The 132,349-nt window shown below is 35.6% G+C and overlaps 10 protein-coding genes across 16 annotated transcripts; 5 read left to right on the plus strand and 5 right to left on the minus strand.

The window, feature by feature from the left end:
- Window positions 1-1,855: 1,855 nt before the first annotated feature.
- Window positions 1,856-10,327, plus strand: AGL6 (AGAMOUS-like 6). 2 transcript variants are annotated; one of them, XM_086666981.1, is made up of 8 exons: window positions 1,856-2,761; window positions 6,481-6,559; window positions 8,221-8,282; window positions 8,453-8,552; window positions 9,176-9,217; window positions 9,323-9,364; window positions 9,482-9,651; window positions 10,022-10,327. In XM_086666981.1, exons 1-8 carry the CDS (start codon window positions 2,580-2,582, stop codon window positions 10,128-10,130), a joined length of 786 nt encoding a protein of 261 aa, XP_086523107.1. In that variant the 5' UTR covers window positions 1,856-2,579; the 3' UTR covers window positions 10,131-10,327. The 2 variants fall into 2 exon arrangements, with proteins under 2 accessions (XP_086523107.1, XP_086523108.1); XM_086666982.1 differs by having other exon boundaries at window positions 1,964-2,761; window positions 9,491-9,651.
- Window positions 10,328-12,756: 2,429 nt separating this feature from the next.
- LOC147552609 (putative fructokinase-7) lies at window positions 12,757-16,594 on the plus strand. Its single transcript, XM_086666858.1, has 7 exons — window positions 12,757-13,167; window positions 14,043-14,251; window positions 14,624-14,836; window positions 14,941-15,138; window positions 15,288-15,428; window positions 15,968-16,084; window positions 16,228-16,594. Exons 1-7 carry the CDS (start codon window positions 13,146-13,148, stop codon window positions 16,360-16,362), a joined length of 1,035 nt encoding a protein of 344 aa, XP_086522984.1. The 5' UTR covers window positions 12,757-13,145; the 3' UTR covers window positions 16,363-16,594.
- Window positions 16,595-17,103: 509 nt separating this feature from the next.
- Window positions 17,104-17,598, plus strand: LOC147552610 (pectinesterase inhibitor-like). Its single transcript, XM_086668647.1, has one exon. The coding sequence runs from the start codon at window positions 17,104-17,106 to the stop codon at window positions 17,596-17,598; it is 495 nt and encodes a 164-aa protein (XP_086524773.1).
- Window positions 17,599-21,679: 4,081 nt separating this feature from the next.
- On the minus strand, window positions 21,680-25,525 carry LOC147552611 (uncharacterized). The gene is made up of 4 exons (XM_086670253.1): window positions 24,577-25,525; window positions 24,317-24,435; window positions 23,087-24,244; window positions 21,680-22,822 (listed from the first exon to the last, which is right to left on the minus strand). The coding sequence occupies exons 1-4, from the start codon at window positions 24,869-24,871 to the stop codon at window positions 22,208-22,210; spliced, it is 2,187 nt and encodes a 728-aa protein (XP_086526379.1). The 5' UTR covers window positions 24,872-25,525; the 3' UTR covers window positions 21,680-22,207.
- A 9,297-nt stretch (window positions 25,526-34,822) lies between these two features.
- Window positions 34,823-56,003, minus strand: AGL20 (AGAMOUS-like 20). The gene is made up of 8 exons (XM_086670087.1): window positions 55,795-56,003; window positions 55,502-55,685; window positions 50,733-50,814; window positions 36,388-36,449; window positions 36,188-36,287; window positions 35,800-35,841; window positions 35,679-35,720; window positions 34,823-35,242 (listed from the first exon to the last, which is right to left on the minus strand). Exons 2-8 carry the CDS (start codon window positions 55,681-55,683, stop codon window positions 35,123-35,125), a joined length of 630 nt encoding a protein of 209 aa, XP_086526213.1. The 5' UTR covers window positions 55,684-55,685; window positions 55,795-56,003; the 3' UTR covers window positions 34,823-35,122.
- Window positions 56,004-59,535: 3,532 nt separating this feature from the next.
- LOC147552613 (calcineurin B subunit-like protein) lies at window positions 59,536-69,171 on the minus strand. 2 transcript variants are annotated; one of them, XM_086667449.1, is made up of 14 exons: window positions 68,599-69,171; window positions 68,320-68,500; window positions 68,168-68,227; window positions 67,128-67,291; window positions 66,976-67,039; window positions 65,907-65,975; window positions 64,470-64,565; window positions 63,458-63,499; window positions 62,689-62,759; window positions 61,257-61,323; window positions 61,033-61,083; window positions 60,583-60,693; window positions 60,423-60,470; window positions 59,536-59,889 (listed from the first exon to the last, which is right to left on the minus strand). In XM_086667449.1, exons 1-14 carry the CDS (start codon window positions 69,051-69,053, stop codon window positions 59,719-59,721), a joined length of 1,650 nt encoding a protein of 549 aa, XP_086523575.1. In that variant the 5' UTR covers window positions 69,054-69,171; the 3' UTR covers window positions 59,536-59,718. The 2 variants fall into 2 exon arrangements, with proteins under 2 accessions (XP_086523575.1, XP_086523574.1); XM_086667448.1 differs by having other exon boundaries at window positions 63,458-63,502.
- Window positions 69,172-98,919: 29,748 nt separating this feature from the next.
- On the plus strand, window positions 98,920-104,953 carry KNAT7 (homeobox knotted-like protein). Of its 2 annotated transcripts, XM_086665737.1 has the most exons (6): window positions 99,020-99,366; window positions 99,481-100,126; window positions 100,207-100,327; window positions 102,847-103,037; window positions 103,559-103,690; window positions 104,619-104,953. In XM_086665737.1, exons 2-6 carry the CDS (start codon window positions 99,806-99,808, stop codon window positions 104,757-104,759), a joined length of 906 nt encoding a protein of 301 aa, XP_086521863.1. In that variant the 5' UTR covers window positions 99,020-99,366; window positions 99,481-99,805; the 3' UTR covers window positions 104,760-104,953. The 2 variants fall into 2 exon arrangements, with proteins under 2 accessions (XP_086521862.1, XP_086521863.1); XM_086665736.1 differs by having other exon boundaries at window positions 98,920-100,126.
- Window positions 104,954-118,314: 13,361 nt separating this feature from the next.
- Window positions 118,315-120,330, plus strand: LOC147552615 (bifunctional dTDP-4-dehydrorhamnose 3,5-epimerase/dTDP-4-dehydrorhamnose reductase-like). The gene is made up of 2 exons (XM_086665743.1): window positions 118,315-118,965; window positions 119,664-120,330. Exons 1-2 carry the CDS (start codon window positions 118,510-118,512, stop codon window positions 120,114-120,116), a joined length of 909 nt encoding a protein of 302 aa, XP_086521869.1. The 5' UTR covers window positions 118,315-118,509; the 3' UTR covers window positions 120,117-120,330.
- Window positions 120,331-122,236: 1,906 nt separating this feature from the next.
- On the minus strand, window positions 122,237-125,607 carry SSE1 (shrunken seed protein (SSE1)). Of its 4 annotated transcripts, none has more exons than XM_086665742.1 (10): window positions 124,769-125,607; window positions 124,544-124,586; window positions 124,324-124,394; window positions 124,061-124,134; window positions 123,684-123,906; window positions 123,303-123,610; window positions 122,950-123,218; window positions 122,757-122,824; window positions 122,602-122,663; window positions 122,237-122,495 (listed from the first exon to the last, which is right to left on the minus strand). In XM_086665742.1, the coding sequence occupies exons 5-10, from the start codon at window positions 123,833-123,835 to the stop codon at window positions 122,434-122,436; spliced, it is 921 nt and encodes a 306-aa protein (XP_086521868.1). In that variant the 5' UTR covers window positions 123,836-123,906; window positions 124,061-124,134; window positions 124,324-124,394; window positions 124,544-124,586; window positions 124,769-125,607; the 3' UTR covers window positions 122,237-122,433. The 4 variants fall into 4 exon arrangements, with proteins under 4 accessions (XP_086521868.1, XP_086521866.1, XP_086521865.1 ...); XM_086665740.1 differs by having other exon boundaries at window positions 124,077-124,134; window positions 124,769-124,993; XM_086665739.1 differs by lacking the exon at window positions 124,769-125,607 and having other exon boundaries at window positions 124,077-124,134; window positions 124,544-124,762.
- LOC147552617 (hydroxymethylglutaryl-CoA synthase-like) lies at window positions 125,604-130,375 on the minus strand. The gene is made up of 12 exons (XM_086665738.1): window positions 129,996-130,375; window positions 128,863-128,969; window positions 128,022-128,154; window positions 127,641-127,784; window positions 127,373-127,531; window positions 127,096-127,169; window positions 126,940-127,015; window positions 126,798-126,853; window positions 126,594-126,681; window positions 126,338-126,478; window positions 126,098-126,247; window positions 125,604-125,990 (listed from the first exon to the last, which is right to left on the minus strand). Exons 1-12 carry the CDS (start codon window positions 130,071-130,073, stop codon window positions 125,808-125,810), a joined length of 1,389 nt encoding a protein of 462 aa, XP_086521864.1. The 5' UTR covers window positions 130,074-130,375; the 3' UTR covers window positions 125,604-125,807.
- Window positions 130,376-132,349: the final 1,974 nt, after the last annotated feature.

Below are 132,349 nucleotides of genomic sequence, written 5' to 3' on the forward strand. Positions count from 1 at the left end.
ATAACTATTGGTAATATTTAAGATAAATGTTAGTATTTGACTTGAGTTATAAGTCGATCACAGGTTGAATGTGCCTGACTCCCATTGGTCAGTCTTTGTAGAGAGAGAAATACTCTTTCCAATAAGAACTGGCCAGTGGCCACATCAGTCTTCAACCTGTGGTTTGACTCAAATTTGGGACCAAACTAAATTAATTAAAAAAAAAAGGAAATGGTTCATCAAGATAAAAAAGAACCCCAAAATACTACTATTAAAGACAAATAAATTTCAAAATTAACTAAAAAAAATTCTGAGCCTACAATATCGAACTCTAGACTCCCCACTCGTGAAAAAATCCAAAATCAATTTAGACTGTACATACTAGATATAAAACTTTCAAACACTGTTTCGAGGTCAAATCATCCAAATCATTTAGGTATCTAAAGAGAAGGAGCTAAATAGATATCCAATGAGAATAGTATATGATGCTAAGAAAGAAGAATTTTATATGTAAGAATAGTTTTTATCTTCACTAGTACTTGTATAATTGTATTGACAGTTTTGGCAAGTGAGAACTGTTCTCCCAAAGTACAAGTAAAGAAATGAATAAAAAGAGTGTCCGATAAAAAAAATGGCATCTATTCTAAAAAATATAGACCACTGACCATATATCAATCTTTTAGTTGAAAACTAAGAGTGTGAGGACATATCTTTTTGGACAGTAATTTTATGAGTAGTTCTCAATTTTTAGCATTAAGGAGAACCAAATCCATTGCTTTATGAGTATGAAAAGGAAGATGTTGCTAAAAATGATGAATTTTAGAAAATGTAGTTTGAGACTCTCTATAATAATTACATGCACCTCATAATAGAGTGTCTAACAAAGTGTCTCATTGGATAAAGTTTTTTAACAAAAGTTCCAAAAAATCATTTGTGACACTCTAAGTGTTAGAGTTGAGTATCCCAAAGCATCTCTAATGCGAAATTCAATCTTAGAAACTCAGAGTGCCACGTAATATTTTTGGATTTTTGTTATAAATTTCTCTTCATTGCAAAACTCAACTAAGATCTAAAGATTGATATGTATCGAGTGTGGTATAGAGATATTTCAAGGGGACACTCTGTCGTCTAACTCATCATACTTTAAGTTTGACCAATAGAAATTAAATCTTCGTATATTTAAAAACAACAGTTATGCTATGCCCGACCAGTATTCCGACCGAATCACCGTCGGCGTACTTGGCCGGTTCAGATCTAGTGAGAAAAAGTGTTTGACTTTCTCTCACTAGATCTGGCCCCCCAAGTACCCCGACTGAGATATCGGGAGCATACCATCATTTTTGTTTTCAAAATAACTAATTCTTTCTTAACAAAAAATAACCAAGACACATAAGAAAATAAAACAAGTTTAGACTTTCGCATTGGAGACGTACAAGAATTAAGGATTTCTATTTTACCCACATAGGAATGAAATTTTAAAGTGGAATTTAACAAATACAATTAATTGGGATTTGCCAACTACTCGTAGCTCAGTTGGTAAGCGCATCTATTCCCCCCTACAGAGGTCCCAAATTCTGGAAGCGCAAATCAATGGATATTGAATTTCGGTTATAAACAAAGTGTTGTTTTGAACTTTAGGCTATTAATTTTGTCGGACTCTAAGCATTAGTTTCGTTGGAATTTATGCCAGTAATAATTCGACATTCATTTTGTTTAACACATCGGATCGATGTATCAATGTCTTTGTATTGACCATCTTAATCAATAGAGACTGAAAGAGGGAGTTCTAGATAGAGAGAGAAGAAGATGACAGACTGCTTAATCGTTAAAAACTACTGAAAAGTGAATAAAAGGGGCCAAATAAACGAAAAAGATTGACGACGTTAAGATTATGGCGCAGGAATAGGAACAGAGGAAGGAGAAATGATCTAGAGAGAGAAGTGAGTGGACTTGTGAGAGGGAGAGAGTGATGGATGGATCATTTGACAAGCAAACTTTAACGTACGATGATCGACACGTCTCCACTATCACTTACCACCACTCATTTAATTTACCAACAGTCTCTTCCTCTCTCTCTCTCTCTAAAACCCTAATCTTTGCCCTCTAGAATCTAGGGTCCATGAGTTCAGTTCCTGTATATATAGAGAGAGAGAGAATATGAGAAATTAAGAAAGTAGTAGAAAATAGGAATTTAGGGTTTGTTTCCATTTTGTTACTAAAGAGAGAATCCAGTAAGTGGGAGTTGGGGTAAATTTAGGGGAAAAGTTTTCTTTCATCAATTTACATCTTATTCCCTCAATACTTATAAAACAAGGGGAATTATCAGTACCCTATTCTGAGATAATCTTTCCTTTCTTATAAATTCTAATCTTACCCAAATAAACTTACACATATCAACTCACTACTACTCATCTCTCTCTCTCTCTCTCTCCTCTATCATTTTCTCTCACTAAAATAACCAGTTGTAAGTCATTAAAAGTTTGATGATACCAGTGAGAGAAAAAGAGAGAGACTAATATAAACTAGCTAGGAAAGAAGAAGAGTTGGTTATAGGGTATCACATTTGGGTTATTGTTTGTTTTTAGAGAGAGAGAGAGAAAATGGGTAGAGGAAGAGTTGAACTGAAGAGGATTGAGAACAAAATTAATCGTCAAGTAACATTCTCAAAGAGAAGAAATGGGTTGCTTAAGAAAGCTTACGAACTTTCAGTATTGTGTGATGCTGAAGTTGGACTTATTATTTTCTCTAGTCGAGGCAAGCTTTGTGAGTTTGCTAGTGCCGGGTAATCTCTCTCTCTCTCTATATATATATATATATATATTTTCTTCCCTAGTTAATTGTTTGAAATTAAATTAGGGTTTTTGGATCTCTAGTTTGATGCCGGATCTATTGTTGTTTCTATGTTTGTTACTAGTAAATATGAATGAATGTGATTGTTCAAAGAAAGTTTGGTTTGGTTTCTCTCTCTCTATGAGTGGATCGATCTATGGTACTACTAATACTTATGTACTTGTATACCTAATATATGTTTTTTTTTTTATTTCCTTTTTGATTTCTGCTTGTTTTTAAATTGTATTAGTTGTTATTGTTGTTTCTGTTTTGGTGAAGATTGAATTTTTTTTTTAAAAACTCTCTCTTCTCTCTCTCTATAACGTCATCATCTTTTCTAGGGTTGAACAAGATATAAATGAGAAACAAAAAGAAATACAGTAACAAGTTTCTTTGTTCGTGAAAGTTTTTTCTGATCATTAGTAGTAGTTATGAATCAGGATTTTTGAGTTGATATTCTGGGTGGGTTTTTTGATTGGATCAATGGGTTCTTCTTCTTCTTTTACTCCCTGATTATATCGATTAAAGAGTTCATCAATGGAGACTGGACACGTTTCATGTCTTCTTGTGAAGTTGATGATGAAAGTACCACCGACTGAAACGAAATGAAATGCTTTCCCCTCTCTCTCTAGTTGTTTGTACGGGTGGCAAAGATTTACGAGGAAATCTCTTTGGACTGCTTTCTTAGCTTAGATCCAGTAGTCAACTCCTTCTCTCTCTCTCTCTCTCTCTCTCTCTCTCTCTCTCTCTCTAAAGTTGATCTGTCTAGACTGAAGAAATGGGTGTCACTAAATTCTTTTCCTTTATGATATTGTTTCATTTCTTTGGTATTAAAATCTGGTCTGGAAGTCTGAAATTTTCAGATGATGTAACGGTCATTTAGGTTGCTAAAACTATCATAAGAGATCCTTCAATACTCTCTCTTGATTTGACTAACTCATTACTGAGCTGTAACTGTAATCATCTGAAAATTTGACCCTCTTCAACTAGCCAAGATCCAAGCTTGACTGACGACAGCATCCTTAATATCTCTTCTTCTTCTTCAGTGATAAACTTGATGAAACTTGGCATGATTTTTTTTTTTTTTTTTGCTTTAAATTGCAATATTAGCAACTCTAGTAAAGAAAAAGTTTTATATACTACTTAGTTTTTTAACTAATTGATTTCCCCATTTGTTGGCGAGGGCTAAAATTAAAAAGATCTAGGTCAAAAATAAATTTTCGAAAACTTTAATCGATTATCTACTCATGTGATACATTAAAACTTGTAAGTCTAAAATAAAACTGTAAGATTTAGCGAGACAAACAATTGAGGATTATTGGTAGATATAAAGTTACTGAAAGGTGTACCTTTGGATATAATTAGCATATATCAATTAAATTATACGGGTGTGAGATTTGACTCTGAAACGATTGTATATGTAATTTTAGTTGTTTTGCGTATATTTATCTTAAGATCTTAAAACGAGTCTGTTATATCTAATGCATTTGTTTTCAGATTTTAAAACAAGTTTGAATGTAAGAAGGAGACTTGTTTTGTAACGCCTGAATTGATTAGATATGTAAATAATGCAAGTTTTCTCAAAATATACAAGGAAATTATACATAATTTATTTCAGATTTCACATTCAGATCTAAGAAAAAAAACAAATAGCACCTAAGGCACAAGTTAAGCAACATCACTATTTTGGTTGAACAAGAAATCTTGAGGGTTACGGACAATGGGAATGAAATATATAACTTATATTTTTGTGATATTTAGTCCAGAGCTGAACAAAATTTTGTGATATTTTTGAGACAAACATTGCAAGTATATGTTTCATAATGATATTGAAACTCGTGTAGAGACTTGTGTTGGAGCATAGTAGCCTGCGCATCAAAACTTTAAGTGCTTTCTAATGTAGGACACTATAATTGTATCTTGGGAAAGAGAACTTCAATGAACTGTCATATTATATAGCAACTTCAAAATGTATGGTCATGTTGAATATTTGTAGTCAAGAAAAACTTGACTGTGCGCTGATAGCATGCTCGACCACTATCGTGGCTGCCACAGAATCCCGACCGGGGAATGTGGCTGGGCAGTATTTAGAGAATGAAATTGTTGAACTTGCTATCTCTAATCTTGTCTAGCCACATGCCTCGGTTGCGATTCAACTCGGAATGAATTAAATGAGGTTATATTGGAAGTCTCTCTAGTTGCAGATGTCTCTTGCCAATACCAAAACGAAAGTGAATCACAAAAGATTTGACAAAATAAATTACCCAGCCGATGTGGCGGTTGTGATATTCATCTTTCAACGGCTTAGATTTAGTCAAACTTTCAAACCATAACCGCCACATCAGCTGGGTAATGTCTTTGGGAGATTTTATAGGGCCCCCTCATTTTTGTTAAAATGCCTCCCCTCAGTTATAATTTAACAAGTAAAATGGTTCATGGGGAGGCCTTTTAACAAAATTGGGGAGGCCTTATAAAACTTCCCAATGTCTTTTGTCAAAATCCTTTGTGATTTTAGCATTTCCCTACCAAAAAAGCACCCGTGGGCAGACTTAAGGTTGGTATGAAGAGAATTTCATGGGTTATTGCGTGTCAGTGTGAACTCTTCACATATCCTTCGCTTATTTTTCGTTTTAGAAGAGAAATAGTTGACAATGGTAAGACAAGTTTGGGAGATCAACCAAAGAATTGTGGACACCATTGCAGGGATGTAGTCTCTTAAGGACATAGAATCAATCTATCTCAATGGCCAATTGGATAAGTTTAGTTTAATCTTAATTTTTATTATGTTTATCTTTTTATAATAATATGATTTTCAAGAGACCCAAAACCACATAGTTTTGTAACAATTTTAACATAAAGTTCAAAGGATCTCTGAAGATATCTCTTCTCAGACTATCAATGTGGCAACTTCGTTTTCGGTATGTGTTATTGTTCATAATGTATAGGGCTAGAAACTGGCTTTTCTTATCGAAGAGTATAACAATCTTGTGGAAATAGAATTTATTAAACTTTGTTGGGTAGCATAGTAATGTTGCAACATTCTAATAATATAAGAGAATCAAGAGAAAAATAGCAACCCAGAAGAAAAAAAAAACTCAGAAGGGGAATCTTCCTGCAAAGAAGAAACTAATATTGTTCTAGATTTTTTTTTTAATGTTTTTCCAATTTCCAAGTAACTTTGTGCTTCATATATTATGGAATACATAAATTATAAACATGAATCGATATGTTGAAAACCATTGTTCATGAATTCTATTATACAAGACACACATTACTTGTAATAACATTTAATTAGATAATTTGCTTAAAGATTAGGTTCCGAATTGTTCGTAAAATTCCGTCGCGGGAGGAAGAGCAAGTTCTTTGATTGATCTTTCAGAGAACCTATTCTTCTGGGAAGGTTTACCAAGAGTAGATTTGGTATTTAGATATTCTCCGTGTCAATGTCTGGGTAAGTTGCCCTAGCAAGACTTAGTGTTAAACTATATTTAGCTTGTCTAGTCGGAATAAGAAATGGTGTTTCATTTGCAAATAAATTCAGAGTGTTGAAAAGAAATCTTCATATGTTATACAATATTTGACTCTTAATTTCTTTGTTGGATATGATCATTGGATGCTTAATGTTAAATTTTCTTTCTTCATTTAACATTCAATAATTCATCTTGTTTTCAGGATGAATAGAACTCTTGAACGATACCAACGAACATCTTATGCTCCTCAAGACAACGCTACTAATGAGAGGGAAACACAGGTTTTTATTTCAAGACTTCCTATCCAATATTCATAGCATAATTGGATTAATACATTTCAAGTTTTCTTCAAGTTAGTTTTGATCATCTTTGAGCATAAATTTTCAAGTTTTCTTCAAGCGAGTCTTCACATGTTTTTTTAAATAAACACTCTCACAAGAGGAAAAGCATCTCAATTCAACATATAAGTGCGAAAGTTGAGTCTGCTACTTCTTGATATCTTTGCGCCAAATAAAGCACATTGCCACCATAGAGATGCCCATTCTTTTACGACTAAACTTGGTATGAATCACTTCAAGGCAAGACCGAGACCGTCTGAGTGCCTCCTCAAACCATGTGAGAATTATCGTTCAGATAATTCGAGTAATCGAATGATAGAAATATATTTCACACTAGTAAAGAAGAGAGAGAGGTAGAGATTAATATTTCTCTTGTATATTCACAACAATGAGGGTTACAGGTATTTATAGACTAAAGAGATACAATTAGGGTAAATCTAGGATAAAGATTACAAGTATATGATGTTTATCTAAATTAAGTACGGAGTCTTCTGGAATACAGAGACCGGTGGGACCGGTCTCTCTCTCTTGGCCTACCGGGTTGGTCGACCGGGTTATATGGATCGGGTGGCCGATCCATATGTATAACCCTAATAATACATTTGTGATCCTTAAATCTTTGCAAATGACGCACGATGTATCAATGTCTATCAATACCTTTATAGTATAATTTTACTAATGATTCATTTTCTTTATCCAATATCAAGATTTTCACATCATTTTTCGTTCAATCCATTGAATAAAATGAGAATATAACATTTCCGGTATGCAAGTTCACGTGTAAGGACTGCCTCATTGTATAGGGTAACAAATCCTCTTCAAATAGGTTTCCAGGCAACAAAAAAATGAAATCTAAGTTCGAAGCTAGAAGAAATAGAAATCCTGGTATAAGTTTGAAACTACAGAATTACATTTTGGGCGAGGTACTCCATGTATTTTTATGTGTAAATGGTTACTAGTTTAGGAAACAAAGAATCCTTAGGAAACTAGGAACCCTCGTTGTTAAATAGAAACTAAATTTACAAGAAAATGTATTTAAGAAACTTCAATTCCCTAATTGTAAAATAGACACGACCTTAGGACTTGTCCGAGTGGGCCGGCTGAGAAACTAACTTATCATCGGTTTGCATACTACGCATGGCTTCTCCACCAAGTATATCCTTAATAAAACCTAAATGAAATATAATTCTAATGCTAGAAAAAACTCACTTAATTAGCATATCTTGTTTTATTTAAGAACATGCTCTTGACATAATATCTTTTCTTTTTGAGAACTCATAACATCTTATGCTCTATAATATTAATACATCATAGAACCCTAAACATGTCAAGTTTTTTTAGTAGTAATACATGGGTATTTTAATATTCTCTCCTTGTGAATAAGCCTTGTTAAGTCTACCTCTCCTCTAACATGTCAATAAATGTGTAATATTCACTTTGTAATCTAAACCACTTAATTATCCTTCATTAATATTGTAGGCACTATTTCAAAGCTAAGATGATGAGTAAATATGTTGCATTAATATATGGCAATTGAACTCGAGCTTCTTAATGTCTTCATACTTGGTTGTTTGGTTCTTATGTTTTTGCTGTGCTTGTTGCAGAGCTGGTACCAAGAGGTTTCAAAGCTTAAGGCCAAATATGAATCTCTACAACGCTCACAAAGGTTAATGTCCTAAGTTTCAAAAGTACAACTTATAATATGGGTCAATAGATGTTATTAGTACTTTGATCTCGTTTTCAGAAAAATGAAGCAGAACTTTTGTCACTATATTTTTTTTTTGGATTGTACAAGTTAATTACGTCTTAAGGGTATTTTGCATTTGAAATGTTAAGGCATTTGCTTGGGGAAGATCTTGGACCACTTAGTGTGAAAGAGTTGCAAAATCTTGAGAAACAACTTGAAGGAGCTCTTGGCCAAGCTAGGCAAAGAAAGGTACAACTTCCATCCTTTTTAAAATAGTTTTTTTTCATACATGATCTTGAAACACAAAAAACTTTCACTTTGCTTAACGTGGATATAAACCTTTCGTTAAATTTGTGTTAATGCAACTCCGGTGATATATCCATCTCTTAAACAGTTGAACATTTTATTGTTTGAGGTGTTCGTTTCTTTCAAATTTAGATATGAAACTTAATTAGTGATCTGAATTGGCTTGATTTAGATTTCAATATATTCGTTTTTTTTTAACTCATGCGCTTGTAACATAAAATAAGTCTAAATTTGAAGTCTAATGTCTCTTATATCCTGGGAGAGTAACGTGTCTCCGACCATTCGACCAAAACAAGTCAGATTCAAGTAACTCAGATTCAAACAAGTCAGACTCCGGCGAGTCAGATTACGACAATAAAAAAGACCACCTTAATGTTTGTAATATCTCATGCGTTTGAAGTGCGAAAAACAGATTTGTATTTGAGTATTTTGATCATTTCAGTAAAGGTCCATGCCAGCGATCTTATTAGCTGCAGACCTAACATTTTCTATGTATAAAGATGATAACTCTTTTCTGCATTTTGCTCACAAACTACTATATATTTCCTTCTTATTCTTCATTGCAGACACAAATAATGATGGATCAAATGGAAGAACTCCGTCGAAAGGTTTGTGAAGTTTATTGCTTATCTTGTTTATATATTGAAACTTTCGTTTTTTCTGTTTCTAATTATGGTGTATCATTTTTGTGACTGACCGATCTACGCTTATAGGAACGTCATTTAGGAGACTTGAACAAGCAGCTCAAGATTAAGGTATGAAAATGGTGTACTTTTAGCCCTTCTGATAGAAATAAAGTTTTGAGGTTTCAGATAAACTAGATATTTGTTTTTATTGAAGAGAAAACGGCGATGAATGTTGTGTTTTAATAGACATTTCAGCTGGAGGCAGAAGAACAAGCAGCAGCAGCTGCAGCAGGAGGATCTTTTAGAAGCATTCAATGTTCAACAGCATGGGACTCAACTTCTTTGGTTGCAAATAGCTTTGCTGGCCATCCTTCTCATTCCAATTCCATGATCTGTGAACCCACATTGCAAATGGGGTAAGGTCTCATATTAGGCTATTAGTGTTTAACGCACAATATTGTCTGGCATTAGAATTTGTTAAGTAGATAAGCTTGGGTAATTCTTTCCTCGCAAGACTGTTTTCAAAGAGAGTTAGGCCCGATGGACTCTAACAACGACATGTCTCGGATGACCAAAATATATTCATGTGATCGCTAGTAGGTCATGGACTCATGGCCAAGTAAGTAATAAATATGGGTTCTCTTCTCAGTATCAATCAATTTTGAGTGACATAATGGAAAAACATAGAACAAAAGCAAAACCTTAATAAGTCTATCTACTACACCTTTAGTCCATGCAAAGCAAAGTATAAAACAAAAACAAAACCCTAACAAGTTGGAATTACAGGTACCACCAGTATGTTCAACAGGAAGGATCAAATGCTGGTAGGAGCGGCGGAGATGGTGGTGGTGGTGGTGGTGGTGAGAGCAACTTCATCCACGAATGGGCTCTTTAAATCAAATGCTGCTGATGTTTGAAGACTAAAAAAGGACATAACTATGTTATATGCAAGTTTACTAGTATGATCATTATTTGCTATTTGTATGGATTTTTATTATCTGTATTGAGAACCCTAAGGCAATCTTCAAACTGTGTAATTGTGTTTTGTTTATTTATCTCATGCTCATAAAGTTATCTATGTTAGATGAAAAACATGATGTTGTTTTACCCTAATTTTTGTGAACCAAGTATCATAAATATTTTTAAATAGCGACGGTAACACTTTAGAGGGGTGCCTTTAAAATTACTCTACCCTGATTTTACCACGAACTGCCCACTTCTCTATCGGTATATATAAAACAAAACTAGGCTTTTGAGTTTGAAATAATTAAAGATCCCGAATAGGTTGCTTGGATGTCTAGTCCGTCCCATAAAAGAAATTGTATCTCATCCACTATTTGTTGTGATCTCTTTTGCCCCACAAAACTCATTGAAGTAGGGCTATGCTTTCTCTCATTCAATTCTCTATCGCAACAAATATTTTGCTAGTGAAAAAAATCCTGACGAAATTGTTTTCCACAATATTTATGGGAAATTAGGATTTTGAAGCCGAGGGAAGAGAAGTTCTGACACTGACCAAGCTTAAGCTTACACCTATAATCAATCTCTACATAGTAAGTATGAAAGTCTCTTACAAGATCCCTCAGCATACATAGATTATCACCCCAACAATTTGAGATAATGGGTTCTAAAAATAATATGATTGAGACTGCTACTAAGAGCAGGCTGAATGAGGTATTATTTGGTAGGTTGGTTGGTTGTATAGGATTTAATACAGTTATGAGAGTTTGGTAGAGAAAAGTAATACTTCATATCTACCATGAAAATAACTACTCTTTCTAATGAAAATTACTACTTTCAAACTAATAAAAGAAACTAGTTTGATACTCTTTTGATGTTATGTTGATTTTTCCCAAACATTTTACATCTTAAATTGAATAATTCTATTGATACAATATACAACCGATTATATTTTTGTGGTAAATATTTTGTCCAGAATGTCAACACTCGGCAAATTCCAAAAATCCTGGAGATCCCATGTTCGATTTCCAGAGGAAGTGGAATTCATGGTTTATTGAAATTAGATTATTAAAGGTATAAATAATGTCGTTAGATGGGCTTTAGGTCGTTTATTCCGTTTCGCCAGTAGTTTAGTTAGACTTTAGGTCTGTTTGTTTCAATGTTTAATTCGACAGTTATCATGGTTATCACATCTTTGATGTATCAAATGTCATTGTAATGACTTCCGTAGTCACATTCCAAATAGAGAAGGTGTCCATAGAATAGAAATCTTGTTGTCTATTTGTTGTAACTTGATTGTATGAGTAATTCTATTGTCTACGAATTCATCCTTCTAAGAAAAATTTCTAGCTACAGTGCTATTTGCGGACGAACTATTTATCCTTGTATTACAATCAATAGTGAAGTAAATACTCACTAAAATGTTACTGTATTTATATTGATAATGAGAAGAAAATCAAGATCTGAAATTTAATTAATTAAAGAAAGCATTCTCCTTGCTTCTAAAAGCTTCAAAGCCACATGCTTTCAACTAGTAATTAGTCTCCATTGTTTATATTAATTGTGTCACCATCCTCCACATAATGACATTTTATGTGATTATTTTACGTTTCCATCTTTTTCTTCTCAAAGCTAAAGAGATTAAAGTTGTGTGAATCTTTACCTTGAAAACAAATTAAGATTAATTTGTCATCTTTCAGTTATTACCTAATCATAACTTAAGTACTCCGTATTTGAAACCTCTAAATTTTCATACTTTGGCATATTCTCTTTCTTTTCAAATGAATTATAACTTAAGTATTTGGGGTGGATTATTCCCAAAAGCAAGCTTTCGCGAATCTTTCCTTGACTTATTGGCAGAATAATTCTAAATAAAAAATGGCATGGCTAAAAATATACGCCTTCGGGATACAGTTGAATGTGGATATATCATGAACGCAAGGTGTATGATACAAGGCAAGAAACCCAAGACTCCTCTATGTATCAATCGCTTACGCATCCATAGCCCCAACATCCAACTCACCCGGAGAGGCCTAGCCTGATATGAGAAGTGTTAATTCAGTTCAATGAGACTTCATAGAAGATTGCAATCATCCACCCTAGAATCAATTAAGAATGGAAATTGATTTTGTTTTGAACGCTCACATGTTAACATGGTATTAGAGTGAGGACGACATGTGATAACTCCAACCATAACAAGTGATGGACTTCGCTCACAAAATGACATGTCTTAAGTTCCGAGAAGGAATTAAACATGTGAAAATTGTTCGACATCGTCAAACAAAATCCGTGATAAAAACCAATAATACGTAGGACTGACTCTATTTATTATCAATTAGTATTGAATTGGTTACGTAAACAAACTTAATAATTATGTCCATGAGGATTTAGAAGTAGTTTTCCAAATCACTAATTTTTTGATAATTTACAAGATGCTAAGGATAGGGTGTTTTTTTCCAACCAACGATGGATAGGAAATCGGATCTTTTGGTGCCCCAAATGGAAGGATCACTAACTAAGAGGTCAGTTTTTATTTAAGTCCCATCAACTTTTTTGACAAAGACACGGAGTCCATAATTTTACTAGTTTTAATTCTTTACTCCATCGGTAAAGTTGTGTGGATTGGGTGAATTATGTATCAAGAACCAGTCGAATATTAAAGCTTAAAGAGAGATAAAAGGAGAAATTATAGAGAGAGATATATTTTTAGTTAAAAAGGATTATTAATAAAAGCAGTTAAATTTGGGAGGATAAATAAGGGATTATTGTCATTCTTAAACAAGTTCAGCTGTATATCAACAAACACCTCATTTTTCAAGATTTCACCAACATCAATTCTTCTTCTTCTTCTTCTTCTTCTTCAACTAAAAACTCTTCCCCATTACTTCTTTCTTCTTCTTCTACTTACAGATTTTCTTATTCTGTGCGATCAGTGCACATTAGTACCAAGATGACTAATCCTCCTTCATCAGGTAAGAACTTTAACCCAATCTGATTTACAACTTCCATTGTTTTATGGGTAGGAAGTTGTTAATCTTTCATACCCTTTTTTTCCAATGTTTCTGTTTTGTTCTAAAACTTTTGGAATCTGGGTTCTTAATCTTTAATACCCTTTTTTTTCCAATGTTTGAATCTGAATATTCTTTGGTTGATTTTGAATCCTGGGTTTTGCCCTGAATTAATTATGAGATCAAAAGAAGTTGTTTTTAAACATGGGTTTCTTTTGTTTTTGATTAATAACCAGATATCCTTTTATTCTAGAGATCATTAGAGATGAAATTAAATTACTTATAAGTAGAATGAAATCTTTATGTGAGATCCCTGAATAATTGGGTATACTTGGAATCTTGGATCAGATTGGGGCATATAAAGAGTATGAATTCTTGATGTGTGATTTCCAAAAGATTAGGAATAAGATAGATCAGAGTGGGTTAATACTGGATTTAGTTATTTTTCCACATTTAATGTGTGAGTTTAGAAAATGCCACAGAGGATGAATCAAATCTTGATTTTGGTGGATTTGTGGCATCATGTGGATTTGTTAGACCCTTCAGTCAGTGTCGGACCACATGAACTTGACCTGGCAAGAGCTTATTGGGTATTACTGTTCTGATCTAAACCTGCATATACCTTTCACCTGTTTTATGGAGTTTGATTTCAGATCCCACTTTCATATTTAGGCATAAAATCATTTCATATAGTATGAGATCTTGGAGACCCATTTTTAAACCTGTGTTTAAAACTACAATTTAGATTTATAATTAGGGATTTTAGTTTCATTATTCAGCTAGTTTAATCTGTATTTCAATTCCTAATGAAGCTTAAGAGTTGGTTTTTTTTTTAATAGATGTAGCCGAAGCTCAATTGATGGAGAAAAATGGAGACAGTAAAGAACTTGTAGTTTGCTTCGGCGAGATGCTGATAGACTTTGTTCCAACTGTTGGTGGAGTTTCACTTGCTGAAGCACCAGCATTTAAGAAAGCTCCTGGTGGTGCTCCTGCTAATGTTGCTGTCGGAATAGCAAGATTAGGCGGGACTTCAGCTTTTATCGGCAAGGTAAATGATCGAAAAATCATTGAGTTTTTATTTACTCTTGGTATTCTCAATTAATTTATGACGAGAACGATCATGTTTCCATTTGGTTTAAGATTCAGATCCAATTTCAGAATGATAAAAACACGCATGTTTCGTTGTTTTCTTTCAAATTATCAATATGACGAGAACCCGGATCTTGGTGGTTTCCATGAAATTGTATCTGGGGTTCAGACTAGAATTCAGAAAGTTCTAAATTGAAGTTTCGACTGTAACCCAGATCTTTGAATGTGTTTTTAGACTTAAAAAGGTTATTCAGAAGTGTTAAGAGTCGCCAATCATGTTTAAATTGTGGGTGTGCTTTCATGAGTGAGTTATTGATTATCTTTATCTCAGGTTGGTGACGATGAATTTGGCTATATGTTAGCTGATATCTTGAAGCAGAACAATGTCGACAATTCGGGCATGTGTTTTGATGCCGAAGCAAGAACAGCACTGGCTTTTGTAACACTAAGAGCTGATGGCGAACGTGAATTTATGTTTTTTCGAAATCCAAGTGCAGATATGCTTCTTCGTGAGTCTGAACTCAATGTGAACCTTCTTAAGCAGGTAACTTTTACCCTAGACTCCAGTTTGAGATGTCCTTTGTTTCTTTAAGGAACTTCCTTCCCTTCGATTCAAATACGTCAAAATTTCCTTTGGTATTCTCGCAGGCAACTATATTTCACTTTGGCTCTGTTAGTTTGATTGAGGATCCTTGTAGATCAACACAACTTGCTGCCATGGACATTGCTAAAGAATCGGGTTGTATTCTCTCTTACGACCCGAATTTGAGATTGCCATTATGGCCATCAGCTGAAGCAGCTCAGAAAGGAATTATGAGCATATGGAACAAAGCAGATATCATTAAGGTCTACAACTTCTTTGACGTTTACCTCAAGTTTTAATATTCGAAGTAGAGAATCTAAAACAGCTTCTCACCACAAGTAGTCTATTACTGTCTGAACTTATTTAAATGGCTCTTTTGTTAAGATGGATCGTGTTTTGGGTTTTTGTACAGATAAGTGAGGAAGAAATCTCGTTCTTGACTGGAGGTGATGATCCTTATGATGATAATGTGGTGCTAACGAAACTATACCACCCTGATCTTAAGCTTTTGCTTGTAACTGAAGGAGCAGACGGCTGCCGTTATTACACTAAGGTATGAAAAATGATTTCATCCGCCCCTGTTTCTTAAGTATCCGAGAATAGGTCAAGAAATAAAAACATAACATTCTGATTATCCCAAAATGCAATTCGAAATGAATTTTCACTTCTGATGGAAGGATCTTTATATAATATAGAAACAATGTGTTCCTAGTAACATAAAACCGTTCTAGTTCTAGGAAAAATAAGATTGATGGATCCGTTTGAGTTCTATCTCCTCTAAGAAGATTATACACGGACAGGTAGCAACATTATAATCCCTGATTAGGCGCTACCCGTGCTGACTTACCCCAGTTCTACATGGTACAAGGTTTTTTTTTTGTGCTCGACCCATCCTAAACCAATCTAAGCGTCAACTCACCCAGAATGTCTGACCAATATTAAAGACAAGATACTGGCTTATAATCTATGGCTAGAATTTGTTCCTTAGCTTTGTAGGACTAAGTGCAAGGCTTATGAATCTTCGGTTTACAGGAATTTTACACTATTTTTTGGATTTGTTTTTCTTTTGATCTGATATCAAATTGTATGCAGGAATTTAAGGGTAAGGTGAGCGGTATTAAAGTTAAAGCTGTTGACACAACGGGTGCTGGTGACGCTTTTGTCAGTGGACTACTGAACAGTTTTGCTTCTGACTTGAATCTTTATAAGGTACCCATTTGCTTCTGGGATCATTTTTTTTGTGCCGAAAAAGCCTGAATTAGATGTAAAAAAACCCGGGTAAGCTATAATTATACACGGGCTTTCTGCGGAAAAAGCCCATGTAACATGTCTTTGTTTGTTTTGATTTGCAGGATGAGAAGAAGTTAAGAGAAGCTCTTTTGTTCGCCAACGCTTGTGGAGCCCTAACAGTAACAGAAAGAGGAGCAATTCCTGCATTGCCCACGAAAGAAGCAGTTCTTCAGGCCTTACCCAAGGTTGCTGCATAAAAGACTCAGACAGAAAGATCCAATCATGTGTTTTAGGTTTTCTTTTATTTGCTTTTGTATTCTCAATTAAAACCCATTCGATGTAGTCAGTCACTTCCCCGTGAACGAACAATTTCAATTTAAACCCTAGATGTTTGCCATTAATGTAGAACATTTCTTGTTGTTCGAATGAAAAACAAATTGTATAATTGGAAATAAATCATGGGAACTCCATCTTGTCATGAAAACAAAAGGCTAATGAATTGAATCTTTGGTATTCATTTTTGTTTTCGGAATTCTTATAAACAAAAAAAGAAAGAAATTGGGAAGTTTTAAAGGCGCTTCCTTCCTTCACAGACTCTCCCTCGGTTTTGAAATTCTTAGGTCTATTTGGTGGAGCGAGCGAGACCGGCCACAAAGAAGAAAGAAGTAGTCATATTTATTGTTCAAAACCACAAAAGGAAATATATAGGAGGAGTATATCAAACAAACAATGGTAGTTTCTGATTTTTTCAAGATCCCTACTGGTGGTAATTTAGGATGGATTTCCTACCAAATTAGTAACTCCATTGTTTATACTAACTAATTGGCAAGTAAAATCGTCAAAATATCTTGCAAACTGTGACTTAATTCTAGTAGTATAAATACCCATCTCCCCCCACTTATAGCTATACCTCAAAACAAACCGATATGGCTGCCTTCAAAGTAAATTTACTTTTCGTCTTCTTGTTAGTTTTGTGGAGTAACCGCGTTCTCGGAAGAATGGTACATGTAACTGCCCCAACCGGTTTGGTGAACGAGGTGTGCACACAATATACAGACTACGGTTATTGTGAGAAGACACTGTCGGGTGCGAAAACAGCAAAAGATTTGAGAGGGCTAGTAATCTATGCTTTTGAACTGTCCCTTACAAACGCTCAAGGTACATTGAATCGCATATTGATTTTGTTAAACAGAGCAACACCCGAACCAGAAAGAGGAATTCTACTTCACTGTCGATATAATTATGATACGGGCATTCCTCTCCTTAAGAGTGCACTTCAAGAAGTCGGTGGTGGTTCTGGTTTTGGTACTGATTATAGGGGGCTTAGCTCTTACGCCAAACAAGTTCATTCTGAAGCTGATGAATGTGAGAAGACATTCATTAATGGAATCAAATCTCCATTCACTTCTAGCTCTCGGGCGCTTCTCCAGCTCACTGATCTTTCTGCATTCCTCTCTAGTCTTCTCGCCAACTCACGTACCATCCCTAATTAATTATGCCTTCAACAATAATAGTAATACCATTTAGTTCATAGTATCAATTTTGTTTATTGACATGTATTTTTTTATTCTTCAAATAATGTGTCTCTTCTTTTAAGTGAAATTCTCAATACCGATCCAACTATGAACAATTTTGTTTACTACTAAGATTCAAACTCTGTTTACTGCAATTGAAATATACACGTTTATTTCCTTGCATTAGCGAAAGTAAAAATATATCATCCAGTATTTACACGTACATCAATCATGTTACAGAAATTTGAAGTTTTTCTCTCGATTGTTTTTCTCTGCAGTCTAGCATACGTCAAAAGTTCTAAGTTTTGTCTTTCGGATCTTCGAGCGCATAGAATCGGAGAGTAAGGAAACTTAGTCTTTCTTTCTTAGGATAGTAGTGAACTTTTCTTTCTTATTAGAAATCTTACAACAATAGCAAGTGTTTGAATTATATATAGGATAGGACCAAAGGTTTTACTTTTAAAGGGACCAATATTTAAAGGCACTTCACAATCCATTGAAATTTATAAGAACTAATAAATATATTATTGTGGGGAAACTACTCAAATCTCACTTTCAAATTAGTCCTTCAGTCCCTTGTTCTCATCCTTCTTTATGCTAAACTCCCTCGAAACAATCTTGATAGCTACTAAGTTTATAGTCAAAACTTGAAAATTTACTCTTGTGATATAAATCTCTTAGTTTTGGTTGTACTTGATCACTTGACAAATGAGGGTTAGTTTGATCTTGTTGGGTTTTCGGTTATATGTTAGTTGGGGAATATTATTGATCACTGGACGGAGCCGATAGCTCATGGCTCGGGTCCTCGAGGGCCATTTAACTAGGTTGGTAACCTGATGGATTCGATGGCTCGGTTCACACTAGACAATCAATACTCAGTACAAAACAACACAACTACTTCAAACTCAAACGACATAAAGTGCCCGAAAATGGAAGTCCTCGAACTCTAGTACCAGTAGAAATAAAGGGTCATAATCAAGGACACTAAAAAATGGATTCAAAATTGGGTTCTTATCAGAGATACACAAAATATTTGTATTGTCCTTATTAAGACCACATTACTTGTCAACCATCACCAAATTGGTAGACTTGATCAACTCAAGTCCAACAAAAATAGGCCATATATATATAATATCACCTTTTTATATGTTCATTGTTTTCTTTTTCCTGATCTAAACTAATATTTGTGTGAACCATATAAGGAAATATTGACCCACAAAAACAAAACATCAACAAGTGTATATGTAATATGTATAGGCTGCAGCAATATGTGTATTATATAGACTAATATGAGGCAATGGAAGACGCTCGGTCACTTGATCTGCATATGAACCATCTGGTGTTGAATATGTATAGTGGTAGTACTCTACGACTTTTCTGATGGTCTGACAGTTGTTTTTTGTAATCAAATGACTCTTCGCTAAGTTTTGGTTCTGGATCGAGACTGGTGAGGAAGTTAAGTTTTGGGATAACCACCATATCCCTTTCCACCCCTATGTTAATGTGATCGAAAAACTCTTCGCTAAAACAGTTGGTTGTTGATGAAGAAGACTCATTTGAAAGAGAGCTAAACAGATTTTGTCAGTTAATCAGTTGCTTGTTGAAATGGGAATTAGTCTGTTGGATGGACAGAATGAAAGCAGAGAGGCAGGATGGGAGTGAAGATGGTAGACCCCCCAACCCAGCCGACCATTATAACAGCCAAGAGTTATGGCTGTAGCAGCAGGTCCATCGTACCAAGTTTTATAACTCCAACGGTATAAAAGTGGGTCTCCTCTACTCCTAGATGACTTGACAGTTTAATATTCTCACCTTCTATGGATTAGTTAGGCAACACTAGGTAGTTTTTTATTTTCAGTTATTTCCCTAATAGCCCGTAACTTTGTGACCAGCTTCCTGCCTAGCCCCTAGCTTTAGCAATAATTCCCGTATGACCACCGTTTTTCGTTATCTTTAACTTTCTGTTACTCTCTCTCTCCTCCATTTCATTTTCTCTCTCTGCCACATCATCTCGGCAAGCCACATCATCATCTTCACCGGCAGGGTCGCCGGCCGGCCAAATTTCCAGTCGGCGACCTTCAATTTTTTTTTCTCTCTCTCTCTGAACTCCGACGAAGGGGGTTTCCCTTCGCCGGAGGGCTGTTCATCACGAACAAACCCAGATCAGGGTCTGTTCGTGATGAACATCCCTCCGGCGAAGGGAAACCCCCTTCGCCGGAGTTTAGAGAGAGAGGGGAGAGGATTTAAAAAAAAAAAAAAAAGATTTAAAAGAGAAAAAAAATTTGAAGGTCGCTGGCATGCGACTCTGTCGGTGAAGATGATGGTGTGGCTTGCTGGGATGATGTGGCAGAGAGAATAACAGAAAATTAAAGATAACGGAAAAAGGTAGCCATACAGGAATTATTGCTAAAGTAAGGGGCTAGGCAGGAAGCTGGTCACAAAGTTATAAGGGCTATTAAGAAAATAACCCATTTTTTTTTCTTTGTATAAATCTGATTCGTTTAACTTATTTTAATTTAAAGAGTCAAACATTAAGTCAAAATTATATATTTTGAGATCTTACTCAAAGACATGAAGACATCCACTTTAAGAATGGGGTTAGCTTCATCATGATCTTTGCGCATTCAAACAAGACATTGATTTTAAGTCTATTTCAATCTAATGATTTTGAGTCTACACGATTATTAGTCTGAAAGCCATTAACTTACTTCTACCCACAGAGTAAGTTGGTATTGGGTGATATTTTCGTAATTGGCCAAGTCTCTCTCCAAAAGAACTCTTCTCATCTAACACACCATCTATTGTCCTTTTAGTAACATACAGGCCATCAAACATTTATCTACAAAAAATTAATGCAAGGTTGATTGACTACTGTGATTTAAGTACGATCCGAACTTACATATTTTACAATTCGACAAACTGCCAATCAGATTCTACCAGTTACTGTAGAGACTGGTTTATAACTAAAACTTGTATAAATACGAGGTACATTACAAAAAAATACTTCTACTTACAGTTTTGAAAAGAAAATTTAACTTCAAAGCTAATAAGAGTACGTAAATTTTTATCCTATGGAGATCTGTGTACATTCGGTAAAGAATAGTTGTGGAGATGTGTGTAAATTCCATAAAGACATACATTAAGATAAGCTTTAAGGTTATAATAGCTTTTTATATTGGCTAATCACTATTTGAATTTGAACTATTCAAATTTTACTTTGTAACGGTCATATTTTCTGTCCAAAAAACGGATAAGTCATATTTAAGGGTCTAAGTCCAACTGTCACTATTTTAAACTATATATTAATATTAATTACAGAGATACATCAATATTCCTTACCTGTACAAAATGGGTTTATTAAGTAAATGTGTCAGATTCATGTGACCCATAAACTTTGATTAACTAGCCATTAATTATTGTTTAACCCGATGGTCAGAGCTAATTGACCAGGTTATCTTGCTACTTTTTGAAAATTGGTCCTTATTCTATCAGGATACTTGTTGTGCAACCGAGTGAAATTCAAGTATACCTGAATTATGTACTTCAGCTTAGTTGTTAATGCTCTGTTTTCGAATTGTGACTTAGTTGCAATTGAGATCACCACAAGTCTGCAATATAGTTCTTGTGTCTATGTTTCGTTGTTGTTTTTTTGTTCTTTCCATCGTCCTAAGAGTTATATATTTCAACACTTTGTAGTGATTTTATTGTCCGAGTTGGGATTCAGTTGCAATTGAGATCGCCACAAGCCTACAATATTGCTCCAGTAAGGGCAGATTAAAAAAACCAATTGGGTGAAAAAATCCGGTTTGCCTTTCTTATGTCAAAACTATCTAGGTTTTTCATTTAATAACATAAAATTACACAAACAGTTAAATGACACTCTTACACAAAACCCTAAATGATGGACCACGACCACAAACCAAATCTCCATACACCTTAACCACTCCACCTTGCCTACATTTTAGATTTGATTACCAATTCCAATCTCGAGATCTTCATCAAATAATATATAAAAAAATGTAAAATAAAACAAAAAACACAACATGTGAATATCCCAATCTAAAACAAAAATCTCAATTTCATTCCAACTGTAATTACAAATACTAATTTGAATTTTTCCCACTCAAAATCTCTTCTACTACTATCAAACGGTTATATTTTACTGTACAAGTCAAATAAACACCAACTCACCCGATTCTTTGACACCTAACACAAACGGCACCATCACCTGACCAGATTCTTCTTGAAAAATGAAGTGTAGAGAGAGAAAGAGATAAAACCAACCTAAAAAATATTCCCCCTTCTTTCTCTCTCTAAAAATAATAACCTAGGATATAATATATACCTCAATGACAGCTTTTTCTTCAAATCCAACGGCTAGTACTACTGTACTAATGTACTCCCAGTACTATAATAACCCAACTTCACTAACGGCATCTAGTCACGTGACACTCATGTGACGTTTGTGTGTCAGATTCTGGTCGTTTTTTTTGTATAACTGCTATCCCTCCGTTTTATGTACGGAAAAACCGTTTCATATTTGACGTCATCATAACAACCAACCGATTCACGCCGATTCTTGACTGGGTCATGAAAATGCAGTGAGAGCGATTTCGTGAACGAGTGAGTCAAGAATGTCTCTTTCGATATCCAACACAATAGATTCACCTTCTTCAAGAATAGGCAAAGTGCGTATGTTAGCATCATGAGGAGAAGGAAGATCTTTCTCAATTAGGGCATCAATATCTTGAAGAAATTGACAATTTGATAATGGTGAATCTTGAATCTCTACCCATAATTTTTGAAGAAGTTGATCTCCTCTTAACAGTTTCTTCACCTTGTTTCTTGAATTCATCACTACCCATGGCTTCATATTCAAATAAGGTCTTAAAATATCAACAAGAATTTCATCAACTAAATTGAAAATCAATCTTCGATTCGTTCGATGTCGTAATGAACCGGTGGGAAAAAATGATTCTTCGAGATGATGAAATATCGATGGGTCAAGTGGATGTGAAGGTGAATACCATTTTGTAAATGAAATGTATGAATTTGTTTCAATTCCTGTACATTTCAATATATTGCTAACATATCGGAATTCTGCAACATTACGGGTTAACTTTTCGTTCCGGTGCGAATGTAAGGACGATGATAGTGATGTTCCACTAGGAGAATTGGATGTTGATGATAACTGTGTAAAATTCTGTTTGAAGAAAAAAAAAGTTAGTCTTTCTATTATTTCTGTACTAATAAATTTTTTAGAATAATAACAATGGTGATGTTGTGCCAGACCCTTAGGCCGGCAGAACCTGAATGACTCATGTGGACGGGTAGGATTTGAGAGAGAAATAGCTCTCACTTCTGTCTCTAAATCCTGCGGTATCCACCTAAGCCGGTCAAGAATATGGCGGCCTATGGGTAGCCCAAAATAAAAATTTTGTAATCATGTAGTAAGAAGAGAGAGTACCATAGATGTTGGAGTTGGTGAAGAAATGACACAAATATCCTTGGATAATGGTGATGAAGAAGAAGTTGATGATTTCTTGAGTTTCTTTTGAGAATTTGGTAACTTTAGATTGACTTGCTTTGATGGGGAAACTGTTGATTTTCGAAGAGATACTACTTCTTTACGTTGTGTAAACCTTTCACAACTGGCTTTCTTGCATTTCTCAATCGTTTGATGTTGTGGTATAGCTTGAGTTTTCGGTTTTATCTTTGAAGTTTTGACCTTCATTTGTAGTGGTGGTGGTGGTGATGCCGGTGGCGGTTTTGGTGGTTGCATTGGTGGTGGTGATGCCGGTGGTGGTTTTGAAGGAGGACTAGATTTTCTCAATGAGTTAGAATCTTGGTCTATAATTGTTGAAACTCTTTTGTTGATGTTTTGCTTGTTCTCCAAGAACCTAATGCGAGGTGAACAAGACTGTGTTGAGTCATCGGCATTGTTCGATCGGTTTAAACGGCTAGGTTTCTTGGAGGTGGTGGTGTGAGTGGTGGTGGTGTAATTTGTGATATCTCTACCCATTCTTCTACTAACACTTTCTTTTACTTGTTTAACAATTTGTCTAGCATAATGACTTGGACTTCTACTCTCATTTTCATCACTTCTCCATTCTGATCTCCTTCTTGATTTCTTCAAAGATGATAAAGAACTCAAACTACTAACTGAATCAACTGATGATCTTCCACCAAAGTAATCAAATTCTTCATTCATCAATATATTTTCTTTATTGATTTGAAGAGAAAGTCTACTTGGATCAACATCTGATCTTCTCGCCGATGAAATCCTTGGTGTATCAGGTAAAGATCTTGACCCTGTATTATTAACATCACCAAGCCTATTTCTTAAAACTTGACGATGATGAATGGAATTCGATCCGCCATTAATTGAGTCTTGAAGGTAATTACCAGTCTGGGTTTTGCTTGATTTTGAATTTGTTGAAGAGGGTAATGAAGAAGAAGAAGAAGAAGAAGAGAAATTAGGAGAATTTTGTTGATCAGGCAAGATATCTAACCCCATTAAACGAGCTACAAGAGTTGGGGTTTTAATAGATGGAGAATTACTACTTTCAGATGATGAAAAATCTGAAATTCCTCCTACTCTTTTTGTTTGTACTCGAATTCCAACCTGTGTTCATAAGATAATTAGTATGAAATTTGATTGAAATTAATAAAGTTTGAATTTTTAATTCACACTTACCGGGAAACCAAACTCTTCTTCTTTGATCTTTGAAGAAAGTACAACTACTGTTTCATTAGCAACTCCTTCCATTACTAAATTCTCCTCTGATTCCAAACTATTTCTTGGTGCTTCAACTCCTAAAATACAAAACAAATTAGTCTAGAGAGAGAAAGTACAGATAGAGATATTCAATTTACTAACTTAACAATACCCATACCTCTAAATTTCAGAAGAGAGAGAGGGAGAGAGAGAGAGAGAGAGAGAGAGAGAGAAATTACCTTTGATAGGAAGATTGGGTAGTTGAAGTTCTTCATGGTGGATGAAATTAGAGGAGTGATTAGGGGGTTTGAAACAAACATGATGATTAAGAGAAGAAAGTTGAAATTGATGAAAATCAAAGAATTGAAAAACACCATTCATACAACCAGGAGGAACTGATGATGAACTAGTATTGTTCTCTCTGTATTTTCCTGATGATTTTTTAGAAGAACTATTAGTAGTGGTTGAAGTATTATAAGTATTATTCTTACCACCACCACCACTCAAAACACTGTATTTTTCACTACCACCCATAACTGAAAAAAGTGAAACTACAGTTGAAGACTGTTCTTCTCCCTTTTCTTTTGAATTTTTAGAGAGAGAAAGAGAGAGTGAATGAAACTGATAGAAGTAGAAGTAGTAGAAGAAGAAAGGGGTAAGTAAAATAAAGTGACAAAGACAGTAGAAATGGTAGTGAGATTAAAGATAAAGTTAGTGAGAGAAAAACTAACAAGTGTGTATTTAGAGAGTAGTAGTAACTGAGAGATTGAGCGAGTAAAGCGGATCCAAATGAGAAAAGCAATTCAATAGTTGCACACAGAGAGAGAGAGAGAGAGGGTAAAGAATGAAGAAGTCTTAAAATGAAATCTCTCTCTAAATTTTCTGTCTCTTATCTAGTCTGAAACAACACAAACACCAATACTACCACACACACCCCTTCATTGGGAATTGAAATTGAGGGAGGATGACGAAATGACTTCTTCTTTCTCTCTCTCTCTCTCTCGACAAGAGTTGGGGTTTACGATGGGATTCTTCCCTACTGCTACTACTACTATCTATAACTACAATATTTAGTAGAGTTAAAATATGTGTTTAATTTTTGAAAAGCAGTTAGTATTAGGGAGGAGTTCCATCAGAAGACATCAGCTAGCTCGGCTTCACTCTACCAAAATTTAAATTTTGTGCCTCATTATCACCAACGGTCCCCACATTTATATATGTTTATTTGAATATAGCCCAACAAAATTAAATTAAAAATTTAGGTCATAAGGCAAGATTCAAAAAGCCTTGGTCAGTTTGAGGACTCGTTGGTCGCTTTTCATATGTTGTGATAGTGATGGATAGCTTGATCAAAATCCACTTGCTAAGAGAAGAAAATTGGTCTAGACATATTTGTTTACAACAAAAACTAGTTGAACTCTTAAAGCACAATCTTGTTAGATATTTTACTCATATTCGTTAACGAATATACGCGTGGAACAAGAGTTTCCGACTGGTATGTTTGTTTTGTTATTGTGTTTAACTAAACTGGTTTGAATTATCTTAATCAAAACCGCTTAAATCGAATAGATCAAAAATCAATATGATTCAACTATTGAAAATAATCAAGGGTTAATAACTAGAAAGGTCAAAATAATATTGAAAATGAGTAAAAAAAACACAAAACATTTGAAAATTATTATTCAGGTCAAAAAGTATAAAAAGACTAAATTGTCCTTTTTTGTCTTTTTGTGTAACTAAATCCTTTTATGTTTCTTTAAACTTTAAATCGATATAACTTTTGTTTGAGATGTCGGATTTCAATAAAATTTATATATTTAGAAATGATTTTTCATTAGCTTTCTAACAAGATCCACTTTAAATACTTTTTTTCAAAAAAAAAAACCCAGAAAAAAAACGGTGTTTTTTCGCTTACGTTTTTCTGCAAACACGTGTTTGCACAATCTGCTCTGCAAACAACTGTTTGTAGCAATCTGTTATGCAAACAAGCGTTTGCAAACAAGTTCTGCAAACATGTGTTTGCATTTGTAATATTGCAAACATGTGTTTGCATTTGCGATATTGCAAACGTGTGTTTGCTTTTGTCATTTTGCAAACTGCGTTTGCATGTGCGACAATGCAAACTGAGTTTGCATTTGCAACATTACAAACTCAGTTTGCACACGTTTACATCTTCACAAAATTTTCATTGTATTTATTAAATAAATAGTTTATATTTACAATAAATAGATACTCAAGAACTGATCATATATGAAATATAAAAAGCTTTAAAACTTACAAACAACCTCACATAGTGAAAGCTAAAGGAGAAAAGGATGATAACAACTGAATCTAGGAAGAACTTCAATGCAGATAGAGTAAGGTTGTACTAGTTGTTGGGATAGCTAATAAATTCAAACGAACCAACTAAAGAACATACCAACAAGAGCATAGCTAATAAATCCAACTCGAATCCTTTCTTAATCAAATCCTTGGATTTCTTTTCCTCTTTCCAAATTCGAAAGTGTGGGACATGTAGAGAAAACAGTCGTAAAACGTTTTGAATCAGGCTCGAACCCACCTTCATCTCGTCAAACAATTCCATACTTTCTCAGACTTCCCACTCTGACGATAACAAGATATAACATTGTCCCAAGAAGCTACATCTCTTTCGGTCATCTCTTTCTTAGACTCTAACCTGTTCTAGTATTATTAGACCTCCTTGATTTTCAAACAACTTTTCTGCCTTCATCATGTTCACAATCTTTTCAGTAAACCTTTCATGGCAACCTATCAACATAAATTTCGGTAGTAAAGTTAAATCGCAAATCAAGTAAACCCTAAAAACAATATAAACAAGTGATTTTAGGCAATGGGTAGGTAAACATTTAACTTGAAAGGTTCATTATCTGTTCTGAAACTGATCCCAGGTACATATTTTAACCAAACAGGAAATCCCCTATCATCAAACAACAAATAGTACTCAAAGTTCTTGAAGTTTTATAAAATCAACCATATATATTCGATTTTCGATTACCCGAAGTTCCATTCGGCACAAACATAAGGACCAATTCTGATATGAACATAAAGACCAGCTTCTTTCACCAGCTTGATAAAATGAACTAGGTCATATCTATCCTTGAAATAGTACTACAAAATCCAAACAAAAAATTCATTATATTCTTATACTAAAACCCTAAAAAAATAAATAATGTGAAGTAGTAGTAGTTCCTTACTTCTCCAGGAGCAGGTTCATGACTATTCCAGAAAACATAAGTTTGAATCACATATAAACCTCCATCTTTTGCTTTTTGAATAAGATCTGGCCACATCTTCAATCATCACAAGAAGAACAGATAATCAATTTCTGGAGAACTTGAAGAAATCTTAACAACAACAACAGAACAATTCATATCTTATTTGAATTATTCTACCATAAATTTGTAAACCCAAACACAAATCCAACAGTTTCGAACTTGTAATTAGAACAGTATAGATATTCTCTTAATACTTTGTTAATCGATGAAGAAGAAGATAATCACTGATGTTAATCGATGAAGAAGAAGAACCGAGATGAAGAAGATTCGTGAAGCAAGAACAAAAAAACCCTAAACGTTTTCAGTATCTGATTTTTAAGAGAGATAAAGAGTGTGACTTAAATAGGAAAGGGTATTTAGGGAAAGAAAAAAAATAAAAAATGACCTGATTGATAATTAATCATATTATTTTGAACTCTATGTCTCATTCCTTATAATATTTTAGCACATTTTGATTAATAGGAAAAGATCTAGGTTTTTTTGGTTATTATGATATTATTTTGAACCTCAACAACCATTTTTCCAATAATCAAATTGGAAAACTTATCTAAAATCTAACTTCAGTATGTCCAGACTTCGAATCTGATATCATATCAAACTTAAGAAACACAACGTTGAGGTTTTTCAAAGAAATTCGAAAATAGAGAATTCTCACCTGCATATGGTATGGTTCGATATATGTACACATTATGACGATAATCGATCCAAGGGTTAAAAGTGAACATAAATTTGGTGAGGCGAGAAAGATATATACATTAACAAAGGGGACCACAAGAAAACGTTAAATAGAGCAAAAATAGATGTAGAATTCAGTATTTAATAAAAAAAAACTTACTCCTATATGATTATAAGATTCTGTGTTCATGTTTTGCTATTCAAAGACAAGAAATTAAGACGATGAAAGGAACGAATCGGCCTTCCCTTGTTTTATTAGGTATCGTGTGGCCTGCCCTTATCGATTTGGTACTAGTGGGGCCTGCCCTTATTAGTTTGGCATCCTATTAAATTCAGCCCTTCTGAATTTCTATTGTAAAAGAACACATGGGACTGCTATTTTGTACACCCTGGTAAAAGTGGGTGAGTATCACCATATGTTATTCTCACCTAGACGGCTGGTTGGTGTTGTGTAAATCTAAGGGTGTGGTCGGTGTTGGTACAGTAGAAAGTGATGGTTGTTGAATAAAAACTTTTGGTTACCCACGTTATAAATGCAATTTGTGTCATCCATTAGAGAATGATTTGAATATGAAGATCCATTTTAAAATTTTCAACAACAAAAAAAAAGTGGATCTTTAACTTTAGGGTTATTTCCCTAATGGCCCCCAACTTTGTGACCAGCTTCCCGCCTAGCCCCCTACTTTACGAGAAATACCCATATGGCCCCTTCCGTTATAACACCGTCACTCTCTCTCCTCCATCATGTTTTCTCTCTCTGCCAACTCACGCCACATTATCTGTTACGCCACCTCATCACCATCTCCGGCAAAGGTCGCCGGCCGGCCAAGGCCGACGACCTTCAAACTTAAAAAAAAAAATATATATATATTTTTTTTCTCTCTTCCTCTCTCTCTCTCTCTAAAATTACTCCGGCGAAGGGAGACCTTCGCCGGAGTGGTCTGTTCTTGAAGAACAGATCTCGGTCTGTTCTTGAGGTCTGTTCTTGAAGAACAGATCTCGGTCTGTTCTTGAGGTCTGTTCTTGAAGAACAGATCTCGGTCTGTTCTTGAGGTCTGTTCTTCAAGAACAGACCACTCCGGTGAAGGTCTCCCTTCGCCGGAGTAATTTTAGAGAGAGAGAGAGAGGAAGAGAGAAAAAAAAAATTTAGTTTGAAGGTCGCCGGCCGGAAGTTTGGCCGGCCGGCGACCTCTGCCGGAGATGGTGATGAGGTGGCGTAACAGATGATGTGGCGTGAGTTGGCAGAGAGAGAAACACATGATGGAGGAGAGAGAGTGACGGTGTTATAACGGAAGGGGGCTATATGGGTATTTTTCGTAAAGTATGGGGCCAGGCGGGAAGCTGGTCACAAAGTTGGGGGCCATTAGGGAAATAACCCTTAACTTTAACACTGGTAATCTCGATTAACAGATTCTGTAACTACACATTTTCAAAAAATAATGCTACTTTTTTTTTTTAGAAGTCGACGATCTACGCCCAACAACATTATTACACCCTAATAATCCCAATTCATAACCAAAGATTCCACCTTCTCTAGGATTCGAACCTGGGACCTCCAGGACTTTCTGGAGTTTATGTCAACACCTTGGAACCACTTGGGCTGCCAACTGTTGAAAAAAAATAAATAATAATGCTACCTGACCTGATAAACATGGTATGAAATGGTCCGATAAGACAATTTTGGAAGAGACAAATTTACAATACGACATCATCAATTTATCTTGTTTGGATTCTTCAAGTTACTTTATACCTAGCTCTATATTTATGTAGCTAGGAAGAAGAAAATATACGTTTTTACCTATCATCATCCAAATTTCTACCTCATAATTGATTCATCCTTAGTTTTGAATTTTTGAGGTCTTCAAACCAATGTGGGAGACCAGTAGGAATACAGTTGGACTCTTCACCTTAATCCTCAACCGATTAAAGAAACTAGGGAGTGTGTAGCTCAACTGGTTCAATGGTTAGATTGTATGGGATAGATCTGAATATTGAGTTCTCCAAAAGAACAAATTGTTTGTTCGACATATTCCCCCTTGACTGGTTAGTATGCAGTCTTGTTTTCCAAGCACAAAAATCTAAACTACATACTTCCCAGGTCGACACGATCTTTTTTTTTTTGCAAGGATTGACAAGGTGAGTTTGAGATATGTTGAAAAGGAAAGAATAGTCTAACTATACCTTAAAACCCTAGTATCAACCAACCGAAATTCAACTGATCCTAATAGTAATTCTGCATAAATAACTTTGTCAGAGAAAGCTTCCATTCCAATTACATAACCTATACCATTGAACGGACGAAAAGAAATTTACACGTAAAATCACTTTTGACAAAAAAAGTGTACGTAAAAAGAGAATCTAATCCCCCTTTCTTCTATGAAAAAAAAGCAGAAAGGACATAAAAGCTAAAATTAATAGAAAACGCAGAAAGCAGAAACTTTCTCACTTTTTCAGATTTTCAAATAGGAAAACAGTAAGGTCTATATTGGTACATCATGTGATGTGTGTTTGAGATGAATGTGTCTAATTATAGATGGTGATGATGATGAAGTAAGAAACATTCATGGTATATTGGCATGCATGCATGGACAACATGCATGAGGGGAAGCTAGCTAGTACATCATATCAGAACTTTAATTGTTGTACAACACTCAAAATTGATGATGATGGGATTCTTCAAATTATGATGGTTTTCTTGAATTTCTTCTAATTACTCTCAAGTACTTCCTCATTATTATGTCATGTTTGGAGTACTTAAATCTAAGAGGTATTTATATAGACACAGATTAATTGTTTATACAAAGTTATTGTATATTTGTGCATGATTTTCTAACTCCAAATATACTTTGTTCTTCAATTTCATATTTGTTTTCGGAATATATATGTACTTTTGGGAATGATGTGATAATATTCTTTTGAAATTATCACTCTGTGGTAGTTGATTTTGAGTATGTAGTAAAGACTCAACTATCCATGTACCCCACTCCGGTATGACTTACGTAACAATATAAGTCTCAGTAATTATCAATACTCTTTCAGAGTTTGGGTCTAAAGCTAAAAGTATACGAGGTTTGTTTCAGGTGAATACTCCACAAACCTACTAAAAAGTCTCAATATTAGCAAACACACACGGCTTACTTAACCATATACATCAGAGTACGCAGTGACATTGGCGAACTAAGTAACGACGTCGTGACTCCCTTATATGTTCAATTTTTTCTCACTTACTTGTAATTCCATAAGTCGCAGTAGTTGTTGATATTGTCTACGCTTTTGACACCTAAGTCCAAACCATGTTGGTACAAAGTTTTGTTCTTAGTGAATGCTTCATGAGCTTAGTCAAAAGGCCTCAACACACACCTATAGCTTTGGTAACAAACGTTCTACGATCCCAAGTTATGTGAGAGATATGACATTTCCTCATCCTGAGAGACGAGTATTCTCGACCATCTGTCACGTCCCAAGCTTAGAAATTACCAATATTATCTCCGCTCCTGACATCTAACCCCAGACCCAATTAGTATGTAGTTTGATACAGTAATTTGGTGTAGGTATTAATGATTAATTGGTGAATTTGATGAAGTTTTAGAATCGAAATTGGAGGAACATGAAGATTCTTGCATAATCTTGAGTTGGGCAAAATGGAAGGAGGAGGAGGGAGACTCTGATGATAACATTTATTTGCTAGTGTTTAATGAATTTGCTTGTACTGAGTATTCTTGTCGGTCACATGCTTTCTCACTTCATCATCATCAATGAGAGAGAAAGAAACAATTAAGTCCTACCTAGAGACAGAAAATAAATATTGAGATGATGAAACAAATATTTATTACTCATCTTCAAATATAATTCATGGGATCCTCTCCATCTCAATTTTACCTAGGATAAATAGTAATAATATATCACAATAATATACTATTTATAGTATGTAAAACTATATAACAAAATGAACTCTCCCACCAAAATTTATAACTTTACGGTATATAGTATTTTACTTTCAATTGTTCATAAGTTCCATATCTATAAATTTAATGATTTTCATTTCTCTGTTGCTTTCTGGTAAAAAAAAAAAACTTGAACTGTTTATTTAACCTCACAATTCGTTTGATTTCCATAGATATTGACAAGATCTATGGTCAACCGACTCAAAATCAAAATTAATGGATACGGAATGAAAAATGCTCCAAGTATAATATGACCTTCTCTCATCAAAAAAAAAAAGTATAATATGACCTTTGGAGTACTTTTGTTCATGTGGGAACACATTTCTTCTTGGATTGTGAAACCCTTGGAGTTTATGTGAGAAATAAACTTATGTGAGGAAGGGGAGTGCCCAACCATATCAGGAGAGGCTATTATAGATTACTCGAAGCGAAATGCTAAGAGCCTAAGACACACAAAACTTTTAATTACTTCGCTCCCACATGGAGAATGACACGTACCTTAAATTCACATTTTTACAAGTCCACGCACTTTACTAATGCACACAATATTTAAATAATAAATCAGAAAGAAAAAAAGTACAACTTCGTGTTTCTTTCCATCCTCACCACGGTCACCATTTCTCTCTACTCTCACACTTCCATGTTCTTTCTCTACTCTCTGGCAAAGATTATGTAGACCTCCACGAAGGTGAAGACATAGAGATGCTGGTGATAGTGAAGATAAAAAAGAAAACTAATTTGGTTTCATTTTATTTCGGTGCTTTTAACATTTGACTTGATAATAGTGCTTATCTTCCATTAAAAAGTTGATTTAACAGCCCAAGCCCAATAAATGTGGGAATGATTTTGAGTTGACAAAGTTTCACCTCAAATTGCTAAACCAAGCCCAATAATCGTTCATCGAAATACATCTATAACAAATTTTATTGTAACTTAAAAATCTACAATAATAAAATTTGTTGTTAGGTTTTAACAACCCATTCATGTATCTCTAATTAAATAGGTTTTACCAAAAATATTTTAATTTTTGAATGAAGTATAACCTTTCCAATTAATGTTAAAATGATTAAATAAAAAGTTTTAAAGAAAACTGATATATACCTGATAACTGAAGGACGGGGCACCGCACTTTTTATAAGTTCGGGTTCTGGATCTTTAAATTAATGGATCAGAACCGCTAGGACCTAGACTCTAATTTTGAATAGGTTATGGTTTTGAGTAGTGAGATATCTGAACTGGAGCCGATCCGTTGACACCCCAAGTATCTCTTCTGAAACTGAACATTTCGGCCGAAGTGCAGAAAAAGGATGAAACTGGCCTACTACTAGGATATTCTAAAATCTAGAACACCTAAACTAAATCTGCTTTCTTGTACTTTAGATTGGTTTGATGGTCGACTTTGAATAGATGGTCAGATGCCTATTCATTATTTTTTTCGAAGTTATTTGAAGGAGGCATCGTCAATCATCATCATCAAATAAATCGGCATTCCACCCAATTAGTGAAGAACTACCAAAATCATTTCTACACTCAATATTACTTTCAAAATTCCCTGAATATTACTTGACACCGGAAAACCCACCATTTTTCAGAGACAAGCGACAAAAATATTCTGAAGATTCCCTTTCGATCTAGCAAAATGGAAGAAGTGATCTAACAAGATCTAATAAACCATCATTCTTACCAAATTCCAGCTATATTCTTCTATTCTTTCTGACTCGATCCAAAGTGGTTATTGAAAGAAATAAATTAAAACAGGTAACATCCTCTTCGAACAAGGGGATTCCAGCAAAGGGACCACTCCCTTCGCCCGAAAACGTAGATAGCCTTGGAGGTTTTCCCTCTCGAAACAGTGATCCAGAGCTTGCCTAAATTAGTTAGGCCTCTCACTTGATAGTTGAGAATCAACATAGCATTGGCATTTATATCTAAAAATCCGAATATCAGGTATTCGTATCGATATTGCTCTTTATAGGATAATATATGGATTCAGATACTGGTCTATTATCCAATAATATCCAAATATGTTTTCAGACACATTTACATGTCAAATACAATATTCAATTTGGATATCACATATTTACCCGATATACTTAAGAATATTCGGACGGAGAATCAAGAATAATAAATTTAGATGAGATAGGCACAACTTTTACTGTGGGTCTTTTGTGTGTTACACTAATGTGCAGATTTAGTACGAACACGTACCATAGATTTTGTATTCATCAAACATATCTCAAAGAAAGGGAGACAGGTCTATTTGAAGTCGAAAAAATATAGAGCCTTCGATTTTCTCCTCTCTTGATGGACCTTTTCTGATCTCTAACTTATGTCTAGTGTTAGTATTTTTTGCGAATATTGGGTCTGTATTTTTCGTGAATTTTGGGTCAGGATTTTTCTACTTCTCTATCACTGCAGATATCACAAGTTTCTGATTGTTCAAACAACAAAAACTTATAGGGTTAATTTGGTACTCATCTCACAATAACAATTTTGAATACATTTAGTAAAATAAATGTAAACTAGGAAATCTGTTACCATTCACACTTCAACTAAAATTTACGTTTAACTTTAGACTAAGTAAACATAATTTCGATTAGTCTAAGTTAAAATTCGTACAAGGAGTTCATTACACAGACGAACTGCAAGTGACTATGCTTAAAGTTTTGGTTAACATTACAAATATATATGTATAGGTTATATATCACTCAAAAAGTTCATTTACGCCATTTTAACCATGGACGAAAATCTAGTCTAATAGTTATATAAACTTGTACAGGATATATCATACTAAGCACACCCCATACTTAAATATATATCTGCATTATAAATCATGAACTTTGTAGCTAAGACGAGAAGTTATTAGTTAGTTAACTTCTTCTCGACCTACCTATTAACAGTTCTGTTGTCAGCTCAGGATCCGAACTACTTTCACCAATCAGAGTAGTTTTGCTACGTCGACTCGAGTCGTCTAGCTGTCCAGTGTCACACTAAAAATCAAATAGTAGAAAAAGGGAGCTTGTAAATAACTATTCTTGTGGTAAACTTATTCTGATGAAATCGATGTTTGTTCAAAGGTGTGAACCCAAAGATTTTGTTATATAAAGCTACTCCTGGTCACACATCAGATTTCATTCTGATAGATAATTGGATTGGGAATGATATTTGCAGCTCTGGTACCAGTGTTGGATGGTGTTGTGCCTCTCTTCTGAAAAACTAGCTCAAGAGCTGAAATTTGCCCTTCATTTACGGACTCACCATCTTCCCTTTCAACAAATGATGTGGGATTATCTCAACTCAGAAGTTGAATGGTCCTAAGCAGACGGGTCTCATCTAAGTTTTAATCAACAAAACGGTCTAGGCATCTAGAGTCACTACGGTTCGACCGAAAATCATTTTGAACTCGTAAAATGGAAAAGAGATTACCTTCTGAGACAACAACTGGTTTTCTTCAATCAAAATCCTTTCCTGATTATCATTAAAACATGAATCTGTTAACCAAAAGTTAGAGATAAATACGAATTTCTTTATCATTCAAGGTCTTTACCTTTTCCTGCAGTTGCTCAATCTTTTCTCTGTATAACTGATTCTGAAATTTCAAAAAACCAAAATACTTCCTTCAATTTTCAGTTTAGTTTTTCTAGTAATGAAATTTTCGAGAAACGAAATATTTGAGTGACTGCTTGTTTTCTTTCAAATTCAGATATGAAATCTGACTCAAGATCTAAATTGATTCATGACAAATTTTAGAATGTTTCTGATTCTAAATCAAATTTAGGGTCCATTAGAGTAAGACATACGATAAATCTGAATTAAGGCCACATTGTCTCGAAAAAAAAAAAACTGAAATGACTATTATGCATTTAATCAGAACATGTCCAGACTCGTAAGATTGAGATTTAGACAAATCAAAGAAAACCACTTATTCGAATTACCTTTTTCGCTCTGATGTTAATTAAACTTCGCTCTAATTGGTTTTCGGCTTGTTGTAAATCCTCAATGGAGCATGAGTCTAAGTCTTCTCCGAGTAGCTTCCTGAGCATACAAAATGTTATGCAATTCTTAGACAATTTAAACCACTGTATATGTTTCCGAAATAAAAAGTTGTTGTAGGTTTAAAGGTAAATCTTTGAACCGCTTTAAAGCTTCAAGAGTCTCAATCTTCTGTTCCAGGATTTTTGTTTCTGACTTCAAATGCTGAAACAAAGAAACAGATAACTATTACGAAGAATGAGCAGAAAAAGAGAAGGAATTATAATGTAGTGCAGCTAAATTGATTTAAGCTAGTGCAGCCATCTAAACTACTTAAGCTAAATAATCAAAATATTCAACTGCTAAGCTATGGATAGTAACAACAAAGAGGTTAGAAAAACTAGAAATTTCGAACCTAAAAGTCGAATTTCTTTTAATCAAAGTAGTCCTTGGCTGTGGTTATCTTTAATACATCTGTTTCTGAATCAGATTTAGGTAAACTTATATATCTAACATGAGTTGATAGATGTTTTTATTACTTGGTAAAGTAAGTTTCTTCTCAAAGTTGGACATATTTTTCCGTGGAGACTTGCCTTAAGATATTATTCCACTAGATAAATAAAAGAACACAAAAACTTGTTGAACTACCTAAGCAGTAATTCTGGAACCGCAACCAACTAGAGCCCTTTCAACAAAAAAACAGCAAGAGCCTATTACTCACTAACATAAAAAAAATCATATTGAACAAACATATTACATAAAAAAATAGCGAACAGACAGATTTCAAAGTTCCCCCCCAAAAGAAAAACAATAACTTATGTTCCCGAATCCCCTATAAGAAAACAAAAGCAATTCACAATGTAAAATAAATATGGGTTAGTATTTGATAAGGGTGACAAGTGAATAAGTGATCTATTTATCAAGAAATTGGACCTGAGTTCAAATTTATTTTTAGTCAAAATGACAAGTTAATATATTGTTTGTTTAAGCACCCAGACATTTGTAATCTATTTGGTTATAAATCTAAAATACTTGTATATTGTTTGGTTAAAATTTCAATGCAATTTAACAAATGTAAATATTGTTATGACAAAGAACAAGCAACCAAGAAAAGCAGTAAAGAAAGTAAACAATCACACAAAATACAAGAGAGTTTATTTGACCTACTCCACGGCGATGAATGGCGCAATGATTTCCACTATGAATGAAGGAGAAATTACAATGTTATCTATAGGGGTTTCAGTTTACATAGCTCACTGGAAACCTTAATCCCACCGCCTCTCTTTATATTTCTCGAAACATACATGGATACTTAGTATAAATAGAAGTCTTTCATTGCAGGAAACGAAGATTGTCCTGCTTTGGCAACCCTGAAGATAAACATTTTTTTGATCATAACGAGTCCCACTACTCCTTAGTCGAAAGAAGATAAACTAAGGAGTAGAAGAACTTATAGTCTTTCCTTAAATGTTCACATATATTTAGTGCAAAGATTAAGATAATGTATATCAACTTAAGTAAATAAGTCTTTAAAGTTTAGGTCATACATGAACCAGGGATGTTCGTGAAACCCAGTTATTTAAGTTTTAAGTAATGAGAGTTGCTTTTTGGGGCGGCTTACGTGTGCTTTTGAATAAGAGAGACTTAAATGTCTTCATCTTTTCCAACGGTTTTGTTTCCCCTTTTTTTTATTTTTTGACTTCAGGTCGATTTTGATCTTCTGATCACGCGTTTTTTTCATTATTATTTGGGTAACTGATCACGATTCCTCTTATCACGCGCTGAAAACGTGTTCCCTTTTTATTGGGTTGAAGCCTTAGTCGTTTCTCATCATATTAATTGTGTGTCTGGCAGGGTGAGGTTCACCGCAATTTCCTTATGCGCATTGATTACTTCGCCAATTTTCAAGACGTTTCTCCTTTATTTTTAAGTCTGTGTCGAGACTTTTGCTCTTCAGCTTCTGCCGATAAACAACTTTCTTGATTCTTTAATTTTCTTCATGGACAACTTTTCCGAAGTTGTTCTTCTTTCATTTATTTCTTCATACCTTCCGATTTTGTTTATGAAGTGACCCTAATTCGAGTTTAATTTTGAAGTTACTATTGGTTTGTTATTCTATTCAAGGAAGTTGTGCTAAATGGAGGTGCCTCCCAAGGAAGCGGTGCTAACCCCTAGGTTCTCCGTCAATTCAGTCGGGGTTAGGCGAGTGATCGACTCGCAAGGAATATGAGACTATGTTGCTTGTTTCCTTTTGTCTGTGTAAACTGGATGATGAGACAACGAGTTCCAAATGCTTTTCTTTTCTTTGGGAGGTTTCACGCGGTTTTCGAGTTATGCTTCTTTGTTGTGCACCTCGCATATGAGTTTGCTTCAGGTTCGTTGCTCTTTGGTTTAGTCGGGAGTGATTGACTGCAAATGTAGCCTTCTTCTTTTGCTTGAGAAAGCATCCGACCCCTTTTTCTCTTTGCTTACGGATGCTTGAAAATCATGAATAAAAAATTCCTTCATCTTGCATTATGTCGATCTGAAATTAGTCTATTGAAGTTTTGTTTGACTTTTTGTATCAACCGTCCGGCGGGACTTACGATTCTGGTGTATCGTAACTCCTCTATTCATTAGTCTTGTAACTTTCCTATTTAAATGAATAGAATACTTTTGCCTCCAATTTTATTTCATGTGTAACACTTATACTCAAACCATAATGTTACCAGGTTACTAATAATGTATGTTCTAAGCTAACTAAAAAGGAAAAGGTCTTAATTTCTTGTTCCTGCAAAAAACAAAAAAAATTGGTATCGATATTTCTTGAACTGTTGACATGTAGTGTTTAATAACAGTGCATGCAGGACATGGTGTATTTTATTTGGAGTAATTACGATTTTTTGTCTGGTCATAGCTCGGGCTACCCGGACATTCGTTTGCAATTGGATGCTCGCAAAGCAGGGCTTGATTTGTGGGACTTTTTCCCAAACATTCAAGGTTACCTCTACCTTGAACCGCTTAGCAATTTCAAAGAACAACTTATGTGAAATTTGTTTCCTTATTGGCCAGCGAAGTAGGGCTTACTTTTCTTCAGATAGCCTGACCATAGCTTGAGCTACCAGGGTTTACGACATTATTTTGTCTGATGCCCTGAGGCAATCTTGTATTTGTTTTTTTATTTTGATGCAAAGGGTTCTCATAAATAATTGGTTTTTATTCATAAATGGTAATACATCGAAATAATTGAAAAAGAAGAAATAAAATCTCAAGGACTTGGTGCCCTAAAACTTATGTGCTAAAATAGGATATAGATATATACTACACTATTTTCCCTTTTTTTTAATCATTAATTAAGGTGAACTTGAATAATAGTCTTACCTTGGGGGTCCCGCTTTTGTTTGGTTCTTCCTCCATGTTTTGGGGAATCACCGAGATTTTATTATGAATTATCAGATAAGTTTGCCTCTTCGCCTTTTCCTTCATTTTGCTGCACTTCTCGGTTGAGAATACCTAACATTTTGGGGCCGATCTTTGATTGTCCCTGATCATTCTCTCCAAACATGTGTCTGAGATCAGGAATTACATCATTAAGTGGGGATGGAGACAATGGTCTTGGAATTTTGAATGAAACGCCTTCCAAACATGATGACTTCTACCATAACCACTCGACTTGCCCTTTCTTCTTCAACCGCTAAAAGTGACGCGATTATCCAATCGGCCACAACTTGACTTTCTCCGAACCCCGAGAAAAGTGCGGTATAAGGTTTTAGGAAATTCGGGTCCTTGTCCAGATATTGAAAGCAAGTGCTACTCATTACATCAGCCGAACTTCCTGTGTCTACCATTATCCGGTTTACGCTCCAGTTCGCTATTGTTGCAAAGATTACCAGGGGATGGTCGTGTGGGTTGATGGTCGTGTGGGTTGATGGTCGTGTAGGGTGATGATCCGCAACAAGTTTTCAGCCGTGAAGATGATTGGAGGTGTTTCAATTTCAAGCTTCCTGTAAACGGGAGGTGGCCTCTCGCCTCTTTCGCATATTCGCTTCTAGCGTTTCTCGTGCTGCCTCCTGCCGCAAGTATTTCGGTTATTGTCACGATGGTCTTAACTTTCGTGGGTCTGGGGATTTCTTCGTCGGCGGACTTCTTTTCCCCTTATTGAATTACTCTTTGCGAAAGTAAAGTGAGTTTTCGTATCGAGCCTTGACACTACTCCTTCTCCAGAAGAACCCTCTGTCTTATGTTCGAAAGTTCCGGCTTGGTACTCCGTTTTAATATATTTATCCATCTCTTTGCTTCTTACCGACCCTTCTATAAAAAAAAATTATGTGCTTACGATCCTCAGTTCCGTGCCCTATTCTCCGTGGAAGACGCACCAAACATTTAGATCTATGGGCCAAATATCCATATTTTCTGGATTTTGATAGTTGGACTATGTTGTTCTTTTATTAGGCTTTCAAATATCTTCCATCTCTTTCTAGTAAGAGGGGTGGAAAAGTAGTTTTTTTGGCATACCTGTTTGTATCGGCCGTGTTCGACGACACGCCGATCTTGTTCTCTTTCTCTTATCCTCGGCGACTCCCTTTTCTGTCGAGAGTTTAACGATTTCTTTCGTCTTGTAGTTAGGCTCATAAACAATATATAATCGTGAATAAATATGTTAGGGTCTCCAGAACCATTGTAGCTTTCCAAGTGAGGACACACAAAATTTTTGGGCCTTCTTGCCTCAAGTGTTTCGGAGCTCAATGGGGGTGGGATAATTTTTCCCTTTGTTGACGCGTCTCTTTCTTCGCATCGCTTGCTGAGCTCTGTCAATTGTTGTATGAGAAGCTCACTTAATAGAAAATCTTCATGGTCTCTTACAGTCACAGGACGTGGGATGACTTCCACCTCTTCGGTTTCGGTTGAAGGAGTGGTTTCTCCTCGATCGATGTCTGAATTCTCGAGTTGAGCCAACATCATTGTTCTTCATTCTTCACTCTGTTTGAGTAACAACTCTATAGTTTCTGAGCGGTTGCCACCCTTGAGGCGTGGCGCGAATGTACTGGCGGGGTGTAAGCGTCCTGCCTTCTTCGAGGTGATTTCATTATCTTATATAGACTTCTTTAGGCGACTGTTGCTAGAGGGTGTTAATGAGATGACTGAGATCCATCGTATTTGATTGAAACTACTATTTCATAGTTGGGCGATATTAGGACTCCTCTTTTGAGATTATCCTGTGTATTCGATATAGACGAGTTCCCTTATCCAAGGATACTGAGTATCGTGTTTATCTTTTCGCAAAAATTTCCTCTAGGCGGGACTCTTGTATTCCAAATTTAATAAATACTTAAGATCCTCGTCGACTAGGAGCTTTGATAAGATTCGGGATTAAGTCAGTAAAGCATCAAACACACTTCTACCCTCCCATGTGCGATATTAAGACTCCTCTTTTGGGATTATCCTGTATATTCGATATAGGCGAGTTCCCCAATTCAAAGATACTCAGTATCGTGTTTATCTTTTCGTAAAAATTTCCTCCCAGCGGGACTCTTGTATCCCAAATTTAATAAAGATTTAAGTTCCTCATCAACTAGGAGCTTTGATAAGATTCGAGATTAAGTCGGTAAAGCATCAAACACACTTCTACCCCCCCCCCCCCCCTGTGCGATATTAGGACTCCTCTTTTGGGATTATCCTATATATTCGATATAGGAGAGTTCCCTTATTCAAGGATACTCAGTATCGTGTTAATCTTTTCGCAAAAATTTCCTCCCAGCGGGTCTCTTGTATCTCAAATTTAATAAATACTTATCGTCGATTAGGAGCTTTGATAAGATTCGGGATTAATTCGGAAATCGACAGAAGAACCAGTTTAAGGAAAAGAAAGCCTAGTCTGAGGAAAAATTCATTAAGGTAAATCTCTAAACTTCTAGTTCATTATTAGTTTTGGCATGAGATCCAGACAACCTAGTGTTTGGCATGAGATTCTCCTTAGAAAATTAGGTAACATCATAACCCGACACCAGATACTCTCGTGAGCGATGTGGAACTATAGGTACGGGGTGATATGAGAGTGTCCGAAGCTTAAGCTATAGGCGAACACTCAAGCTTAGTAAGTGGCAAGGCCTTTTGGGTGGGTTCGTGGAGCCTTCAGCAAGAACAGAATCCCGTACTGAATTGCGTATGAGGTGCCAAAATGAAACAATATCATTAATTGCTAAAGCTTAGAACGCCACGTTGAGAAATGAAAATGTATTCTAATTAAAATAGGATATTTTTTAAGCTAACCTATTTCACCCTACAGAGAAACATGAGAACTCTTATTTCAACTCAAATTGGATCAGAAGTTATTTCGACTGGGCTTAACTAATTGCGTTTTGTTATAGTGCGATTAAACAAACACTTCGCCAAAGTAAATAGAGCTTCAACTATAATGGAGGAGGGTCAACATTTGGTAGCCCGAGTGGTGGATAATGTTGACATAAACTCCAAAATCTCGGAGGCCCCAATTTCAATTACCAGAGGAGGTGGATTCTATGGTTTATCGAACTTAAATTATTAAGGTATAAATAACGTTGTTGGACTTTAGGTCATAGTTTAGTTAGGTTATTGTGTTAGGTTAATCCCACAATTGTTGTGGAAGGGACAGGGGGTGCCTTAATAAGTGCGGGAGAAGCCTTACCTCTTGAGCTAGCTTTTGGGGTGAGAGAGGCCCAAGACCACCACCCAACACTAGTATCAGATCCCAGGCAATAACAAATCTCGACCCAATAACTATTGAAATTAGGAGCCAATGTGTGAGGGAGAGATTGTTAGGTTAATCCCACATTGGTTGTGGAAGGGGCAGGGGGTGCGTTAATAAGTGTGGGAGAAGCCTCACCTCTTGAGCTAGCTTTTGGGGTGAGAGAGGCTTAAGACCACCCAACATATAGGTCCGTTCTTATAAGAGTTTGAATTGGGCGGTTATCGTGCTTATCACATCTTTGATGTATAAATGTCATTGTAGTGAGTATTGTAGATCATTGTCAATTTCCAAAAAAGAAAACTATAATGGAGGAGGCAAACTAGTAAAACCAAAATTAAAAAAAAAAATTACACTATGCTGGAAAAAGAGAATGCGAAATTTTAGAAAAATATTTATAAATATGTATGAAGCAAATAACAATAACAACTGTTCTACATGAATTTGATACTATATGTGTTGTGAATATTTGCAATTTAGAATGAAATTGTTGTCGCGGGAAATCTGGCCAAAACTTCCTATATTTTTGGTTTTGGTGAAAAATGATCAGTCCATTTTTTTTCAAGTCTTCGGCTCCTTAGGTGATTTCTTAAGTTGCAACTAGTTTGGAAGAGGTTTAAAACTCCTTGCGTAATAGTTATGAAAAATATAGAGTACTTTTACCAAACAAAATTCAAATATCTAGATTTTCACTAAACAAAATAAAAATATTAGGTTTTTAATCAAACAAAATATATCTTATCTTTTCAACTTAAAAAACATTGAAATTGGACTTTTTAAAATTCAGGTGGAATAAACATACCTTACTCCGAACATCCCAGAACACCAAAAAGAAGCCTATTTTTTTCATTTTCTTCTTATTTCTCTACCACAATCACCATGACCCATCAACTTTCTTTAAAGAACTTTGTAAGAATTTATTTTAGAAGAAATTTTGAAGGAAAAAAAAACAAGATTTGCTTTGCTAACCCTATTGGGTATGTTTAGGAGCCATATGATAGTTTTTTTTTTGAAAGGTTGGACTACGATTCTACGGAATCATTACAAAGACATTGATACATCTTCAAGTTGTGATAAGCATGATAAATATATCCAACACCTTGAAATAGCTACTACCATTTATAAGCATCCAAAACCTTTGTCATACTGGCGAAGGGGTCTTAGATCCGATATCCGACCTACAACAGGCTCCTTGGCTCATACAGGCTAGATGAATATATCCAGATATCCATCTCTGTAGTGGATATCAATGCATATGCATATATGTGCAATATATTGCCAAGAATAGCAATATGTCACATATTCGTGCCCAGTCATGGAGAGCCGTACACAATATATCGTGATATATAGCGGCGTCAAATTTCTTCCTTAATTTGACCAATATTACAATGAAACACCTACCTTACCACAATAGATGAAAGGAAGAGGAGATCTTCTCAAATGGCTAAGAAGAAAGTGTGAAAAGGTTAAACCTTTGATTGTTTAATTCACTCGAGTATGACCGAGTGTAGGTGAAGGTGATGACCTTCTCGGTTGATGACCGAGAGGAAGATTGAAGGAGTTGATAGTCTCGGCTATAACCGAGTGAGTATGTAACAACTCTCGGTGAGGCCGAGAGTGATGAAGCTCGGGTATAACCGAGAGAGAGAGAGATGAGCTGAGCTCTCGGTTATAACCGAGGGTTGATGATGACTATCTCGGTTGAAGCCGAGAGATGAAGATCGGTGAGCTTGTTGTTGTTGTGTGAGAGAGAGATAGAGAGATAGGTAAATACCTTGTTTATTAACACTACAACTTGTGTATTACATTATGATTGAACCCCTTTATATAGGTTTACATGATGAAGAGTTTAAACTTATCTAAACTAATCTAAACTATAATCCTAATACCTAAGGAATCCTAGTTGTAGTAGGATTCCTATTTGGACCAAGTCCACTCGGTTTGGCCGAGTGGAGTGGACCTTCCAACACTCCCCCTCAAGTTAGAGCGGGAATGGAAGTAACGCCTAACTTGCCAATAATGTTCTTGAACGGTTCTGCCCCAAGTGGCTTTGTGAAGATATCCGCTAACTGATTTTCTGTACTGGTGAAGCGTGTGGCAATGACGTTGTCTTTAATCTTTTCACGAACGATGTGGCAATCTATCTCAATGTGTTTGGTACGTTCGTGAAAAACTGGATTATCAGCAATGTGGAGAGCGGCTTTGTTGTCGCAATAAACTGTCATCGGATCTGAGTGATCAATTCCAAAGTCAAGTAATAAATACTTAAGCCATTGTAATTCGCATGTGAGGATGGCTAAAGCTCGATATTCTGCTTCTGCCGAAGACTTGGCAACGGTGGGTTGCTTCTTTGATTTCCATGAAAGTGGACTAGATCCCAACATTGTAAAATATCCTGTAGTTGATCTACGGGTCGAAGGACAACCAGCCCAATCTGAATCACAGTAACCTGTAATATGGAGAGAGCTGTTTGCGGATAAAAATACTCCTTTATCAAGGGTACCTTTCAAGTATCGTAGTACGCGATGGGCGGCGTCTAGGTGTACTTGACTGGGTGTTTGCATGAATTGACTGAGGTTATTCACAGCAAAAGCGATATCTGGCCGTGTAACTGTTAAGTAGAGAAGCCGGCCAATTAGGCGACGGTAAACTGACGGATCTGACAATGGTGTACCGTCAGTGGGACTAAGTCGAAGTTTCTGTTCCATAGGGAATTCAGAGGGACGTGCAGCGGTCAGTCCAGAATCTTTTAAAATATCAAGTGCATATTTTCTTTGACATAAAAAAATGCCTTGTGACGAACGAGAAACTTCAATACCAAGAAAGTACTGGAGACGTCCTAAATCCTTTAGCGAGAAAGCATTATTTAGGAATGATTTTAACTTGGAAATAGCATGATCATTATTTCCTGTGATAATGATGTCATCCACATAGACTAGAACATAAATCTGAGTGGAGGAGGAACGAAAGGTAAAAAGCGAATAATCACTCTTAGATTGAGAGAAACCACGTTCAATTAGAACGGAGGAAAATTTGGAAAACCACTGACGGGATGCTTGTTTTAGACCATAAAGAGATTTATGAAGGCGGCATACTTGAGACTCCCCCTTAGATGAAAACCCGGGGGGAAGTTTCATGTAAACCTCCTCATGGAGGTCGCCTTGGAGGAAGGCATTGTTAACGTCCAACTGATGGAGAGACCAGCCTTTAATGGCGGCGAGAGATAGAAGAACTCGAACGGTTACTAGTTTAGCAACCGGAGCAAAAGTATCATTGTAGTCCAACCCCTCTATTTGAGTATAGCCTTTAGCCACTAAGCGAGCTTTATAGCGTTCTATGGAGCCATCGGGCTTGAACTTTATTTTATACACCCACTTACAACCAATAGGCTTCTTGCCGGGTGGTAAGTTAGTGAGAGTCCAAGTTTTGTTTTCTTCCAAGGCCGAAATTTCCTTAGCCATGGCCTCCTTCCAATGAGAAGATTTCATTGCTTGGGTGAAGGAAGTGGGTTCGGTCGAGGACAAGACCGAGGAAAGAAATTGTTGATGAGAAGTTGAAAAGGAATTTATAGAAAAATAGTTTTCAAGTGGATACTTGACGGTAGTGGTGTTGGAGCAAACATAGTCTTTGAGATGACTAGGTGGTTGACGAGACCGAACCGGTCTGCCGGAGTCAACGTCGGGAGCGCCGGAAGTGGGAACACCGGTCGCGGGCGGTGGAAGAGAAGAGCCCGAACCGGGAGTGGTGACAGGGGGTTCTGTCGGCACCCCTGAATCAGGGAGCTCGGTAGAGATATCTGTAGGCACCCCCGAAGGGAAAGAATGGTTTTCTGTCGGCACCCCCGAAGGTGTGTTACCAGGGGTGTCTGGAGGCACCCCTGAAACAGTATCCAAAACCGGGACGACAGGGACAGTGGGTTCTTCGGTGAACCTGCTGCTGTCGGACGGTGAATCGGGAGGAGGCTCGGTATTCACCGGAAAATCAAAGGTTCCGTCATCATCAATAGAGAGGGATGGAGACGGGTCGGCGAGAGGAGCTTGTGCCGGAGGTGGAGAAGCCATAGGAAAGCGGCTCTCGAAGAATGTAACGTCTCGTGAGATGAAAATACGTTGAGTAGAGATGTCGTAGATACGGTAACCCTTTTGTCCACTTGGGTAGCCAAGAAAAATGCCGGCGGAGGACCGGGCGTCCATCTTGGTTTTGACCAAAGGGATACGGGCATAGCAAAGGCATCCGAATACACGTAAGTGTGAAAGATTCGGAGGAGCACCCATGAGGATTTCATGAGGGGATTTCCCATCAAGGATTGGTGTGGGTAATTTATTAATGAGATAGACGGCGGTTAGAACGCATTCTCCCCAAAACGAAAGAGGGAGGTGAGCTTGAAGTCGTAAAGATCTAGCGACTTCAAGAATATGGCGATGTTTTCGCTCAACAACACCGTTTTGTTGAGGTGTATAAGTGCAACTACGTTGATGGGTGATTCCTTTTTCAAGAAACCAACTTTGGAGGGAATGATTCATGAACTCAGAACCATTGTCTGATCTAATTGTTTTTATCACACAGTTAAATTGTGTATGAACATAATTAGAAAAATTCCTAATTTTCATGGTGGAGTCCGATTTAGAACTTAGAAGGAATATCCAAGTACAACGAGAAAAATCGTCAACAAGGGTCAAAAAATAACGACACCCGGAGGTGGAGGGAACCGGAAAGGGACCCCATATATCGGCATGAACTAACTCAAATATATGAGTGGAAGAAGTAGTGCTAGAAGGAAAAGGCAATCGACATTGCTTAGAAAGCGGACATATATCGCACGGCACTTTATTTGATGAGAATTTAAAATTCATGCATGGAAGTCTAGAATTAAAAAATTGAAAACGAGAGAAAGATGGATGGCCTAAACGGCAATGCCATAAAGAAAAAGACTCATGACTAGGTTTATCTTGAAATAAATTTGAAACGGAAAAAATTTGACGCTCCGTGCGGAGGAAGTAAAGATCATCATGGAGACTACCATGCCCAATCTCCATCTTCGTTGTTCGGTCTTGAAAAAGACATAAGTCATCGTCAAATAAGACGGTACAACGAAGAGATTTAGAAATTTGAGATATAGATATGAGATTAAATTGAAAAGATGGAATATGAAGCACATCTTGTAAATAAAATCTATTGGAAAAATAGACCGAACCAATATGGTGAACCTTAACTCTTGATCCATCGGGTAGTCTAACAAATAAATCCGGAGGAGCAAGAGAATATGAAGAAAAACGTGATAAAACCGAACATATGTGTTTAGCGGCACCGGAATCAATAACCCAAGGAGGATGAAAAGAAGAATAATACTTACCTGTAAGATTGACGTGAGGGTCTTTAGTGGTAACATGAGAAGATGTGGGCTGTTTGTTTTGTTCCAATAAGGCAATTATAGATTGGTATTGCTCCGGTGTGAGAGTAGTTGTTGAAGGCATCGTGGTGGGAGAATCCGAGTGGTGAACCTCAAACAGTCCACTATTAATGGTAGCATGAACTTGAGAAGTTTCAGAAGCTTCGGGAGTAGTCATGATTCAAGAGAAAAAAAAAATTTGAAGGCTCTTATACCATGTGAAAAGGTTAAACCTTTGATTGTTTAATTCACTCGAGTATGACCGAGTGTAGGTGAAGGTGATGACCTTCTCGGTTGATGACCGAGAGGAAGATTGAAGGAGTTGATAGTCTCGGCTATAACCGAGTGAGTATGTAACAACTCTCGGTGAGGCCGAGAGTGATGAAGCTCGGGTATAACCGAGAGAGAGAGAGATGAGCTGAGCTCTCGGTTATAACCGAGGGTTGATGATGACTATCTCGGTTGAAGCCGAGAGATGAAGATCGGTGAGCTTGTTGTTGTTGTGTGAGAGAGAGATAGAGAGATAGGTAAATACCTTGTTTATTAACACTACAACTTGTGTATTACATTATGATTGAACCCCTTTATATAGGTTTACATGATGAAGAGTTTAAACTTATCTAAACTAATCTAAACTATAATCCTAATACCTAAGGAATCCTAGTTGTAGTAGGATTCCTATTTGGACCAAGTCCACTCGGTTTGGCCGAGTGGAGTGGACCTTCCAACAGAAAGGCACTGTCCGGAAAGACAAAAATAGAAAGAAAGAAAGAAATCAGCTAAGAAACAATTCAAGGGTTTCTTATTCCCAGTAATCAATACATTTATACTTAAAACTGTAAGATCCTAGCCTAGTTAAGCCATAAAAGTACTATTTCTACTTGCTCCAGAATCCACAGTTAGATTATCCTACATCAAAGAGAATTAGATTTAAAGGTAAATTGACAATTCTTAAGAACATAGCACAACTTCATTCATTTATACTTTCTTGGGAACTTAAGTAGATTGATTATGGCATCAAAACAGAGAATGGGATAAGTCACATTTCCCACGAAAGAGATACACTTGAGTAACTCAGTGATTCGGTTGGGATTAAGAGTAGACCGAGTGGGTCCAATGATGATCACGAGTTAATGATTTCCCACTAAAGAGAGTGAAATCCTGTGAAAGAGTAGAGGGAGGAGATGAGAAAGAGTTGAGAGGTAAAGAGATATTGCTCAACCCTTCGTCGAAAAAGAAACATAATGAGTAGAGAGAGAGCAAACGTGAAATGCAACTACTTACTTATGAAAGCAGCAGTTTGCAACAACTTTATAACAGCTTTTGAACTGTTTTTGATACACGATGTGTCGTGAATATATATAGTAAGGGGTATGTAAAGAAACTTGTAACATGGAGGATTCGGTTGAGTAACTCCGCTCAGCTCTATACGATCAGGGGGTCGGGGTACTTGAATACATGAGGCAAATCTAAAAGGCAACCCACAACCCTGAGGTTTGGTCCTGAGCCACCCAAATACTAAAAGGCATGTTCTAGAGGCACCTCTTGTTTTCTAAAGACACCCTGTACAGCCAAATGTATGGGTTTATCTTATCATCACAACCTCTATAGAACTTCCCTGCAAAAAGAGTGCAGAGGCCTGAGGTTTACCGAATTTGCAGGTGTAACTTTAATAGGTATCATCAAATAGGTCTATAGAACTTTCCTGCAAGTTTTAGAGTCTCACAGTGAGACTCAGATCTCAAATAACATATGTAATTTAGACTTCAAAACTTGCAAGAGTATCAATTACTCGTCTATTAAAGTTTAGTATCGGGGATTCAAGCACCCTTTCCAGGTCTAGCATATCGAAATATTATCGGTTTCATTTGGATAATACCCTTGAGGAACTAAATTCTTATCCGGTATGAAAATGAAGACCCAGAACTGGCATAAACAGTTTTGATTCCGGGTAAACGCGCCCCCATTTCCACCCCCTAGTTGGAACCTTTCTAATTACATACATGATTATCTGATTCTTTTGTCATCAACTTCCTCTCTTACATTTACTTTTATGTGAACCCTAGTCTAACCTCAACTAAAGATCAAATCAACCTCTTATGTCTATTACCTATTTCATTTCCCTCCATGAAAACCAACCAAGATATGGTAACACAACTACATATGGGTTTATCCATTTTGTCTAGATGCTTCTCCTGCACCTAAAGAATTTCCAAGCACCACCACACACAAGAAAAGAATACTTATCTAACTCCGATCAAATCATGACAAATGCAGCAACAAAACACAGTAATTTACAGTTCATTTCATATCTCAGGGATGAATAAAAAGATGATTAAAACCAAACATGCATTCAGAAGAACATGAAATAATATTAATGTGAGGAATTCATATCATAAAAGTAAAGAGGACTGACCTGTGAATTTTGTTTAGTTTCCTTGGTATTGATCTCTATATCTTTATTATAGTTCAGGTAGCGCTCGATAGTCTTTTGCATACTGGAAACAACAGAATTTGGACAAAACGTAAATTACCAACTATTGCAAATACTCTCAACTAAATAATACGTAAAATCAGGTAAGTACTGCAATAAGGTCACAATACAAGCGCTATATAGTCTTCACTCAAATTCATCAGTTATATCATTTCAAGTTCCTTTGAAGAAATTAACACCATAAAGATTCGTATTGATGTGAAATGTGCAAGACACTTCGTCACACATTGCCTAAAAAGACCTTCGGGGCCTTGGATATAATATAACACATCGTCTTAGGTCAGTTTGGTACTTAAATCTGAAGAAGCCTGTGGCGGTCCAAAGCAAGCTCATGCCAAGGAAAAAAAGACCTTGTACGACGCAGAACTAGGCCAATGGGACCTGAATGGTGCTTAAATCATGAAAACATGGTTCATATTGAGACGGGTGTTACATCACCACATCACTTATACTCCCTCCGTCCCAATTTGTTTGTAGTTTTGGAGAGTCCAACTTATTAAGAGAATCTGTTTTTGTTGTGGTAAGTAAAAATATTTTCCTACACTACCCCTATTTAATTTGAAATTTTTCAATAACAAAAAAGAAAGGATCAAAATACTTAGTCAAACTGAATTTATTATTCCTTAACTGAAAGAGTCATTTATTGTTTAGAAATTTGGATCCAAATTTTGTTACTACTGATGTGGTTTTGAACATGAAGGTACCAAATTAACTAAAGAAATTGACCATCACTGTAATAGTGCCTAATTGCCAATCCTTATTGTAGCTATCTGGCGGGAACTAATTTGGCGGCACATAATTTGGAGGCAACTAATTGTATTTCAAAATGAATTACAGAACTCTGAAATTGTGATGAAAACTTGATTTTTAAAATTAGTTTGAAATTGTAACATAGGGTATATAAGTACCCATTCTTTATTCCCATCTTCCATAAAAAAAACTCCTGTATCCTCAGATGCCTTTCTCCATTTCTATATCTATATTAAAGGTTTCTACATCTTTAGTATAGTTGACATAATGGAAGTTCAAACTACTCCCAATTCTCCTACACAATTAACATCGAAAAGAAATTTAACGAGTCTTCAACCCTTCTCAAACAAAGTCAAAATGGAAAACTTAGAAGAGGTGTTGCAACTAAAGTGGCCGATTTATTTTGTGTACATCCAAACACAATTCGTCGTATATATTAAGAGGGGGCCGAAACATTCTAGTTATAAATTAATATGAAAAGCAATTTCATCCAAAATTACCACCTACAAATAACAATTAAGCCGATATTAAACACAAATAATAAAAATAACATAGAACTACTATGATAGTTCGTTCTTTCTTTATGCATCTAAAAATAAGAGTTTTAGTAATATAAGATGAAACTTCTTCTGTTTCTGCAATATTTTTTTTTTTAAAAAGTTGATCGATCGTAGGAAATTTTTTAGACTTTAATTGAAAAAATTCATACAAATGCTACACATTAATTAGCTGTTAAATCATTAAATTTAGAATTTTGAGGGTGTAAATTAGGTTAATCTAGAAGTGTCGGAAACTTGGAATTGTGGGCAGTGGAAGACTTGTTCACTGGTTGAGGTAATTTAGGCCTTGCAACTAAAAAGAGGTAATTTATTCATTGGGTGGGTTTATAGGTGGAAATAGGTGTTGGGCTTTGATTGGTTTGGATTGATTAGGGGGTCCAATTAATTTTAAGTTAAAAGCTTTTAACCTTTTCCTATGGGAGCATGGAGAAAAGATTGAGGATGAGGGGGGCCAGGGCCACTCCTGGCCCTCACCTACATACGTCCCTGGTTGACACAAACTCCAGAAATCCCTGGAGGTCTCAGGTTCAAATCCCAGAGAAGGTGGAATCTTTGGTTATTTGATTTGGGATTATAAGGGTGTAAATAATGTAGTTGGGCTTTAGGCCATTGTCTTGTTGGGCTATAGGCCCGGTCTTGTTTCAGTTTGAGTGGGCAGTTATTGAGCGTATCACATCTTTGATGTATCAATGCCAAATGTAACGACATACGTAGATCGTAGTCGACTTCCAAAAAAAAAAAAAAAAAACCATACATATCCACACAAGCTTGATTGGAACAAAATCACATTCATGCGCATGAGGTACCTAAAGCTCTTTGTTCAACTTCTCAATGCATGCATGAGTTAGGTGGATATGCCCCACATTATTCCTCACCTTTCTTTCTTAAAAAGGTTAAACAAACCATTCCTCCAAACTTTTTGGAAAATAAGGAATTTCTAGAGCTAAAAATGGATGTGACGTGGAAAAAGACTTGTCCACCAAGTCAATCTTGAAACTCATCTAGTATACTAATTTTCTTGATTTGGTTATTAAACGCATGGTTGACCTTGCATGGGAAATGTTTGACCCCAAAAACATGAAAATTGCAACCAAGTACTCAAAATTCTACGTACGCCCCCACATTAATGTGAGAGATATACTATACTATTTATTAAGCACAAAATTCCAAAAAGATAATAGTATTACCCTTCATCCACCAATACCATTATGCCCCAATATGATATGGGATTCCAATAAGTAGTAGAATCCACCATTGGCCTCTCAAATCCCCATCAAGAAACCCTAAAAACTCTCCCATATATACCAACCAGAGATGGTTCCCTAGTTTCATTATATTTACAATACTACTTATGTTTGTTAAGAATCAAGTCTTGTGATGATTTGAATAGGATTACTTTCTAAACCTTCAAACTTAGTTATTTTAAAGTTTCAAATAATTCTAAAATGAATTACTGTATTTAGATTGAGCTCTAAGTACGAAATCTAGGTGTGAGCTCAAGTTTGCTAAATGAGACTTTTTTTAATGGGCTTGTAGAACCTTTACTATGAGAACAAAAGCACGTATCTATTAGGTTAGGACTTAGGTGTCTAAAGTGGGATCAATAATTGTTAAGATTGGGTTTGTTAAAGAAGTATTTGAGCCTAAGATGTCGCATCACTCAAAGTGGGAAATGCAGTAGTCCTTAATCGCTTGGGAGAGAACGCATATCCTCAATACAGGTGCGAGGTCAAATTTAATAAATGTCAAAACTTATGAGTAGGTTTGTGGAGCCTTTGAAAAGAACAAAACTCTCGTGCCTTTTGGGTTTCGGCTAGGTGTTTAAAGCGAGGGAACTGCCGACAACTCCTACGACTTGGTCGTTTCAAATTTTGTTTCGCTGATTGGTCACACCATTTGGTATATAAGAAAGGTAATTGATTTAGTAAGAAATGGGAGCAAATCAAACAACACTACAATTTCCCTAGTTCCTAGCACTTTAGAAACATATATGAGAATGGAAATTTCGTTCTCGAATGAACAAGAAATAGTATCATAAATTAAAATGGGTTCCCCAACTCACTTGGGGTACGTACTATTTGTCATGCACGCACACACTACTTATAGGCACAAGCATATGGTTTAAAAATGTTATAATTAATTTTATCCTTCTTTTTTTTGTCTAAATACGGGTAACTGTCCAGTACAAGTACAAAGAAAGGCGCAAACAACACTATATAGCCAATAACACTACTGAATGGGAAGAGACTCCGTAGAGAAACGACCACCAACATGTACAACATAGAAGAACAACCACCAACAATGTAAGGAACCACCAACTCGCGTGCAAATGAGGTCAACCATCAGCAATAGGAGGTACTTGAGCACACTTGGATTATGAACACGCCTCAACTATTCAGCATAAATATTGCACCAAGGCTAGTGTTCGAACAATGTCTAGTAGTAATATAATTGGTAGCTGAAAGGATCATTTCAGTTTGCTCGTAGCAATCAAATGATAAAAGAAGAATACAATTCAAGCTATTAGACTAACATGCAAGGGGGTTATTCATTTCAGCCAATGTCAAAACATCTTAAAATATACGGAAGTGCTCGACATACAAAAGTCTGTACGTCTACTCACTTATGCATCGAAAAGCAAGCAATGGTTAGATTCCATAAAAAAATTTTGATCTTCAAGTTTCTAAAAATTAAAACTAACCCACCACCATGTGGGGTGATCCATAAAATGTAACTTAGGGTTGTAATTAAGTAGATGGGCAGACTTAAAGAGAGTACCACGAGATTCAAATAAAATAAAGAGATTAGTGAAAGAGCCAATTTGTCAAATACCAAAAACATGAGACACACTCACACAAGAGAAAGTGTACAATTAGGGTTTAAGTATTCATTAATGCTAAACCCATTTCTCCAAAGTAGTTTATTATTTTTCATTAACCTAGCTAAATCATTGTGAAAATTTTATCCCAACTCACTAAAAAGAGAATTAAATACTGTATAAGTTACTTTGACAGATGAAAATTGAAACCCTAGGACAGATGAACTCAAACAAAATCCATATGAGGATAGCAAGAACACAGTCAGTAGAAGATTGAAAAGCAAAAAAAAATAAATAATATTAAAATGAGCAAGGGGTTGACCAGGAAAAACTCTTTTGAATCGGATTTAAACTCATGAATTATTTTGTTTATCTAATGGATCAGGTGAGATATTCCAACTACAGATCTGATTTCTTCAATCAATATATATATATATATATATATCCTAAAAAAAGCAAATCGTTTGTTTAATTTTAAGAGGATCGATCTCATAATGAGATATCATGTGTTAAAAGCTAGCTAGAGAAAAAAGAAATAAAAAGAGAAATAGTAGTAGTAGTACCTGGAACTGGAAAATTCATAAAGTTTTCCTCTAGGAGAGAAGACAATAAGTGAAAGTTCAGCATCACAAAGAACAGATAACTCAAATGCTTTTTTGAGTAAACCATTTCTACGCTTTGAAAATGTTACTTGTCTACTTGTTGCGTTTTCTATTCTTCTCATTTCTGTTTTCCCCCTTACCATCTCTATTTATTAAACATGTACACAAAAAAATATCTCATCAGAACAAGTTCATCATCTTACTATTTATAACAAACCCAAAAACAAGAAGATCGAACCAAGAAGAGAACTTACTTTAAAGATGATGATATATAGTTGATGAAGATCAATGACAAAGAATGAATGAAGCTTCCAGAGATATACTACTACTTAAAGAAAGAAAGAAAGAAAGAAAGATTGACAAAAAATACCCTCCTAGCCTCTTTCTGTTCTTACTTTTTCTTCTCTCTAACTTTATTTTTGGAATAATGAATGAGAGAACATCTCCTCCTACTTTTTCTTAACTTTCCTTATTTATCTATTTTCACATGTTTGCTGCTGCTACCATATCTCTTTCCTAAAGACAGAATTTTAACCCTTTTAAAATTGTTATTATCTCCAAAAAAAAAAAAAAAAAAAAAAAAGTAAGGAACCACAAAAATTTGGACAGAAATCTTATTGGTTTGTTATAATTCCTGCTTTCCATAATTCTAGTTAATCCAATGAAATGCAAATTACGGTAAATTATATAAGATTTCTCCTAAATTCAGCTTAGTTGGTCTTTAACATTGATGTCTTTGACAGGGACGTGTTTGAGGAGGTGCGACCGGCCTGGTCGCACTGGGGCCCCTCAAATCACATAATTTTTTTGAAGAGATAGAGGCCCCTAAATGCCAAATTAAGTATATAAATTTCGCATTATACACTAAAACAAGATAGTGATGTAGTTGAGTTGGTAAACCTCTTGTTATTTTATCATCTCATTATTATCTCAAACTGTTTCTAACAACAATTATTTTCTTCACAAAAAAAAAACAACTGCTACTAGTTATGGTATTGAGTTATGGATAATCTATTACTTTAGTTTTGTTTGTATGTTTATGAAATTAAATAGTTATTGTTCTGTTCTTTTCATGGAAAGAGTGTTGTCAAACGTGTATGATTTTTGCATATAAGTATTTGAGAGGAAAAAAATACACAACTTAGTTCATTTAGGACACTTACTAATGTATAATGCGTGAAAAAAAATTTACACGATTAGATATCATTGGAGAAAGAGCCCCAAACATACCGGCTCCCAAATTCTCGGCCACGCCATTGATCTTTGATCATCTGGTCCCTTGATAACATATACTGCATGCCTGAGTGGGTGATAAAAGACTGTTGGATACTAAGATCATTGCTACTCTCAAAGAGATGGAACACAAATCCAAGCATCCAATGGTCGTTCTTCTGTTGTAAAAACATGTAGAATTTTGTATAACAAAATAGTCGATTATAATGAATCTCGAATTTATTGACTGTCTATTCTCATTTCAAACGACCACTGAAGAATTTTTTTGTTGTTGAAATCACTGAAGATAATATTTAATTATCTACATGCCAAAATCTCAATCAACGTAATTGGAGTATTTATAATATGCCAATGCAATTGACATTGTCACATTTCTACAAGAGGTGGGTGATTATACGTGTATAAATGTTTCTAAAATTGTTGTTCTAAACACATGTAACTAAATTACCATTCATTGGTTGCATATAGTGTATTCATGTTTGTAATAATAATAACAATATTAATGTTTGGTAGGTCCTTGAGAGCATAAAGTACGAGTGGGTGCTCAAACTTAGTAGTTTATAGGACATAAATGTTTTTTTTTGTTGAACTTATAGGACATAAATGTTGATACAATAAAGTTTTGTTTAAGTTGTGTGGTGGATTTTTCATCATAATAAAAAATGTTTGGACAAGACAAGTTCTTTCCGAGAGCAGGAGAATAGATAATGAGCCTATGGGGGAGAAAACACTATCTATAAAATTATATATACAGTGAGAAAGTCTCTAAAAAACAACAACCAAATTAGCTCGGCTGGTTTGGTTCTTCCCTACTTACATGAAGGTCGTGGGTTCGATTCCCCTGTACGACATTCAGTTTCTTTTTTTGGTTTATGGGGCCATGAAGACCTGGCTTGGGCTCTAATGTTTGAAGACTCAAATATATTATTTTGTAGGCCCCCACAAATGACTTCTAAGTATTTACTAGGTTAGTTATTTCACTTCTTTAACTTGATCACTTGTTTCTGTTCTCATACACTTAAGAGGTTTCTCTAGACGTGTTAGATGCCAATACGAAGCCAAACGAAAATATCAAAACTAAATATTTGACTTTTCAATTTTTCTTTTTCTCCATAGGGTTTAGGTCTTTTTCTATCTTTTTAGTCATTTTTCTCTATCAAATTGCAAAAAAAGAATAGTCAACTTAGTTTGTTGTACAAATACTATTATATTCCGATCATTACAACAAATTCAATGAAATTGTAAGTTCTTGAGATTTAATACTTACAAAAGTTCCAACAAATTTATTTTGAATACTTACAATAATTACAACAAATTTATTTTGGATAATTATTTAGGGTGCATGATTTTCTTTTACTTTCAAATTGCGATATAAAGGGCCCCGATCAAAATTTCGCACCGGACCCCCAATATCTCAGCCACGCCACTGTATGTGTCAATATCTCACCCTTGCTTACTTGGACAAACGATGTATGTGACTGACACGTATCAATTTGCATTAATCAAAATTACTACTCATTACTTTCTCTGTCTCTCTCTTGATACAAGTGGTGGTGGGTTAAAAGTAGAAAACTTCATTGGTAAGTCACTAACCAGACACCGTCACGTGCCTCCTAAATTGAAGATATTTTTTCAACAAAAAAATTGAAGATATTTTAGGTTATTTGCCACTTGACAGTATATATAGCCAGACGCTACAAATATCTTTCCAAAACGGGGAACGTTAAACGGCATACGCGCTCACGCGCTTTAATGATGACTAACTTAACCAATTAGAGTTGCGCGTGTGCGCGTAAACAAATAGATATTTTTGGAGTAGTGAATTGACGTTGGGAATCTGGAAGCATGGTTGGCATCCATCGTGGGACCCCAACCTCCACTCACACAGTGTCTCAGAATAGACAATCAGATATTTTTAGGGTAATTAATTGTAGGAACTATTTACAGCAAATATTTGATACACAAACCTTGGTCTGAGCAATTCCAACCTTTTTCTGCGCGTGGAAACGCGTGTATGAGTTTTCTGTGATATTGTATACCAGTGAAATATATATTTGAATTATTTTCGAAACACATTTTTTTTTCGAAGTCAGAAAAAGTATACGCAGAACGTAGTGGGTCGTTAGTGGGATGTATTTTAATTGTTAATTTGTAGAGCTTAAAAAAATGTTTAAACTAATTAAAATTTTTCAAAAAATTAAAAAAAGATCTGACCGTTAGATTTGATCCAACGGCTAGGATTAATCCCACCATGACCATTGTCATGTTGATGAACTTTAGTCGACCCTAAGATTAGGGTCGACTGAGCCCCAACCGGCTGACCTTGGATGGCTTGGCTGAGGCCAAAATTTAAACTTCTGACCTTAACCATGCTTAGGTTGGATTTGCTCTTAGTATATAACTATCTCTTCATTTGTAAAGGACAATGCTTTCACTGTGTCATTTTCCAATTGTATTACTAGCAATTTAAATGGTAACATCAATGAATCCAAGAAAATTTTGTTGGCTGTTTATTTCTAAAACCACATCTGCATGGCATTCCCGAATAAATTATTGTAATAATGAGGAAAATTTTCTCTTAGTACAAAAGGTCAGTCATTTTTAAACTTCAACCCCCTATATAAAGTTTGCAAAAACTAAAACATGAACAAAAGTGCAGATGCAATGTAAAATCTGCACAAATTTTGCGTAGATTTTTGCAAGGTTTGCACAAAAGTAACAACCATCACATTCTCAATTTACGACAAAAGTGGTCGAAATTATTGCACACCAAATCTTGATTTATTTTCCTGATAAATATTTGAAGGTTTAGTGAGATCTGCAGTATTTTCAATAACTTTACTGCAGAACTACTCCCTTAAAAATAAAATATTACATAAATTAGATTATCTGATCTATTAAAGAGTACAAACTTACTTAGTGTCTCTGCAACCTATATCCATATTTTACATGATTTCCACGAGTCTTCCACCTTCTGCTTCGGGTAGGTCTCTAAGCATTAATCGCGGAGAGAAAAGTGCTATCAACAAAGGATTCTTTCTTAAGCAGCTAACGAAATCATCCTTACTGACTCTCCCATCGCTATCGGCATTAAATAAGTTGAATAGTTGATTTACCTGCAATTTGAAAGTACTTTAAACGAGTACTGAAGTGCAAATCTGTTTAGGAGGGTTTGACTCTCTTTGCCTAATTTCAAGGTTGTCTAAGCGAAAAAGTGGAGCGGGCTGACAGGTCAAAAATTAGGTGGCCGATATATGCTTCTATTGCATCTAATAATATAGCATGAAATTGCGGAAGGCATTTAAGTAGTGAAAACGCAGTGGACTAATCGGCAAGAACCTCAGGAAACCAATAAGTTGTCAACTAAATAAACAACAAATAGTATATTAGTATATGGCTATAATTAAAACATAAATATTTGAATGACATGGCGACTCAAAAGGCAAACGTCGGAGAGGCAATAAAAGATAAAATAAAGCCCCTCAGCATATTCAATATGCAAGCGCCATAAAGCCATTATCTATTGTTATGTTTTGTTCTTCATAATCAAAATTCGGGAAGAACGCAAATGGTAGAAACCTCAAAAGCCGCAGGTTTTGATTACGTGTTGCAATCAAGGGAGGTAGAAAGCAGTGGTTATAGTACTAACCTGTTCGCTCGTTATGTTTGGAATAGCTGGTCGAACAGAATCACTGAACTGTAACAAATGAAGTAGGAAGCCAAGGGACACAAATGTTAAAACTTAAGACAAACTAAAAAATCTCGGAAACGAGAGGAACAGATAGGCTAAACTGTCTAAAATAACTTGCCTGTTCTGTTGTCATATATCCAAGTCCTCTGGCATCACATACTGCAAAAGCTAATTCACAGGTTCTCCAGAAGAGTGGCTGCTTCATGACTAGAGCTACCCCAAATAAGAACTGCAGATATCAACCAAATGAAAAATCACACTTCTTTAAGACGACTAATTATGCAAAATGAAATTCAAACCAGAAATCAAAACATGCAAGGAGGGAGCCAAATTGACAAGGTTCTAACCCTGACCAAACAACAGATTATACCGTTACAACATGGAAGCTACTCGAGGATTAGTTTACATTCACTTTACACATCCATGTATTGTCTTTCTTTTGTCTAGAGTACATCATTAACTATCTGCAGTGATGAGGATAACTAGAGAGAAAGCAAATCTAGGAATATCTCTGTACAGAGACTCGTACAGGTAGAAGGCAGTAGCAAAACGAAACAAAAAGAATAACCTGTCGAAATGTTATCATGTTGTGCTTCTCCACATCGATAAACGAGAAAATCTGGAACGGATACAATATTAGTTGCGTGGTATAAATAAGAGTAATATAAGCAGCCTATGTATAAAAGAAATTTAAATAATTGAATCAAGAAGGTACGAATAATATGAATGAGGAACTGGGGTGTTTATAAACATATGAAGTGCCATGAATTATCATAGGCTATAGCAACTAACCTTCTCAGAAATAGGACATAATGGCAGCCTCAGAACCCTTAAGAAATCATAAATTTTGACATGTCCACTATAAACAGAATGACAGAGTTAGTACGTCAGAATATGCACTATTGGAAATAGTCAAGTAAAAAGGAAGAAAGCTTTTTCGCTTCTATGCCACTTATTCAACACTAATACACATATATGCGTACACTTTTAACAAAAGATGGCATATGCTTCCGCGTCAAATACAAGATTAACAACCGAAAACAACTGTATCTTTTACACAAAAACATGTGGGAGCGTGAGCTAACTTTCTAACCACCATATGGGTTTTACCATAACAACTTCTTTACCTCCAAACAAGAGATAACAAATTCTACATAAAGTTAGGACCGTAGGAAAGGAAACATATATCAATTGCTACCGGAGATTCATTCGAAAACTAAGACCATATATCTGAAGTTGTAGAGTGTGATCTCGTGATGAAGTATCTGCAAGTGATATGCCATGGTTTCTCTGACAAGGCATAAGGTGTACCAAGATTTCGCATATCTAGCTAAAATCCTTTTCTTTTATTGAAGTTATACACTTCTCAAACGAGGACGATGATGGAACTGGTTTGGTTTTGAACAGCAGAGTAAGTGAGACATAAACAGTAGAATGTAATACTTAGGTTGTGGTTGTTTCTTCAGTGGACGGTGGACCTGAGTCTGAAACCTGAATTCAGTATGTGTAAACTACTTGTATAATATGGACTATTCCATTATTCCTTGCATTTATTTTTCCTAATATCATATATTAGAATAAGTCTTTTTGTCAAATTCAGACTTATTTTTGGGGCTGAAAATAATATCTAGTGGAGAGGAATACTTGTTTTAAAATCCAACTCTATTAGAAAGACAAAAGCATGCAATGCAACTTACGTAATGCATAATATTGAATTTCAGATTTCAGAACAAGCGAAACCTAAGCTATGCTTCATGTCTCACAATATCGTAAAACTTTCATTGACTGTAGAGGAGAAAGTGGAGTCATGTAATGATTTTTGCCTTCCTCGTATCAGATAATGATATGAAACAGAACAAAGTTAGACATCTAGTGAAAGCTTGCATATAGTTTCCATCAGCATGGTTGTCGAAGCCTATCTACTTTCTAATGTGCAGTCGAGGCTGAAGTGAAGCGTGACAAAGTGACTCAAAAAGCTCTGTAATTACATGTATAATCCATCATGAGACAAATTTCGAGAAGCAATACACCATCTTCCTTTCAAATCCAGACATAGATAGTTCAGACCAATTTTTATATAGATAAATAAATTGTATAATAATTCTCAGAGAAGGAAAAAGAATAAGAAGATGGGTGTGTTGTGTACCAAACTGATATTCTGATATTGTAATTAGGGAGACCAGGAATCATTCAAACATTGAGTAGGGAAATGCTTCTACATTACCTAGAATCTGGATTCATCGAGAGAAATTTGTCGAGAAACTCAACAGCTTCCAATGTGGTTATGTTAAGCGACTGTAGAAAAACAAAATGATTTTCCTATTAGTCCATCAAACCAAGTAATAGAACAGTATGATGCAACATGAAAGAATATTTGGCAAAAAAAGTAGTTATTCGTATTATAATTTATATTAAAAAACTAAATCAGTGTTAAGTCATAAAATATTAGTTCTAGTATTGGATATATGTCCATAGAACGTAATATAAATTTCGTACTGTCTTTATTAATTCTTTTAAGCTTTAAAATCTATTACTTCTAACTACAAATTGGACTACGATGAAATTTTAAATATACTTAAAGAGCGTTTTTCAAGATCTTCCAAACAAGATCCTATACTAATCTGTTATTCCGAGGAAAGAAAATCGTGGAATTACCCTTTTTTGCAAAATCATCATTCCAAAACATTGTAGAATTTATAAAACATTTTTCAAAAGTAATACGAACTTTCACCATTTCAATCTAGCAAACCGAGGAGGAATATTTTGGCTTTTTGATCTGTGTATATTTTATTTGCTTGAGCAAACCCCTGCTTTGATGTTATTTGAAGATTTCCCTAATGGCCTCTACTACGAAAAAGGAGATAGTTTACCACTTCATATCGAACAACCTCTATTTTACTGAAATTGGAATTATATGTCGAGACCAAGATGATTGTAGTGTATCGAAATACAAAAGGAATTATAAATAAATATGTTTCAACAAGACAACTCACATTATCCACTCTAGCCAGTTCCACCATATAATTGGAGGCCTTCTGCTGCAAAAAATAATAATAATTACCATATAACGATAAATAATAATGATAAAAAGATGATTGACTACTAAGACTTGCAGTATGAAATCTGAGGTATAAAAGCATACTTCTTAGTACATACGAGATCCAGCTATTTGATAATTTCAACGCTGATGGAAAGTGTTTTGGTTTTGATGACAACAAATGTAAACTAAATATATTCACGATGAATAAACTTATGTGATATAATTCTATGAAAATCTCAATTCTCAAAGCCTCCATAACACCAGGTATTCAATAGATTGTTTCAAGGTGGGCCACTCAAAGAGAACTAAAATCAACCCTACTCACCTTATATCAGTCCAAAAAATTATCACACCTTAGTTTTTTCAAAACTTTGGTCAAATTTAAGGTTTCTTAAACTACATACTGTTTCGCTTATTTTTACCAATTTCGAATGGCCTACAAGTTTCAGAAATGGATTGGTTATTCTATGAGGATGAGCCACGTGTTCAAGAGATCCTATCAACAAAAATCTGATAGTAGTCCCTATCTGGTTGTCTTTGGAGTTCAACAACAGTTTGGATTGGAATTTGCTTTGAATATAAGTGATATACCCATACTCATGAGTTTGAGCCTGAATTCAGTTATCATATAGCATGTCATAATGTCAAATATGATGCAAATTGAAAATAAATGCATGGTCCATTCTATTGATATTGGTATTCAGACCTACACAGTAGGAAACTCGTCTCGTTAAGAGACAACTTCTTGATAAGGCTGACTTACTTAGGAGAATATTTTTTTAACCAATAGTATTTGTGAAAATATCACACAAGCCCATCACCTGATTTCCTATCAAATTGTTACGAAATACAATTAAGAAGTTTCTCTGTTTGGAGATTGAAGTAGGATCGTTGGGGTCTAAATCTTTCGTTCTGCAAAAGATATGTCATGAGTCATGACTCATGAGATAAGAATTTTGTTTTACCTGCTTCGCTTCAGCTGCTTTTGTAAGAAGCATCACATCCCCATAAGAATGAGATGTCTGTGCAACATTCAGAGCATTTGCAATAGCATAGCTAGTCTGCAAGGTATCAAGTAAAAGGTGTTAGGTCACAGACTTTATAATCTAGTGGAAACAGCATAAACTCCGGAAAAATTTACTGGCATATATGTTATGGGTACCCCAAAGTCCGTTATCAAACACAATACAGTTCAATAATACCTGCTATGTTAAAGTTTTGTTGAATAAAATTTTTTTGGAACATGCAGGATTATGTCCTGCTTACTAGTTAAGATCCCATGATATGTGGTTGACTGGTTTATGCTTTCACATCAAACAATTTGAACTTTCACTTTCTTCGTGCGACATATGAGTGTTGCAGGTTCTTTATTTTAGGAGACCCAACACAGTTAAAATCCTCAGTAACCACTTGAAAGAGTTGATCCTCTTTTAATAATAGCACCACAGTAACAAAAAATGTTCCAGGGATAATAACTTCGATTTATTTCCACTTGATCTTCAGGATATATCCTTAGAACTTAGAAGACCGGTTTCTGTTAACTACTTATTTGACTTTAGATATATTACTTTGTTAAGACACATTTCGGGATTCAAGTCAAATAAAGTATTAATGACATGAGGCATCCTCTATAACCTAATTTGCTGCTTAGTTGAATCTTCTCCACCTAAAATTGACTGTCGGCAGTTGGCATTGAACGAAAAATAGAGTCTTAAACCAGCGGCCAAGCAATAAAATCATTGCTCCTCAAAATTGGACCCACAAGTTAAATCCTCACTTCCTGAACAGTTGGTGTTGATGATCCGCTCCGTAAGTAAGTTAAACCAAAATTTCTTCTAGGTGGCTCAAGTGAATGCTCAAGGCGAAACTTTAACTACGAGCTCATCAAGCAACAATGTGAATGACCACAGAATGCAACCACCTTCTCTTTTATCTTGGCAAATAAGAATAACTCATGCAAAGCTATTTAAGAGTGGTCATACAAAAACAATAAAGATAAACTAAAAAATAATTAATAAAACTATGAAAGTTCAAAAATGATATGTTAAGGGTAGTCTTTTACTTCATCTCGTCTTCACACTCGTAAGTCATCTCTATAAACATTACGATCATTCAGATTAGATATCAAGTAATCATACTCATGCCAAGTCCAGTGTCTAAATCTTATATCAGATTTTAACGATACTTCTCCTTCCACAATCTCGTTTAGATACAACAAATGACAGTTGGCAAGCCATATCCGTTTTCTTATGCTCAGTTTTCGTTTCAATTGAAAATTAAAGTAGAAAATAGTTCCACCCTATTATCCCTCAATAGTGATATTTGATTTTACATACAAAAAAAAAATCAATTGTCATCACATTTCATACTCATAAAGTAAAAGAAAAACAGAATCAACTCACCCTGTCAGAGAAATGAACTACGGTTTCCTTTCGGTTTTCGAGTGGCATAACTACAGGAAGGTATTCCACCTGTTAATTTCAGAATGAGAAACCTCAAATAGTTTTGAACTTTATTTAAACAAAGGAGTAGAAATAATTACAATATAAAAATAAACAAAAGGAACGCCCAGCATAACAAACAAGTGATTGGTTTTCGAGTTGCTAACAACAGGAAGGTATTCCACTTGGTAACTCTAGAATAAGAGATCTTAAAATCTAACTTTAGTTCCATATTTATCAAATGTTGCTCGATTCCAAAACCAAGGGATAGAGTTAAACGAAGCTTACAATAACATTTAGTTGATGCCCTGCAAAGCATCATATGTACTGGTAGTACATGAAACCTCACAGGAGGGTTGATATATGTTCTAAATCATTTACTACTTTTTGTATGAGAAGGTGTAAAGGTGGTTGTTTTGGGGCCTAGAGTGGGCTAGTTCAAGAAACAAGGAAAGTCAAGAAACTACCTCTTTAGGTATTACAAATTTTTTGGATAAACTGTCCCATAAAAAAGAAAAAGAACCTCCTAAAAAAAGGAAAACATTCAAAGAAAGATTAACAGAGACACTTGATTATCTCAAATATGGGGTAGAAAAGGCTTCTTATATGCTATTCAAGAAGAAAATATGCTTCAGAGAAAAACTTTCTGAAGGTAACTACTGAGCATGTATAGTACTGGATTGAGCTTTGATGAGGAGAAACCTCAATAAAATATGTTTTAGTATTCTATTGGATTCTTCCAAGACAGATATATGTGCAAACGACCTTAGGTGTGGAGAACGGTGGAGAATGAGGTAAGATCTAGCAATTGAGCTCACAAATAGAGAACAAAGTTCAATCGTACATAAAAGTGTCCATAATCCTTATAAGTAGTTCTGTAGTTACATGAACTTCAACCAAAGAATAGTTTACAGTTACTAGTTTATGCAAATGTTTAATGGTGTTAGAATCGTAACTAATAAGAAGAAATGAAGAACAAATAAACAAACAAAAAAATGGGATTCAAGAGACGCTTATTGAACATAAATACCTCCATGAAATTGTGAAATTGGAAGAACATTCTGAACATGAGCTTCGCCAAGGAAATATTTCCCCTAAACAAAGAAAAGCATCGACGTAGTAAGGTTTTTGAGATACTATCCCAAACAGTATAAGAACCTCTACGTAAGAAAACAGTCCTACCATGATTGGTCAAAGTGAATGTGGGGATACCGAACCACCACTGGTTGAACTGGATAACCGGGAATGAATGCTCCGCGTTGAAATGAAATAAGGACCCTCCCGTTAGTTGTAGTACCCTCAGGAAACAATAGTACTCGAGAAAATCCAGCGCAAGAGGCCTTTCTCTGTATTCAAATCCTTGAAAGTACATTTCTGTATCAAATAGCTAAAAACCTATTCCCCATCATACAATTTAATGATCATAAATTTAAGATGGTTTCTATTCTCTTTGTATCACCAGAAGTTTGAAATTTATGAAGATCACCCAGTTAACAGTTAAATAAAATAAATATGCCTTGACGTAAGATATAGCTTTAGATAGAACTAATTGGTACGACTAGATCTCTCTACTGCCAGACCAAAAGTGAAACAGGGTATAATTTGATCATGGTGATTTTCCCTGTTATACAAACAAACAATGAAAACTATGAAGGAAAACGTACAATCCTTTGACGTGTAGGGAACCAAATGATAATACCTAAACGCATATGCTATTTCACCACAATTTCCTTTTACTTTCACCATATCTTTTCTTTTTATTTATTTTCTTAGCTCCTCTATATGTCATCAAATAAGAAACCGACATAAATATAAAACCAAGAAGAGCTACCTCCTTATGTAGCAACTAAAAGGATGTGGTATAATGGTGGCAAACCTTTAATGACTTAGACTAGATCCCGTTTGTCCTAAATTGAGTTACTCGGATTGATATCAAAATTTGTAATTGGCTCCACGGTATACATTGCCTAACCGCCGAGACAGAAGTAGACGATAGAGCAATATAGTGATCTCAAATTATGAAGTGAAAGAACTAAATAGTCCAACTTATACCCAAGTTAACAATAAACTTAGTTTAAGCTTATAAACTAATTTGTTTAGCATGGCCTTCGATAGAAGTTTTACACACATGTCTGAGTCACTATAAAAGTGAGGAACTAATCCAGGTTTAATTAAAATTAAAGTAAGTGAAATTATTCACTCAATTCGTACAGAATTTCTACCTTTATTTCATTAACAGCATTCTTCCTTGATGATGCTGAGAACCTATTCACATAAATAACCTAAAACCACAAAATTTTAAGGCATTAAGTTCAGCATATTTCTTGTTGAAGTACAAAATTTCAAAGAGACATGTCCTGTTCAAGAATTTTACCTGCATTGCTCGGATAATCGTTCCAACAAACGGGAGAGAATCGTGCGATTCTGACGCAACAATAGTGGGGAATAATTCATAGAAAAAGAAAATGGGATCAATATAAGATACGTGATTAGATACAACAATTGGTGCTAACTCCCTTGGAGCTGGTTTTCCTTTTCGCTTAATCCAATGATACCTACAACAAAAGGTCAAAAGCAAACAACTTTCAGTACTTGAACAAAGTTTTAACCTAATTCTAATGGAAACCCTAATTCTGCCTCAAAAGTCACTAACCCGAAAGAGAAGAGAATACAACGAGAAGAGAAACGAGTAACACCTAAAACCCTACATCTCCATTTAGGCATTGGATTATGTTTATCTTTCCAACCACAAAGAGCTAATTTCGTAACGATGAAACCAATAGCAAGAGAAAGACCAAAGAAGATTAAACGAATAATTGCGATTGGAAAACAGATGATCATCTTCAACCATTCATAAAGACCTTCAATATTAGGTGTGTGATTTCGAAAAGGATCAATTGGTGATGGTTTTGGTACTACTAAAGAATCAACACCAATAAAATCGAATGGATTTCGTTCTTCTTCTTCTTCTAGGTAACCTGGATGAACAGGTTGAGTGTATTCGCCATTAGATTGAATATCTATAATCACGTCTTCTTCATCTGATGATCCTTTTACAAGATGACCTTGCGTCAGTAAAGGTGAATTTAGATCTTCTTCTCCGTCCATTTCTAGAGAGAGAGAGAGAGAGATGGAGGAGAGAGTTTAGAGAGAGAAAGTTTGGGGACTCATCGAAGGGATGAAGAAGATGAGAATTGAAACAGAGATGAGTGAAAAACGTGGAGGTGAATTTTCCATTTTTGTCCCGGCAATTATACTTTTTCATTTTCGACCGTTCACTTTGATTGTTGGTTTTGATCCCACCGTACACTTGGCATCAACTTTAGATTCAATGTCGGCAATCTCGAGGACACTCAAAGAAAATTGTCGGTCAAGTAGGCGGGTAGAAACGGTGTTAATCTAGCTTTACACCATTCATTTTGATGTGGTTCGGTTAAGCAACGAGTGGTCAACAGCTAGCGTTGTGTCTTTTACGTCTTGTGGGCCCACTAGGTCAAAAAGGATTGAAAGTTTCCAACTGTAATTCGTTGACGACTTCGACTTTTAATACACAAAATAAGGGTTATCTCCTGTTTGGCCCTAGATTATAATGGGTTTGCTGCCTTGCCCCCTATCTTTAGGGAGATGTCTAAAAGACCCACTTTTTAAAGGTTTTCATCCATCTATTGTTTTATATCTGTTATATTTACCGAGAGCTTCTAAGATTACGTTTGATTCTAATAAATATGTATTTGTTTATCCTTCCCAACGGCTCACTTAACCTTCATCAACAATTTTTTTTTTCTGAAATTTTCATTTTTGTCTCTCCTCTCGTATTTTCTTTTATTAGTTTTCTCTCATCTTCACATTTTCATACATTTTTTTCTCTCATCTTCAACTCCATTTTCATCTCCATTTTCTCTTTCATCGCATTTTCTCTCTCATCTTCCATGACAAGAAAAAGAATAAATTCATTACTTTCTGAATCTAACTCCAAGAAAAAAAAAGTTTGATGCAGGAATCTAAGACTTGAAATTACCTAAATCTCTACAAAAAAAAGCTTTCATCAGAAATTTGGGGTCTACCCAAATTTTGGTCTTTTCCCCCTTAGTGCAGAATCGATGTTGGTGAAGATGTCAGGGATTTGGACTCTCAAATCCTACGTTTTTTTCTCAAAATCCCACAAGAAATGCACTCTCAGTGTTGTGGCTAACGAAATCATTTGCTCTAATCTCTTCTTTGGATCCACAGTTGAAACAAATGGTAAAAGCTTCTTGGTCGCATGGCTCTAACACTTTGCCACCAATAGTACATGTTTGTCAATGTTTGAGGTTGGGAAATATTAAATGCAATCACCATTTTTGCTATATACACTCACATTAAAGGTATTTTTTCTTCAACCCAAAAGAGATAGGAGTGTATAACAAAAATGGCGAGTGCATATAAAATTTCCCTTTGAGGTTTCTTTTTCCAACGAGTTATATTTGGGAAGGTCTAAAGGCGCCCAGCTTTTCCATCTTTTCTATGCACCTTCAAGAAAATTTGACAGTTGGGGGCAGTTGGGCACCTAAAGCAAAAAATTTGAGAGGTAACTTAGGGTTTCTCTTGTTCGTCTTGTGATCTCTGACTATGGTGGAAGAACCTCAGATGGTTCTCTATCCCGATAGTCCAACACATTTCAAAGGTGGACAAGATTAAAAAGTTCAATTATTCATGCTGATAAAGAAACTCCCCATAAAGTTAAGGATTAGTAAAATCATCTTGATTGTAAGATAAAAGATATGGGAGGGAGAAGTGTTGTATTGATAGTGAGTTGAATTTAGCTATTACATCTTTGGCCCTTTATATAGGCTCTACAAGAGAGTCACAATATTAGCCCATCCAATGTGGGACTATTCATTCAAGACACTCATAGACTATCTATTCTCTAACACTCCCCCTCAAACCAATGTACTTATCAAGATATTGACAAGTACAATGGGTTGATACAATAAATCCTTACTCATTACAATAACATCTAAACACAAAATAAAACAACTTAAATGCAAAACAACTTTGGTTTTTCTCTTGAATCAATGGTGATTTGGCTTCCTCCATAATACTCCCCCTCAAACTAATGGGACTTGCAAGTGTGGAAGACCATGAGTTTGAGTAGATTTCCCTTGATGATGCTTCAAATTCTTACTACTAATGTTGGTGTTGCTTTAATGTGTGTGCCTGATATAAAAAAGATGTAGAATAGTGGTAATTTTGGCCCACTTGGGCTTTAAACAAGAAAGAAGAAGCATGATAGCTAAGCCCACTTGAGAATGAGAAAGAAAATGAAAAGAGAGAAAAGCTTAGCCTACTTGAGCTTGAAAGAGAAAAGAGAAAAACATAATAGATTGGGCCACTTGGGCTTGAAAGAAAAATAGTTGAAAGAGAGAAGCTTAAAAGCTTGGCCCATTTGGGCTTGAGAGAGAAAAGAAAAGCTTAATAGCTTGGCCCATTTGGGCTTGAGATAGAAAAGAAAAGCTTAATAGCTTGGCCCATTTGGGCTTGAGATAGAAAAGAAAAGCTTAATAGCTTGGCCTTTTTGGGCTTGAGAGAGAAAAGAAAAAGCTTTAATAGCTTGGCCCATTTGGGCTTTAAGAAGAAAGATTTGAAGAAATTTAGGATGAGAAAGGTAAAGTATGAAAAAAGATTTTAGAGGCACACTCGAACACATCATCACACCAAGTTATAGGCACCAGAATTCTAATAAATTATTACTTTTTTTTTTTTTTTGAAAGCACCAAAAAGTTGAGCATCATTCTTAAGAGCACACAAGTGGAGAAGTCTAACAACTTTGACCTTTTTAATCCAAAAATCTTAAAAGCACCACATACTAAAGAAATGAGAAACCCTAAATCTCATTTAAGAACAGCAGCCTTCTTCTTCTTCCCTCTCACTTTCTCTTTCTAGAAAATCTGCATTTCTTAATGTTGAAACACACTCTCACTCTCACCATCACCAACGGCCACCAACAAGCACTACCTATACGACTCATATTTGACCTCAATCACCTCTCCAACAATCACTTCATAAGAATTAAGAAAAGAATATAGAAAAGAAATGGACTCTCCATGAAACACAAATACTAATTACTACTAAAAGGATGGGTTATAATAGAAGAACCAAATCCACTAGTACCCAATCTTCTTCCTCCATAATACCACATGGTTATTTGAAGTCACATTAAGGACAGGACCTGAATTTTTTTTTTTGTTAATACCAAGAACAAGAAACGAAATGTTGATGAAAAGAGTAGAAAAATGAACTGCCTAATAAATTAAAGAAGACACAAAGAGATATGATTATCAAAGGTGATTTCATTGATAGACTTGGGTACATATTTATAAAGATTACAATAGGGTTTGTAGAGAAATAATAAATAAGGAAATATTACAAAGAGGAAACAATTAAAATTACAATTGCTATATTATGTATTTCTTTCTATCTTGAGGAGATATCTTCTAGATATCTTCCTTTTCTTCAATATACTTCAATACCCCCCCGCAAGTTGGAGCAGGGGAAGGAATCTGAATCAAGCCCAACTTGGAGAGTAACCGATGAAATGGATCTGAACCAAGTGGTTTCGTAAAGATGTCAGCTATCTGATCGGCAGAGCGAAGGTGAGTCGTCTTAATAAGACCAGATTCAATTTTCTCCCGAACGAAATGGCAATCGATCTCGATATGCTTTGTTCGTTCGTGAAAGACAGGATTGGCGGCAATGTGCATAGCCGGCATATTGTCACAGAAGACCTGAAAGGGTTCTGGAATTGAGACACGAAGGTCTTGAAACAAATATTTCAGCCACTGCAGTTCCGCAGTGAGTGTAGCTAGAGCCCGATATTCTGCCTCAACCGAGGATCGGGAAACAGTCGGTTGTTTCTTGGACTTCCATGACAAAGGACTTGAACCAAGCATAGTGAAGTAGCCGGTGGTCGAGCGACGGGTGATGGGACAACTAGCCCAATCAGAGTCGGTAAAACCAGAAATAGTTAGAGTGCTGGACGAAGAGAGAAGGAGGCCATGATTCATGGTGCCTTTCAAATAACGAACAACTCGAGTAGCCGCATCCATATGATTGGAGTGGGGATTTTGCATGAATTGACTAAGGTAATTCAAAGAAAATGAAATGTCAGGACGAGTCACCGTGACATATAAAAGTCGACCAATAAGACGCCGAAACGAAGTTGGATCGTTTAATGGTGTACCATCAGTAGGTAATAACTTTAAGTGTTGTTCCATAGGAAAAAGACTTGGTTTAGCTCCGAGGAGACCCGAGTCGCGAAGAATGTCCAACGTGTATTTGCGTTGACAAAGGAAAATGCCTTTTGGGGAACGAGATACTTCGATTCCAAGAAAGTATTGAAGTCGTCCAAGATTTTTAAGAGAAAAACGTTTCTCGAGACGTAATTGAAGAGATGAAATTTCCGAGGCATTATTGCCGGTGATAATGATGTCATCTACGTAAACTAAGACGTAAATGGCAGTCGGACCATCAAAAAAACAAAACAGTGAATGATCAGAAGATGACTGTTTAAAACCTTCAGCTTGTAAGCCGGTAGAAAATTTGGCAAACCACTGTCGAGAAGCTTGTTTTAATCCGTAAAGGGATTTGTGCAAGCGACATACTTTGTGGTCACCAGTCCTGGACAACCCAGGTGGAATAGTCATGTAGACTTCTTCATCCAAGTCACCTTGGAGAAAAGCATTATTCACATCCAACTGATGGAGGGGCCAATCTTTAATGGCAGCAACGGAAAGAAGTGCACGAACAGTGACCAATTTGGCGACTGGGGCGAAAGTATCATGATAATCGATGCCTTCTACTTGGGTATAACCCTTGGCAACGAGTCGCGCTTTATGACGTTCAATTGATCCGTCAGAGCGGTATTTGATTTTGTACACCCATTTACAACCAATTGGTTTCTTTCCCGGGGGTAAGGGAGTTAATGACCAAGTTTGATTTTGTTCAAGAGCTTGAATTTTCTTATCCATTGCAGCACGCCATTCTGGAAAAGCCTTGGCGGTGGAATAGGATGTGGGTCCTTCCGTATTGACAACGGAAGTAAGAAATGCTCGATGGGAAGGGGTGAATTTTTCAAAACTGACATAGTCAGTTAAGGGATATTTGGTGGAAGTCGTAGGTGCAGTAGTACAAGAACAAAGATAGTCAGCCAGATGGGCAGGACGTCTCGTTGTACGGACTGGTCGAGAAGAAGGTAAAGGTTCTTCGGGAGAAGTAGCTGAAACCGGGGTGGTGTCAGAATTCGAAGGTGAAGGTTCTTTCGAAGGAGAAGCACCTTGCAGAGGGGAAATACCTTGCGAGGGAATAACAGAGTCAGAAGGAAGCTCGGGAGATTCCTCCGAGGAAGAAGCAGCGGAAGAGGAGGAGTCTAACACAATAGCTGGGATGGGGGTCGCGTCAGTGGAAGAGTGTGAATGGTCGTCGACCAAAGACGGGAGAGTATACAAGTCCGGATGAGGCGAGTGGGTATCGTCGATGGGACTGAAGTAATAGGCGTCCGATGAAAGCGGAGTGAAGGAGGTAGGTTCAGAGAATGTCGATTGACGTTCAGCGAAAGGGAACTTATCCTCAAAAAATCGCACGTTCCGGGAATCATAGAGATTGTGTGTCTCTAAATCGTAAATGGTGTATCCTTTCTTCCCAGGCGGATAACCAACAAATATTCCAGGTTTGGCTCGATGATCGAACTTATTTTGGATGTTGGTATTGGTTGCAAAACATAAACAACCGAAAACTCGGAGAGCTAAGACGCTAAGTAGTCCGGTGGAGAATCATATAACATTTCATAAGGAGATTTGTATGAAAGTATTGGAGTCGGCATTCTATTGATTAAATAGGTTGCCGTTTTTAAACATTCCCCCCAAAATTTTAAAGGGAGATGTGCTTGAAAACGCAAAGCGCGAGCAACATCGAGTAAATGACGATGTTTACGTTCGACGACACCATTTTGTTCGGGTGTGGAGACGCAACTGCGTTGATGGAGAATTCCATGAGAATGGAACCAAGTTTGGAGATCATTGGATAAGAACTCGGCTTCATTATCAGAACGAAATGTTTCAATCGGGTTTGAAAATATATTTTCAGGACTCGAGGATATAGATTTAATCTTCTTATGATATTGTTTAGAAACAAACTGAAAAAAGAAGTTTAAATGTGTTTTAGTCTCAGACTTGGTTTGCATAAGGAATGTCCAAGTAAATCTGGAGAAGTCATCAACAAGTGTGAGGAAATAACGCTTGTTGGTTAAAGATGGAACCGGAAAGGGTCCCCAAATATCAGCATGAATAAGTTGAAAAGCAAAAGTACTAAAACTACTACTTTTATTAAAAACCAACTTAGATTGTTTTGCCATAGGGCATACAACGCATTCATGCGACTTATTAAAGGAAATAAACGGGAAACGTTCTGATAAAGTACGTAAACGGCCTAAATTAGGATGTCCAAGTCGACGGTGCCAGACGTCGATTGACTTATTCAAAGCAAGTGCAGTAAAATTCCTACGGAGAATGTAGAGTCCATCAATAGCATCAGCCCGACCAATCTCCTGATGATTTGAGATCGTCTGAAAAAGGCAATGAGTTGAATCAAAATAAATACCAGATTTCAAAGATTTACAAGTCTGATTTACAGACATCAAATTAAATTTGAAATTAGGAATGTAATAAACTTGGTCAATAGAGAGAGAGTCGGAAAAGACGACTCTGCCAATGTATTTGACTAAGTAAGTCGCTCCATCAGGAATTTGAACATAACAAGATGGTGGTGCTAAAGCATAAAAGCTAAAAGCATCTAGAGAGAAGCAAACATGGTTTGAAGCACCACTATCAACAATCCAAACAGAAGGGTGAGATAGGGAAGTACCTGACATCATAGCAGAACTGGAAGGAGTTTGTGCATTGATAACTGCCATAATGCGGTCATAGTCTTCTCTGGTAAGAGTTGGAGCTGGAGAAGAGCTGGAACCCTGAGAAGTGCTACGGGCACCACCTGGACGAGGGGGGAGACCATGAAGAAGATAACATCGTTCAACAGGGTGACTGAGACGTTTGCAATGAGTGCACATTACATCTCTGTTACAAGTGTCAGCAGTGTGTCCATGAAGGTTGCACTTAGTACAATAAGGACGAATTCGCTTATTTCTCGGGGGAGGTAAATCACTTTCTTTCAGCTTGTTAGCGGCCGTGATCTTGGCGTTGAAAGCGTGAAAGTCAAAGGGAGCATTGATCTCGTTTTTCTGCTCTTCTTGAATGACCAAATTATATACCTTAGCCAGAGAAGGTAACGGTTCCATTAGAAGGATGTTATTGCAAGTTGCAGAATAACGTGCATGAAGACCCATGAGAAACTCAATTGTACGCGAGGTAAGATGATATTCAATGGTTGTTTTGCCAACAGGGCAAGCACATGAAGTGGGTGGAATGATAGCATCCAATTCGTCCCAATAAGACTTCAACTGAGAGTAATAAGCTGAAATAGTCAGGTGCTCCTGAGTAAGGGCAGAAATCTTTTTCTTCAGTTGATAAATGTAGGTAGCGTTAGACGTAGCAAAACGCTCCTTCAAATTCTTCCAAAGATCAAAAGCAGAAGCCGAACGTCTCGTGCTACGTCGGATTTCCTCGCTGACAGAATTGGATATCCAAGCAGCCACCATGGTGTCACAACGGATCCATGCATGAAGTTGCGCAGGATCCGTCGGTTTAGGGAGCGACCCATCGATAAAACCTTGCTTATTTTTTATGATAAGAGCATCATGCATATTGTGAGCCCATTCAGCATAGTCTGGCCTGGTAAGCACGGGGTTAACACCAACAGAAGTTGCATTGTCCGAAGGATGCACATAATAAGCCTCACATATTTGTTGGAGAGGAGTTGAGTCTGTCATTGGTGGACTGTCATCGGAATTCGAGTTCAGATCACTTATCTTGGCAGATTGTCCAGAAGTCATTGTTCTGTAAAGAATAGAAGAAATAATCTATTTTAAAATCAACGTCACAATATTATGTAGAAGTGACGGTTCAGAATGCAGCGTCACAGTAAAATTATAAGTGACAATCCAGATTGTCACAACTAATAGAAGTGTTGGCTAGGAATAAAGGGGACAGTATGCTGTCTCAAAAAAAAATAGTCCAAACGGAAGTGTTGGGAAGTAAAGGGGACAGTCCAGAATGTCACCAACAGAAGTGTTGGGAAGTTAAAAGGACAGTATACTGTCACAAATAGTCCAAACAGTTGTGTACTGTTGGAAAAAAAAAACGTCACAAACGTGAGATGTCACAAAAAAGAAGTCAAATATCTGGGTCGGTCAAAGTCAGAAGTCTGGGTCAATACGAATTGACCTGGTCAGAGTCAAAGTTCGGTGGAAAAATCCGGTCAATGGGGCAAGACAGGAGTCAATTAGAGTTGACTCCGTCACCTGACTCGGGATGATTGCCGCCGGCTAAGTAGGGTTCCGGTAGGTTGTTGAACCAGCCAAAATTAGGGTTTCTTTGAAACCAATAGGTATGTCGTAATTAACCTAGGGAAAAAGCTAGTCGGAGGCACGGGATTGTAATAGGACTATCGCGGCCAAGGACAGAGGTCGAATGGCGTCGGATTGTTAGAGAGAGAAAGAGATTCTTTAAAAGTCGATGGAACCTTAAAAAAATAATCAAACCAACAATCTATGATGCAATAAGAGTGGATTAGGGGTCAGAACTGACCAGGGTAGGTCTGTTCGGCAAAATACTAGTTTGTCCGGCGAGAATTTTGGAACCCTAGAGGTTCACTCGTCGGAGAAGATGACGGAAAATTCGGGAACCAAAAAAGAAATTTTTGGTTCCGGGTCTGTGACGGGTTGAGATTATGTCAATTCTGTTTTATGTTTGTCTCGGTACTAGTCAAAGTGTTCCGGTTTTATATCTATTCCGGGCTTATTCTGTTCCGATTTGTGGACAGAGTTAGTTCCGGATTATGTTTATTCTGGTGCGTGAATTAGAACCAGAACGAAACAGTATTGGTTACTGACCTAAAAAAATTTCGAAAAAATACGAAAAAAATTCGAAAAAAATTCAAAAATTTTTGGAAAAAAAAAACAGGAAAATAGATTGATAACTGACCTTTGAAGATATTGTGGGAATGATGCAAAATAATAAGAATCCGTTGAGCAAGAAAGCCGAAGAAACCAATAATCTTTGTCAAATAAAATCCCAGAAATATTAATTGTGCTCTAATACCATAATAAATTAAAGAAGACACAAAGAGATATGATTATCAAAGGTGATTTCATTGATAGACTTGGGTACATATTTATAGAGATTACAATAGGGTTTGTAGAGAAATAATAAATAAGGAAATATTACAAAGAGGAAACAATTAAAATTACAATTGCTATATTATGTATTTCTTTCTATCTTGAGGAGATATCTTCTAGATATCTTCCTTTTCTTCAATATACTTCAATACTGCCCTTCACTCCTTCCTTACTTATTTAGATAGAGAAAATAGAGAGGTGGAAAGTAAAGAAGTTTTAGAAATAGTGAGATGAGAGAGTGATGGAACAAACCGAGATTTTAGAAGAGGGGGTTTTTTTTTGTATAATAATAAGAGGGAGAAGAGAAATCACTTGTTTTGTTAATTTGAAGGTACTGCTAAGATGACCATTAGTACCACTAACACAGCCATGTCTTTTGACAAGATCATTAAGTAGCTAGAAGAGAAGAAAGTGTACAAACTTACGGTGTTTTAGAAATAGTGAGAGGAAAGATATAATGGGTTTTGAAGTTTGAGAGAGATAGAGAGCTTTTACATTTGGGATTTGAAAAGAAGACCACCATTAAAGTTGAACAAAAATATAGTTGTTTGTTTTACTCTTTTAATTAAACATCATCTCCTACTATTAATAAGTAGGGATAGATAGATCTAAGAGTTAGAGGTTGTCTTCAAACCTTCAAACTTTTAATGGTGAAAACCATATATTGTTGAAGACTTACATGAAGAATCAACATTCTTTGAAACTAAACTTGACTAAGAAAAAACAAAAATCTAACTTATTTAGATTGAAAAAGTAAACTAGATCGACAATATTCCGGCAACTCTCCGGCAGACGGTAGCCATTGACGGACTACCGCCGCCGGTTAATCGGAAACCCAAGGATCTAACTCTTTAGAGTTTATAAGAGCATCTCCAATGCAAAACTCAATCTTAGAAACTCGGAGTGCCACATAGGATTTTCTGAGTTTTTCTTAGAAAATCATCTCCAATGCAAAACTCAATTAAGATCTCAAAGATGATGTGTCGAGAGTGGAATAGAGATATCTCAAGAGGACACTCTATTTTCAGAGTGTCCTCTTGAGATATCTCTAATTGTCCAACTCATCAATGTTTAAATTTCAACCAATATAAATCTAGTCTTCGTATATTTCCAAAATAACTAATTATTTTTGTACAAAAATAACCATGACACATAAGTAAAATAAAAGAGTTTAGAGTGTTGCATTGGAGACATACAAGAATTGAGGATCTCTATTTTCGACACCTAGGAGTGAGAATCTAAATTGGAACTTGACAAATAGGACGAATAGAGATTTTTTTGAGTTTTGCATTGGAGATGCTCTAAGCTCTTGATACCATGTAAGATAAAAGATATGAGAGGGAGAAGTGTTGTATTGATAGTGAGTTGAATTTAGCTACTACATCTTTGGCCCTTTATATAGGCTCTACAAGAGAGTCACAATATTAGCCCATCCAATGTGGGACTATTCATTCAAGACACTCATAGACTATCTATTCTCTAACAGTAATTACTTTTAATTATCTAATGCGTGCAGTACCATGCAAATGTGAACAGGTAATTAGTCGTATAAGGGGTGCATATCCTTAGTGGTGGCCAACAGGCTAACACAGGAAACACGATACTCATCAACAAAAATAGGCACACTACGTGCCCTAACGTAATTTGTAAATTTGGATTATAAGACACATCAGAACAGTACTGTAACACGACACGACTTGCCGAGCGCACATGTTAGCGGACGTTGGGGTTATTTATAAACCAGCATCAGCCTTTCCAAAATAAAGTGAACACAAAAAGCCAACAAGGGACATAGTCTCACATCAAGAAGTTAAAATCTTCTAACTTGTTGCACTAAGTGTAAATACTCGTTGGGTTCAGCCACAACCCAATTTGGCACGACACAGACGTGTCACGTCAATATGTCGTGTATGTGACGAGAGATTCCGCTTTAGACTGGATGAAATGCTAGACTATCGCCTAATGTGTTTGGCACAACCGTGACTGAAACGTGGCATGATGCATTGTCCATCGAGCATCGCTACATATGCCCCATATGTACCAAAATTCTCCCTCTATTCTTATTGAGTTACAACTTTACCTCTTTTCGGAGTTGGATCGGGAAAAATGTTGCGAGTTTTTGTGGTGTATGGTTTAGTTTTTAGTGTATAATTTATTTTGTTACTGCAATGTGTCCTGGTGTATATGGGTTTTTGGAGGGAAGTTTTTGAGGGGAAGGCGGCGCCTTTAATAATTACAGGGGGCGTTTGTAAAATTTCCCCAAATTTTGTACCATTAAAATTTTCTCATATATTTCACCAATCCAAAATTGTTGTTAGGGTCACGGTGAAACTTAGGGGTCAGAGTTAGATTTAGGCGTGTCAGTGGATTTCACAACTCACATAGACCAACACAAATAGGTTGTTGAGATAGGTCCACACTTGTGCAAGTTGACTGACCAAAAGCTGAAACCTAACCTATTTTATTTTCAGCTATGAGCTATGATAGCAGACAATAACATGGTTGTTTTAATATCCTCATATGGTTTTAGGGTTAATTTGCCATGTTTAGTAACTTCCACTTCCACATATTGTGTGAGACTTGGCTGGTGTATCGTGTATTTTTTTTTTTTTTTTTTGTTGAAAGTGGTGTATCGTATATTGATGATGTGTTATTTGGCTTATAAATGGTGTGGGGTGTGCTATCTTGCACAACCATATGAGTAAATTATCAGTTGTACCCACAAAAATTAAGAGTAGACATTGATTTGTGGTTTAGCCAGAGAATTTGTTTCCCTAAGCAAACACATTTTATTCAATTTAATCTCATATTTTATCTATGTTGTTGTAGGTTACTTTGCTTCTTTAATTTTTTCTACTGGCAATGACAAGTGTTTTCCAGTTCAACAAAAAAAAAACTATAAGTGTTTTCCTACCATTTTTTGGTGGAAGCTTGGGAATTTGAAAAGGTGGCAATGGATATGCGGAATTTTAACACTCTCACAACATACAGTGTTTTGTTCTTAAGAATATTTTATATAAAACTATAACAATTATGAGGTTCGGTTAGATTACATTCTTTTGTTACCAAATAGAATTTAAATGAAAAATATCGTTCATAAGATAAGTACTTTCCGTCTAGAACTGTGAGATAACTACATTGGTAGAAAAAAAAAATGGACTGTTGATAGCAATCACAATAATGGGAATAACCATCATATCCAATAAATATTTCTTCACCTATTCAATAGGTGTTACAACTATTATTTTACTTGGGGTTGGGAAAATGACACGTGAGCCGGCATGAGCCAAGAAAGGTTTGTGGCCACATCGAGCCCGAGACCGGCTCATCGGCCCTTAAAATCAAGTATTAATGGTTGCTGAAACACCCAGACCGTAAAAGGGATACACGAGACCCCGCAAATGGACGGGCCGCTACCCACCCACCGAAAGAGTAATTGCTCGCCCACATGCCATACTACACATATCCAACGGTCAAGATGTTACAGTTTGATCCCTTGAACGGTGGATTCCTAGAGTCCAGCTCCACCCAACCCTCATCCAGATCATGCCAGCCCCAGTGCAGCCGAACTCATCACCATCTCTCGATTGAACCTCCCTCTGCTTAGTTAATTCACTACTTACTAGTCAGTCACTCCCTTATTTGTTTTAGGATTTTTATTTAGTAGATTTGAGGTTTTTTTTGGTGGATACTTTTCGAGTAAATGTGAAGTGTTTTAGTTGATCTCTTTGTGGAGCCACTTTTTGATGGCACAAAGGCTCTTTGATTTTTTATTTTACTTGTATTTTTTTGCTGTAACTTTTATATTTTTAAGTTGTATTTTTATCTACCTAATGACTTCATACGTTCTTTTAGTTCGAGTGCCTGGTTGACCCGATGTTAAATTTGTGGTCATCCAACTCAAAACCAATTGGCAATGAGTGGAGAGAACTTATTCATTATATTCTTGGATGCTAGTTACCCATTCTCCCACGTGTCACGTGTGGGGTTCTTTAAGCCTAACACGTGTGTTTTTTTTCTTTACGGGTGACGTGGAACACGTGTGACCTGTAAGCCTATCACGTGTGGGCCTAGCTCTAATACCATGTTAAGTTTGTGGTCATCCAACTCAAAACCAATTGGCAATGAGTGGAGAGGAGCTATACTTTATATTCTTGGATGCTAGTTACCCATTCTCCCATGTGGGATTATTCTCACACCCGATCCAACTAAGTAAGTGTGCAAACTAAATTTGCCTATATCCCGACCCTAGTGTTAAGAACGGTTACAACAATGATTTACATGTGTTCATATGTAAAATCTCGATTTTCAAACTATAATAGTATAAAGCGAAGAACCATTATAGAAATGGAGCTTTACCCTTTTGATTAATACTTACTTTTTTTTTTCCTTTGATCTTTCAAGTGAATGAATAAAATAATGTCATTTGGGGGAGGACTAATCGAGGCATAATCATCGGTCGTAGAAAAGTGAAGATTAAGGACACGGAAGATAAAGATAGGAGCTTAGATAATCTTTAATGAAACACTCAATTTCAGAGATATGATTGTCACAAAAGATAATTAGTCGATACAAGATTCAAATATATCTTATACGATGTAGCGACAACTAAATAGAGATAGTTCAAGATAACACTCTATTTATAAAGTATCTCTTGAGATATCTCTAATTACTTTAGTTATTAATATTTGAATTTCAACAAATTATAGTATTACACATATTTAAAATAATTAATTATTTTTTTTATAACTATTATAGCCTGTCATATAAATAAATAAAATAATTTCAGAAATTTAGGTTAGAGATGCATAAAAATAAAGAAAACTCAATTTTGTATCTAAAAATAAATTGATATTTATCGTGTTTAAAAAATGTGAAAGATGGAATCCTCTTTTGAGAGGAAGAAGATAAAAAAGTTTGATGGGGAAGAATGGGAGAGGGTATTGGGGTGGGGAAGGTTGAAAGAGACAAGACATGATTTTGGAAGTTCAAAGGGGGAAGGGAAAGGAAAGGTGGGACCACTGAACGCCTTATTCGGAGGAGTTGGGGACCATAATCCGACACCACGTACAGCTATCACACAAATTTCGTCTGTTACGTCATCCTCCCACTCTCTCATCATTCTCGGCCCACTCTACTTCCGCATTTCGGCTTGGCACGGAATCACGTTCATGGAGAAAATGTTTTTCCTGGAAGCGAGAATCCAAACTCACATGGATAGGATAGATGGTTTTGAATTTTTTTTTCTGGAATCGTTAATTAAATAATTTATAAAAAAAATTATATACATTTTTTTTTTATTTCTGGGCAAACTCAATTGCGTAGTTAGGTAATATGATTACCAGAAACTAAATCGAAACCTTGTGAATTCTTGTCAATTTACTCTTTCCTATACACTAGAGGAAGACCTTGAGTCTTTACATGGTTAGGTCTACCGTCTACATGTCCCTCTTTTAGAATTTTGAATTTAAAATGAGACAAGGGATGTTTGGCGTGATCGATCTAATAGATTGGTACAAAATCTGTAGCATCAATACTCGTGACGATATTGTGTATCGAAAAACTTCCTTATACTGATAGATTTCTCAAAATAGGTAGATATACATTGACGTTATGAAAGCTATTACTAATAATCTATTTGTATTTGCACAACTCTATCGTCTTTGTACATTAATAATTGTTCGTACTGAATTAAATTGTTCGTTTGCATTCTTTCGATAATGCACCTAAATACATAGAGTTAGTTTAGTTAAGATCTTGAGCTTAATATAACTTTTGTTACAAGTAGCTAGAATGATGTAGAAACGCAGCGGAATTAAAAGAGATGAATAATTAAGTAAGAACGATGAAAATAAAGATCAAATAACTCTAAATAATAAACTTGATTAAAACTTCAATGGGGTTTTTCTCTCAATCTGAAAATAATAGACAAACTAGATATCCTTTTATAGGATTCTGGACTTTCCTAGATAGACTTGAATTAGACTTCCTAAATAATTAAATACTGCAACTGCCTAAATAACTTGGACTCAAATATGAACCTTTCCAATTATTGGAAATATTAAAATAGCATAATTCCTAAACCTAAATTAATTAATAATCATACTAAAATAAGGACTTCCTAATTCTACTCTCTCTGGCCGGTTGGTCCATGACCGGGTCCGGTCATGGAAATAGTCTCCACGCCGGGTGCCCCTGCATCAGCATCCCCTTCCCTCAAGAGGTTCGTCCCGAACCGATTGATTAAGAAAAGCTGGATGTATCCGCATAAGATTGAATTTCACCAAGGCGATTCGCAACTCCCACTTCGAACGAAGGTTGTCTTGGAAGTGATGGATACTAATATGTAAGAAAACGCCAACCTCATATTCAATCTCATATGCCAATGATTGAATCAAAATTATCTTGAGTGAATGAAGAACCTTCATCTCGACATCTTCATAAAATTCGTCGTCAACAACCAAAGTATAAACGTAACCAACTTCAATTAAGTTACCGAGGTGGAAACGTGTAGTGTTGATACGACGCCCAAAATCCTCCTTCCCACGTTCATCTTCATGAAGTTTATAGAACATAATTCTATCATATTTTGTCAACTTATGAAATCCGACATTATCACTACTCGGCGAATTCATAGCCATAGAGATTCTACTACCAAAGTATGATTCGTCGTAACCATTGCCAGAGCTCCACTTCCTTCCCATTGTAGAAGAAGAATTTCCCACACGCATTAGTCCATGAAGCAGTGTGGTTTGGTTTGGATAAAACCCTTGAAAACCACTTGAATTTCCATCGCAAAAGTTCGAACCGATAGCTTTAATCTCCTCTCTCTTGCTGCCACCACCGTTATTCATCAAATTCCAATATGTTAAGGCTTGGTATTGGAAGGAATGGTCCATGTTATCATTAACCAAGACAAGAGAAGACTGATTAGGTGGATGAGATTGAAGAGGAGCAAGGATCTCACTGCTAACATCTAATATATGTTCACCAAATCCAACACCAACATTGATGGTTGGTATTCCCTTAGCAAATATTGTCACTGCCACGTCCTCTGGCTTATGGTAGCTTGAAGGATCCAACGCAATTGCTCTATTTGAATCAGCGACAACTTCAACGAAATTAATGATGATGTTAGCTTGAGCACGGCTTGCAAAAAGATGAGGGTTGTGAGGATCCATGTTGTTGGCCTTTTTTTTGGATTGAAACTTCTCCTTAATAACTGTGTAGTTTTGCAACAGCAAATCGGCTTGAGAAGGAGCTGCTCGGGTGTGAGTAACCTCTTCGTATTCAACTTCTTCGTGATCGACTTCTTCAACTTCTTCGTAATCTTCTTTTTCTTCTTCAAGTTCACTTTCAATATTCTCTCCCATTACATGAGGTTCGACTCTATGCTCATCAAAAATAGGTTTTTCCCATTGTGATTGAGCTTCCCTCTGATCAACAATAGGTTCGATTGAAGTAGTAGGGTTGGATGTCGAAGTAGAAGAATGATCAGAATTAGGGCTGCGATTTTCATCGCGTTCTTCTTTAATATCATCTGAATTTGCTTCAGTGAACGTATCTTCGGCTTTCTCTTCTTCTTCTTCGTCGGAATCCTCCTCTTGTACGACAATATCATATCCTATCGATCGTCTAAGTGTCCTATCAGTAATAACTTTTGCACCTTTGACAGAAATATAACGACTCTTAAAAGTCTCTTGTGAAGTATAATCAGTAACATCAGAAGCCAAATCCCCTAAAAATTTTGTGAAATCAGCACTGCTATCTTGACGCTTCTCTCCTGAACCAAAAGAAGCCCAATTCATTCTAAAATTTTGCTCAACGTTAGGCATCAATGCCCCATTATAAGTATGTAAAATCCTTGTTGCTGCATCATGACTTATAAACTCAACAAAACCATAACAATCAGATTGACCCGTTTGCTTATTACGAATTACTTTCACATTAACAACCTCTCTAGTATGAGCAAAATAACCATGAATATAACTCTCTTCCATCCAAGGTTGCAGATTACCGATCCAAAGAGTTCGAACCTCATCGACACTAGTTGGTGGAGAGGTTTGATACGAATGTTGTTGTTGTTGTTGAGGCATCATGTAAGGTTGAGCTTGTTGTGGTGGTTGTTGTTGGTTCCAAACAGGAGGTGTAGCTTGATTTTGGTAAGGTTGCAACATAGCCCATTGTTGTTGCTGTTCCATCAGCGGTGGTGAATACGGTGGTGAATGGCTTGGTGGCAAATAAGAATGGTAATACGGTGGTGGTGGTGGTGGTGGTGTATATGGTGGAGCTTCACTAAAGTTAGAGTATGGTGAAGATATAGCCATGGATGGAGTGAAAAAAATATCCGTGTTTTGTGAAAACATAGAAGTCATGGCGACGGGTGGTGGTTGTTCCTTAGAGATATAAGAAGATGAAGAAGGATGATACGAAAAATAAGACGTACTAGGTTTGCCTCCGGGTTTCCAAACATATGAACATGCCGAATGCTTTTTTGGATTATGATGATTTTCTTCTGTATTTATTTTGTCTACGGAGTTGTGTTTTGAATAGTCTAATTCGTATCCAAAATCATCCATACTTGACTCATCGAAATTTTCTGCCCCATAGTGGGAGAAGTTATTTTCTTGTTGATCATTGAAATAAATATCTTGGTAAGATAAATCATCTTCCTCGTAATTCGATCGATCTTCAAAAAAACTTTCATCACTATAGGACGAAGAATCCATTGATATAAAAACTAACCTTCACGATAAAAAAAAAAATCCAGAATTTTGATGGCTCTAGATACCACTTGATGTAGAAACGCAGCGGAATTAAAAGAGATGAATAATTAAGTAAGAACGATGAAAATAAAGATCAAATAACTCTAAATAATAAACTTGATTAAAACTTCAATGGGGTTTTTCTCTCAATCTGAGAATAATAGACAAACTAGATATCCTTTTATAGGATTCTGGACTTTCCTAGATAGACTTGAATTAGACTTCCTAAATAATTAAATACTGCAACTGCCTAAATAACTTGGACTCAAATATGAACCTTTCCAATTATTGGAAATATTAAAATAGCATAATTCCTAAACCTAAATTAATTAATAATCATACTAAAATAAGGACTTCCTAATTCTACTCTCTCTGACCGGTTGGTCCATGACCGGGTCCGGTCATGAAAATAGTCTCCACGCCGGGTGCCCCTGCATCATAGAAGTAATTATAAAGCATATGATCATGTCAATTCACCTAGAGCCATATTTTCCACAAACACACACCAAAGGTTTGTTCCCAAACGTTATCCTTGTGAATCCACTTAAGTTGGTTAATAGACAATTAAATTCTACCAAACATGTACCTAAAAATTTAAAATAAAATAAACAAAAATGTGAGTCACGTGTTTTCATCACCATTGGATTTATATCCCAAATGAATTTTGGTCAGCAAAACCTATAATTGAACAATATTTTTTTATAATTATATAAAGACAATAATACAACTCTAAAGTCTTCTATCTTTTTAATTTTTTTTTCTCGAAACCTATAATTGGATTATATCCACTTATTATATTATTCTTTTCTCATTACAACCAGGTATATTAGATTGTACTATAAAAATTGTTTTCGGTCGAATAGTAGACGTAAGTTGTAAAATCAATGTTATTTGTTTTCTATCATCTAATGCTTTCTTTCTATTGAAGGATTTCTCGTGTTGGCCAGGTTGTTGAATCAGAAATTAAAAAAAAATCTTTATTATGTTAACAACAAAAGGATCTCCTAATTAGAGAACGCAGTACTGTGTAAATTACAAATTAACTAATAATTAAATTCACATTAAGCTTAATTAGTGACAAAATTATTCTTTATCAATCACAATGAAAAGTATTCTTTATACCTCTTCATGCACGAATTGGATGTTTGTCATAACGCATGTCTCTACCAAATAAATTACTCTATAAATTTCTTGAACACATTCTCATATAACATATTTACATTTTAGTCTGATAATATTTTTTTGTACTTATAGTGTGCACAAGTTGCGACCAACACAATCTATGAAGACTACAAGAACAGATATATATATAATTTTTTTTACTGTAAGACGGAGCCTCTGGAAATGGAGAAGCTTATATGTTAGCACCCAACTAAAATTAGTTTCACAAAACAAAAGTAATTAAGTTGTTGATTATGATTATGGTTTTGTCTTTAAAAAATTTTGTCAAGTGATTTTGGGTTGTTACTTTGCAAACTACCTATAACTTAACATTCTAACTCAAGTCTTTATCCAAACACACCTAAGTAACAAAAAATGGAAGAATAAAGAAAATTGGGAAGGCAAACTCAAAACACAGAGAGAAATAAAAAGAAGCTAAAAAGCCAAAATGCCACTAGGGAGAAGAGAACGTGACCCTTGGCCGACAATCTCATAAAACACTAGGCAAATTACAAAATTCCCTTCTTTCTTAATTTGTTTTTCTTTTAATAGGTAAAGGTCTAATCCTTTTACCTAAAGGCTCACTGTAACCTTCAATCTAGACTCTAATGTAATGAAAGTCAATAGATAGAAAGACACCAATTCACTGACAACATCAATTTTTAGGACAATACGTGGATACATAAGAATTATATGTGAAGCATAATAAATTCTATGCAAGAGAAATACTTTATTGTAGTGTCAAGTCGTCAAAACTCTTTCAAAATATGGGTGTCAACGGGTCGGTTCCGGTTTGGATATCTCACTACCCAGAACCGGAACCTATTAAAAATTATAGTTCCGGATCCTAGCGGTTCCGGGTCCGGTTCCATAATTTAAGGATCCAGAACCGGAACCTATAAAAATTGCGGGTACTCGTCAGGTATCAGATATTTATCGATTCTTTTTAAGACTTCTTATTTAATCATTTTTAACACTAATTAGGAAGGTTATACTTCATTCAAAAACTCAGATATTTTTTGTAAAACCTATTTAATAAAAGATATATGAATGAGTTATTCAAATTTTATAACAAATTTCATTATAATATATTATAAGTTGCAATAGAATTTGTTATTGGATATAATTTGATTACCAATAAAGAATGTTATGTACTTTCAACAAAAAAAAAAAGAAAAAAGAAAAAGAAAGAATGTTATGTAGTTTAACAAAAAATAAAAATAAAGAATGTTATGTTAAGTGAGCAACTCAACGACACAATTAGAAAATATTTATCATACAATAAGTAATTAGGACCTTAAAATTTGTGAAAAAATCAACTAATTACGTATTAAAGTCGGGTATCGGGTACCCATCGGGTACCCGTCGGATATACCCAATAAGTATTGAAATCTTATCGGTTCCAATCGGGTAATACCCGTCGGATATTAAATTCTTATCGGAATATCGGATATCAAAATAAGGATCCAGAACTGGCATAAACAGTTTCAGGTAAATGGGTACCCGTTGCCACCCTTTGCGGAAAAATTTAAATCACTATATAAGTTAACAATGTTGTTTCATGTTTTGTCTACAGACTTGAAAACTGTAAAGATAAAGAAGAATATTTTTTAATTTTAATTTTTTTGTACTTAAATGTAACACTCAAATCTTTAGTATTATCGATGTTTTTACGATTTTTATCACCTGCATCGAAACTCTGAAAGGTGCGACACAAGTTTCAAGATTTTTATTCCATGAACAAAACATCATACTTATTGAAATCGCTGGCCGTCTGGAGAGATATGAAGTGATTGAGAAAATAGTTGGAGAGGACAATTTTTGTTTTTAGCCTAAAATTAGTTAGGAGGCTACAACATTCAACCAAACAACCAATAGGAAATCATTAGGTTTTGAATATTACTATCTATATCTGATCTTCGGTTGTAGAGAGAGAGATCTTGTTGCTTAACCTGTTCTCATCTAGTTAAGTTTCGAAGGTAAGGGATCCCCTGAGCCCAATTCTGCAGGGAGTTTTTCTTTGTAGTTGTTTGTTCTTATTTTGTGATCTATTATATCTATCTATTGCTTCTTTTTTATCAAACTTCATCTTTCTACTATTTCATCTCGCTCATCCTCTTCATCCTCTTCATTTTTTGTAGTTTTTTGTTCTTAGTTTGTGATCTAATCTATTTATTTATTGCTATTTTTTTTATCTAACTTCATCTTTCCACTATTTCATCTCGCTCATCCCCTTCATTCTCTGTCAGTCTTTGCTTCTTTGTTTTATTCAGGTGAGGATAGGTCCCGGCGGCAGTTCGGGGAAGAAGAATTACAATCAGAAGGCCACGCGTCATTCCTTGTTTGACAAATGGCACAAATTAGCCAGTGGTTAATTTTCGACAAATGGCACTCCTTCACAATTACGACGTCATGTATAGGTAATCAGTGGGGTATTGGGAAACATCACAATTGGCTTTGGGAAACGCTTATACTGCCTACGGATTTACTTCTCAGAGTTGGTGTTCAAGAGGAATTAAGACTTTATATTCCAAAAACAGGCTGGTTTAAAGTCTTATTCTCGCTCATTTACCTAGGCACAAAGAACAAGATGCAACACGTAGAGATACTTATATGGTCTGCATGCATAGAGCCCTTAATCACATCATTACCCTCAACCCTCCAACACGCTAAACCTCTCATGGATAACACCGGTTCATCTTCTCATCAGAACAATCCGTCATTACCTAATCTAATCAACAGCAATAACTCCCAAACCATCACAACAACCACCATCTCCCACCTTGTAAATCAAATGGAAAATCATCTCAATATTCCTCCTAACCAAGAACCTATTGTCTATATTCAGAAAAAGCTTACCCAATTCACAGACACGATGAACATCAACAAAAAGCTTATTGGAAGAATTTGTAGTCACCATTTCATACCCATTTACAAAATCCTTAATCAACTAAAAAGGAAATGGGAGGTGTCTTACTCATTCACTATTGAACCTATCCCTAACAGGATGAACTGTTTCATATTTGAGTTCAAGGTTGAAGACGACAGAAATAGAGTTCTGATGAACAAGCCTTATGTGGTGTTAGATTATTTTCTTGTTCTGCATGCTATGGAAGTCACTACTGATCCTGCTACTATCCCTCTGCAATTTGACATATTCACAGTGGTAATGTCCTCTATACCACCATGTCTTCATTTTGAATCTGACCTGAGAGTCATTGCTAGCCCTTTGGGGCATGTTCTCAGGTTCATTCCTTCGGAATGGACTACCTTACCTGGAAATAAAGTGAGAGTTGAAATTGCTTGGAATGTCACAAAGCCATGTCCTACTGGTACTACAGTTCAATTAGAAGGTGCTGCAACTAGGATTGATTATCGATTCTACCCATTCCCTAAATCCACATGTCTGTACTGTAGAATAATTGATCATTCCCCAAACCCCTGTCAGTTACTCGAAGATAACCATACAAACAATCCTCCACAAGTCCAGGTTACAACATTCTCCCCTTTGCCTGTTACCCTAGAAGCTTTAGTTGGTTTTAAACCTAGATTACAAGGTAATTCCATGAATGATCAAACTAAGCTTTCACTTACAGCCGAGGTCCCCATAACAGCCCAACTAGTTAGCAACCCAATTACTATAGGCACCACCAACTCAATCGGTATAACCACACTCCCCTTAATTACAGAACCCCCTCCTATTGTCCACACTTTGAAAGCATCTCCTAAAACTCAGCCAATGAAGTCGATCAACCCAAATTGGACCAAACAATTCTTGAAAAGCTCAACTTTGGATACAAACAAGTTTTCTCCATCTAAAGGGATTATAATCAACGAACCAATTACCCCTAACCAGTCACTAAGAGAACCTGTCTTAGATCCTAAGGATAAAGAGGGTAAAATGGATGCTATTGAGAATCAGAAGAAGGCAAAGACTTTGGATTCAGATCTGAATACGGTTGGTAACAGTAGAAGGGACAAGAGGAAGCAAATACTAGATGATGAGAATTCGGTTAAATGTACTATTTTTGAGGACTCAGACTCCTTGGTGGAGGGTCTTGAACAGTTCTGGAAAAGGTATAAGGAAGATAAACATTTGGGGTGCTCTCATGTGTGGGATGAGGACTTCAATCAGCACATTTCTACCCCTCTTCCTTCCCCGATGGTTAATGTTCATTCTCTTCCTAATATATCCACCACTTTCTCTGATAACATTAACTTTGATGCTATATATGGTTCATCCGATTCTCAGAAAGGACAGCAAAGAAATAGGAAACAAAGGATCAGTAAGCCAAAAATAGTGATGAAGAATGTTTCCATCAAGCAGGATTTACTTACTAAGGAAAATAGCATTACTAATGCTAATCTCCTCAATCAGACACCTCAGCAGTCAAGCAACATTCAGAATCAAGAAGGAGCTACACAATCTGTAATTCTTCAAGTCCCCTCTGCCAATGGTCAAGCCAAGTCCTCACCACAACAACCCAACCAGGTATACCTGTTTTATATTCTTTTAAGCCTTACTTCTATTTCTACCATGAATACAACATACCCAATTACTGTTTTTAGCTGGAATTGTCAAGGGCTAGGTACAAAAGCCACTAGATACCATTTGAAGCAACTCTTAAACAAACACAAACCAGACCTCTGCTTTCTTTCTGAGACTAAACAAAAGGATAGCTATGTTAAGTTTATACTTAACCAAAATAACTACGACAAATTGGTTATTCAAAGTCCTATGGGTCTAAGTGGTGGATTAGTGGTAGCTTCTAAAAGTACTTTCAGTTTGAACATTATTACTAAAAATAACAGATGGATTCATCTCAACATCAACAATCCCATTATGGAAACATTCTGTTCCATCATCTTTATCTATGGTGAGCCAGACAGCAGTAAAAAAGATAACTTCTGGGATTCCTTTCAAACTTATTGTGATCTGAATCTTGATAAGTCTATACCTTCTCTGATCATTGGGGATTTAAATATTATACTTCACTCTTATGAAAAAGTGGGAGGCAACCCAGTGGATATTTATAAGATTCAGAACAAGAAAAATCTCATCCAAAACATAGGCTTCCTAGAAGTTCCTTATCAAGGATCACCTTACACATGGACAAACAACAAGACTCAAAACCTTCTTGTCCAACAATTGTTAGATAGAGCCTTGGCTTCAGATTCTTGGTTACAGAAATAACCTTCCTCATCTGTTACTCACCTACCTAGATTAGGCTCGGATCATAACCCCATCATATTGAGCACAGCAAGAGATTCCATTTATGCTAGGAAACCTTTCAAATACAACCCTGCATGGTTCAAGGATGGGGAATGTTCTAATATCATTGACAACCACTGGACTAAACCTACCATTGATCATCCTTCTATTCTGGTTCATAATAAGCTTCTGGGTCTGCAACCTCTCCTCTCACATTGGAACAAGAATCATTATAACCTTTTACTAACACAGATTTCTCAGGTTTCAACTCAGATTCAACATTGTCAGAACATGAACCTCTATCCCTATCTGTTAAAAACTCTCAATCATTTGTTAGAAGAACAGGAACAATACTGGAAGTTGAAATCCAGAGATCAAGTGATTTCTACTGGAGATAAGAATACAAAATACTTCCATGCTCTAGCTTCCTCAAGACAAAGAAACAACTTTATAAAGGGTCTTAAAAATTCTTCGGGTGAATGGATAATTAATCAGAATGACATGGGGAACTTACTGTTTGATCACTTCAAAAAATTACTTACATCCTCTTCACCTCCAGAGCCAACATTTCTTGATGATATCTTCCATCAAGTTATTGATAGAGATACTAATTCTAAGCTCATAGAAACCCCAACTACAGATGAGATAACTCTTGTTGTCCACCATCTCAATAGTGATAAAGCCCCAGGACCAGATGGTTTCTCTCCCTCCTTTTATCATCAAAATTGGGATACTGTTGCTGAGGACATTACCTCCATGGTCCAGGATTTCTTTCAAAACCAACATATTGGTCAACCCATAAACCAAACACACATAGCTCTGATTCCTAAATCTAAATCCCCAACTTCCCCATCTGACTTCAGGCCTATAAGTCTATGCAACACCACCTACAAAATTATCTCAAAGATCCTGGCCAACAGATTAAAACCCCTCCTTGATGAAATCATCAGCCCTTTTCAAAATGCTTTCATCCCTGGTAGACAAGGCACTGACAACATTATCATTGCTACTGAAATAACACACTCTATGGATCATATGAAAGGGAAGCATAAATATTTTGGGTTAAAGCTTGATATGTCAAAGGCCTTTGACAGAATTGAATGGAGCTTCCTAATCAGTATTCTTCTAAAGTTGGGCTTTTCTCAAACCTTTTGTAATCTCATCAAGCAATGCATTTCTACAACAGCTACATTTGTCCTTCTTAATGGTCACCCTGGCAACATGTTCTCTCCCTCAAGAGGACTTAGGCAGGGAGACCCCTTATCTCCCTACCTGTTCATTCTGTGTATGGAAGCTTTAAGCAGACTTCTCCATAGGGCAAACACAAATGGCCTTATTCAGGGATTCAAATTCAATAACTCTTCTGAAATTCTCACTCATTTATTTTTTGCTGATGATTGCTTACTCTTTCTTAAGATGGACATCCCAGCAGTTCATCATCTGGTGGATCTTCTGAAGCTTTTTGGGAGGCTTCAAGACAAGCTATTAACTTTCAAAAAAGTGGAATCTTCTTCAGCAACAATGCTCCTAGGAAATTTTGTAGAATTGTGTCTAGAATCTTGAAAGTTAGGGACATCAACAAGGATGATCAATATCTTGGTGTTAACATCTTCATAGGTAGATCAAAGATCAAGCATTTCCAGCCTCTGCTTGAAAAACTTAATAGCAAACTTAGTATATGGAAGAAAAAACTCCTATCTCAGGCTGGTAGAGGAGAACTCATCAAGTCCTCCTTAGCAGCTGCCCCTAGATACCAAATGGCCATATTTGATCTTCCAAAAAGGATCAAGAAGGACATTACTTCTCTTCAGAGAGAATTTTGGTGGGGATCATAGGATAATAAGAAGAAGATATACTTCAAGAAATGGACAATTGTTTGTAGACCAAAATCTTTGGGAGGAATAGGACTTAGATGTGTTCATAAAGACAATCAAGCTATGAGAAGTAAATTGAACTGGGTCTTCAAAACTAAACCAAAAACTGCTTGGGTGCAACTAATAAAGAACAAATACAATTCTCCTAGACAATTAAAACCTCCCAATTCCTGGCTTTGGAACTCTATCTCCAAAAATCAGGAATACATTGACAATCTAATCTTGTGGGATATAGGAGATGGTGCTTCAGTCAACATATGGTCAGATAGTTGGGTCCCAGGTATTCAAAGACTAGTGAAACCAGATGATACTAAAGGTTTCAATATAGTTTCTCAACTAATTGATGATAATCACTCATGGAATATCCAAGCACTTCAAACACTTTTCTCTCAAGACATTATTCAGAGAATACAAACAATTCCCTTAGATGCATCTCAGGACAAACAAAAATGGACTATATCAAATTCTGGTAATTTCTCTGTCTCCTCCATGTACAAGCACTTAGTTTACTCACATAATCAAGTAGTTCCTCAACCTGCTTCATTTCATGCTTGGAAGGAACTCTGGAAACTAAGAATTCACCTAAGGATCCAGCTATTTCTTTGGAAATTAGCTAATGATATCCTGCCATTAAATAAGCTCCTCTCAACTTACATATCTGAGATTTCTCCTATCTGTCCTCTTTGCTTATCAGAAGAGGAAGGGACCATGCACTTCCTGGTATCTTGCTCGGTAGTGAAAAACATCATGGAACTAACAATAGGAAATACAACTTTATCTCCTTCATGTTCAACCTTTCAGGAATGGTTTTCTTATTACTATGAGGCTTCGAAAAGAGAAAGCAATGATTATAAATTAAGAATCATAGAAGAGATATCTATAGCACTTTGGCATATCTGGAAATTTAGATGCAAAAAAGTGTTTCAGGAGGAAGAATTACATATCCAAACACTTATAGCACAGACTAAAAGCTTCATCAAATCACAAACAGAAAACTTGAGAAGTTACCCCCTCAGTGTTATATCTCAACCCAATGTTTGGACTACTCCACCTATGGGAGTAATCAAGATAAACTATGATGTTTCTTTTATGAAGTCTTCTTTAACCTCTGCTTTGGCTATTGTTATTCATGATCACGCAGGAACAGAAATCGGAAAGGAATCAATCCTCACCACCTCACGATCAGTAGATGAGGGTGAAGGGAAAGCAACCGAGCTAGGCATTTTGTGGGCTCAGAAATATGGTTTTAACAGGCTCATCTTGGAGGGGGATTCGATCAATGTCTGTAACTTTTTGAATGGGTTTCCCAGCTCGGTGCATTGGACTGCCAAGAATGTACTTATGAAAATCAAGAAATCCTCCTCCTCTTTTGAATTGTTAAAATACTTTTATGTAAATAGAAGCTTAAATGGGAAAGCTAACTCTCTTGCTGTTAGTACTAGGAAGAGTAGAATCGAGGTGAATTTTTGTACTCCTACTCTCTTGCCTTCTCTGCATAGCAACAATGTATCTCATCGTTTTATGAATGAATAGAATGCTATGACTGTTATCAAAAAAAAAAAAAAAATTGAGTTTAGGTGTAAAAAACAAACACAAATTTGATAACTAGCAACACTCATGACATTCATTAAATATTTTGGTATAAAAGGAGTGAAGTGTAAACATGTTTCTCAAAGTTAGTTTATAGCATTTTCTTTAAATTTCAATTAAAATATGTGGATTCTACAAAAATAAACTAGTTTCGCTTCCCTTAACAAAAAATTAGTTTTGTCCACCACTTTTTAGTGTAACGGTTGGACATCCCTCTTAAGCTCATGAGGTTGTGGGATCGAATCTCGGTGGAAGCAGTTTCCATTAAGATTTATCTTATGTAATTTAGGCTATAAATAATGTAATGATTTATCAGCCTTTAGACTTCTTTGTTGTCGAGCTTTAGACCTCTTTCATTCTCGATTTAAATTAGGCGATTATCGTGTTTATTACATCTTCATGATGCATCTTACTTGCAACGACTATCGTAGATCGTAGACGAATTCTCAAAAAAAAAAAAAAACTAGTTTTTCTTTGTTTGTTTGCAATTGATATAAGATCTCATCAAATATATGTTTTGATAAAAATTGTGGTTTTTAGACAATTATACACTTTCACTGTTTTCCAACAAGATTACTTCAACAAAACTTGTGAAAAAAACAAACACACACAGATAGGGGTGGGAATCGGGCGGGTTCGGTCGGGTTCGGGCATAATACATTCGGGCTCGGGCGGATCGGGCACTACAATGCCTAGCCCGCTACTAGTTACCGGGCGGATCGGGCCGGACAGATTCACCAAATTCAAGGCCCGTAGCCCGTCCGAGCCCGCCTGCCCGAACGGGCTTCATCGGACTCGGGCCGGACGGGCTCGGGTAATTTTGTTTAAAAGAGTATTAAAAAAAATCTGCCCATTAATTTTATTAAATCAATGATAAATTAATTTTTGATAACATACATATCTATCCTAATTTCCTAAACATCAGAATCATCTATCCTGAACATCAAAATAATAGATCAATGATCACTCATATACATCTCTTTTAGGCCTTGATCTTTATTAAAGAATATATCAAAAAAAAAAAAGCAAACCCTAGAATCATCTATTCTAAACATCAAAATAATAAATCAATTATCATACATCTCTTTTAGGCCTTGATCTTTATAAAAGAATACATCAAACAGCAAACCCTAGATTACCAAAAAAAACATAAACAATCTCAAGTTCTCGATCCATTCCAGATGTAGTTAGAACTTAGAACATCATCTCAAAAAAATTACAAAAAGTTATAGATCTATAAACAAACTACATTCTCTCAAGTCTCACCATCATTTCCCTTTCTATTCTCACAGTTTCTTCAACCCATTTCAAATGTACAAAACTCATGCCGAAAAGCTAAAAGAAATTATCTGAAATTGAAGGAAGATGAAGACTTTAAAGAAGGTTAAGAACTACTTACATCTCGAAAATTTAATTTACATCACAACATGTTAAAGAAATCAAATGAATAGATTAAGAACTACTAATAGAAATCAAACTTTAGTTTCCATTAGTTGAATAGATGAGAAGGTGTAATTGTTTAACCCTAGAAGTGTTCTTTAATGGAGATACTAGAGAGAGATAATGGTTTGAGGCTGAAAGAGAGAGAGGGAGAGCGGCAGAAAGAGAGAGAGAGCGGCGGAAGAGAGAGAGATGATAGGGTTTCGGCCAAAAAAAAAACTTAAGAGGCATTAGGGTTTTTACCTGAGAAAGGGGTATATATAGCTGGTCGGACGGACTACCTATCGGGCCGGGCTTCGGACGGGCTTAACGGGCCGGGACTCGGAATTGAGAATCTGTCCGAGTCCCGGCCCTATTAGCCCGATATATCGGGCCGGGTTAGCCCGGCTCGGGGCTGCTTCGGTCTTCGGTCTCTCACGGTTCGGGCCGAACGGGCCGGATCGCGAGTTTCCGGACCGTTTTCCCAGCCCTACACACAGACATACCTATACATTTTTCTTGTCGCAAAATATACATTTTCTTGCTATTAAATACAACTAGAGTCATTTCAACAAAAAAAAAAAATACAACTAGAGTTTGTCATGTGGTTGGGTCACCTAGACATATTAGCAAATAGTGGAGTAGTAAATACTACACCTCAAAAATAAAGAAAAATTTGACCCCTAATCCTAAATGAGAAAGTCTTTATGGCTTATTAATATCTCTTTAGTTTTCTTCATCCAAAATCAATCTCTTCTCTATAACCTAATCTATCTTAATTTCTACTCATCTGAAGTACCTAAGCAAAGTAAAGCTATTAGGTACTTACTTAGGTCAGGTAGGAAGAGATAGAAGGTTGAAGAAAGAAACAAGAGAGAGAGAAAGTTTGATCAGTAGTAGTACATAAAAGGAAGAAGGGTTAAGTTAAAGCAATCAAGTTCTATGTATCAGTACCAAAACCATGTCAGATTAAGCTCTCTTTTTTCTTCTGCAAAAACCCTCTCTATCTGTCTGTCTCTTTCTCTCTCTACAACTACAATTTAAGCTCTGATCAACTGTCAAAAAAAAAACTTTGGTAATAATACCCATCATCATCAACATCAAAAGCTTCTTCTTTCCTTATTTCTCTCTCATCCATCCCATCTTCTTTCTATTAATTTCACTCTGTCTGATCTTTGTGTATGATCAGAATTGCAGGTGGAGAAAGTCTAGTCTTTCAGATCCCAATATACCCATCACACTTCATACACACATTTAACAAGAAAACTACTTGCAGCCTTTCTACCCACAAAAGAACATAACTTTCTTTCTCTTCATAGTGGAATTGTGGTCCTTAACCTAGTACTACTAACATACCCATCTCAATTACTTCTCTCTATACACTTTCTCTCACTAGCTAGTAGTAGTAGTTCCCTTCCCTTGAATATTTGTGTATAAAATCAATCATTTGTGATTTTGGGTAGATTGAGAGAGTTTGGGTATTTGAGTTTTGGGGTTTTGATTTAAAGAAAGAAATGCAAGAACCAGGAATGATAATGTTAGGTGGTGGTGGTGGTAATGGTGGTGGAATAAATGAAGAAATTTCAATGTCGGTAGCTGCTGAGAATCATCATCAAAGACAACTAAAATCTGAAATAGCAACTCACCCACTTTGTGAACAATTATTAGCAGCTCATGTTGGATGTCTTCGTGTTGCTACACCCATTGATCAATTACCTTCAATTGATTCACAACTTTCTCAATCTCATCATCTTCTTCGATTTTATGCTTCACAATTACAAAACCAACATCATCGTCTCTCTCCTCATGAAAGACAAGAACTTGATAACTTTTTGGTAACTACTAAACTTCTTCTTCTTCTTCAAATTGATCTCATACCTCTTTCTTTCTCTAACAAGAGTTTTCATTATTACAGTCACAGTATTTGCTTGTTTTATGTTCTTTTAAAGAACAACTTCAACAACATGTAAGAGTTCATGCTGTAGAAGCTATCATGGCTTGCAGGGAAATTGAACAGTCATTTCAAGCTCTCACTGGTATATATCTCTCTTCTACTTTTATTACTAAAACTAATTGCTTTCATTTTGGAGATTTCTGATGATATGGTTTAATTAGATAGATAGATCTATTATGGGTTTCTGTTAATTTTTTATTTTGTTGTCTTCTTTAGTTCTAATGATATGTTTTTTTTTTGGGATTTGGAAGAACAAGACTATTAGGCCATATATAAATGGGGTTCTTGATAGATTTTTGTTTTGTATTTTCTATAGAGAGAGAGAGAGAGGGAGAGAGAGGGTGAGTGGGTGGATGCCTTGGTGGTGTTGTATCCAACTCAAAGATAAGAAAATTGTTTTGTACTGGTAGTTAGGAGTGGTAGTTAGTTTGGTATGATAGTGGGAACAGAAGCTTGCATTAAGTTAGTGAAGATGATCAGTTTTAGGGATTTTCATACAGTAAGTAATTCTTTCTCAATTATTGCATGGGTTCTTCTTCTAAGAGGGTTTTAGCTAATAGGACAGAAGTTTGTATTTATAAGCATTTCTTACTTATGACCTAGATAAGATCAATATCAAACTAAACATTAAATCATGATGATCAAAATAATTAAATATTACTAACTTAGAAGTAATCTTGATTTTGCTGAATGGTAAAAATTACAAAAAGTATACTCAAGCCTTCTTCCAAGGACTCCACTTGAATCGCATGTGAAAGGAACCCTTGCTTCTCTCTCTACGTGACTAAACATGTGAGATGAGAGAAAACCTTTTGTTTATCTCACATGCGGTTCAAGTGGGAGTCCATAGAGGTGGGTTGTGCAGCCTTGTTGTTAAAATTAAATCTTCACCCTGAATGGAGTAGTTTTTTTCCCATCTTAATATGTTTATAGAGGATTCTAAAGAGTCCCAATGACCTATTGAACAAGCCCTTTACCCACATAACAAAAGATATTTTATTGTTTGGTTTCCTTTTTGGATAATAATGTTGGCAATGGAAACTCATTTCCCAAGCCATTTCTAATGAAAATGAGAGGAGGGCGGATTTTACATGGGAAAGAGAGAGAGAGAGAGTTGGTTGTGGACTTGTGGTAGGTGGCAAGTAGCTAGGTTGGTATAACTAATTAAGAAGCTATATTAGTTTGATGGATTTTTAAGAAACTGATTTTGTTACATTCAATTATCCATTAATAATTTATAATGATATATTAGAGATTGAGTTGATGCATCCTTCAACAACTTAGGGTTATTAGTAGTTATTATTGGGTTATTGCCCAACTAAAAATAATCATATATCTAACTACTCCAATTCTATAGAGAAAAAAAAGCTAAGAAACAAGAAAAACTAGGTAGAAGACTTACGTGGATTGACGTGATTCGTGTTTCTAATGATTCTGATTCAGCGAATCACGACAAATCACATAGAATTTCGGCCTAATTGCTGACTAGTTTTTCTTGCTTCTTAGCAGTGGAAATCCATTGTTTTGGTGACTTGCATAACTTCTACTCATACCGCTCATAAATAATTATGTGAAATTTTAAGTAAGCATTTCATATATAGTATGTACAAGGTTGGAACTTTGCAATTGTTGGAAGCATTTTTTAAGATATTGAGTAGGTTCTACTCTATAAACTAAATAGTTCTTATCCCCAAGTTCTTGAACTTAGAGTTAAGGATTGCTTAATTTCTAGTCTAATTGAATGACATATTAATATTCCAAATATCAAACTTTTTTTTTTTGTTGAATCCAAATATCAAACCTAATATGCCCTTATAGTTTGAGTTTAGTTGGAGTCAAAATGAATAATCAAAGGAATTTCTAGTCCAAGTGAACGATAATTACTCATATACCAAATAATTTTAGCCATGGGTCTCTAAGGACTAGAACATATTGATGGCAAGAAAGAACATTTCTTAACCTTTCAATCATATGCCCCCTATATCTCTACTAATTCAAACCAATGGGTCTTGATTATTTTAAAGACCCAAATTAAGGTTTTAAATCACACTCTACTTCTCAACCATGGGACTGACCATCTCACTATTAGTTTATATTCTGTTTACAACAAAGATATATTGTCTGCCTGCTTGAACTCCACGTAAAAAAATGGAAAAATCATATTGCCTCAAACCCATATCTCCCCTCTTGTCCTATTCAGGGTCAAGGGGAGTTCAAGGGGGCCAGCCACTAGCATTGTTTTATTTTTTGTGAAAATATTTCATTTTCCGATTTTGCATCTTCTCTTTCACCACATTCACTACTGCAATAGAGTCTACTGGCTGATTTAATGGATAAAATTAACCATAACATAAATAGTATGACACCGTTGCGAATACACCATTATTTTCGTGTAACAGTTTTCTCTAAGGATCAGAACTGCAATATCGCCCAACATGACTAGTGAAATACCTAAGTTGGGTCCTCACCGGATTACAATATTTAAGTCGTAATGTCTTTCCACTTTTAACTAAAATCTTTTCAACTCAGCTAACTGATTCTATTATTTTTCATAGTCGAGCTTTTTGGAGTAATCACGTTTTGATACTTCAACTATTTCAGGAGTGACACTCAATGAAGGAACAGGTGCAACAATGTCGGACGATGAGGATGAACTACAAATGGACTGTTCATTTGATCAATCAGGAGCTGATGGTCATGACATGATGGGTTTTGGTCCATTGCTTCCTACTGAATCTGAAAGGACATTGATGGAGAGAGTCAGAGAAGAATTGAAGATTGAACTGAAACAGGTAAATTATACACTTAAACTGAATAGGAATCAAATCAAACTGCATTTTGTTCATTTCTTTATCTTGTTTAGATGAAGTTTGTCGGAGTATAGTCCCACGTAGAGAAAGGGAAGTCTCATGACCAAGAACATAATATTCAGGGCTTGTCCACACATCGCCAATTGGTTTTGAGTTTAATGTTAGAGTATAGCCCCACATAGGGAAAGGGAATGCAACATATAAGGCCCAAGCTTTAACAGTTATTGCTATTGTCCCGCTTTTGACACCCAGGCCCAAACAAAATGGATTGTGTTTCTGAGAAAGGCTCCACGAGTCCACCTAAAAGCCTCGACACAAGAAGCTCGAGCACACACCTACAGCCCAAACTTTGGACGTTCTCCCGAGCTATGTGGGACTATCACACGACAAAAGACATATTTGGCCGAAAGAACCCAAAAGTGAGGGGTTTTGTGAGAACTGATTGAATGGCCACAAATTTAATAGTTTAAAGTATGACTGTTGAAGTTGTGTTGTATTTTCAGGGATTTAGATCAAGAATTGAGGATGTTAGAGAGGAGATACTTAGAAAAAGGAGGGCAGGAAAATTACCTGGTGACACCACTTCAGTGCTGAAAAATTGGTGGCAGCAACATGCTAAGTGGCCTTACCCAACTGTAAGAAACTTCATGTTGATATTCTACTTAGTTTCTTCCAACTCTATCTTGTTGCAAATCATTGATCATTTAATATTTCATACAATTTTATCACTGCCCAATAGCTTGTTTGGTTTTCAAAATTTTAGTTGTTTATAAACCTATTGCATATTGAAAAGTAGAAGTCAATGAAATTTGCGAATGAGATTAGACCCTTCACTTCTTGAACCTCAAATGACTTCACTTATGAGTCTTAAGGCACTTTGATATGCAAAATGAACTTCGACTCTGAAACTAGGAGTTGGATTCAGGCAGGGCCAAGCTACCAACCTGTAATACCCGGTCCTAGACTAATGGCTGGCTTGACATTATCCACCTTCGGGCTTCACGCGTCCACGTGCTCGTTTGGACTCGTGCAACTGGAATGGGTATCCAGTATACTGGGGACTTTCTACCCCGCCTTTAACCTACTAATGGAATCATTTAGAGTTAGCCCGGGTGAATCTATGTATTAGACCAGCGTAAATAAACCAACCTTTCATAAACTTTCTTTGTGGTGTCCCTACTTGTCAAGGACCTAGCCTTCTCTTTGAGGTTTAACTCATAAGGTCCATGGTGATATTATAGAAACATTCTTCTCTTTCCGAACTTTCTGTTGGGTGGCTTTTGTTTCATATGAGACTACTCATTATATTCAATTTCAAAATCCAAACCATAACTCCACTTATTCATCCTTCAAAGTTCAAATCTTTCCTTTGTGTATCCACAAATGTTGGTTGACTTCAATCTTGAGAAGTATAAAGAGAAAAAACTAGTAAGAATGCCTCAAATGTCAGATTTGATTCTCAAGTCTGAAGATATGTCCATATATAAGATCCTAATAAGGTCAACAGTTAACATTTCATGAGCTTAAGCTTCAAAATCTATCTTTAATTCATATTTTTTGCAGGAAGATGATAAGGCTAAACTTGTGGAGGAAACTGGATTACAACTTAAGCAGATCAACAACTGGTTTATCAATCAAAGAAAGCGTAATTGGCACAGTAGTTCTCAATCGATCACTTCATTAAAGTCAAAGCGCAAAAGGTAGGTAATAAATATCATCTTATTTGTTAAGAATGAAAGTATGAAAACGACGAAGAGGAACTTATGGGTGTTCTGTAAATTCAGTGGTAGTTACTTAGTTATGTTCAAAGATGAAACATGAAAATTTGGTTAAGTTTGACATGAAATCAAATACAGAATGTAATATATTTTGCTTGGAAATGACAGTACCATTACTTATATGTTATTTGATGAGCTCTTACTATGGTTTCTTCTTGTCTTATTTATTGGATCATTGCCTCCAAATCCTTCTCATTTTCCCTTAAAAGTTTTTTTTAATTAATCAGACATGTTGAGCGAACAAGCAGTCGGGCCTTATCGACATATTTGAAATTATGGGCCAACATGTAAGTATCTACCATGTCTTCCATCGAATTTAACCATCTTGATTAAGTTAGCGGGAATTAATACACATCGGCACATCTACTCCTTGGAAAATCGCTCCTCTGAAACGAACATACCAGGTCTTAATCATCAAACAAAGGACTTCGGAAAACTATTATTTTCTTCCAATTTGATCAAGATAGAACTCCAATTTGCTGGAGTTGAAATGGGTGGACTCGGGCCGAATGTTGTTACAAAATTCGAGTCCACCGAATTTGAGATGTATCTAGTAGAAATTGCTCAGCTTCTTCGAAAGCAGTGGACTTTAACCAAATTGGGTTTGAGTACACCGATTTTAAATAAGGGTTTGGCAAAACCCTCATCGAAGTCTGCTTCCGGCAAAAGGAACGCTTCCCTTCGCCAAAACCGTGTATGAGAAAGAAAGAGAGAGAGACTAAGAGAGGTGGACTATGAGATAGAGAGATAGGCGGTGTGATCGGAAGTGGTGGTTGGAGTTGGTGGTCAGAGATGAAGAAAAAAAAGAAGAGAAATTTTTTTGCTTTCCCGTAAATTTGTTTTCCTGAAAAATCTTCTAAATTTTACATTTTAGAAGATATTCTTATTTCTCTCTGAAAATATTCTTATTTCTCCAAACGGGCAGGACAAGCAAATATCTTATGTAGGTCAAGCATAGTTGACTTACACCGAATTCGAAAATAATTGTCCACATAAAGATATGTGGTTGTCTATATTGACCACCAAGAAGATGTTAAGGATATGACAATTGTCCTATCCTGAGACCTTTTATTTGATGTCTAATTATGCAATTCTAGAATGTTTTCTTATACCATGACAGTAATCAAACCAAATCGATACGCTAAAGTATGCAAACTATGAATTGTTTGATTTGGTACCAAAAGATATAGTTTCACAACAGGAAATTCATGACCAGCCTGCTTGTTTATGGTGTGATTCACAATTGTTAAACCAAAGAACTTTTTTTTTGGTAGGGGATTAAACCAAGGAACTGATATGTCAACTTTATTCCTTTCGAAAATTTGTGGTTATAAAATCTTACATACAGAGTATTTTTTCTTCAATTTGTCTTTTAATTATTATCCTGGTTTGACTATATAAATGAATAATATTTACTGAACCCAATGAGATGTTGGAGGAAACTTAAAAGAATTAATTCATGGTAGTCATTACCATTAGCAATGATATCAAACAACCAACATTAAACAACACAATTTCCTCATAGATAGATGAAAAGTGATGTATCAAAATTGTCATTCATGAGGCTACCATGATAAATTTGTTACCCCATAGTTTGAAGCCATTTGTTAACAAGAAGATAATTTAGTTCTTTTGAAATTTATAAGGATTTTAAAAAAGTGAAGGTCATTACTCTACTTGGATTGTATGACTAGCAAGGGCGGAGCCAGGAAGAGGCTAACCCTGGCTGTAGTCAGAGCCTATTTCTAGGCCAAAGAGCAAAATTGAACAGATAGCCAGGTGGTTTTATGCTTGCTCTGTCCTAGTTCAAATCCCCACTCCCTCATTTCCATTTTAATTTCCATTTGTTAAATTAATTCTCAATTGGGCCTTATTTATATTGTATTTTCACTTTTAGTCTAAAGTTACATCCCTATTTCTAAACCTAATAGAGGAAAATTCTAAAGCCCAAAATTGGGCCCAAAATACTAAACAAAACCCAATCCGGAATAACATCTAAAAAAACTCAAAAGATGAAAAGACATTACTAACCTCTCAAAACATTAGCCTTACCTCTTGTGTCCCTCCTCCATTTCCTGCCCATTTATCTCTCTCTCCATTTCCCCAAAAAATCATTAATTACCCTCTCTTACCCACATGACTTGAGTCAGCCAGAAGTGACACTTAAAAGCAAATATTTTCTCTCTCTTCTGCACCACCTCCTCTTCTCTCACTCAAACATTCAAATGCTTCTTCTTCTCCATATTTTTTTTTCTCTCTCTCTCCAACGTTTCAAAGCATCCAGTGAAACGCTCTAGGTTCGTCTCAATTTTCTCTCTCTCTCTCTAACGTTTGAAAACATCCACTATCTCTCTTAATCCTTCAAAAGCATCTTAATCTTCTCATTTTCTGTTCAAAATCGTTTCAACAAATATGCTTCTTCTCTCTCTTCTTCGAGCATCAACAGACCCTTATTTTCCGTTGGAAAGAGTTTCACCCACATGTTCGCCAGAGTTTAACACACAGGTACGTCTCTGTTCTTCCTTTAAATCTTCTTCCTCTCTCTGTTGTTGGTCAAGTTTTAGGGTTGTTTGAACATTTTAGGTTGTTTTCAAAAAATTAGGGTTTCGTCTTTCAGATTTAGTACTTTGATCTTGATTTTTGGGGTTTAACTTGCTCTTAAGTTGTTGTTTTTTGTGATTGCTGTCGACATTTTGGGTTGTGATAAAACATTTATGAATTTTGTTTGTGATTTCAGAAGCATGCATCTTCACAGAAGGTAATTTTAGGGTTTATGGCTCTTCATCAAGTTTCTAGGTTAGGTTTGTTGTAACATTTTGGGTTGTGATCAGAAAATTAGGTTTCTGTGGAGACATTTAGTACTTTGTTTTCGATTTTTGGGTGTTTGTGTTTGTTGATGAAATGAATGATTTGTTTTAAAATTCTCATTTTCTGTTCCAAAATGTTTCACACAGGTTCGTCCTCAACATCTTCTTCGTCTCTCTTGCTCAACATCTTCTTCGTCAAGTTTTATGTTTGGTTTGGTAATGAAATTACGGGTTTGATTTAACATTTTGGGTTGTGTTCAAAAAATTTAGGGTTTCGTTTCAAACATTTAGGTCTTTGTTTTTTATTTTTGGGTTGCTCTTAAATTGATGTTCTTCGTTAATGTTGACGACATTTTGGTTTATGATTTAAAATTTTTGGATTTTGTTTTTGAGATTCTGAATCATGCATCTTTACAGTAGCTAATTTTGGGGTTTATGGTTCTTCGTCAAGTTTATAGGTTTGGTTTGTTGATGAAATTACGGGTTTGTTTTAACATTTTGGGTTGTGTTAAAATTTAGGGTTATGTTGAGACATTTAGTACTTTGTTTATGATTTTTGGGGGTTTTACTTCATTATTACTTTGTTTATGTTTTACCATTTGAGGGTTTGTGTTTGTAAGTCCAGTTTTTGTTCTCTGGAATGTTGATGAAATGAATGGTTTGTTTTAACATTTTGGGTTGTGTTCCAGAAATTATGGTTATGTTGAGACATTTAGTACTTTGTTTATGATTTTTGGGGGTTTTACTTCATTATTACTTTGTTTATGTTTTACCATTTGGGGGTTTTTGTTTGTAAGTCCAGTTTTTGTTTTCTGGAATGTTGATGAAATGAATGGTTTGTTTTAACATTTTGGGTTGTGTTCCAGAAATTAGGGTTACGTTAAGACATTTAGTACTTTGCTTATGGTTTTAGGACTGCATATGAAATGACATAAGATGTTTCTCAAACATTTTGCATAATGTTCAGCATTGTATGTAATTTTCAAACATTTTTCATAACGTTTAGGAATGCATACGAAATGATATAAGGTTCTGTGAAAAAAGTTAAAATTTGGGGAAAACAGTGGCATCAGATTTTTGAAAATATCCTCTCATTATTGATTGTGGTCTAGCATTTCATATAATGTTTTCGCATTATTGGCAGTGTCCTGGCATTTTGGACAATGTGGCTTGCATTATTCCTAGGGTTCTGTGTATAGTTATGGAAACTAGTGGCATCAGTTTTTTTTGGTACACAATTTGCAAAATGATCTCGCATTATTGGCAGTGTTCTAGCATTTTAAATAATGTTTAGGAGTGCAAGGTAATAACAACAATTGTTTCTCAAACAATTCGAATAATGTTAAAGCATTATTGATAATGTTAGAACATTTTCATGAATGTTTAAGAATTGCATAAATTGTTCCTCAAGCATTATGTATAATGTAGCATGCAAGTTACCTAATCTTCATCCATTTCAGAATATATATATTTGTACATTAGTGGTGGTGGTATGACATTTTACAGATTGTTTGCATAAGTCTTACAGTGTTTGTTAGTAATATATAGAAATACTAACATATGTATTACTGTGTTTTTGAAGCACCGGGCGGTGTCATCAATATTGAAGGAAAACACAAGATTGTGGAGATTAAACCTGAATTGAAAGTGTGGTTGATATTTTGTGCTTTGGGGAAAGAAGTTCTAAGCAATAGTGAAGTTGTTTTTGAGAAACGGTGTTATGTTCACATTCGTAAACCCGCAACGACTTCAATTTTGTTTAGAGGACAAACAAAAAATGATTGTAAATTATTTTGTATGGTATTGTACTGTTTTTGTTTTTTTTTTATGAAAGAGTACTGTTTTTGTTTGCTGTGGGATCTTGATGTTGAAAGAATGTGGAGTACATTTGTTTTATATATTATTTTTGTTCTTCAAAATATATGAGATGCATAGACAATAAATAGTTTGTCTGAGGAAGTAAACAAAATGTGAAGACACAATCAAAGATGTATAGACATTTTAGAGAATGTCGACAAAATGTTGGCCATGTTACTAACCTTATATGATTCAAACTCTATATAAATATAAATTTTGTTTAAGAAAATATATGAAGCCACAATCGATAATGTTCTAACATTATTATGAATGTAATCTACAGTGTTGGCTTTTGTTTTGGATGAAAAAGAAATCTACAAAAGAATAGTTAACCAAGTAAGTATCCATTCTTTCAACATTTTTCGGAATGTGTAAAGAAATAAACAAAATGTGAAGACACAACCAAAGATATGTAGACATTTTGAGGAATGTTGATAACATTATATGATTAAGAGAAATAAATATCATTTTCGTTTAAGAAAATATATGAAGACACAATCCATTCATTCAACATTTTTCAGAATGTCTACTTGCAAACGCCGGCAAGAGCATGTAAGAGTACCAAGATTGACGGAATGACGTGGAGTGGAATAAACTTCAAAAATAAGTGGGCCTGCCTCGACGTAACTCACGTCTTGGCAACTTTGAATTTCCCATCCTGAACATCATTAATGGAGGGGCAAAGAAATGTATTCCATTCAATAGCGGCGTCTCTGTGTTTTGTCATCTTGTTCATAATCTTATGTCGAATGGCATCCAAGAGTGTTGTTACAACATATAGATGAATGTCACAATATTATACGGAATGTTTAGTTTGTTTGGGTAGTGGCCAGACAATTTAACAAATGTTAAGGCAAATACGGAAATGTTACACAACGGCGGAGTATGTCCGTTTCAAAATCAAAAGTTCTCTCATCAGCGGAGAAGTGTAGGTATTTTTAAATTGAATTCTGCTTTGCAATTTAACAAATGTTTGGGCACTGCTTAAAATGCTTAGAAAACGTTAGACTAATCTGAACATCTTTAATACAAAATTGTGGTGAACATTTTTCAAAACGTTCACACATCCTTTAAAATGTTAACACAAATTGTAAAATGTTTTTAACAAAACGAGAACCAGTTGTTACTGTTAACATAACTGTACAGAATAGTGTTAACACATCCCGTAAAATGTTTAGACAAATTGTAAAGTGTTGCTTACAAAACGAGAAGTGGTTGCTAATATTAACAAATCTGTACGGAACAACAATGAAAACACCATGAAAATACCCTAAAACCAAGAACAACCTCACCAATGGAGCTTCAAATAAGTAGATCTACAAGTCTATATATTTAACTCTGTACAAAACTATGAAAACACCATGAAAACATCCTAAAACCAGATTTGAATTTTTTTTTTTAACCTCCATTAAAGAAGATGATGATTGAAGATAAAAGATGACGAAGATTGCTCAAACGAAGAAGATGATGAAGGTCGCTCAAACGAAAAAGGTGATGACTGAAGATGATGATTGAAGATAATGACTGAAAATGATTGAAAATAAAGGAAGATAATGAATGTTCTTGAAGAGGGTTTAGGTTTATATAGAGAGAGAAATCTGGAAAAAAATTTAGAGAGAAAAAGAGATAATGGAGAGGGTTGAAGAATGATAACTGTAGAGAGATGATGATTGAAGAAGATGATGATTGAAGATGATGATTGAAGAAGATGATGACTGTAGAGAGATGAAGATGATGATTGAAGAAGATGATGGTCGGTGAAATTCGAGAGAGAAAAGAGGGTTTGGGTTTGTGTTAGGTAGAGAGAGAAAGTGAAAACAGATTATGGAGAGAGAAAAAGATTTAGTTTGTGAAAGAGAGATATTAAGGAGAGAGAAAGTTTCTGTTTCTTATAGAGAGAGAGAGAGTTGTTGGATATATATGGGAGGGCAAAAGAGGGATTAGAAGAAACTATTAGGTCTTAGAGATACGAGTTGGGTCCGGATTGAGCATAGGAATGTATATTTGGGTTTGATTTGAGATACTAGTTGATTATTGGGTTTTGGGTGGGTTAATAATCCCGGTTGAATTTTTTTTTTGTATTTGGGTCCAAAATTTGGGCCTTTCATCAAAAAATTCATTTTTTTTTTATCTTTTTTTGTGCTAAGCCAAGTTTACCCACTTTTTAGATGTCGGCCAAGTTATGTTTTAGTTATTTCTTTGTTCTCAAATTACTAATGATCACATACATTATAAATTTTTAAGGTTAATTCTTCTTAAGTTTTTATGTTTGAACTATTAACGAAAGTTTTACGTATCCGGAAAAAAATTTGCTTTTAAATACTTGTTAGTGTATAAACGTCATAAATGAAATTTTTGCTCTCTAAGTACTTTTAGGCTAGTCCGGAGTAACTTTAAATCCTAGCTCCGCCCTTGATGACAAGTGCTCTTTGTCATAAATTTTTTGTGCAACTAAGGAGATCTTCATCCCCTAATATGATTAGGTTAAATTTAAGAATACATGGACATTGTTGGCGTTTAATACAAACTTTATGTTATCAACAAGGTGGACCGGGCATGTGGGGTACGTGCCCCACATCCCAAACGTGGGTTCCCAAGTTATTAACGAGAAACAGTTGTGCACAACTTGTTCCTGAGCACAAGTTATATTTTTGTCTTAGATTTCATCTACACTACCTTTCATGTGTAGTTTTGTCCCAAATCTATTACATCTATTATGTGAATTTTATTTATTTTTTTGTGAAATTCTGAAATAATTATTTTAGATTAAATTTTTTATTTATACTTATACGTTAAAAAAATGATAGGAAAATAATATGTTCACCCGTACACCTAAAATCTCTAAATGCATCACATAAAAAATTTATAAGTCAAAATTTTATTTCTTACATTTTCGCCTTGTGTCCGAATTTTATAGTTTTTTTTCTTTAAATAAAAAATCTATCACATTTTATTTTTATAAATACAAAGTTGATAAATCAAAATATTTTGACAAATGCTAAACGAAGCTGCATAATTGCTTCATAAAGCTATTTGCTAGACACAACCATTTATTTTTTACTAAATTGCTAAACAACACTAAAGATCGATTTATTGGTTTTATCTAGCAAATAATTTTTTGAATCTTAGATTGCTAAATATAACTATGTTTTAACTTCCCAAAATTATTTACTAGACACAATTTTTTCTTTTATTAAATTATCCAACAAAAATAAAATTGGTTGTATACTTGTAGTAGTGTTATCTAATATTTTTAAAAAATACTTAAACGTGTTATAGGTTTTAAAAAAATATACATTATTTATATGCAGTATGATTTTATGAAACATACATTATTAAAGTTTAAACTAAGCTTAAAAATATACATAGTGACTTTATGTTGTATGATTTTATGAATATCCCATGCGATTTTTTTTTTGTTGAAAATATATCCGTTAGATTTTTTTTTTTGTTGAACAATATCCGTTAGACTTGATAAACCAAAATTCTAATCTATAAATACCCGTTGGACTTGATAAACCAAAATTCTAATCTATAAACACAATTCGATTTAATGAAATATACACTATTATAAACTAAGCTTGACTAGGTCATAGTAGTTAGGGTTATAGAAGATACTTGGTGATTTTATGAATGAATATCCGCTGGGACTCTTTTTTTTGTTGAAAATATACCCGTTGATGAGGAACCAAAATTTAAACTAAGCTTGACTAAGTCATAGTTATTAGGATTATAAAAGATACTATCTCTATCTCTTTGAACCCAATATTTTTTGAGAAAAAATTCGGTTATATTTGATTTTTTTTCTTTGGATTCTACCTCAAATTATAGCTTGGAATGCTCTGATTGGAATATAATCTTTTTTTGTTATTTGTTAATATTTGGTTAACTTTTTAGTTTAATGTTCGAATACATTTTATTTATGAATAATTAATTATGGTAATAGAAATTTGAATTTTGAGAAAAAATTTGATTATATTTGATTTTTTTTTTCTTTTAGTGTTGGATTTAGCAATTTAAGATAAAATTCAATTAATTTTGTTTAGTTATTTTGTGTAATAATTTTTTTAGAGTTGTGTATAGAATGGAAGAGAGATTCGATTATACTTGATTTTTGGTGTTGGTGTTGGTTAGCAATTTAGGACACAATTTTAGTTAGTTTTATTTAGTTATTTTTGTCTAATAGTTGTCCTTAGCAAAACTGAAGTTGCATATAGTAGCATCCAATATTTTTGACCACAAAGGAGAAAGAACAAGTTTAAGGATTTTATCCTTATTATTTATTCTCTCTTTTTCATCTTATTTATCGGAAGATTACAATATTTTATAATTCTAAATTAAGATTTTTTTTCCATCCATCTAGAAACGTATAGATTACTAACGTTTGATGATTGATCAACTAACAATATATGGTATAATTTTCAGTGCTTATCTGGTTTTCAATATATACTTTTTATTTTTATTTTATATCCTTTCAAAAAATTAGTATTTTTCATATTTATATTAGAAAAAGGTTTATAACTAGATTTTCTGAACTAATTTTGCTTCATAAACGAAAACGGGGTGTAGTGAACTATGCATATGTAACCAATTGTGGTAGGGAGATTTTATATGGCCCCCTTATTTTTGTTAAAAGGCCTCCCCTCAGTGATAATTTAGCAAGTAAAATGGTTCATGGGGAGGCCTTTTAACAAAATTGGGGAGGCCTTATAAAACTTCCCATTGTGGTATTGTGAATACATATTATTTCTAGTATCGTTTAAATTCGTATTTACTGTTACTTCAATGTGCCCCTGCAAACAAAAATCCTTGGTCCGCCACGGGCTATCAACAGTGTGAACCTGATGGGCCCAATTGAGAACAGGAAAGGGAATGACAAAATACATGTGAATTTTTTTTCAGAAATGTTCTTTCCGGTTTTGTTCTTTAGGATGCAAGATATGATTTTGATTATCAATGATTTACAATGTTCAACAAAAAAAAAAAAAAAAAAAAATCATGATTTACAACATACACTTCTTTGATTCATCTTCATTAACTTTTCAAATTCTCACTGATAATCAAATATCCAATACCCAGGGCCGAAACAGTATTAAAGACCAAGGAAAGTCAACGTAATACAAACTTGATTTTTGTATTGACAATTTATTTAAATTTTATATTTATACTCGGCTTATAAGAAATGGTCTTTATATATGTATATAATTTAAAATAATAGTATCATCGGTTAAAATATGATTTTGTTTGAACTCATTCACTTTCAACACTGGAGAATGCCTTCTAAATAGAAGTTTGTGAGACTAAACTTTTGCTAAATGTGAAACGATTTGTTTTTATTGTCCAATCAATGTAAATGGTGGGTCTCTTTCTCAAGCTCTAGAACAAGTTTTAAATTTCTCGATAATAAGTACAAGTTTTTAGCAAAAAAATGTTAATGTTTCTTTAAATTGAAGTCTCGTATTACAAATATTTAATATGACTAACGAATACCTTTTATTTAAATTTATAAGAGAAATCAGATAGTGTATAGCATTAGCACCCCTAGAGAAGTTTGCGAGACTCTGTTGTTATATATCATGTGCTCTTTGCATCCTTGTGAATTAGGGTCATAATGGATGTCGCTATGACTAGGTGGAGGAAGGGGAGGGGGCAACCATGACCCCCTCTGCCCTAGCTATACTTCTGTCCCTATCGATACCCAAGGTCGGCCCAAATATATCTGGGGTCCCAAGCGAATTTAAAAATTGAGGCCCTATATAATGGATATCAGAAAAAAATTAAATAATGTAAAGGAGAAGAATTGAACCCTTGACCTCTTATCAAGTTCTAAACTCTTCACCACTAAGCTACACCTTAAATTATGCTACAAAATGGTTTGAAGTATAATTATTTATTTGAAAGTTACGTACGAAATAAGAAACATGAGGTCCTTGATTATTTGGCCCCAAATCGACCGCTTAGGTGACTTTGGGCCCGAACCGCCCCTGACGATACCTATTTGGTTTCTTTCTTTAATTGAAATTTTGTAATTTTCATATCAAATCTTTAATTGGTTATAATTCTCGATATAAAAACAATAATTGTTTGGACTATGGTTTATAATTTTAATTTCAATGACAAACCCATTTCTCCTACATTTGAGGAGTTGGCATGTCTATAATTTACAATATTGACTTTGACTTACATTCATAGCGTTTTTGTATGTGTATTCTAAACAATTTGAACCGTTTACCAAAGCAATGTTATGTTTAAAAGGCTCTCCAAAGATGTAGTCTAAGACTCCAGTACTTGCTTATTGTGAACACTGTGAGAAAAAACAAAAATTGTTGAGAAAGTCAAAGGCAAAGAACTCAGTGCAGATTGTTTAGCAATAGTTGCCGAAGTTTCAGAGAAGATAAAGAAAATTTTGATTCTTTTGGACGCTATTGTTATCGAAGACAAACTTCCAAATGGGATAAACAAAAATCTCAAGAAAATGAGTAATATTATCCTGGTTTGGCAAATGAATAATGTTTTCGTGCTCAGACTACACTAGGGTTGAAATTGTTGACCTGAATAGAATACCAAGAATGAAGAGAGAAGAAGAAGGTGGTTTCTAAAGGCAAAAAGACATAATACCCGTTTCTATTATGTTTGAGTCTTAAGGTGTCGTTTGGCAACACTAAAATAAGCTTATTTAAGTAGAAAAGTAAAAAAAGCTTGGTAACGTGAAAATTTCTGACTTCACTAAAGTTAAAATTTGACTTTCTTTTGAAGTTAAAATTTTTAGCTTTTGACTTTAAAGTAAAGTAACTTATGTACAACACATATATAAATTTTACTTGACGAAATTTTTTTCTTCGTCTACCTCCGCTCGACCACCACAACTAAACTTCTACCATTCCATTGTACCTCCACCACCACCTCAACAACAATTGCACTTCCCACGCCACCATACCTCAAACACCACCTTCGAACCTCCACCTCTACCACCACCATACCTCCATCACTAACACCACACACAGGACCGGCCCAGGCGGTCGCCTAGGGCCCCCAAATTTAGAAGGCCCCCAGTTCATAAAATATTGTATATATAGATAGTATTATTATATGTATTAATTTATGCACATACATATCAAGTTTGATTGAGTAGTAGAGTTCGTAGAGTAGTGGATACTGGTGTTCGCCTAGGCCCCCCCAAAAGTCAGGTCCGGTACTGGTGGACCACACACCTCCACCACACAACACCTCAACTACAACCACCTTTGTACTCCACCACCACCACCACCACCACCACCACCGTACCTTTACCACTATCACCGTACCTTCACCACCACCACCGTACCTTCACAACCACCATACCTCCATCACTACCACCCACATATTTTATCCACCATCACCACCACTATACCACCACCACCACCGTACCTTTACCACCATCACTGTACCTTCACCACCACCACCGTACCTTCACAACCACCATACCTCCATCACTACCACCCACATATTTTATCCACCATCACCACCACTATACCACCACCACCACCACCACCAAATCTCCATCATTACCATTTACATATCTTATCCACCACCATACCTCCGTCACTACCAGTAACATACCTTATCCATCACCATACGTCCACCACCACCACCACCACACCACCACCACCACCATACTTCCACCACCATCGTACTTCCACCACGATCATACCTTCACCACTACCATCACCATCATCATATCTCCATCACCGCCACTGCCACCATCGTCCCTCTACGACCACCATCATACCTCAACCACTACCAAACCCCATAACCATACCTTCAAGGCACCGCCACCACCACAACCACTAATATCACCTCCACTTCGTATACAAGAGTAATCGTGGAAGTCATAAATAAATTCATAAAAATCAAGTATCTCTATGAGTAAAAGAAAAATAAATTTATCAAAAGTAAATTGGATTACCAAACTAACTTTTTGACTTTTTTACTTATAAGTAACATTTTTGCCAAATATACTTTTGAACTTTTTTTTACTTTTTTAAGCAAAATAACTTCTACTACAAGTAAAAGTACTTATACTTTTGGTTGCCAAACGACACCTGAGTCCTTTTGGGTTTAATTTGAACGTAAAGCTCACAATTTTGAGTCTTTTACTAATTTTAAAAGAACATAAAAAAAAAGATCGGAATATAAAATTTAAAAGAGAAATTGTGAATTTTGACTAATTTTCGGGATGCAAAATTTTAAAAGGAAATAAAACACTTCTTCCTCACTCCCATCAATTCCAAATCTGACAACCACCACCAAAAAGTTTACACTAACAACATTTTGGTATATTTAGCGCCTGGGTCAAGAAAAAGTACTAGAGTTAGCGTTTGAGTCAAGCAGCCAACTGGGTCAAGGGTTTATCCGTGACCTAGACTCTATAACGGACAAACTCTTGACCCAAATGCTAATTCTGGTATTTTTTTTTTTTTGACTGAAAAACTAAATATCTTAGATCGACTAAAAACTTTTAAAAGTATTAATGTGGATTAAAGGTTATCAAAAGTTTTTCAATTGATTTTAAATCATTTTCTCTTAGGAAATTCCATTCCCAACAAAAGTGAACCCTACCCTAATTAATCTTTCTCATAACTTAAAAGAAGTCGAATGAGTCAAAAAAAAAAAAAAACTTAAAAGAAGTCGAATGAGTCAAAATTAGTTGACCATTTTTATCTGCAGACATAAAATTTTACCAATCTCAGCTTGCTTATTACTCAACCAAACACACCTAATAATATCCAGAATTAACCTCTTTCTCAAGTAGAGTGCGACGCATAGGATACTTCCCTCGTCCAAAGGACTGAAGGAGCAGTAAGTAGCGGCCACACACAAGTCGATGAAAAGGTCATCATCGTGTCCGAACCCCACCATCATTACACGTAGGTCGCCTAGCGGATCTCACCAATTTCTCTCTTCTTTCTTCAAATGAGTTTCTGATTCTCTCTCTCTAACTTTCTCTCTCTGACTTTCTCTCTCTCTCTAAAAATGGGTTCCCCAATCAACGGTTCAGTTGCATCAGATCAACAACTAAAATTCCTGATCTACGGTCGAACTGGTTGGATTGGAGGTTTACTAGGTAAGCTGTGTGAAGCTCAAGGAATCAACTATGTATACGGTTCAGGAAGACTTGAAAATAGAATTTCATTAGAATCAGATCTTCAAACTATTCGTCCTAGTCATGTTTTTAATGCTGCTGGTGTTACTGGTAGACCTAATGTTGATTGGTGTGAATCTCATAAAGTTGAAACCATTAGAACTAATGTTGTTGGAACCTTAACTTTAGCTGATCTTTGTAGAGACAAAGGTCTTGTTTTGATTAATTATGCTACTGGTTGTATTTTTGAGTACGATGAAAATCATACTCTTGGATCAGGGATTGGATTTAAGGAAGAAGATACACCTAATTTTATTGGATCTTTTTATTCCAAGACTAAAGCTATGGTAATTCTTTTTCATTTGATTTTGGTTCTGTTTTTTTATGTACTATACATATCTGATTAGGGTTTTAGATCTGTTTGTTACCATCTCTTAACATTTAACTTGTGAATCGTTGACTTTTCTTTATATACATTGCTGGCAAGAGTGTCCAGAGACTGGGCTATTGGTGTACGCTCAAGCTTAGTAAGTACCGAGGCCTTTTGGGTAGGCTTGTGGTGCCTTTGTCAAGAATAAAATTTTATACGTGTGTGAGGTGGTTAAAAGCGGGAACAATATCGGCAACTGTGCTAAGGCTTGGGGCGTTACAATGTGCTGAGAGATCAGAGTTCGAATCGTACTGTTCTAAAAAAAAAAGTAGAGAATCAAAGCATGGTCTTGTTCATTCGTTACTATTGGATGAGTAATATATTTATTGTACTTGTGTGTTTATATTTGTTTAGCTTAGCATGAGGATATATATTGTTCAAATCTTTTTCTCAATATGTCAAGTATTCAATCGGGGTTTTATTTTATGATCTTGATGGTTTATATGCAGTCCTTTTCTTCTTTGTTCTATCAATTTCTTATAGCGGCGGGTAAACACACAAGGAAAAGAAATTTTTATATTTTTGTTGCTACTCATTGAATGATTAGTTGCAAGAAAAGGAGTGCTTTATAAATTAATATGCTCTATCCTAAGTTTTCAATTTTTGGAATTGCAGGTGGAAGAATTGCTCAAGAACTACGAGAATGTATGCACTCTGCGTGTGAGGATGCCAATCTCAAGTGACCTAACCAATCCTCGCAACTTCATTACAAAGATTACTCGATACGACAAAGTTGTTGATATTCCAAACTCAATGACAATTTTGGATGAACTTCTGCCAATATCAATAGAGATGGCAAAGAGGAACCTTACTGGGATATGGAACTTCACAAACCCGGGAGTAGTTAGTCACAACGAGATTTTGCAGATGTACAAGGACTTCATCGACCCTAACTTCACATGGAAGAATTTCAACTTGGAAGAACAGGCCAAGGTAATCGTCGCCCCAAGAAGCAACAACGAGCTTGATGCTTCAAAATTAAAGAACGAATTCCCCGAACTCTTATCCATCAAAGAATCACTCATAAAGTATGTCTTCGAGCCGAATCAGAATACTCTCACAGCTTGAAACTTGTAAGTCTATTCCTATGATTTATCTCATGTTTGTTTTATTAAGTTCATTCTGATCAACTTATGGAACATTATTTGGAAACGTTACGAGAGGAATTGTACTACGGTATAGTCTATTAGCACTTGCCCGGTCTTTATGAATGCTAGTTGTTGCATTTTAATTTGTTGTAATTCTTATTGATTGAATCAAAATAAATTGGTTGGTGAGATTATTATGGTTTTATTTTTTATTTTCCTTTTCCGCGGTTGATATCAATTTTATTAGTTGCTTGATCTTCATGTTCAGAGAGTCATATGCCTAATAAGTAATTTGTCCATTCGGTGTCAAGGAACCAGTATTCATTGATCTGGCAGCATATGAGGCTTGCTGTTGTAGGTGAAGTTCGTGTGCTTCATTCTAATCTGGGATGGGTTTGTGGTCAAGAGTAATTTTGTGATTTCTGAACCAGTCTGTACTCTGTAAAATTGGGTTATGTTTGATGCCAAGAAGTAACAAAGAAATACTTCTAAACAAAATTTATACCTTCAAAATATTGCAATTTTTTTTATACATAAACAAAGATGACAAAAACAAAAGAAATTTTTCTTCCTAGTGAAGATAGACCTTAGAAAATCCTTTCCTGGTAACATGTTTTTTTCATTGAAAAGAAAAGTAACATGTTTTGAAGTCTCGGGAGACCCTGAAGTGCCAAAGCCGGCGCATCACTAGCACTTTAGAAGGTTGATCAACACTACAACTAAATACATTTCTCTGCTGACAATATCATAGTTATGCTTAGTATAGGCTATTTTGAAAAAGTCGGCAATGGGGACAAGGTGACAGATTCAAGACTAGACTTAGTCGCTACAAGTCGTATTTACATGGGATAATATAGATTTAAATTCATCCATACATGTAATTATTAACAAGATTTATAACATTAATGGAGTGTAAAACACTAAAAATTAACATTTATTTGAATTTTTAGAAAAAAATCAACAAAATCTGCATTCTAGAAAGATGGGAAAAAATAACGCGAAGGGAGAAAGCAACTCACTTGAAATGGTGTTTGAAGGAAAAAACTTGGAAATCTACATGAAATGGTGTTTGCAGAGGAAAGGAAGAGAGAAGGGGACCAACTGGAGCAAAACACTAGAGAAATTCTCTAAAGTCGAGCTCAAGAGAAAGTGAAAGGGTCAGGTCAAAAAACGACTCACTTGACTAGTCGACTCTGTACTAGTCGGGTCGAGTCAAGGATTTAGTCAAATCTCTATCCCTCCAGTGGTTTGAGCTCTAGTCGAGTCGCCCTCTTGCCGACTCACAAGTAACCAGGGCCTAGTCGGCTAGTCCCAACTAAGTGCCCATTTTTTTTTCGAAGTATAGGTATATCAGAGTTGAAATGTTTTCATTGAACACATGAGCTAACTTTCCACTAATTACTGATAAATGAATGGCCCCATCCAAAAACAGCAAAAAGGATATTAACTTCTGAGGATGGGAGACTTCCTCACTTTCCTACCCTACAAATCTATTCCTATTTCCTGCAAGAGCTTGATAGGAGTAAACTGAGATATCCCTTCATACTCTCCTACAATTCTATCTTTCGCGATCCTAGATCCACAAAATTTGTCATAAGAATAATAGCATCACAATTTAGGAAATTCCGAGGTCCTTCCCCGTACCTAGAATCGTCTTAGAACCTAACTAAATTCCCCACAAACAACCTAAAAGCTATGAATTGAGTGACAATACTTAACTAGAAACCATTCCTTGCCATAACATGTTGTGGGGCAAATAGGGTTCCACCCACTATCCGTCAGACGGTATTTAGCTGCAGAAGGGTGTGAATCACCATATCCGTGCGCTTTCAACTACCCATTTTCCCCTCTCGCTCTCTCTCTCTACAAAAGAAACAAACTTAACTAGATTGTTTCTCATATCTTGATAACACACAAACACAAACAATAAAGTCAACTTCATACTAAAAAAGAATAACATGTATTTTCATTGATTTACAAATGCTAACGATGACAGCATCTACCAACGGCATATTCCATACATAATCTTAGAAGAAAACATCTTTTTCAGACAGCATGAGGGGTATGCATCGAGTGATATCGAAGTTTCTTTAGCCTTAATAAAATCAAATAAAGTTGTGTGAACTTTATTACTAACTGAGATATTGTAACATGATAGAGTAAAATGAAACCAAATACACAAGACATGGATGTTACGAAAAAAAAGAAATGAAATTTATTACAATGAAGAGATTACTTCACCATATAACAAACAAGCATGATCTGAAGAAATAACACTGAAGTCTTCCGGTTTTTCACTATGATCCGGACATGTAAGTATACCGAGTTTGAGCTCCAATAATAAGATCAATAACTTTGGCTGTAAGTATATAAGCAGTTAAGATGGGCGTTTTATTTGAAGCCGCATATATAATATATCAGAATGAGCAATGAAACACTGAGTAACTGAAAATACTAAAATATACCTGTAAGGAACCCAATCACTGGAATAGGTTCTGACACCTTCTCAAACGTTTCAAGTCTCTCCCTGAAGATTATTTAACATGAGAACAAAAAAATGCAGTAAAGACCTAAAATAACATATTATAAAATTGACTTCAGAATGAACATCTCTAGTTACCGAGTATATTGGCAGAAAAAGGGATCTCTCATAAGGTAAAATGCCAACATCATCTTTCTCCTTTTTATCTGTGTCGAACACATATAATGCAAGGTTTTTAACACTAAAATATAGAGCTTATGTATAAGGATAGTGGTTTGCTGAAAAGACATCAATTATGGATCGGCAAGGCGAGATGTCAAAGAACGGTTACCTCATCCTTTTCATCTTTCGATAGCGAATAGACGCCCTCTTTTCTACTATGCCCTGACCATGTAACATGGGAGAGAATACTCATTCCGGTAAGGTCCATAGAGAGAGAAAGAAGCCAAGGTACCCAGGATCGAACTCCATACTTCCTAATGAATAGAACAAATACAAGTGGTCTACTGATGTGCAAAACCTCAGCCATGAGAAACAAAACACCGTGAAGTCCCTTCTGTGACCAAATTGTTGAAAGTGTAGGTTTCTTAGCTATAGGAGCTGCACATACATAACAAAAAACGTGAACATTTCAGTATTGTTAGCATTTATATAATAGTATAAGATGTTCGGGTCAAGAATTACTTGGAGACTCCACAGTTTGAGGATGGTGGTTTTGGAACTTGTTCAACCATTTTGGCTCAGAGTTCATTCTAGCATACTCTCCAAACTGGCTCAATGCAGATAATGCCCTTCCTTCAAGACTTCGCGGGTCACGGACAGAACGATCTCGTATAAAACCAGACCCTTGATGCCCGCCGGGATTTGCTAAATTTCCATTTCGATGCTCGGAGTTTGAAGCATCGGCACCTTTTTTCACATTAGCTATCTCTCCTCCATTTAGTAGCAGTTTATATCCACTCTCCCGGAATGAAGCTAGCCTAACTAAAACCCTATATTCATAAACCAAATACTTAGACGTTATTTTCATTCAAAAACAACATATTGTATAAAAATGTTGCTTACTTGGTAGCCTCTGTGAGGGCTATGAAGTTCCATTTCTTATCTTCACCATAGAAATGTTGAGCCATGACTTCCACAAGTGTCTCCAAGTCTTTAAGCATCGAAATGCCCAATGACCATGGGAATGACGATGAGGGCTCCGTTTGGTTACCCATTGGAGATTGCCTCGGGTCAGAATCAATTATATGTTCATTTATAGCAGTGATTATACCCAAAAATGTAGTTACTGCAGGAAATATTTAAAATTCCTCAATACCCATTTCAATTCTTACTATGTGCAATAAAAACAACAACAAAAGTTATAAAAAAAAAAAAAGAACCAAGAAATCTAGGGTTTTTGCAGTAGTTATTAGTAGCAAACAAGAAGAAACAAGTGTTACCAAAGTTTCACAAAACCTGCTTCTGGTCCTATTTCAGTGGCAGAGAAACGTTCTGGGAGAAGCCATGTCAATCCCTGCACATTAAAATTGAAACATCAAATAAACTTATCTGATCCTCTTTTCAAGCAATTCATTATACTTTCATGAATAATCATAGAAGCCAAGAAGAATAATTAGATGATAAACCAGTAGAAGAAGTAACTGAACATAAAGAAAACTAACAGTAGCATAGAGAGAAAAAGAGAGAGAGAGAGAGAGATTACGTTGGCGAGGGACTCCATTGAATGAACATAATCCTTGTTCGTCCGAACCCATTTCGTATAAGCCTCCATCCCTTGAGAAATTGAACAAAGAATGAGTTAATCTTTCCTATGAATTACTTCGGAATCAAAACCCTAAATTGAGGAGCTACTACAAGGCTACAATATACAGTTACTTAGAGACTTCAAATAGAGAATTAGGAAATAGAGACAAGTTAACTACTTGAGTTTTACTTCAGGAAGAAACAAAGATCTCCTTCCTGTATCTGCTCAGATTATAAACTTGTAATCAAATCGAAGGAAGAAATAATATTTGAGAGATTAATTGATGAAACCAACAAAAGTTAAAACTGAGTCCAAACCGATCGAGATTCTAATCGGTAGGGTCCACGGGTTAAACCTAATATCCGAGAAGGAAGCTGAGGTAAGTTTGCATAGGGTTGCGTACCAGATATCAGGAAGTGACTCTTTCTCCTCAAAATTACAACGGTCTAGGCCCTGATGAGTCAGATCTCATCCCGTTCATTTTGCCATCAACTTGCGAGTCTTTATAGGCTTCAACCAAACTGTTGAGGGAAGGAAGGTCCTACCAGCCGTGCCGGTGGTACCTTAGAACGGTTTCCGGTGCCAAGCTTGTAGATCGCGAGCGCCAGCCCTTTGGTGGGTGTTGGTCGCGGGATGATCTCTCAGTGGTTGTTAAATATTATTTAGATCTTTAATCCTTGTTGCATTGAGTGTGTGACCTACATGAGTGGGGCTGCGTGTTGATGGGTTTTTCACTTTTTTGCTTGTGAGCTCTGGAGGTCATTCGACCTCACGCTTCTGGAGGCTGCTCAACCCTGCCTGATTTGGCAAAGTTAACCGGTCAGACAGATTGTGGTCATCTGTCTGCTTCGTCGAGTGAGTCGGGCCACCATTCGAAGCATTTTCAGAGACGATGCGCTTAGTTTGCTGAGGTGCGACATTTGCCCCAAAACTGAACTTGTATTAGAAGTATGAGTTTTTTTTTGTTGTTGACAAGAAGTATGAGTTTTGGGACCTCAATATTACTCAATAGACTTCCTCTGATTGTTTTCAGTTTATTGTCCCAAACCTTCCAAGAGACTCCAGAGGGTTCAATATGATGAGGTTGGTTAACTCACTACCAGTGGGAGCCTTTCTCTTTTCCCTTGCTCCATTATGGTGTTGTGAAGATGCTATAGTTGGATGTGATTTCAAATATTTATTTTAACCATTTCAAGTACACAGAAGGAGAGGCCCAATTCCACCTCCCCCTCTTGATATTTGCTGGAATTTAGATTTATTTCAATCACATCCAAAATAAATAATAACTCAACAATATCTAAAACAAATTATATTACCATAGTAAGAAATCAATCAAAGCACACACTTTAACGAAGATGGTTAGAAAACCTTGCAATATCTAAAACAATAACATTCTAGATTTTAAGAGAAAATTAACCTAGGCAGCTCTCTTACCACCATTTTTAGTGGCCATTGAGCACTTGACCAGTCTTTTTGGCGTAGAATCTTCGGTACAAGGAGTCGACATGAGTAAGATAGTAAGTGCCTGATGGAATCAGGCTTGTGTCTTTGCTTGTTACGAAGTCTTTACCTCCATATCTATGCTCCATTAGTTGCATTGTTTCGACAAATTTTTCAGGTGTTACCTGTCACATGAAAATACTTTTGAGTTCATAAAACTCGGCGAAAGAGTAGTAGAAATTTTTTCCAATGCACTTGCTCATTAGTCCAAATAGAAGTATTAATATAATACCTCATGTCTTGATTCCAACTTCTTGGCGACATTCATAATAGTTGCTATGTTTGATAAGCTAAAAGGATGTGAACCTTCCCTTAGTCGGAACGAGAACATTGTTGAAGTTAAACCACTTCCATACGAGAACATTATTACTCGTTTACCATCCTGTAAAAGTAAATAATAACTTTCAATGACATTTTCGGAAACACATATGAAGAGTCGAATAGAAGATTGCGGAATCGGTGGAAATGTTACCAGTGAGCTATTTTTGTTGTGAAGGAGAGATGCAAATGCCGCGTAAAGTGATGCAGTATACATGTTTCCGACTTGTTTTGGTAACAAAGTGGTTGGTTGTACTTTTTCATCATACAGACTTTTAGCAACGGTCTGAGATGCCTGTTCATTCAAGATATAGACTAAATAATCAAGAAGGAAAATTTTCTCAAAAAGAAAACTGATGGTATTAATTGACCAGAAATAGAGTTAGACAATTTAGAGAATCGCGATTTACCTTTTCAAGATCTCGGCTGGCGTAGCTCTCTTCACCAGATAAAGCTGAAAATGGTGCAAGTTTTTCTTTCGAAGCCTCGTCAATAGAGCTGTCGAGTAAAAGTAAGATATCAGTTAGAATCTGTTCTACTAAAAGCTAACTTCCAAATTAATCTAGATAGAAAGAAGTGAAAGTAAAACTAATTAAATTATAACAATTTCCTACTTGGCATTCCTTAAGTAGTCCATGAAGCATAATCGAGCAAAACTTTTCTGCACAAGCTGCATTGCCAGTTCAACAAATACTTGATTACAAACCGGAGTTAACAGTTCCAGTTCCATATTAAAATAAATGCGAAAACTGATACCTTGTTATATGGAGAATGAAACACAAAGTAATCTGCATCAGAAAGTGAAAATTGCTTGCCCTCGAATTTCTCGTACCTAAAAGGATTAGAGAAAATAAGTGATCCACAACAAAAAAAAAGAGTTTCACCAAAAACTTCCAATTAATAACAACGTACTTGGAACATAAGCGTTTGTAACAAGAATCAAGTGCCATGAGATAGCAAGTTTGTGAAAGTTTTCCGTCAACAACCTATACACACAAAAAAGCAGGTTCTGTGAATTGATGACAAAATGAACAGAATTTTCACTTTTTAGCGCACGAGAGCCTCTTTTGCTCCAAGACATTCCTTGAACTTAAGTATCAGAGATTTAAAAGAATCTTATAATTTATTAATATGAAAGAAAATTAAAGTAATTATTATTGAAACACAAAAATCATAATTGAAAGTATACCGGGTATTCACTTGCAAGATTGGGCTTGTAAAAATCATAAACATGGGACATGTGTGATCCCCTGTATTTGCTTTCAAATACAATTGGTGCATCTGGGCCTACCAACATAGCAATAGCAGCTGCGCCTCCAGTGGGACGAGCTGGTCCTTCTGCATAAACCTGTAAACAAAAGCTGCCTTATATTGGGGATATCATAGAAGGATCTAACCTAATGAAATGCGACATGAAAATTGAGTTGACACCGATTTTTTGAGAAGAAACGTCATACCGCACTATCAGTGCAAACAACAAGTCCATAACGCCCATCCCAGCAACTACTTTCCACCCAATTAACCACGTTGAACAAAGCTGCAGTTCCTCCATAGCATGCATTTGTTGAGTCAACTCCTTCAATATCAGTGTTATCGCATTCCTACATATTCAAATAACAGAATTTAGGAACAGAAGAAAACAAAGAATCTTTCAAAACACTGGAACTGAATAAGGAAACCTTATAGCTGGATTGCTGGAAAAAGGAGGAAACGTCTATCAAAAGGGAGTTAGTAATATCTAATATCGGCGTCAACAGCAACTAAAGTTTCCTAGGTTTGGGTGACTGTTCATTGAAGACGGTGTTATTTCCAGTATAGAAGGATATTCAATAAATTACCTCAAAGATTTGCATCAGGAAGGTCTTTATGGACTTGCTCTTATCTATCACAGTCTCGCTACCAACTTCTAGACGACCAATTTGCTTAGGGTCAATTTCATACTTTTCAAGGAGGGAAGCAACAGCTGTCAAACTGGAGACACAAAAGACTTTGTCAATAACAATATCATTACAACCAAACAATCATAGCAGCACAAGGACTTGGAGCAATACCTTCAAAACTCACAAATTGCCTATATATCAATTCATTTATAAGTTTAGCAAATTAAAACTTTCGCCGCAAACGGAAAGATAAGATTACAGACTGCTTAATTATTAAAAAAGAACGACAGTCAGAATCTTGAAAAGAGAAGTCAACTTTTAGGAAAGAATTGTGCTAGTCTTGCATCGGTTGATTCTCTCTTTTTAATCAATAAAGACGTAAAGTATTGTAGTTCACGTTTGGTCGGTTTAGAGTTTGAGCCTAGCGTATTTGGACAAGTTATCCGCATGAAGTATCCTTCGTTCAAAACTCTCCTTTGCCTTTTGGTTGCAATCTTTGACAGTGTTTACTGTCATGATTTCGACTCCTACTACTCTTAGTTTAGTTTATGAACAGAACACTACATATTCCGATTTATGTACTATCTAGTTTGTGGATGTCCACCACATAATCTCATCCACCGTTACCATTCATTACTTTTCCTTCTTCTGGATTAAAAATATTGCCGAGTACAAAAATTATATATTTTCAGGTTGTCGAATCCAACAACCAAAAAATCGTTGTCTCTTAATCATAATGGTACCAGATCAACAGTTTTATAATAACATAGAAATTTGGGATCAAATAAGTAGCCCAGACCTCATAGAAATGACATCTTCCAACTCCGAACAGAACGCCAAGCAATCTTGTCCCAATCCGATTGTGTATTTTCCTTTACTTGCCCCGTCATGAGCTTCCAATGCTTCCTATAAAGACACGAAAGTTAAAATGGTAACTAATACCATAAACATATAACGTATTTGATCTAGCAAGTTCCTGTAGATGAAGAGATGAGACAGAAAGATCATTGAGAACATGCTAAAATGAACAGCTTTTATTGGACGAAGACTTAAAGAGGACATTTTTCATCCGTATATAACCTTTTTTTACACCGTTTGTTTGATTATTGGGTCATATATCCTTATGTGAATACGTACGTTTAAGGTTCAATTCCTCCTACGTGAACGTCTATAGTTTAATGGCATTAAACAGAGCAAGTTTTCCTCGTTCATCAACAGAAAGTTTTTATATCGTGCTGATGACTTTGTGCTAGCTAACAGGAAGAAATTCAGGAACCAGTAAAAAGCCGTATACAACAAAAACGCAAAAGTTTCATTAAAAAGACAAATTTTAACTTTAACATAAGGATTCCTCAAACCAAAAAAGGACTCTTTCAGTAAGGAAAAAAGAAAGAGCTTGCTTTAACGCCATTAAACTAGATATAGCTTCAAAATTTGCAGCACTAGAGGCATCTAACCGAAAGAACTAATGTCAATTACAAGGCTTTCATAAACACGGGATAAACTCATCCTTCAAAATCATGATAAGCTAAATCTCTCAATGTACGGAGCTATCATATAGAAAAAGACATAATAAACAAAAATCAATTCAATTATCATTTAAATCATTGATTCCTTTTCAATTTTGCTACACAAAAAGATCAAATGAAGGAATAAACAAGAAATAATCCGTTAAATGCTACTAGAATCGTTCTTAGAGATCCTTCAAGTACAGGAATAAACCAAATTACAGATCGAATATCTAATTCTATAATACCTTGACGTAAAGTAAACAAAAAAACGACGAACAAAATGAGATTTAAAAAAAAGGAATAAAACGAATTAGCAAATCATATATGAAATATCTAAGATACTCAAATTTAACAAGAAACAATCAATCAAACAAAGAAAGAAAAGAAAAGAAAACAAAATATGAGATCGATTGATCTTAACCTGTTGAACGCAAGTAGGAGGGAAGTAGACTTCCATGGCTAGAATTCCAACATCTTTCTGGTTAGAAGCCATGATCATCAACGAATGTTGCTTAATTGATAGTTGTATTCTCTTGCAGAAACCCTAGATCGGAGCTAAAAGTTAGAGAGAGAGATTGAAGTAATGGAGGAGGAGACGATGCACAGACTTCGTGAATTGTTTGCTGCTCATAAGCCGAATAGAAGGCAAGCAAATAAGAAAAACAAATCTTATGTTGGTATTTTTATTTTATTACCATTTTAGACATCGTTATTTGCATTTATTACTATCCTATCCAAACAAATCCTCTCATTCCGACCGCCAAAGACCATGGATCCCCTTTGTAACTTGGCTTGGGAACTACATTAATTTGAGCATTTTTTTATCTTTTCAAAAAGCTTATCTCAATAGTAAAAATAAGAATGTTGTTAGGGGATGATGCAGATAAGCTTTAGGACGGTTAGTGATATTGTTCGTTTTAACACACCTGAGCCTCATGGTGTTTAATCCCTTAAGAGGAGCATCACGTTTCGTCTCACCACCTATGTATTAAATGTATTATTTTAGATACATGAACTTTACAAATTAATTCATAATATACATTTTTTTTCTTTGTTGAAAGTTCACAATATACACTTAACGAGGGGCAGACCCATCTGTAGACTAGGTTGGGTCATTGTCCATTCTGGAATTTGTAGAACCTTTTTTTTTCGTTGAAGAGGAATTTGTAGAACCTAATGTAGAGATTGAAATGAAACGAAGGCATACCACATCGGTTTGTTCTCTATAAAAGGTGACATAAGTCATGGTTTCAAATCCCTTGAAATGCATTTCCGCCCCATTTTTGTTCATTTTCTTCTTTGATTGTTTTGTCCTTAAATTATGATCAATTTCAAAAAATAATCCCTATATTTTGAGCAACTTCTAAAATAGCTCCTTAAATTAATTTTTTTTGTTATTATATTTCTTCTTTTGATAGTGATTATATATTATTTTAGTACCAATTTTCCCTTAAGTTTTTTATATCGCGCAAGATTAAGGGTTATTATAAGGGAGAACAACTATCTACTTGATTTTAGGTAACTAAGTTATAAGATTTGTACATATATATTGTTGTTCCTCTGGTTATGGTTCGAGTTCACTTTATCTCTGTCTTGTCTTGATTAAGACAGAGTCTCGGTTGAAAGTATGAAACTTTCTTTCTCTAAGTTATAGAGAGATAGACTATAACCGGATTCTGACTTATCAGTAATCCTTCTTTCGGATTATCGAGATAGACAATAAATATTTATGGAGTCGAGAATAAATTCTCTTTCCTTAAGATATTCTACACCCTCGTAACAATACCAACAGTTAGGGTGTATGCCTTCGGGATACAACGACTATCCTTTCAGAATTTAAGATGGTATTTCTATATTCTGAAAGCGGGCGAACCTTCGTAAATAATATGAGCTTTTGGACTGAAGCGAATAGATCTTCCGGACACTTGAATGTTATAGCTTCACTCGGATATTTCTCTCTTCGGAATTCCAGACACACCAGAATATTTTTAAAATTAGAATTATATTCCAGACACACCAGAATACTGATTTCAAGAGAGGAGATAATAGACAAAATTCACTCGGAGACTTCTTTCTTCAGAATTCTAGACATACTAAAAAATTTCAAAATCAGAATCATATTCCAGGCACACCAGAATACTTGATTTTAGAAGAGAAGAAGAGAATGAATTAGATGAGTTTTAGAATGGTTTTGGGTTGTTTATATAAGAATGGAATAGGCACAAGTGAATTTTGGGTTCAACAGACATATCCTTTCAAAAGGAAGGACTTGAGTTGAACTAACTGCCAAGATGTGAGTCGGTAGCAATATGGAGCGTCAGATTTGCCTCAAGAACTCGGGTGGAACGCCTACCGTTGGATGGAGCACGATCTAGCCCGAAATACGCCCAATAGATGACCAAATCGACCGTTAGATTGAGTTGTTTAAATCCCAAAGCCGACCCGACGCGGAGGAGACGCCGACTGTTGGATCTCGCTGATCCAACGCGTCTGGATTCGTCCCAACGTTGTTCCGAGACTGCAATGGCGCTACCTCAAATCTCTTCAAATCCCATGGAGTGAACGCGAGCCGTCCAGATCTGGACGTGCTCGCTTCGCTCAAACGATCCCACATTAACTTGTCTAATTTGACGCGTTAGTTCCTATTTTAACCGATCTTCGTCCAAACTTTAAACCTGAATTTCTCATTCATCCGGAATCGGATTTGAGTGATTCTTGACTCTAAGTTTTAGAGCTCGACGAGACGAAAGCAATGGCGCATTTCATTTCTAAGTT

This window comes from Eschscholzia californica, unplaced genomic scaffold (assembly GCF_041429995.1).
Source record: "Eschscholzia californica isolate CP2 unplaced genomic scaffold, dmEscCali1.0.p SCAF_3, whole genome shotgun sequence".
NCBI lineage: Eukaryota > Viridiplantae > Streptophyta > Magnoliopsida > Ranunculales > Papaveraceae > Eschscholzia > Eschscholzia californica.

What these genes read in the sequence shown, in the direction of transcription:
- AGL20 (XM_086670087.1), bottom strand. Translation starts at nt 55,683, where the DNA reads ATGGTAAGGGGGAAAACAGAAATGAGAAGAATAGAAAACGCAACAAGT. An exon ending in AAACTAAACAAAATTCACAG is followed by an intron (nt 36,450 to 50,732) that starts GTCAGTCCTCTT and finishes TCTTTGTTTCAG; the next exon opens with CATTTGAAGTCAGAAACAAA. An exon ending in TTAACATCAGAGCGAAAAAG is followed by an intron (nt 35,842 to 36,187) that starts GTAATTCGAATA and finishes TTGAAATTTCAG; the next exon opens with AATCAGTTATACAGAGAAAA.
- KNAT7 (XM_086665736.1), top strand. Translation starts at nt 99,806, where the DNA reads ATGCAAGAACCAGGAATGATAATGTTAGGTGGTGGTGGTGGTAATGGT. An exon ending in AAGAACTTGATAACTTTTTG is followed by an intron (nt 100,127 to 100,206) that starts GTAACTACTAAA and finishes TCATTATTACAG; the next exon opens with TCACAGTATTTGCTTGTTTT. An exon ending in CTAAGTGGCCTTACCCAACT is followed by an intron (nt 103,691 to 104,618) that starts GTAAGAAACTTC and finishes TATTTTTTGCAG; the next exon opens with GAAGATGATAAGGCTAAACT.
- LOC147552609 (XM_086666858.1), top strand. Translation starts at nt 13,146, where the DNA reads ATGACTAATCCTCCTTCATCAG. An exon ending in ACAAAGCAGATATCATTAAG is followed by an intron (nt 15,139 to 15,287) that starts GTCTACAACTTC and finishes GTTTTTGTACAG; the next exon opens with ATAAGTGAGGAAGAAATCTC. An exon ending in CTGACTTGAATCTTTATAAG is followed by an intron (nt 16,085 to 16,227) that starts GTACCCATTTGC and finishes TTTGATTTGCAG; the next exon opens with GATGAGAAGAAGTTAAGAGA.
- LOC147552613 (XM_086667448.1), bottom strand. Translation starts at nt 69,053, where the DNA reads ATGGACGGAGAAGAAGATCTAAATTCACCTTTACTGACGCAAGGTCAT. An exon ending in ATGCTGTTAATGAAATAAAG is followed by an intron (nt 67,292 to 68,167) that starts GTAGAAATTCTG and finishes ATTTGAATACAG; the next exon opens with AGAAAGGCCTCTTGCGCTGG. An exon ending in TAGTTCATTTCTCTGACAGG is followed by an intron (nt 64,566 to 65,906) that starts GTGAGTTGATTC and finishes GATACCTTGCAG; the next exon opens with ACTAGCTATGCTATTGCAAA.
- LOC147552615 (XM_086665743.1), top strand. Translation starts at nt 118,510, where the DNA reads ATGGGTTCCCCAATCAACGGTTCAGTTGCATCAGATCAACAACTAAAA. An exon ending in ATTCCAAGACTAAAGCTATG is followed by an intron (nt 118,966 to 119,663) that starts GTAATTCTTTTT and finishes TTGGAATTGCAG; the next exon opens with GTGGAAGAATTGCTCAAGAA.
- LOC147552611 (XM_086670253.1), bottom strand. Translation starts at nt 24,871, where the DNA reads ATGGGTGGTAGTGAAAAATACAGTGTTTTGAGTGGTGGTGGTGGTAAG. An exon ending in ACCCAATCTTCCTATCAAAG is followed by an intron (nt 24,436 to 24,576) that starts GTAATTTCTCTC and finishes TTTGTATTTTAG; the next exon opens with GAGTTGAAGCACCAAGAAAT. An exon ending in AAGAAGAGTTTGGTTTCCCG is followed by an intron (nt 24,245 to 24,316) that starts GTAAGTGTGAAT and finishes TTATGAACACAG; the next exon opens with GTTGGAATTCGAGTACAAAC.
- LOC147552617 (XM_086665738.1), bottom strand. Translation starts at nt 130,073, where the DNA reads ATGATCATGGCTTCTAACCAGAAAGATGTTGGAATTCTAGCCATGGAA. An exon ending in CTCCTACTTGCGTTCAACAG is followed by an intron (nt 128,970 to 129,995) that starts GTTAAGATCAAT and finishes GTGTCTTTATAG; the next exon opens with GAAGCATTGGAAGCTCATGA. An exon ending in TTGTTTGCACTGATAGTGCG is followed by an intron (nt 127,532 to 127,640) that starts GTATGACGTTTC and finishes TTTTGTTTACAG; the next exon opens with GTTTATGCAGAAGGACCAGC.
- AGL6 (XM_086666981.1), top strand. Translation starts at nt 2,580, where the DNA reads ATGGGTAGAGGAAGAGTTGAACTGAAGAGGATTGAGAACAAAATTAAT. An exon ending in TCTCTACAACGCTCACAAAG is followed by an intron (nt 8,283 to 8,452) that starts GTTAATGTCCTA and finishes TGAAATGTTAAG; the next exon opens with GCATTTGCTTGGGGAAGATC. An exon ending in GCCAAGCTAGGCAAAGAAAG is followed by an intron (nt 8,553 to 9,175) that starts GTACAACTTCCA and finishes TCTTCATTGCAG; the next exon opens with ACACAAATAATGATGGATCA.
- LOC147552610 (XM_086668647.1), top strand. Translation starts at nt 17,104, where the DNA reads ATGGTACATGTAACTGCCCCAACCGGTTTGGTGAACGAGGTGTGCACA.
- SSE1 (XM_086665740.1), bottom strand. Translation starts at nt 124,392, where the DNA reads ATGGAGGCTTATACGAAATGGGTTCGGACGAACAAGGATTATGTTCAT. An exon ending in GCCCTCACAGAGGCTACCAA is followed by an intron (nt 123,611 to 123,683) that starts GTAAGCAACATT and finishes TTATGAATATAG; the next exon opens with GGTTTTAGTTAGGCTAGCTT. An exon ending in TTTTTCTGCCAATATACTCG is followed by an intron (nt 122,664 to 122,756) that starts GTAACTAGAGAT and finishes AATAATCTTCAG; the next exon opens with GGAGAGACTTGAAACGTTTG.